The sequence below is a fragment of the Vipera ursinii genome (assembly GCF_947247035.1).
Source record: "Vipera ursinii genome assembly, chromosome: 2".
NCBI classification, from domain to species: domain Eukaryota; kingdom Metazoa; phylum Chordata; class Lepidosauria; order Squamata; family Viperidae; genus Vipera; species Vipera ursinii.
The window spans coordinates 121,289,976-121,434,154 of NC_139513.1; the positions used below are offsets into that span (position 1 = coordinate 121,289,976).

Consider the following 144,179-nt stretch of genomic DNA (forward strand, 5'->3'; position numbering starts at 1 on the left):
TACTGGAAAAAGAAATGCGATTTAATTTCCCTTTTTCCTGAGAGAAATTTTTGCAGAAGCTAGAAGGTTTGAGATCAGGCTACCGATGAAGATTATCACAGCCATAATGGATAAGCAATGGAGTATTAATATGATGCTCAACCCATATGTATATATATGTATAAATAGACACTGTATTACAAGCATGCCCTCCAGTGTGTCTCATTCTGAGAAAAGTAGCCACCTCAAAAATTGTACACCTTGAAGTTTGTTATCACTTCAAGAATTTAATTTAATTTAATTTAATTGTTTTATTTGTTTTTAATTTTTTGTATTCATGGTTTTAACTGCCCTGTAAACCGCCCTGAGTCCTACGGGAATAGGGTGGTATACAAATCCAATTAAATAAATAAATAAATAAATAAATAAATAAATAAATAAATAAATAAATAAACAAACAAACTGGGATGTAAACATGACCACCACCTCTGCATTGCAGTAGAGTTGCCAGCTTTATTAGTGCTTTGGCTCCCATGCTTTTAACAGCCTGATCCACAAATCTCTTACTGTAGTGGTAGATCTGAAGGTATCCTTTGATCTCTCCAGGACAGTAAAGCATGTTTGATTTCACTTGTCAGGCTGGCCACTTTAAACTGGAGAAGGGATAAAACACTTGTTTAAAATAATGAGAAAATGTATTCCACTTCAGGTTTTGTTCCATGCATCATTTCAACAGAAATGGATGAAGGTTTTCTGATTGTATAATAAGAATTATGGTGTGTGCATGTGTTTTCTTCTCCATCTCATTCCTTTTAAATAGCTGCTAAAGTATAAGATTAAGACAGCTTCCCACTGTGTTTCTAATAGCTCTCTGACTGCTAGGATGTATTCCTTTTTTCCCCCTGATTTAAACATATCAGTATTTTGGGCTATCCCAAAACTGAAAGATCAAAAACGTGACTTTTATAAATAGTCCCTGACTAACAACCAAAATTGGGACAAGAATTTTCATTGCTAAGCAAGGCAGTTTTTAAAAGATTTGTGTCTGATTTTATGACCTTTTTGCCATGGTTGTTAAGTGAATCATACGTATCCAACACCCCTTCCTCCTCCTTTTTTCTCCACAGCAACTTTTTGTGGTGGGTTGGGATGAGAGAGAGAGAGCAATTGGCCCAAAGTCACCCAGCTGACTTTCCTGGCTAAGGTGGGGCTTGAACTCATCGTCTCTCCTACTTTCTAGTCCAATGCCTTAACCACCAGACCAAATTGGCAAAGGAGGAACATGCAACCCTGGGATGCTGCAACTGTCATAAATACATGCCAGGTGCCAAGTGCCCGAATATGGATTACATGACCATGGGGATGATGTGATGGTTGTGTGAGGACCATCATGTCACTTTTTTCAATGCTGTTGTAGCTTCAAATGGTCACTAAATGAATGGTTGTAAGTCGAGGACTCCCTGTGTTTAAAATAGATATAAACATTGGAAAGATAATATATGTGCATGGGCAGTCAAATAAAAAAAAAGGGCCAAAGATTTTTGGAATAATAAAACCATAATAACACCACCTGAAATTTACCCAAACCATTAGGCCCCTTAATCTGCTATAAGAACCTTCCTTCCTTCCTTCCTTCCTTCCTTCCTTCCTTCCTTCCTTCCTTCCTTCCTTCCTTCCTTCCTTCCTTCTTTCCTTCCTTCCTTCCTTCCTCCTTCCCTCCCTCCCTCCCTCCCTCCCTCTTACTTCAAATAGCATTTTCAATTTCTGATTTGCTTGTTTTCAAGACACTGGCTGAGCAATGACTGAAGCCCCTTGTTATCACTTTAGGATAATCAGATACAAGACAGTACAACAGCAAATATGCTTACCATGAATCAATCACTACTGAGGTCAATAGAATTATTCCTGATTGATATGTTTAATAATGTAGTTGTAGACATGTTGAGTAATGCTTGGGGGCAAGTACTTATACAGAGTAGAGAATTCAATAGCAACTCCTCTAACTTTAGACACTGGACATTTCTGCTTCTAAACACCAAACTGATTAAATTTACAAATTAGATCACACATTGAATAAATTAAAAATGTAAATAACAACAAAAATAGCTTCTGTGATATGGCTGCTCTATGCTTTTGGGGATAATTTAACAGCAATTCTTCCCTGGAAAGTGACTTTAGAGGTTAATACTATCATTTTTATTTCATTGTAAATGGTATGAAATATGCTTTAAAAATTGGTCTTTTAGTCTATGACTGTATGATCAGTCTTGTGTCTCAGACAAACAACTAGAGGTCATCTTTCTGCTAAACACATTCATTTAATTTGTTCTGAATAGATAGATAGATAGATAGATAGATAGATAGATAGATAGATAGATAGATAGATAGAGTTATAATGAAATAAGGAAATAATTTGAATTTGAATTTGAATTTTATTGAATTTATATACCGCCCTTTCCCGTAGGACTCAGGGCGGTTTACAAGGTATATAAAACATCGATACAAAAATTAAGAACAATTAAAAAGATTAAATTAAATCCCTAAAAAAATATAAAACCCCAATTAAAATCCCAATTAAAACTCAGCCTGGGCCGGAAAGCTCGAAGAGCCAGGTCTTCAGCTCTCGGCGAAATGATCGAAGGTCGGGGGCAGTCCTAAGCTCCACAGGCAGCTGGTTCCAAATGGCAGGCACCCCCACAGAGAAGGCCCTCCCCCTGGGTGTTATCCGCCGGCATTCTTTTACCTGCGGCACCCTGAGAAGGCCCTCCCTGTGGGAGCGCACAGGATGAAGGGAACTTGATTCCAGCAGCAGGTGTTCCCTCAGATATCCTGGTTCCAAATGGCAGGCACCCCCACAGAGAAGGCCCTCCCCCTGGGTGTTATCCGCTGGCATTCTTTTACCTGCAGCACCCTGAGAAGGCCCTCCCTGTGGGAGTGCACAGGGTGAAGGGAACTTGATTCCAGCAGCAGGTGTTCCCTCAGATATCCTGGACCCAAGTCATTTAAGGCTTTATAGGTCATCACCAGCACCTTGAATCTCACCTGGAGGGCAACCGGGAGCCAATGCAGCTCGTGGAGGTGTTACATGGGAGTAACGGGAACCCCCCATCACAACTCGCACGGCTGCATTTTGCACCAGCTGAAGCCTCCGAGTGGTCCTCAAGGGCAGCCCCATGTAGAGAGCGTTGCAGTAGTCTAAACGGGAGGCCACGAGCGCATGAGTGACTGTGCGTAGGGCATCTCGGTCCAGATAGGGTCGCAACTGGCGCACCAGGCGAACCTGGGCAAAAGCCCCCCTGGTCACGGCTCCTATATGATCTTCAAAACTGAGCTGTGAATCCAGGAGGACACCCAAGTTGCGAGCCCTATCAAGTTGCGAGCCCTATCAATAATTATTATGTGGAAGCTTCAATTCTCTTCAGCTGCTTTCAGCTTTGCTTCAATTTCCATCTGCAATGTGGAGATAATAGTACAGTGAGAGCTCTCTTCTCAGAAGGGTTCTGATGGTGAACAGGATGATGTGCAATTTTTAATGAAGGTCAATCAGATAATAAATATCTATAATAGAGGTTTTTATAGAGAGCCCCTTTTGTCCTGAATGTCATTTTCTTGCCTGCAGATGCTTCAAATGTTTTCATTTCTTTGCATGAATCTTTGTCTCCAGGTTGCCACTTGTGCCAATTGTTGGACTATAAATTTTCTAAGGCTGAATTTTATCATCTGAGTGAGAATAGAATAGAATAGAATAGAATAGAATAGAATAGAATAGAATAGAATAGAATAGAATAGAATAGGATAGGATAGGATAGGATAGGATAGGATAGGATAGGATAGGATAGGATAGGATAGGATAGGATAGGATAGGATTGGATAGAGCTGGAAGGGACCTTGGAGGTCTTCTAGTCCAGCCCCCTGCTCAAGCGGGAGAACCTATACCATCCCAGACAGGTGACCGTCCATTCTTTTCTTGAAAATCTCCAGTGATGGAGCACCCACGATTTTTGGAGGCAAGCTGTTCCACTGGTTAATTGTCCTCACTGTCAGGAAGTTTCTCCTTAATTCCAGGTTGCTTCTCTCTTTGGTCAGTTTCCAACCATTGTTTCTCTTCCTTCCCTCTGGTGCTTTGATGAATAATGTGGCCCCCTCTTCTTTGTGGCAGCCCCTCAATTACTGGAATACTGCTATTATGTCTCCCCTATTTCTTCTTTTCTTTAGACTAGCCAAACCCAAGTCCCGCAGCAGTTCTTCAAATGTTTTAGTCTCCAGGCCATTAATCGTCTTAGTTGCTCTTTTCTGAATTTTTTCCAAACTCTCAACAACTTTTTTGTGATGTGGTGACCAAAATTGGCTGCAATATTGCAGGTGTGGTCTTACTAGGGTTTTATAAAGCAGTACTAATACTTCACATGATCTTGATTCTATGCCTCTGTTTATGCAACCCAGGATTGTATTAGCTTTTTTAGTTGCTGCTGCACGCTGCTGGCTCATAGTCAAGTGATCGTCCACTAGGACTCCAAGGTCCCTCTTTCTCAATTACTGTTTTTAAGCCAGGTCTTGCTGAATCTATACTTGTGCCTTTGATTTTTCCTGCCTAAATGTAAAACTTTGCTTTTCTTCACATTGAAACTCATTTTGTTGGATAGGGACCATTCTTCAAGTTTTTCAATATCTTTTTGGATCCTGACTTTGTCTTCTGGGGTCTTGGCTACTTCTGTCAGTTTGGTGTCATCTGCAAATTTGATGAGTTCCCTTTCAATTCCCTCATCTAAGTCATTGATGAAGATATTGAAGAGTACTGGGCCTAAGACAGAACCTTGTGGTACCCCTCTGCTTATTTCTCTCCATGTGGATGTAGTGCCATTGAGGACTACTCATTGAGTACGGTTTGCCAACTAGCTTCAGATCCATGTTGTAGTGATGTTGTCTATTCCACCTTTTTCTAGCTTACCAAGAAGTAGGTTGTGGTCTACTTTATCAAATGCCTTACGGAAATCTTAAGTATACTATGTCCAGAGCATTTTGCTGGTCTACTAGTTTAGTTGCTTTATCAAAGAATGAAATAAGATTGGTTTGGCATGATCTGTTTTTAACAAACCTCTGCTGGCTACTAGTTTTAAATTTGTTTGCTTCTAGTTGTTCACAGATTAGTTTTTTGATTATCTTTTCTAGGATCTTCCCAGAAATTGATGTTAAACTGATTGGTCTGTAGTTTCCTGGGTCTGTTTTTCCCCCCTTTCTTGAACATGGGAATCACATCATCCCTTTCCCAATTTTCAGGTACTTCCCTGATGCTCCAGGATTTATGAAAGATGTGGTGTAATGGTTCTGAGATAACATCTGCCAGCTCCTTCAGAACTCTGGGATGTAGTCTGTCTGGTCCTGGTGATTTATATTTGTCAAGGTCAGATAGGTGTTCTCTTACCATTTTCTTGCTTATTTTAATTTTTGTTCCTAGTTTGTCGTTTGCAGTACTTTTTTTGGTATGTTAGGCTATAGTTTCTTTTTGTGTGAAGACTGATGCAAAGTATGAGTTAAGTAGTTCTGCTTTCTCCCTGTTGCCTGTTATTTCCTTGCCATCTTCTCTCTTTAGTGGACCTACAGTTTCCTTGACTTTTTTTCTTGTTGTTAATGTGTTGGAAGAAACTTTTTTTTTTTATTATCCTTGATTTCTGTTGTAAGTCTTTGTTTGTTCTGAGCCTTTGCTTTCCTGACTTCATCTTTTCATGTTCTGGCTGTCTGCTGATAATCAGCCATAGTTATGTGCCCCTCTTTACATTTTTTGTATTTGTCCTTTTTGTCTTTCAGTTTGTCAGAGAGATCTTTGTGCAGCCATGCTAGTTGCTTCTTGAATTTTTTTGTTTTTCTTTTTCAGTGGTATTGTACTGGTATAGGCTTTTATGATTGCATTTTTCAGAGTTTCCCACACTTCTTGGGTTGTTTTCCCCTTTAGGATTTTCATCCATGGGATCTTTCCTAGGTTCTCTCTGAGTTTGTTAAAGTCAGCTCTTTTGAAGTTTAACAGACTAGTTAGATTGTTTTCTATTGCTAGTGTTTGCATTATATTAAATTCCAGTATGACATGGTCACTTTCACCCAAGATTCCAGCAGTTTCAATTCCCTCTATCAGTTCTTCTCCATTAGTAAGGATTAGTCCAATATAGCTTTACGTCTAGTTCCCACCTCCACCTTTTGGGTGACAAATTTGTCGCCTAGGTTGGTTAGGAATCCATTTGATCTCCTGCTTGCTGTAGAGTTTGTCTCCCAGTTGATATCTGGATAGTTGACGTCTCTCATTACTACTGTGGTTTGCTTCCTACATGCATTTGCTAACTGGCAAAGAGTTCATCTATTTCTTCTGATTGGTTGGGTGGCCTATAATATACACCTACGGCAATGTCACTTTTTTTTCTCTTTTACAATCTGGAGAAATTTTATCTTGATTGTGTGCATTTCTGTAGATATGTAATATTCTCTTTTTGTACACCTGTTTCTTTTGAACTATTCATCCATCAGTCCATTCCATTCATGGGTTTCATCCCACCAGGTTTCTGTAATGCCAACTATGTCATACCCTCCCTCATGTACTATTGCTTCTAGTGCACCCTGTTTGTTCCCCAAGCTTTGAGCATTTGTATATAAGCATTTCCTGCATCTCCTGATTGTTGTTTGAGTTTTTATTTTTTTTTCTCATCACTGCCTACCTCATTGTTTGATTTGTTTTCTTGGGATTTGTGACTGGTTTTGGGTTCTAGAGATTCTAGAGATTGGTCACCCTCCTCCCTCGATTTTAGTTTAAAGCCCTCCTGAGGAGCTGGGCCAGTCTTTTTCTGAGTACATTTTTCCCTGTTTTTGTGAGGTGCAGCCCATCCCTTGCCAAGAGTCCTTCGCGTAGGAAATGCAGTCCATGATCCAGGAAACCAAAGTTTTCTTGGTGACACCAACCCTTTAGCCAATGGTGTATTCCAAAAATTCTTTTTCCCCTCAATTGGCCTTTCATTGGGAGTACTGGTGAGAACACTACTTGTGCATCTAGCTTCTTAACTTTATTGCCTAGTTGTTTGTAATCTTTCACTATTGTACTCATGTTCTTTGTTGTGTCATTCGTCCCAATGTGGAAGAGAAGGAAGGGGTAGTAATCTTTGGGCCTAATTACTTTTGTTAGGTTCTCAGCCACATCTTTGGTTTTTGCTCCAGGGAGACAACATACCTCCCTGGATTGTATATCTGGTCTGCAGATGGATGATTCCGTTCCTTTGAGGATAGAATCTCCTATTACCAACACTCACCTTCCTTTTTGGGGGGGCTGCAGTTTGGGGGGCTTTTCTGTTTATCTCAGGTGTGTTTGTTGATGTGACTATTTTAGGGATAATTTTTAGGGATATTTGAAATTGTTTCTTTGCTAGGTGTCTGCATGTTTTCTTTGAGGGGGAGGTTGTGCATGTTTCCACCCAAGGGGAGAAATCGATTGCTCAGTTTTAATGGGGCTGCTTCTGGTTGATTGGATTGGTCAGAAGAGGTTTGTTAGTTGTATGCTGCTTCTTTCTATGAGTATTGTGTTTCCTTCTATGTGTGACATACTTCCATTTGCCTTCCTCCAAGGGTTTATCAGCAGGGTCAAATTCTCTGGGAGTTATTTGTTTGTTATTTGGTTTGGTTTGGGTGGAGCTTTCTGTTGTATGTTGGGGTTTGGCTAGAGTTGCCTCTAAGGTCCTTACTTTTTCCTGTAGTAGTTCACATAATTTACATCTAATGCATGTATAGTTTGGGTGTTCTTTGGGCATAAGTGCATACATGGAACATGTATTGCATACCACAGTAGTATCAGTCACCTATTCCATGAATTTGTTGTTTGAAAATCCCTCTTTTTGGTTGGTGGATGTGCTTTGCTGTTAGCCTTGTTTCTAGCTTCTCTGTTCTAGGTATTTATGCCTGTTTTTCTATCCTTTTTTCTGCCTGTTTGTGCTTATACTTCCCTTTCTTGTAATTGCCATTCATCTGACTTTCTCCTTTCCTTTCCTTTCCTTTCCTTTCCTTTCCTTTCCTTTCCTTTCCTTTCCTTTCCTTTCCTTTCCTTTCCTTTCCTTTCCTTTCCTTTCCTTTCCTTTCCTTTCCTTCTTTCCTTTCCTTTCCGGAATTATATATTAAAAATGGGGAAAATGACACCAGCAGCACAGCATCCCCCACCCCCACCCCTCCAGATTACAAGGATTACAAAGGGGTAAATTAGAAGAACTATGTTTCTGATTGAGGGGATGCTGTCTTCTAGTTTAGGGCTTTTCAACCAGTGGTACAGGTACCACCTGTGGTACATTGGCACCTGGCAGGTGGTACGCAACCATCCTAGAAAAGTGGTAGCGGGGGAGGGGAATGAGCTGAACCGATGGCAGCACTGCATAAGCCTGAGCGAGAGATGGCTGGAGCTGCAGGGCTGTCAGGGCTCAGCGGAAGTGCCAGGTTCAGCGCTTCTTCGGGGCTGTCAGGGCTCAGTGGAAGCGCCAGGATCAGCGCCAGACTCCAGCTGGAGCTTGGCGGTGATCCTGGCACTTCTGAGCCCAGAAGAAGCACCGATCAGCTGGAATGTTGCAGCATCTCCAGGGTCTTGTGATTTACATTCAGATGCTTGGCAACTGATTCATATTTATTTATTTTATTTATGACGGTCACAGTGTCCCAGGGTGAAGTGACCAAAAACCTGCTGCAACCACCCAGCAGACGGAGGGAATAAAAACCAAGCACACACCCCCCCACTGCCAATCCTCAACAGAAATGCTCACAACAATGAAAACCTCGGATAGGAGGAAGAGTGCCGCCAGGCGAGCAGGCAGGTGTCTTGCTCGGCTATGGCTTGGGGGGCACTTTTTTCAGTGCCATTGTAACTTTGAACAGTCACTAAGTGAACTGTTGTAAGTCGAGGACTATCTGTACTTCACCACTTTTTTCTTCTTTTTTTTGGTCAAGTTTTTAACACCTTGCTAGATGACTGGTGGTACTCGGATGTTGCCATATCCTAAAAGTGGTACAATGGGTGAAAAGGTTGAAAAACCCTGTTCTAGTTGGTCTCCCACATCAGTGAGATTACTGCCCCCAACATACAGTACTTGCTGCTGAAAATCCCAGAAACTTTAATTACCCATAATCCCTTAGCATAGCCTGGCACCAGGCACTGCAGGAAATTAAAATAAATCTCTGGAGCAAATCCCAGACACTACTGGAGGAGCATCACGGCTACTGTAGTGCCATGGTCCTGGTGCCTTAGCAGAATTTAGCAGAACGTCAACAATGCCGCTAGCATCCTACTTAAAACCCAGTTGGGGACTTTGCCACTGGCCATTTGCATTTCTTCACCTACAGTACATGAATTAAGAGAAGCAGCTATTTTATTTTTGTAGACTTAAATCCTTGCCATCCATCAAATTGTTCACTTTAAAGTACAGAATAGAGGAGGGGTCACTTGGTGTCCTACTTTCCATCTCTATTTTTCTGCTGCTATGCGCATGAAAAGATTAAAGCTGGAATAACCAAAGGCCTCTCCCTTTGGGACCAGCTATATTAACTAACCACTGCATTGTTTCCAGTAGATCTGGAAAGTTTTATATCTATGGATAATGTAGATCATTGCTATTAAGATTTCTGCCCTTTTATCTGTTGCTTGTTCATGTCTCCTTTGCCAGTTAATGTTTTGATGTTTTGCTGATGTTTAATAACACTTTCCTTTTCTTCTCTTTTTTTCTTTTTGCTATTTGAACTGAGTGGTGTGTATGCTTGCTCTGATCTGGATATAAGGTGTGCTAGGTGGAAAGTAACTTATACGTTTCCCACTCTTCCAACAACTTTCATAGCCACAAGCCGGAACTCTGCGTAAGGAGAATGGCAGGAGGGGCCTTTCCCATTTCAAGTCCCCTGCCCAAGATTGTTTCAAGATAAGTCCCTTTCAGCCCCTTTCTGCACGTATCTCTTGCATGCCAGCCGTAGTCATTATTATTATTATTATCAGTAGCAGTGTACCTGGCACTTTACAAGCTCTCGTGAAACCTGTTCCTTCCTAAAAGTTTACAGGGTCGTTCTAGACTAAAATAAAATCACTGCTGCTGAGAGAATAATAGGAAGCAGATCAGCAGCAACTAGAAACTCAATTTGCATTGCAATTTTGAGTGGGAAGAACAAGGGCAGATCAAGGTGGAAGCATCAGAAAAGGCTCTTACAGAAACAGCCCAAGTGGGGTGCAGTGACAGGATTTTTTTGAGAACCCTTTTGGACTACAAGGAGAGCAGTTGTGTAGCTTCACATTGGGCTGCTCCTGTGTCATAGCAGTTGCCTTCCTGCTGATGTAAGCTGGCATGTTCATATACCTCTGGTCTCAGTTTCAGCCTGGCTTTCCTTTCATCTTTGTGTTGTGATGATAAAAGATTTACCTGTTCCCACCCCTATACATATGTCACCTGTATCCACTAACAAATCTCTGAGATTCCCCCCCCATAGGTATAAACTGCTGAAAGTGCCCTTGAATTGACCCTAACTAGCAACAGAGAGAAGACTCAGTTGCTTAGCAACCATCCAAAGTTGTGACAGATCCTCCCCCCAAAAGCAACTTACAACCTGTTTTTGAACTTATGACTGCTGCAGTGCCCCTCAGGTGGGTTTGCCCCTATGACCGACTGCAGGGACACTGCACTGCCCCCTATGCCTATATTTTCCCCCATTCCATCCTATCGGGTCCCTACAGCCCCATCCCTATGTCGGGAGCAGTTGCCATTTTGGGGGTGGCTAGAATGAATTGATTGAGGGACACGGTGGCTCAGTGGGTTAGGACGCTGAGCTGGTCGATCAGAAGGTCGGCAGTTTGGCGGGTTGAATCCCAAGTGCCACGTAACAGAGTGAGCGTGTTACTTGTCCCAGCTTCTGCCAACCTAGCAGTTCGAAAGCACGTCAAAATGCAAGTAGAAAAATAGGGACCACTACAGTGGGAATGTAACAGCGTTCCGTGCACCTTTGGCGTCTAGTCATGCCGGCCACATGACCACGGAGATGTCCTCAGACAAGCGCTGGCTCTTCGGCTTTGAAACAGAGATGAGCACCGGCCCCTAGAGTCAGAAACGACTAGAAATAATGATTTTCTTTCTCTGACTCCTTCTATGCAACCACGTGGTATGTTTAAGATTTGTGCCTTCCCTAATTTGAGTTAACTGAGATTTATGGTGGGAATGGCTAGGATGTGTAAAACTAAAAGTTCTGTTTCCTTTTCTGTTCTCTTTTCCTTGTCTTTGTGTGCATATGTGTGTCAAAGTCTTTGTGTGTGAGGTAAATGTGACTGTTAACTGTCTCTAATCCAAAGAGAAAATAATTCTGCTAGAAATTCTGCTTAAAATAAGCCACCAAAAGGAAAATACCCTCACTCTGTTTGTCTGGCCAACAAACAGAGTGAAGAAAAATGTTTTTTCTTTTTCTTTTCCCCATTCTCTCTCTGTACTCTTAAGAACAGCCCAAAGTTAGCAGGAGGGAATGTTTTAAGTTCATCTGCTGGAAAAGTTTTATTCTTGCGTTTATTGTATGTGTTGTAAATGGGTTTTATCTGTATATCCTTTTCCTGAAACATGACCAGCATTTTTCAAGTTGCAAGTCCTTATGTCCTAACATGTTGCAAATGCTCAGTTCAGAAGTGAGACCTTTCATTTATTTTCTCTTACCAGAATCCAGCCTCTCTTCTGTCCACATCTGAGTTGTTGCCATCTTATCTGTTCCTTTAACCACTTTTCAAACTCTGCCTGCAAGCTACTCCCAATTCTACTTCTCCTTTTCTTATACTCTGTTCTCCATGCCTTTGTCTGCCTCTCCTGAGAGAGCCCACCCAGAAAGTGGGGAGGAGATCTTGTTCTCATGTCTTTCAGCCCTACACAGATGACACCCCCCCTGTTAGGCATATGGTGTTAGCTTACAATGTTGGGTTGAAAATATATTAACCATAATGTTATGTCTTTAAGAAGTTAATTGGCCAATGGGTGTGTAAGTGTTCTCATGGCCATAAGAGGAAGCTAGGAACGTAGCTTCTCTCTCTCTCTGAATTCACTGCTCTCTACTATTACTGTTTTTTGCTCTGCTGTTGGTTTACTACTGTTGTAAACCTGAACTGTGTATTGACCTCTGGACTGGTAAGAAGACTTTGTATTGTGTATGACTTGGACTGTTTATTTTTGACTGTGTATTTTTGTTTTTACACCACCTTAAAGTAAACTACTTTTTGCTTTTACAACTCAGTGTACTCTTGTGTGACTCTTACTGCTCTCAGTACCCTTCCTTGTCTGTGCAACTCTTTGGTAGCACAAGGAGACCACTGCACAACAAATTCCTTAACACCCCCCAACCTTTGGAAGCAGAGCACACTGACCCAGATGCTGCCTCCATCCATTTGAGCCAGTGAATTGGGTTTTGAATCCAGCCATCCATTAAAAAGCCACCATGCAATCTGAGTGGAACAGATCTTCTTTCTAAAGCAGTCACCATGTTGTTTATTCCCGGCTTGGACTGGACCATGATGAAGACTTTTCCTTCAACAGTAGCTATCCAGAAACCCATACAGACATTGTTCTAGTTAACTGATAAATAAAAGAGGAGAAAAGAAGGTAACTTAGTTTGCCACTGGAAGATTTTTTTCCTAGAGCAGACATGTCAAACACAAGGCCCAGGGGCCGGATCCGGCCTGCAAATTGGTTTCATGCCAACCCAATTCAATTCAGCTTTTAAATCTATTGTATGTTGCAAACTTAAAACACTGTCATTTTAGACCACTATAAGCCTGCTTGGGAAAATATTGCTTTGAAAGGTTGTGGGGTGTTGAACAAAATGAAGTTATGAAAATAAAGTTCAGTGAGGAATGATGAAATGATATCCTGTAAATCAAAGGAGACATTACGGTTGAAAGGCAGCTGGCTATTGGATCCAGACTGCACAAAATCCTCTAGATCAGACATGTCAAACACAAGGCCCGGGGGCCGGATGCGGCCTGCGAAGTGGTTTCATGCGGCCCGCGAAGCCATCCTGGAAACAGTGAGGGAATGGCCCCCACTGCTTTGGCCCTGGCCCAGAGACCCTCCTTCTGCCAGAGACCCTCAGATCTGTCCCACTCCTGCCCAGGCCCCCATAGGCACCTTTCATGCCAACAATGTAGAGCTGGCCACGCCCACCTAGTAGGCCATATGCACTCTAGCCATGCCCACCCAGTAGACCACGCCCATGCTGGCCATACCCCCCCGCCCCCCCGAGGGCAACCGCAATGCTGATGCGGCCCTCAATGAAATTGAGTTTGACACCCCTGTCCTAGAGGTTAAGGAGAAGGCAGCTGCCAAGCTGATAGAAGTGGACCTGTGGGAAGAAGGAACTTTTAGAAAGAGACAGGGAAATGGAAGTGCAGCAAACCAGGGTGGATTCCAGATAAGATTTGGTGGTTGAAGCTTGTTGGTTTTAAGGAAAAATAATGGCGGCTAGAGATCCAGAGATAGATGCTTGTTGTTTGTAGGATGTCCTGATGAAGACATCTGAAGCAGAATTGGGTACAATCCAGAGAAAAGCACTGAATCATAAGATGAGCTGATGAAAGGGACAAAAGTACTGAGACAAATAGTATCTGTGAGGGAGAGTAAAAATTGAGAGACCGAATTTTCTAAGCTAAAGACTGGAGCCAATAAGACATACAGAGACAGAATAACTGACCCTTTTCTTATATTTAACTCAAAAGTTGGGATAAAACACACAAGTAAACTATTTAGATTTGACTGACATGCTAAGCTAAATACATAATGAGATAGACATGGCCTGAAGCAGGAAGCTTCACATATCTATTAAAGGATGCTTTCTTTTAGGATGATTTCCCTCCTGCCTCTGATTTATTATTATTACCTTTTCTCTCCTGCTTATCAATCATGTGGCTGAAGAGAGCAAAGTGAAGACTTTGGGCTTATCTAATTATAAATAACTCTTGCAAAGAAATGTTAGCTAAAAGTGAAAGCGCAAACCTATTTTTGGTTGATATTGATTGCCTAGGTAATCAGGAAAAAAAATCAGTCTGATCTGCTATATCCCTTATCAAACCCTGAGAACCTGCAAAGGCCTGTGACAAATCTGAAGACCAAAAGGTTCAGACAGACTTCCCCCATTTCTCCTTCGGATCAGCCAGGTAAACGTTCCCTCTATTATTTTTGGCTCCTGGGAACTCCTTTGCTAAATTGGTGGTTAGTGAAAATTAATTTCTTCTCAAGAGCAGCCTGCTTCTGTAACCTGTGGAGCTGCAGGCTGCTGATTTATACCTGCAAAAGATGGTCATATGGATACATAGCTCCATCACTCTCTTTCTTGGAAGCGAGGGGAATGAATGTAATCAAACTTAAGTTTTCAAGGTTCAGATGACAAAGTCAAAGTAATCAATGTCTGAGTCTTTGGCTTGGAAGAAATGGCTACAGATCAAGGAACATCCTGGGATTTGTTCTGAAATCTAACTGTGGCATACATGTTGATTCTTGCATATTCTATTTTTACAAAACCAAGGTCATGTGTTTTCCCCAGTATGGCGACATGCTGTGTTGGGCTTTGATCTATTGCAGAACAAATACAGGAAGCAGAGTAAAAGGTATTGTATATATCTCACAACACAAACTGACTTCTGGTCACGGTTTTTGTAGAGAAAAATCTGATTTGATCATATTTGTTGGCTCTGAAATCCTTACTTTTAGGTACATTTGTTACAATCTGTCCCAACCTGAATAACAATCTTTAGTTTTCCTAGATATCGTTTTAGTTTAGCTTGAAGATTTTAAATTTCATCATCTTTTGGTTTCTGGTTTATTATTATTATTATTTTTAGAATAAAATAATTTTAAATTGTATGCTACTCTACAGCCTGATTCCCTGAATAGGGCAAAGGGTGCACGCACATATTTTAAATAAATGGTATAAAAATAAATTTAAAAGGCAAAAGAGTTTGTTACTCTTAAGCATCCCTGATTCCAACCGATGTTCCAGAAATGCATTGTCCATCCAGCCAGATTATGGCTCTATAATGGAAGGCAGTGAGAATGTTATGCTCAATATACAAATTCCAGGTAGGATTGTTGAAACCTACCAAGGATTATGCATTTTATTTTGATATATTTCCACTAATCTATGGCAACAAACTTGATGGTCTTTAGAGATGGCATGAATTTCATCCCCCGCAAGCTCCAAAATATGTGTATCAGCACCTGCATTTTTTTTGCCTAAAAGACTGGGCATGAGCAACTGGTCCTCAGGCTCTTTTATTCTGTCTACCACAATAACTGCATAAGATCTATGAATGAATTTTCTGGATTGCATTTATTGTCCTGGTCCTCTCTCTTCTATACTTTGTCTTTCCTATAATAAACCCTCCAGATCTGCATTACACGCTTCATTGGTCAGATTTTTTTAATCTTTATTTTAATATGTACATTTTTGCATGCATTGCTGGTCATCCGCATTGCTATCGTCATTATCAATACAAGCTGGACTCCTGTTCACTGTCTCTATTCAGTTTTCTCAGGAACATTATCCTCCACTATTTTCTGTAATGTGTTTTTCAATGTCCCAGTCTGTTACATTCTAAATTTACACAACGCTAATGCATGAATTACATTTCCCCAAATATCAAAATAACCATTAGAATGATGAACTTTCCTTGGAACACTGGATGCATTGTCAAAATATGTTCATAGGGTAAAGTGGCTGTGCTACCCATAATTCTCTACCTGTCTCATTTCTCATGGGGTTTTTTGAAGTTTACTCAGCTGTGCAAGCAACCCTATCCACATGACATACCATTATTTACAGTGACAATTGAATCTGCTTCTAGAACATATTTATATTAAACAAGTCCAGCAAGGTTTACTATTTTTCATGATAATATACCTGTGAGTTAAATTAGATATGAAAAAGGTAATTTTATTTTTGTATTCATTTATGTTTCACCTTTATTTTCTTATTTAAAAAAATTATCTTTAACAAAACAAAACAAAACCCCTCCCAACCCCCTCCCCTCTACCCTACCCCCTTCCCAATCCCCAACCCTCCCCAGCCCCTCCCTCCCTTCCCCCTCCCCCCTCCCCGACTTCCCAGAGCTAAATACAGGGTATAAGAATACAAACAATCATAATCTACCTTATGCAAACAATCATAAACTATTAAAACTATCGCACTTTAACTCATATAAATTAACTCCAAACAGTATAAATATCACATCAATAATTATTCAAATGCTGGATAATACTTTTTAGTCCCATATTTACTCCACAGTATCTCTCTGTTGCAAATAGTCTTTCAAGTGCACAAAAGTCTTTGCCATATCCTCCAAGTTGGGAACTTTTACAGTCCATTCTTCTATAATCGGCAGTTCTTCCTTCTTCCAATATTGCGCTAAAAGTCTTACTGCCGTAGTTAAATTCAACATCCGCTTGATATCCACAACAATAGTATCAATAAAAATGCCCAATAAAAACAATTACAGACAAAACAAATTTACATCAATCATTAAAAAACCAATTTTCTATTCTTCTTTCCACCTGGTCTTTAATTTTCCATACTAAAAACAAGCTTATACAATCTTTCCTTCTCTTAATGTATTATACAGCTTCAAATACCATACATTACTTTCCAAACTTAAATTTTTTTTATATGTAATCACATCATTTTTATATTTTCTATTACGTGTTTCATTATTGCCTATAAAAATAGCTTACAAGTTAACTCTCATCTATACTTTTTCCCAAACTCGCAACAGAGCATATCATAAAATATATACCTTAAACACATTATCCACCTTCTTATAACACAATAGATATACATACCAACCAAATAGCAAATCATGACCTTCAAAATTTCAGTAAGCACTACTACAATTCTTCCCAATTAAGTTTTCATAATTATCTTAAAATTAAAACAACATAAAATATTACAAAACATAATTATTTTATATAACTCTACATTTGAGGGTGAAAAATATATCCCCAAATATTTAACCCTTTTAACAATTTCAATTCCCATTTACTCTTCTAAAACCACCTTTTATGATCCTTATTGCATTATTATCTCCTTCAGTTCTACAACTAGATCTTCAGGCTCGTCTCATTCATCTAGAAGCAGCACGCCTCCTCCAATTTCTGGCCTCCTCCGGTGACACTGAAATTTGATCCACTCCTGTAACTTTCTCATCTGTCTGCATTGTTCCTTCAGCACCTTGTAGATTCTCTCTGTGTCGTTGAGACTCTCCCTGACCTTTCTTCTTTGTAGATTCCAAAAGTGGTATGGGGGCTGCTTTTAAAACATTACTATAAAAATCACGTGCCTGTATCACCATAGTAAGATGATGCCTCATACCTTCATAGGTCACCACCATACCCACTGGTATCTCCCATCTGAACTTAATATCACGTCGTCTTAATTCTTGTGTCAAAAAAGCAAATTTCTTCCTTCTACTTAAAATTCTTGGAGGGATCTCTTTTAAAATCAAGACTTCTTGCTCAGCGATTACAAATTCAGTATTGTAGGAGGCTTGAATAACCTCATTTCTAATCGCTCTCTTTGTAAAGTAAACCACCACATCTCTGGGTAATTTCCTTTGTCTTGCAATCCACGAATTAACACAGAAAATTTTATCTATATCTTCCATTATTTCATCTACTGGTCGCCCCAGCACCCCTTCCAGAGCCTCAAAAACTATTTTCTTCAAATTTTCTTTAGAATCTTCTTTTAAGCCTCTGATTCTCACGGCAAACTCCATCTGATAATACTGTACCAAAGTCAAATCATAATCAATTTTCTCCACCACATTTTCGGTTTCTGTCATTTTTACTTCTAATCTAGTATTATTTTGACTGAGATCTTCCACTCTTTCATCCAAATTCTCAATACATATAGCCATGCCTTGAAATGCAGATAAAATGTCTGCTCTTATTTCTGTTAGTTTCTCTGTAATCTTTTCATCCATAACCTCAGCTAGTTTTTCTGTTAACTTCTCCTCCAGCTTTTTATCCATTATCTCAGCAAATTGTTGCAATTGCTTTTCCATAATCTCTTGCATCACATTCTGCAAATCTTTAACTGTAAGGGCTGGTGCAAATACGGGTGCAGGGGGCAATAAGGCTTGCAACAAAGACTGCTGCACCAGAGCAGGAACTTTAGGAGATGTAGCCGCCATTTTCACCCAGTCTGCTACGCACTTCCACTTTCAAGCTCAGCAAAGTCCATTGAGTTAAAGATCAAAAGACCACTTTCACCTGAATCTCCTGTATCGCTCTGCCTGCATCCTCATTCTCCAAAGTTCTTTCTTGCTAGCAGGGATGGTTGTGGACGCCTTGTTCTGCTCCAAAAAGCCCGGAGCAGAAGCACCTCGCAGTCCGGAGCATGCCCAGGCTTCGGGGGGGCTCAATCCTTCAGCCACCAAAACTTTAAGTTCTGGCGGCCCCGGAGAGCTCTACCCCTACCTGGGTGCTCACCCCCTCCTCTTCTCCCGGGGAGGGGGCTTCCGAGCCGCCAAAACAGCTGATCGGTGCTGTTTTCGGCGGCTCTACGGAGCCACGGGGCTGACAGCCTAAGAATGGCTGCCTCTGGCGAAGCCTTGCCATCCGGAAGTCACCTTTATTTTCAAAATAACCCAAGGCAGCAAACATATTCAACACACCTTTCTTCTTCTATTTCACCTATAACAACAACCTTATGAGGTGAGTTGGGCTTAGAGAGAATGACTGGCCCAAGGTCACCCAGATAGTTTTCATAGCTAAGGTGGGATCTGAACTCACAATCTCTTATTTTCTAGCCTAGTGCCTTAATTACTAGACAAAATTGGCTCTAAAGACCTCTCCTTGGTCCATTGCAGGGGTGTCAAACTGCTGGCCCGCCCAGCCCAGCTCAGCTCCGGCAAGAGGAAAAAAGTTGCGATATCTCACAACATGTCACAAGATGCAGCAAGTTTGACACCCCTGGTCCATTGTATGGTTTAAAAAACATGGTTGATACGTTAGTTAGGACCATGGAATGGGATTAGACAAGGGGATGAAGGAATACATATGCAGCACACTTAGGTAGGATTTTCTGGAATTTTCTTCAGGGATTTTCTTTCAGGGATTCAATTTGATCTAGTGAGAGAGTCAATTTGGTCTAGTAAGGCATCAGGACAGAAACCAGAAGCTGTGAGTTCTAGTCCCGTCTTAGACATGAAAGCTGGCTAGGTAACTTGGGCCAGTCACTCCTTATCACTCCAATACACCTCACAGAATTGTTGCCGTGGGGAAAATAGAAGGAAGGAATATTAGGTATGTTTGCTGCCTTGAGTTATTTATAAAAGTAATAAAGGCAGGATAAAATAAATGACTACATACATACAGCTCAGTGACCTTGCTTCTAGGCTGATATATAGTACTCAATATATAGTATTCTTGCCCTCTCCCTTGAAATCCATCAGATTATCTCTGATCATCTGAAGCTGAAGCCACTTCCAGAATTAAACAATTGGAATATCCTGCAGCTGATGTTCATCACTACTTTTGTAGATGGTAGTGGCAGCTAAAAGATAGTGGCAAATAAAAGTGATAGTTTTGGATGAGGAATCATGTGTGTGTGTGTGTGTGTGTGTGCGCGCGCGCGTGCGCCTTAATATGAGTGTGCTTTAGTCACCGTTGATTCATTGTGACTACATGAACAAGTCCCTGCAGTTCTCTCGGCAACATTTTCAGAAGTGATTTGCTTTCCCCCTTTCTAGGGCTGAGAAAGAGTGATTGATCCAAGGTTACCCAGCTGGCTTCATACCTAAATTACAGATGGAATTTTTAGTCTTCCAGTTTCTAGCTGGTGGCTTTAACTACTACACCAGTTTGGTCTCGAGTCTGGAATTACCCAGTCTGAATTTACCCTCTACCATGAACTAATCTAATGGATTAAAGAAAGCCAAACTTTTGCAGTCTCAGGTTTCTTCTTCAGCTACCTGGAATATGAGGACAGTTACACTGATTCTTTCTATCATGGTCAGCTTGCTGAATTAGCCTAAAAGCTGGATGGCAAATGCCACAAACAAATTTTCACTACCAATTGGGCTCATGTGAAAAAATAAAATAAATGATAAAGTGGGAATCCTTACCTTATATTTATAAAACAGAAATACCTGATTGGCAGGTTTATTTAACAATTGGTTACAAATGCTAGATTAAAAAAAATCGGAGCCAGGCAATATGAATATAAATGATTGGACTATGCAATGTTGTCTGCAATTCCTTAGTGCAACCCTGCTTTTCCTGGGATTATGTGGCTGTCCTTTGAAGCTGCCCTGTGATCCAGAAACAAAAATACATTGAATTTAAGGAATCACAGAAAGGGGCTATATTCATGCTCTATTTGTTCCAACGAATCTTTTATCACCATTGAATTGAAAGTGTGGCACAGCTTAATAAGTAACTGACCCATCTTTTCATATTCTGCATGATTATATGAGAGGAAAAGTAAAAGAGAGAAGATTTTTCCAGAGCAAAATGAATCAGCCTCCTCCAATTTATTACTCTATAATATTCAGAATTCCCAGCCTGAATTCCCATGCTGGGAATAGTGGATCCTGCAGCATTACTACATAGGAAGGTCTGCAGGCTAGATGTCCATACTCACAAGACTTCCAGAATAACAATGAGAGATGGGATTGAGTCCATAATGCTTGCCTAATATGACAAGTTTCACTTAAAGTACTTCGAAAGAATTAGGAATCATGATCCCAGAGCACTAGATATGAATTTCTGTGGGTGGTGGGTGGGTGTTGGCAGCAAATTTTAGTAAAGTCATTTAATAAAGTCAAAAAGCTTCTTAGATCCAATTCTCTAAATTATGCAGGCATTCAAGGGCACAAGGCAAGGGTGTCCGTTATCGCCCTTGTTATTTGTGTTAACATTAGAGATATTATTGGTTAAAATACGGAATTCGGAAAAAATTAAGGGTATACAAATTAGAGATCAGGATTATAGATTGAGAGCATTCGCAGATGATCTGGTTGTTACAGTGACCCAGCCAGAGAACTCTGTTGTGGACCTGATGGAGATAGTAACACAATACGGCAAGGTTTCTGGATTTAAAGTTAATATACAGAAAACCAAAATTTTGGCCAAAAATATGACAGTTTCGCAAAAGGCTCTCTTAGAAGGATTAACTGGATTTGAGATTGTTAAAAGGGTTAAATATTTGGGGGTGCTTTTGTCGCCCTCTAATACAAAGTTATATAAAAATAATTATGAAAAACTATGGGGGAAAATTCAAAAAGAATTGGAGAGTTGGGAAAAATTGCAATTGTCTTTGTTGGGACGGATTGCAGCAGTGAAAATGAATGTCCTGCCTAAATTTTTATTTTTATTTCAAATGATACCGATTCTTAAGAAAGATTCTAATTTGGAGGAATGGCAGCGAGGTATCAATAAATTTGTTTGGGCAGGGAAAAGGCCACGAGTTAAACTTAAGATTATGCAGGATACTCGTGAGAGAGGTGGTCTTAAAATGCCCAATCCTAAACTATATTATGAAGCTGCTGCATTAGTAGGAATAAGTGATTGGATTAATTTGACACAAGAGAGATTATTAAATCTTGAGGGCCACGATTTGTTGTTTGGCTGGCATGCATATTTGTTGTATGACAAGAAGGTAGACAATGTGTTTAGAGTGCATATTCTAAGACAGGCATTGTTGAGAGTTTGGAAGAAGTATAGACATAACATGCAATAGAAAATATACATGCTGGTTTCAAACATGATGTGACTACGTACAAGGAGATTCTGAGCTTGGAAAGAAATGTCTGGTGTTTGAAGTCATATAGCCTCTTGCGAGAAGAGAAGGTTGTTCAGAATTGGTTTCAATATACTCAGCTACGGGCCAGGTGGAAAGAAGATCAGAAAAATGGTTTTACAATGACTGATGAAAATCTGATAAAGCAAATCAGAAATCAGGGTCCAGCACATATCAAACGGATATATCTTGCATTGATAGAGATTGACTCAAAAACAGAGCTTGTTAAAGATTGTATGATTAAATGGGCCCAAAATATCCAAGAAGTTATTACAATGGATACATGGGAAAGGATTTGGGTGAGGAACGTAAAATTTACACAAGCTCAAAATCTAAGAGAGAATTTTTACAAAATGTTTTATAGATGGCATTTAGATCCTAAAAAGCTTGCAAGTATGTATCCGAATTATCAGCCTAAATGTTGGAGGTGCGGTGACGAAGACGCAACATATTTTCACATATGGTGGACTTGTAAAAAGGTTAAGGCTTTTTGGATAAAAGTCTGGTGGAACATGCAGAAGATTTTTAAACAGAGGATAAAGTTTTGTCCGCAACTTTTTTTGTTGGGAATAATTACAGATGCTACAGTTGTGGACACTAAGTTGATGTTGAATTTAATTACGGCAGCAAGACTCTTAATAGGTCAGTATTGGAAGAAGGAGGAACTGCCGACTATAGAAGAATGGACTTTAAAGGTTTCTGACCTGGCAGAGATGGCAAAGATATCGGCTTATTTGAAAGATCATTCGCAAGAACGCTATATTATGGAGTGGAGAAAATGGATTGAGTATATCCAGAACAAATACGGGACTAAGAAGTTTCATGTAGCATTTGAATAAGTCTTCCTTTCTTTTTCCCTTTTTTTTATATATATTTTTATATATTCTATATTAATAGTGTTTGTAGTTATCCTATATGAGCTAGAGAGTGATAGATTTTAGAGTTTACGGTTGTTAGCATATGGTTGTTTATGATTCTTTTTTTTGTTTTTTATACCTTGTACTTAGCTCTGGGAAGTCGGGGGGGGGAGGGGGGGAGGGGTAAGGAGGGAGGGATAGGGGAGGGGGGTTTGTTAAAGATAAAATGTATGATAAAACTTTTCAATAAAAAAAAATTATGCAGGCATTCAAAATAAAGTATCTAGGAAGGATGACCATCCAAACTCTCCTTGAACATATACAATACAAGGGATCTTACTGCTTCTTTCATGAATTTGAAAGTATGGCTTATGATTAGGACCCATTTCTGACATTCAGACAGAATCTACTTTCCTGTAACTTCAGTGCATTGCTCCATCTCTCGCGCTCTTGGGCACAAAGAAGAGGTGGTGGCTTTCTTCTGTGTGGCAATCTCAAGTACCTGAAGATGCTCTCAGATATTTCATTTGTCTTTTCTCCAGCTTAAGCAACCCCCAGTGGTTTCTCATAGAATAGAAAGATTTTCCAGATATTGTCTTATTCTGTCAATGGAGAAAGTTTTCCAGTGGCCAGTTTAGCAAACATAAAGTCAAAAGGAGCTAGCTACTTCTGCAGCCCATGAGGGGGTCTGTTCTCCATGGAAACAAGAGAATGGAAATAAATTTGGATTTCCTCCCTGCCCCTAAAGAGTTTTAGAATTTTCCAGCATCTGGTATTTGTGCATACACTTTTACACCAGATCTTCTCCTCCTTTTCACTGTACTTCTGAAAACAAGTCCATCATCTTTTTAATACTGTATGGTCTCAGACACCTGAAAGGAATCTTGAACATATGTTTACTGTTATATCACCATGGGTCTGCTTTGTCCGGAGACTTTAATTTTCTTCTTGTTGTTAGTTGCGAAGTTGTGTCCGACCCATTGCGTCCCCATCAACAATGTTCCTCCAGGTCTTCCTGTTCTTTAATTTTCTTATTACTTTTTAAAAGCTGCAATGACTCTTTCCTTGTTGTCGTGTCTGAAAAAATTATAATGTGGAGGCATTTCAAATTTATAACAATTTGAAAAGAGGTTTATAATACTTCAGAGTTTTTAATCTGTAATAATACATGCTGCCCTTTTCTGAACTCATCCTGTTTGAATATTTCTTAAAGTATGATGCCCAGAGTAGAACATAGTGCTGAAAATGGAATCTAACCAATAGAATTGAGTGGAACTTTCATTTCCTATGATTTGGCATCTAGTTTTCTAAGCTGCTGTCTGCAGTTACACTTATCTTTTGTGCAGTCATGTCACACTACTGATTCGTAGTCAGCCTGTAATCAGCTATACTTTCTAGGTCCTTTTCATAACTATGATTATCAAGTCTGGTATACCCCATTCTATGCCTGTGAACTTGATTTCTTTTTTTTTCAAGTCAAGAACTTTACACTGAACTCTGCTAAACTTTGTTCTGTTATTTTCAATCAATTTCTTGAACCCAACCAGGTAGATTTAAATGTTACTCCTGTTAAGGTATTAACTTATCTATCGTGTTTTATGTTGCCTATAAATCTGATAAATATTCTTTCCAGCCTTGAATTTAAAATGTTGTAAAATGTCAGACTCGGGACTAAATCTTGCAGTGTCTCATTCAGTATCTCCCATGGTTGATGAGAAGCACTTCATAAGCACTCTTTAAGCTTGATTTTCCATCTAATTGTCATGCCACCCATTCCACATTTAGCTAGCTTGCTAATCAGACTGCAAAATGCTTTGCTGAAATCAAAATATATTATGTTCATACAAACTACTAAGGAAACACTGGCATCTTCTAGGATTTAATGTGATTTGTAGCTCTACAAGTCTGAAGAAAATGATGGGAGCTGTGGCGTATTATTCGTGGAAGAGGCCAGTTAGGAAGACTGGCCTAAATTTACTTCACAAGAATATCCTGGAAAGATTTTAAGGAAATACTTTGGACTGAAGTTCTGGGACTCTGAGACCTCTAGATCCCAAAGTTCATTGAACTACAAAAATTAGCACTTAGGAGAGTGTACTGGCGAGATGGACTAACATTAATAGGATTGATTAGAGAAAATATGAAATAAGTATTGCCAACTGGAAACCCCCTTTGGACTTTTTGCATCAAACTAAAAGAAGTGAACTTATATGATTTTAATGACTAGAAAAAATATTAGATTATAGAAAAATGGTTTTATACCATAAAGCAAGATGTTAATTTACATTTACTAATTGCTGTAAAAGAAAATTGGAAGCTACTTCTATATACTTTTTCTTTTTTCTGTATTTTAGCCTTGTCTCTTTTTTTTCTTCTTTACATTTTTTCTTTCTTCTATTCTAAATATCAGTTACCACACATACAAAAAAATAATAATAATAGTACATTGGGTGAAAAGCCGGGCAGTATAACTCAGGCATAATTCCCAGTAGGTGATTACTGGGTTTGCAACATTGCATGTCAATTTCAGCATGACTATTTTAGCAGGAAATGTTGGTGAACAAACAGCAACTTTGTCTGCCATGTGATAAAAATTGGTCATAACTCGACCACATTCTTGGCATTTCTTTACTGCAGAAATAGCACCTGGGAGAGTCAGTGCTCCTGTTTTACCGGCGTGCCTGGCCTGAGGAATTCTGGGAGTTGAAGTCCACAAGTCATAAAAGGGCCAAGTTTGAAGACCCCTGTTACAGACCAACTTTGCTGCAAACATTTTAAATGCACAGAACCTGTTAAGATTTATTTTACACTCACTGGCCCATCTTTTTTTATATTGAAATAAAATCCATTATGGAAGAAACGATAAAATGATTTCAGAATTGCCTTTTAATTAGTAGCAATGGCAACTTTCATTGGAAACACCTTTGTTATTATTTATTTTCTTGTCCTGGATTATTTATATTTTTTTCCCCTCAGAAGTTTAAATTTACAGATCTGGTGAAGCTGGCTCAGCAAGTGGATTTTCTGTAATAGTTTGCTGCCAATTGTTTGGACCAGAAACATTTTGGCAAAGTCAGATCAATTATAATAGGACTATTTTTCCAGAGCTTTGAAATGTAACATTCAACTACCATTATCAAGATCTGGTGCTTTTCTTTTCTTGGAAGTTAGAAAATAAAATACAATTCCAGTTTGGTATGAGATAAGAACCTTTGCAATCTAATGGTATTGTGATCAGGAGCTTGCAGTTTAACTAAAATCTAAATATGTTCTCATTGTTTTTGTGGATGTGAAATTTCCATTTCAGAGCCCCTCAGACTTACCTGCTGCCGGCGTCAACTTCCCTCCGCCCTGTGCGTTCCCACAGAGAGGGCCTCCTCAGGGTGCCGCCGGTCAGAGAATGTCGGCTGGTGGCCCCCAGGGGGAGGGCCTTCTCTGTGGGCGCTCCGGCTTTATGGAATCAGCTGCCGGTTGAGCTCCGGATGGCACCTGACCTTCGCTCCTTCCGGCGCAGTCTGAAGACCCATCTATTTGAACAAGCCGGCCTGGCCTGATGGGGGATGTGTTGGGGTTTTTATTGTGGATTTTTATATTATTCTATTGTTTTAGCTCGGGCTCCTATTTAATTCTTTTTTTTAATTTTTGTACTCTGTATTTTTATATGTGCCCTGTTCACCGCCCTGAGTCCTTCGGGAGAAGGGCGGTATACAAATATAATAAAATAAATCAATCAATAAATAAAATACCTCTGTCTCTCACATCTTTTTGAACTTACTTTAAAATTCACCAGACTGAACCAGATTATTTCCCAGTCTTGGTGAGTACCAAGTCACAATGAGGATGGGTGTATTTATATATTTGCAAGTACTATATTCAGACATGCCTATCCATCAATGTTTGCTCTTTTTGGCTACATGCCTATCCATCAGTGTTTGCTCTTTTTGGCTACAGTAATAACTAAGAATACAGAGTACTGATCACTGACTATCCAGCAGCTGGCCAGGAACTAATTGCCAGGCTCACATCCTTTTTCCCCTTCTTCCCAAGAGGGGAAAAAAGTGGGGACAGGCAATTTTGAAGGGAACCGTGTTCTCTTCAAAATGTTAGCAAGTAAACATTTAAGCCTCTAGCTGGACAACCATCGGGAGGTAGTGCATGGCTACAGAGACTGGCTCTCGAAAGCAACACACCTCTACTTTCTTTGTGTAGGAGTGATAACTACTCCCTTAAAACTGTTTACTCCTCTTTTTCAGGAAGAATAAACAAATTAAAAATGTATTGTAACTGCATATCTGCAGCTACGAGATCATCTAATAACTATGGGGTTCATCTTGCTTGAAAAATAGATCTACACCTTTGTCTAGAAAAGGCCTTCCACATAAAAAATAATCCTGGGTTAACAAAAGTTTCAGCTTTATTGCCAATTAGATCAATGTCAGATTTGCTTACTTCATCTTGGCTGCTATATACAGGAAGAGTTGCAAAAGAAAAAAGATAACAGGCCTGCAAACGGTCAAAAAACAGCTCAGATCAATCTTGGGTGAGTTTTATACTGCCATCAGAAAGGAGACAGAAAACTGGGTTGTATGGAAGTTTCCTTCTTGAGTTTCACGTCATATATCTCATCTCAGATGCAGCCAGAGGAGAAATTTTTATTCTTAAGTATATGTGGTTGTGAGCTGTGGTGGTATGAAGGTAGTATTTTAGTTTCTAGTCACTCCAAGAACATTTGAGAATTGTGACATTTATTGGCACTTGCAACTGATCAGATCATAGAATCGTAGAGTTGGAAGGGACTTAACAGGTCAACAAATCAGCCGTCTGCATACACGTAGTCCTCGACTTACAACAGTTCATTTAGTAGGGTCATGTGATTACCTTTTGAAACCCTCTGACAAGCAAAGACAATGGAGAGATAAGATTCACTTAATAACCATGTTACCAATTTAAAAACTGCAATGATTCAGTTAACAAATATGACAAGAAAAGTTGTAAACTCACTTAACAATTTTCTCACTTAGCAACATAAATTTTGGGCCCAATTGTGGTTGTAAGTTGACTTTAGAATTCACTACACCATCCCCAACAGACAACTATCCAGTTTCTGTTCAAAAATCTCCAGCGAGGAGGAAAAAACCCAGTCCCTGAAGATGCTTCCATCCTCTATCCAATCATCACCATCTTTGATTTGAAAGGACATTTATTGTGCTCTTTAAAAAGTTGCATAAGAAAAGCACTTGGCATTAGAACCTTACCTCGTTATTCTACAAATCTTTTCTTTAGCTATACTCAATGAGCTTCATGTGTCATTCATGGTACTTCTAAAATGTGTGTCCTTATTAAGCATCCTGTGTAAGTAATGAATGGATTTCATACTGTCCAAATAATGGGGAAGTTCACTCGGTTGCTTAACATTTAAACCTAGGAGAAATGGGAAGCCTGAGTTATTTTTTTTTTTAGTAAGCCAATGATTCCACCAGCATTACTGAAACCATGGCTAAAATCATATTTATGGTGGCCAAAATAGTTAATAGGGTTTTGCTGAAGAATCTGTGATGGCCTCTTTGATGAAGAGGATTATAATTCTCAACTGTACCAGTGCTAGATAAAACGTCCAATTTATGAGCTTCTGGGATCAGATTTTCCCCTTCAAACTAAAAGTCAGTTCATCTTCTACCTTTGTTACAAAGCAAAAGAACTTTGGATTCTTTTTATATATAATGAAGCACATAGGTCACAGACTTAGGCATAGTACTGGAGAAAAGCACCCTAAGTACAAAATATTGGCAGGTTGTTGGAATAGAAATAGCTTGGTGTTTCAGAAAATCAAGATACACTTTTGTACTTGCTCATCAGCTTTAGACATTCAGATGACTGTCCTAGAGAATCTTCACATTCATACAATCTTTTGTGGCCTCCCAACATATTGAATTAAACAACATAGGAACAATTAAGCATTTTCATTCACTCTCACATTTTTGGTCTAGAAACACATTTCATCCTTAAAACATTTGTATGTGTGTGTGTGTGATTGTTGGGTATTAAAGAGTTGGGGACATTGAATTTCAATAGTACATATAGCTGTTTCCATCCTTATATTGGTTAAGAAACATCTTTACCTTCTTTGTAAAAGTAAAGACTCCTTCAAGGTTTCGCTCAGTGCCTGGTGATTTAAATGACACATCCACGGTTTTCTTGGCATATATGGAAGTGTTTCTGGGACTTATTGATTTTTTAAACTTCCCAATATAATCTACATCCCCACTATTATCTAAAGATCTTCCATCCAAATATTAACCAGGCTCGGGTGTGCTTAGCTTGGATCCAGGGGCTGCATCAAAATACAAGGATAAGCAAGAAGGCAGAAGTAGTCAGGAATGCAAGAGAATGGGCAGGTTGTTCAACAGCACTTTGCTAAACAGAGTAGTGGCATTAGTGAAGCTGCCCCAATTAGACCTTAATTCTCTCAGTTCTTAAATTTAGAAAGGGGGATGGTGGTGGTGGTGGATGGCAAATCCAAGGAGCACGTGGTTTCTGAGTATTCATTTCCAAAGTTGTAAAAATCCACAAAACTAGTTCTGAGCACCTTGACTCTGAAAAGAAAGCTTTAGTTGGGGGAAGGATAAAATTATTCTTACTTTCCTCTTCTCTAAGACTTCCTAATCTCCACCGTCCACAAGCAGATAACAATTCACTGTAAATTCTTCCATGAACTTTCGTTTCGCGTCTCCACCCCGCAGAATGTTTTTCCTCCTCCTCCTCCTCCTCCTCCAATTTTGCAAATGAAAGATCTCATTGGTGCCCGAGTCCCGATGTCACCTGGAGGATTTGGAATCCGCGGGCTTTTGCCTCTTTACTCCTCTCTTCCCTCCCCACCCGCTTGCGTAGCAGGGGAGGGGCAATCGCCTCTCCTCAGACCCCTCCCACACCCTATTTCTTAAGGACAAGGGTCCGAGTGGTGTTTAAAGCGGCAGGCAGGCTGCGGAGCAGGAGCCAAGTGGGACACTAAGTCCTTGATGCAGACAGGGGCGCAGGGGGCGCAGGATGGCCGCGGGAAGAAGGATGGGAAACGGGCAGCCCAAGGGCACATTCGTGCTCCTGAAGACTAGAGCTAGAGAAAAGAGATACAGGCGGCTGAGCGGCTGGATCCCAGCCCAGGGCGCCTGCGGATCTCCAGTGGGACACCAAAGCCATCCCGCTGACTAGCTCTTCCTATCGATTGAGAGATCCGTCCCTGTTCCAGGTAGGGCACTACTCGTAGCCTTTGGCGCACCCGGGTCGACGACCTCAGCTCCGGATTAATTTAAGGGTGGGCATCCAGACAGCTCGCCTTTTTTTTTTCTTCCCCAGACGCCGCTCCTTCCCGGCCCGTGTGATTCTGGAGAAGGGAGAACGCGGAAAGATCCGAGGCGGACGGCGTATCCCTATTGCAGACAACCGGCGGTAAACAAACCAAACCAAAACAAAACACCCAAACCCAGCACGCGCTTCTTCCACCCTTCCTCTTTTCCTTCCAAACTGGGACAGTTGCCCGGGCAGAAACGGCAAGGTGGCCTTAATCGGAACCACCTGTCCCTCTCGGGGACTGGCCGAAAGCCGAGGCGCCAAGTTGCTGAAGGGTTCAGGCCGGGTCAGAAGGAAGGGAGGACAACTGCCGCTCGTCCTGGCCGCCTCCCGAGAGCGGCTTTAAGCTCGAAGTTGATGGTTTTATTTCTTTTCTTGCTTCCTGCTGTCCCGCCTGCCTTCCTCCACTTCGGCCGCCGAGCTGGACGGCTGCGAGGGCGACGAAGGGTGAGGGAAGGAGACACTTGCTGGAATCCGTCCGCCGGCGGCTTCCCAGGGCTGCCTGCTCTCGACGGCTGCCTGGCGTCCCCTTTCTCTTTCCCCGCCCGCCTGGGGAGGTTGCCCAGCTTGGCTCGCCCTTCCCCTCTCCTTTCCTTTCCGGCGATCGGGAGCCGTCCGCTAAGACACCCGCCCTCCCGCCAGGATGCGCCGCTGACGGCAGCCAAGCAGCCGCCCGACCAGCCCTGCGCGCCACTCGGCCGCCTCCGCGGTGTCAGGGGGGGGGGGAAAGGAAGAGGACGACTTGAAGGAGTTTGGGGTCGCGCCAGCCCGGCAAGTTGCTGCAAAGCGTGCGGGGCCGGGGGTGCCCGCGCCCCGGATCGCCTTCCCTCGGAACTCCGGAGAAGCCGAGCCCTGCCTTGGAGCGCAAGGGGGAATGCAGCCCGCCGCGCCGGTTACCCTGGCTAGTAAGTAGCCCCGGTTTTGTTTACTTCTTCCGCCGCCGCCGCCGCCGCGGTTTCCGACGGGAACCTGGAAGGCGCGATTTCCGACGCCCCGCCAATGTCACGGCTTGGCGCGCTCGGTTTGCCCTCGAGGAGCCGCGGCTCTGGCGCTTAGCGCTTCCTCTTAAGCCCTGCTCCCCCTCCCCTCCTCCCCCCCCGTTCCAAGGAAGAACTTTTGCTTTGGATTTTTCGTCCAAAGGCCCGACTGCAAAAGCTTTCGCGGTAGCCTTCCCCGCCCCTCCTTTTCCCCCCCCTCGGGCTCAGCTCCTGGAGGGGGGGGAGGGTGTTTTTTAAAAATTCCATTTATATCCCGCCCTTCTCTGAAGACTCAGGGCGGCTTACAAGCTTAGCAGTAGCCTTCATTCTATGTATATGCCTGCTTGTTAGGGCTTTCACACACACACACCCAAGCGGCGTTATTACAAAGTCAGCTTAATTGCCCCCAACAATCTGGGTCCTCACTTTACCTACCTCGGAAGGATGGAAGGCTGAGTCAACCTTGAGCCTGGTGGGATGCGAACCTGCACTAATTGCAGGCAGCTGGTGTTACTTAAGGAGGCATTAGCCCACTGCTCCACCAAGGCTCTGTTATCACTCCTTGGATCGCCCTGAGGACACTGCGCTGAAACTCGGCCGGGAAGAAGCGAGCGGGCCCTTAAATAACATATAACAGAACAAAAAAAAACCCCCATCTGCCCTCGGTTCTCCCCCATCCTCCACCCCCACCCACCCCCGTCTAACCTCTGAATGTTTGCATGTCCGATCTCTTGGCTCACCTTGAGTAATATCGCAGGAGGCGCGAGGGTTCCCAATTTCCCTTTATTTTTGGATAACCCCTCTGCGACCGTGTTAAGGCTATTTGATGTTCCTTCTCCTTCGCCAGAGTTTGAGTCCTGAAAGGAAGGAAGGAGGGGAGAAGCTGCGTCCCGACGACCAATATTTCTCCTTCCCTCGCTCTTCTCCCACTTCCATGTTGCTTCCCGTCTGCCGGCCGCGGTTTCCCAAACGCTCAAGTATCGAATAATTGGAATCGGTGCCCCCGCCCTCCCTCTCTCTCTTTCCCACATCCCGACCTCAACAGTTGCTGCGGGAAGAAAGGAAAGTTATAAAATAATTACACCGTGACTAATACTATCATAACTAGTGATGCGGAGATACATTATAGTATCGGTGCTGAAAAGAAAAAGCGGATGGCGGGAAAGGAGATTCGGAAGCTGGAGTTCTCCAGATGGGCAGAGAGAGAGAGCCGGACAAAACCGAGAAGACGAGGAGCAGCGATAGGGGAAAAGAGAGGAGGGGGACAAGGGTGGGATAAGGAGAGAGAGAGAGAGAGAGAGAGAGAGAGAGAGAGAGAGAGAGAGAGAGAGGAGATGAAAAGCCAAATTCCTTCCTTCCTTCCTTCCTTTCTTCCTTCCTTCCTTCCTTCCTTCCTTCCTTCCTTCCTTCCTTCCTTCCTTCCTTCCTTCCTCCCTCCCTCCCTCCCTCCCTCCCTCCCTCCCTCCCTCCCTCCCTCCCTGTTGACAGTGCATCAAAATTTGCACCAGCAGCCTAAATTGCTTCTGCTTTCTGCAAAGTCTTTGTGTAGGGGTTGGTGTGAAGGTATAATGCCGCGAGATTCCTTCCTTCACTTTTCAGTATTAAAGTACTTTTGTGGATGCTTTGCTCTTTGAAGGTGCATTGGGGGGAGAAGAGAGTGAAGGAAGCAAGGAAGGAGAGGTAAGCCCATCCCTAAGTTGCCAAGGGTTGAAGTGAAAATAAAGAGCACATGAGCCCAACATAATTGGTTAAATAAATGACAGATAAACACCAGAAAGATGCTCTAAATCACGGAGACTATTCAGAAGCAACAATATTCTCCTGCGCTATTCATTGAGATAAATATTGAACCGGAGTTTATGCCTAAGAGGTCCCTGAAGGATTAGCCCTAAGACTCTTGATTCTCTCCCCCATCAACTTTTGAGGTTCTCTTCACACCCACCTTTTCCCATGCATTCCTTGACAAGCACAATTTGTATTGCCCAGTTTGATTTATATGATGGCAAATGCAAACATAGGGCAGTATTAAAATAATTATGGGAACAGGCTAATGGAGTAGTACTCTTTTGCTTGTTCTCTGTAACAAATATTTTCCCAAAAAAACAAACAAATGACCCTTGCATGGGTGAAAGACTGAGACGAATAGATGTTAATGACACTTTCATTGTAGAAAATAAATGTTCCACATAATACACTACTATATAATGGGATGGCTTTTGAGATGTCAAAACTCCATTGAGTAGATTCTGGATTTGCCCCCCTTCTCCCTCCCCCACCCTTTTTTTGGCTTGTGATTCACAAATGTGAAATACATCCTTTTGTAGCCCATAGCCAATTTCTCTCCAATGCTTCGGCATTCTTTGAGACTTCTACAAAAGTCTCTGGAATTTCTTCTTGCTTCCCCAATTTTTGCTTTGCATAAAACTATTTGAAATACTTCAGGCTGGCTACTTTTAGCATAGTAGCAGGTGTTCCCTCTCCATAACCTCCCTTTTAAATATTTTCCCATCAAAATGATGAGATATTTTAGGAACTATGGATTAAAGAAGCTACTGTATATTGCTTCCCTATTTTTCATATCATTGTAAAAAGTACAATCAGAAAAAATACATATGCAACCAAAACCTAGTAATCAAGAGAAAACAAAAGCAGCCTTTTCCTCCCTCCCCAAACTTTGTATTTCCAGAAAAAAACTGGCAGAATAAATGCAGCACTGTCTAGTCACCTGTGATAGCTTGAAATGGATTGATGGATGGCAAAACCATCAAACAAGACATAAATCCAAAGGATCCTATTGAATTAAGGTTATGATTCTGCCATGCATCTGCCTATACCTCTGTATTTCTTGGATATGTCGCATTCCACTTGATTTAAGTAGGCTTGGTCTATCACTTGGCCTATCACTGATACATATGATGTTTGAAATATAAGTATAGATGATTTACAGCTGGAGCCCTTTGTCTCTCTCTCTAGTGATCTGGTGCACAATCACCTGCCGTGGCCTCTATTTGGAAGCCAAGAGAATTGGCATACTTTATTTTTAAGCTTAGCCTTAACCTTTCATTGGCCATAGATAACTGACTGGAGCTACAGTATCTATACTTTTCAACATTCTTCTTCTGCCTTTGCCTACTGAAGGTAATTAAATCCTTCTTCATCTCCATGCCCAGTGAGTTAAGATGAAACAGTTCCATTTATACTCACTGAATCTTGCATCAGGCTCCAGGCAATAGTAACTCCTTTACTCCTTTATTAATTCTTTACTACTTCTTTATTAATAATGTTTTTGCAAAGGGACCCTTAATCATCTGGCTGAGTGCTTAATAACATCCGTTGCTCATCTTTTGCTCCTCTTCTGAAAGACCTGTGTTGGAGGATGGATTAAACATCCTCCAGATAAGCGGATGCAAGGCAGCAGGCAGGGCAAGTTATACACTGAAAGACAAACTAGTGGAATCTGAAATAGATCAGGGTATGCAGAACTTTGAAAGGGTGCTTTGATTCCAAAGAAAGGACTCTATCAAAGTAGGTTTGTAAACTGAAGAAGAGATGTTTGGTGATGCCATAAACACATTTCAGCTCTGCAAAGCATTCTGAAGACCAAATAGCTTTATGTGATGATTTTGGAGTGGTTAGAAGTCGTGTGCAAACATTTACTACTTTTAAAGGAAATAGTAGATCTGTGAATGCCATTTTATTTGTGGCTTATCTATCTGTGGAATAGGTATTATATCTGTTTGTTGCTTTTGCTACATAATACAGAGCATTCCTCACATTCCACAACCTGGACAGAACTGAGTCCAGGGACGCGGTGGCTCAGTGGGTTAGGATGCTAAGCTTGTCGATCAGATGGCCGGCAGTTTGGCGGGTCGAATCCCGAGTGCCGCATAACAGAGTGAGCGCCTGTTACTCGTCCCAGCTTCTGCCAACCTAGCAGTTCGAAAGCACGTAAAAATGCTAGTAGAAAAATAGGGACCACTACGGTGGGAAGGTAACAGCGTTCCGTGCGCCTTTGGCGTCTAGTCATGCCGGCCACATGACCAAGGAGACGTCCTCGGACAAGCGCTGGCTCTTCGGCTTTGAAACGGAGATGAGCACCGGCCCCTAGAGTCGGAAACAACTAGCACGCATGTGCGGGGGAACCTTTACCTTTACCTTATTATAGAGCATTCCCCACATTCCACAACCTGGACAGAACTGAGTCCTACTTCCTTAGGTTGTTCATATGGTGTTAGAAAGATCAATGTGGTTTGAGGATGTGAATGCACTTTTTAATCATAGATCAACTTTCAGGAATGTGTAATTCTATCAAGAATGATGGATATGCAAAGCATGAGGGGCAGCAAGAAAGTACGACCCATGGACTAATCTTGGATTGATGACATAAATTCTCTGTCCATTTATGAACTGGCTTTTCTAGTATAAAGATTGATCAATGTTATTTGTATGGCAAAGGTTTAATCGCCTGTTTAAAAATTGTGCTGAATGGTTTTGTGATTTTTCTCTCTCTCCACTTGTTTCCTTTTTGTATTTTTACCATTGTTAGTCCTTGGTTCTTTCACTCTACATTAAAGCATAATGCAAATAATAGCGTGCATAAAACACCCAACAATCAAGTGCTACGAAGGGGCCCATCAGGCCTAAAGTCTATGATGATGGGTTGTTTTTTTTTTTCTTCCCCCAGAAGGGCCCAAGCTTATTGTATCTTCTGGCACCCAACAAAATCTAGTACTCAGCAGCAAAACAGCCAATGGGCATTTTTCCAAGACATGCCTAGCCTGTAATCTGAGAAAAGCAAGTAAAAAAAGTAAGGCCTTAATTTTTAAACAGATTTTCAAAGTTTTAATTTCTAGGGGGAAATAGAATACTTTCTGCAGTAGTTTAGTACATCTTGTCTAAAGGCTCTTTGGTGGAGAAATTGCTGTGCTGTCCTTTTCACAAATCTACGACCATCATAAAAGACATATATATATATATATATGAATAGACACACACACACACACAGAGTAAGTTGGAAGGGACTTTGGAGGTCTTCTAGTCCACCCCCCTATTCAAGCCGGAGACCCAGATAAATGGTTGTTGCATCTCTTTTTTAAAAACCTCCAGTGGGGAGCACCCACAACTTCTGGAGGCAGGTTGTTCCACTGGTTAATTGTTCTAACTGTCAGGAAGTTTCTCCTTAGTTCTAGGTTGCTTCTCTCCTTGACTAGTTTCCATCCGTTGCTTCTTGTCCTGCTTTCAGGTGCTTTGGAGAATAGCTTGGCTCCCTCTTCTTTGTGGCAGCCCCTGAGATATTGGAACACTGCTATCATGTCACCCCTTACCCTTCTCTTCGTTAAACTACACATACCCAATTCCAGCAGCCGTTCCTTATATGTTTTAGTCTCCAGACCTTTAATTATCTTTGTTGCTCTTCTCTGTACTCTTTCTAGAATCTCAACATTTTTTTATATCTTAGTGATTGAAACTGGATGCATATCCCAAGTATGGTTTTACCAAGCCAATATAAAGTGGTATTAACACTCCATGTGATCTTGATTCTGTCCCTCTGTTGATGCAGCCTAGAATTGTGTTGGCTTTTTTGGCAGCTGCAGCACACTGCTGGCTCATATTTAAGTGATTGTCCACTTAAGACTCCAAGATTCCCCTCACAGTTACTGCTATTGAGTCAGGTACCACCTATGCTATACTTACTCTACTTTGAGTGTGTGAGTGTATGTGTGTGTAGTAATAATAGTAGTGAAACTTCTGAAGGTATGTCCACCTAATCAAGGCAGACTTAATGTCCTCTAAAGAGGTTACATTTTCTGTTATTTCATTTTATTCTCTCTAAAATGAAGCAGCTGCAAATGTTTCAGTGCTTCTCCATCATTGCCTATGGATGATTTTTTAAAAACTGAATCTTGAAATAGCATGCATTCGGACAGTTTGTCTTCGCCTCTTGAATCACAATCTTGATTTCAGTCACACCCTCTTCAGTCCCCTAGGCAAATAATCTCATTGCTGATTTGCACAGGACTAGAATGTACATCATCATACACTGCCTTGAGGTGATTGCCATGGTCCTTTCTTTTGCTTGTTTGAATGTAGCACAATTCATGTGTACCAGTTCAGAGTAGATTTGTACCTGTTTAGATCATTGTTTGTCTATGAGCTGGGAAATATCTTCATTGTCTCTGACATTCGACTGAGTAGTTTTGACATTTCTTATTGCTACTGCATTCAGAGTGTGTAGCAACCATTTATCTATTGCAACCCTCTAAAATACACAATATACTGACAAAGACAGATTTTTCTTTCCACATCCATTTGTGTGAAGATGTCAGTTGGAGTGGTGAGTGCTCTGTTTTCCCTTTTACAGGCCCTAATGGGATATTTTCAACTAGCAAACTTGGTTAGTAGTATCGGGCCAGAAGTTCTACATATTAACACTGCTAAGATCTCAGTGCTTTGCTTCAAAGGTTTGACTGTACACCTCTTCAGAGCTGCTTCATGCAGCAACGTGGTCCCCTTGTTTCTAAGAGGGAATGTTGTTTCATTGTGCTCTATTTTGGAATCTCCTCAATCCTCTTTTGCAGAACTTGTGTTGGGCAACGGTCTAAGAGGAGACTGGATTCCCACACTAGACAGTGTTGGTGATGCTGCAGGAAAAAGGAACAAATGAAAGCATTAGGCTGGGAGTATATTTCTTTTCTTTTTTTCTTTATTATTTATGAAGTTTACTTTCAGATTTTTTTTAAATGCACCCTGAGATGCATTTGTCAATTTTATCATTTTCTTACGTTGTTTTCCACAGACTGGTCCTTCTCTTCACCCATATCTGTCCACTTAGTATTTGTTCTTTCTATTTTCGATAACAGGAGGAAATAATTTTAGTTGATGATCTCAAGAGATTCATTGGGAGAGATATCCTGGTTATGCTAAAAAGGGTAAATATCCCATGAACCCAAGTATATATAGTTTGGCTCAGATCTAAGAACTCTACACTGTCCATGGCTACTCCTCTGTGTGAAGAGCACCAATTAGCTTCCCTTTTGTGCTTCATAGAAACTAATTTCCATACTCAAGAATATGTTTCTGAAATTTGCATGGCAAATCCAGTCCTGGATGACCTGGCTGCAATTTCCATTGCCTTCACTTGGAGGGCTTCAGCTGTAGCAACCTACATTAAGGTATGAGGGTCTTTGGGGCGAATCCATTCCTGAGAACATTGCAAACATGTTATACTGTAGTTTGGTGTGGTGATACTATGGTGTTCTACATGGCCTGGTAGAAAACAGACCTCCTTTTTTCTGTGTGGAAATAGGAAATCAGTTCAGAGGTGGTACTGCAGTGAAATCTAGTTTGGTTCTACTTTGTCCCAAGGACTGCAAAATGATATTTGCTTTTTTTTCTACTGTAATCTAGGCTTAAAACTCAGAAGTTTGAATTTTAAAAATGGTTATCTGTCTATGGACTAGGAATTGCATTGTTCCTCAGTTAGAGCCAGTGCAACCTTCAGTGAGTTTGAATGATTTGTCTTAAAGCCACTGAATAAATATGTACTACATCTTAGTGGTTCAAGTCCATTAAACCAACCATTTTTTTAACATTTTAGTATGATACTTCTGATTGACAAAAATAACAAATAGCAATAGCAATAATAATTGGATGTTAGAATACATGGAGACCACAGAATAGAAGAGAAAGAACTGGAGAAAAATCACAAAATATAAAGACTGTCTAATAGAATTTGAACAACTGTAGCAAAAGAAAGCAAAGTACCAATAGCAATAGGTGCCTTGGGTGCAATCCCTAAACAACTGGATCTCCACTTGAACATCATCAGCACTGACAAAATTCACCACCAGTCAATTGCAAAAGGCAGCTTTACTTGAAACAGCTTACATCCTTCGATGATACTTTTAATACTATCAAACAACATCTGCCCATCCCAGGTCCTTAAAAAGGACTCGATAAGTGAATTCATGGATAAAAATATGGAATCCAGTCAAAACTTCTGATTGACTATTACTAAAGAAAACATGGTAATGCAGAGGGGATGCAGAGATGCGGAAGTGGTGCAGGATTCATCATTTTCCTTTTGTTATTTGTTTTAAATAACTGATGGTGCTGAATTTAGAATCTACCCTGTGATTCTTGCCTTCAGCCTCAAAGAATAGGATAAAGACATACAGTATTTTTCCATTTGGGGCAGTCCTGATCAACCTGACAACTCTTGAATTTTGCTATCTCATGGCTTCTTTGGTTAGCTTAGTACCTGGCTCTGTGCCAGGTGGGGAAAAACAAAACTCCTGGATCCTTTGGATTCCAAGAAACAAGGACGCTGAAAAGAAAACAAGGGAAGCTGGTGCCTTGTTTAGGCATCTTACTTTACTTTACTTTTATTAAATTTGTATACCGCCCTTCTCCTGAAGGACTCAGGGCGGTGAACAGGGCATATATAAATAGAGAATACAAAAATTAAAAGGAATTAAATAGTCGCCCAGATAAAAACAATAACAGTATAAAAAAAAACCCAATAAAAACCCGGAACTTCCGGTGGCTCCGTGGCGCCGGAGACAGCCTTCCCGGGCTGCCCGCGGCTCAGCTGTGTGATTTTTCGCCCGAAACAGCGCCGATCAGCTGTTCGGGCGAATTTGAAGCCCCCTCCTCGGGAGAAGAGGAGGGGGTGAGCCCCCAGGTAGGGGTCGAGTTCTCCGGGGCCGCCTGAGCTTGGGGCTTGGGCGGCTGAAGGATTGAACTCCCCCGTAGCCTGGGCTGCTCCCAGCTGGCTAGCGTCTCTGCTCCGGACTTTATGGAGCAGAGCCAGGCGTCTGCGACCATCCCTGCTTGAAGGAGAGACTATGAAAGGAAAAGAGCAGGCAGAGCAGTACAAGAGGGAAAGATGAAGAGATGAAGAGGATTATTTTTATTTTACTCTCAAGCTTGATGGACTTTGTTTAAAACTTAAAGTGAAAGTGCGTCACAATTGTAAGTAAAAGATGGCGGCTAAACCTCCCCCTAGAACTTTTCGGAGTGCTGGAAATTCTCCGGTGCAACAACAATCATTACTGCAGGCGTTGCATTCTCCTGATGTATTGACATCGAAGGATCTTGAAAAACATACCCAGTTAATTTTGGAGTCAATGGGTGTTAAATTTGCACAGATGGAGGAGAAATTGGAGAAATTGGAGCAGAGAATGGAAGAAAGGATGGAGCAGAAACTTAGAGAGATGAAGGTAGACATTTTGTCCTCAGTGCATAAAGTAGCTAAATGTGTGGAGGTGCTGGATGATCAAGTGGAAGACTTGACTCAAAGGAATGCTATATTAGAAGCAAAAGTATTGGAAATTGAAGATTTAAAAGACAAAATGGATAGCGAACAGAGTTTGGCTCAATTTTACCAGATGCAGTTTGCTGTTAGAATTAGAGGCCTAAAAGAGAATATTAAGGAAGATTTAAAGCAGCTGGTTTCTGAGGCTTTTGAGGGGGTATTGAACCATCCAGCATCTGAAATAAAACAAGGCATGGACAAAGTGTTTCGTGTGAATTCGTGGATTGCTAAGCAGAGAAAGTTGCCTAGAGATGTGGTGGTTTATTTTGTAAAAAGGGAAATTAGAGATGAAGTTATACAAGCTGCCTATGATACTAAAGTTGTGATTGCTGGTCAAGAAGTTTTGGTTCTAAAAGAAATTCCTCCAAAGATTTTAAAGAGAAGGAAGGACTTTATATTTCTTGTGCAAGAGCTCAAGCAAAGAGATATAAGGTTCAGATGGGAGATCCCAGCTGGGTTGAGCTTCATGTATGATGGCAAAAGGTACTGTTTGGGTACTGTGAAGCAAGCGCATGATTTTTACAACAATGTTTTAAAAGCAACCCCATCAACACTTCTGGAAGCTGCAGAGGGATCTGGAGAAGGAGAACATCAAGAGGATGAAGATGGACAGATAGACGAGAAGGGTACAGGAGGAGATCAAGCTGCAACTCTTTTGGATGATCCTAGAGAACAGAGGGTGACGCGTGCTGCCTTAAAACGCTCAAAAAAGAAATAATACCAGTAGAAATCTATGGAACTTCCACAATATACTTATAGTTAAGTGGTAGTTGTGTTTTTAAGAGTTTTGGGATGATATGTCTGGTAACAGAATGTTCAATTTGGAATTAATGGACAATTTACTACAGAGGAAGAGGAAGAAAGTTTTGTGGGTTAATGCGGGTTAATTTGTGTAAGAACTATCTATTATAGCCTATTTTGGCTAGAGAGGGATAGGTGCTTGTGATGTGTAAGTGAGAATATGTCTAGGTAATAGTGAATTGTGGAAGAACATAGATGGGAATGATGCTAGTTTTCTTTTATTTTAGTTTTTTATACATATTTAGTATTGTTAAGGATTGGTTTACTCTATATAAGCTAGAGAGTGATGGATTTTAGAGTTTATAATTCTTAGTATATGATTGTTTATGATTGCTTTTTAGATATATACCTTGTATTTTGCTCTGGGAAGTCGGGGGGGGGAGGGGGGGAGGAGGGGAAGTAGAGGGGGGGAGGCAGGGGAGGGAGGAGGGAGAGGGGGAGGGGGGGAGATAGGGGGGAGGTAGGGAGGGGAGGAGGGCGGGGGAAGGGGGGTTTTTCAAAGGAAAATTGTATTTTAAAACTTTTCAATAAAAAAAAAAAACCCAATAAAAACCCTAACATCCCCCATCAGGCCAGGCCAGCTTGTTCAAATAAATGGGTCTTCAGACCGCGTCGGAAGGAGCGAAGGTCTGGTGCTGTCCGGAGCTCGACCGGCAGCCGATTCCATAGCTCCGGGGCGCCCACAGAGAAGGCCCTCCCCCTGGGGGCCAACAGCCGACATTCTCTGACCGGAGGCACCCTGAGGAGGCCCTCTCTGTGGGAGCACACAGGGCGGAGGGAAGTTGACGCCGGCAGCAGGTGGTCCCTGAGGTACTCTGCTTTGGAATCTTCCCACCCCCATCATCCTTTCTCATGAAGCTACTGGCAAGCCTTGTTGCACCCAGGGACTGGGGAATGGGTCTTTGTAGACTGCCATGAATGACTCCGTCCATATAGCAGAGCTAGTTGTGGGGAGGGGGGGTGTCACATTGGCTGAAGCATGAGATACAAATTCTGGTATGTAAACTATGAACTCTCTTGCATGAGAAAAGTAGTAGTTGGGACAGATGCAGCCTTCAATATAGTTAAATGGCCTTGAAGACAAATTAAAACAGGCAAATCATAGTTGTAAGACTCTTGTTTTTTTTTCTTTCTACAGCTCTTGGGTAGTTGATGCTATACGGTATTCTTCATGAAATATTGATGACAGAACTAAAAATACGTGAAATTTACTGCAAATGTGCAAGGGATTATTTCTCCTAGCAATTTGGCTACATGGAGACTGTGATTAGTGCGTGTGTATGTGAATGTGTGTTTATGCATATTTGTAGTTTCTAGGACCATGAACTCCATCTATGGTCCACCACCATGTTTTATTTTTGTGGCCTTAATGTCTATTCCATTGGGATTAGAGAAATCTGAAAGGGGCTAGCTAGGGCATCTTCAGTTCAAGAGCATTTGAGCATTTGAAAGGGGCACTAAGGCAACTGCAAGTACTTCACAATTTTCTTCCCTTCTCATCTCTGCAATCTAGTACACTGACCTCATCTCTACCTTATGATGAACTGAACTAATTCTTCATTGTCTTCAATCATAAGAGGGATGAATTACTGTGGTCCAATACGTGCAGATGCATGTCCACAGCATGGGTGGGAGAAATCTTGCAAATCAGGAATATCTCTCTCTCTCTCTCTCTCTCTCTCTCTCTCTCTCTCTCTCTCTCTCTCTCTCTCTCTCTCTCTCTCTCTCTCTCTCTCTCTCTCCCTCCACCCCCGAATTTGGTCTAGTGGTTAAGGCACCAGGCTAGAAAGCAGAACACAGTGAGTTCTAGTTCCAACTTAGCCTGCTGGGTGACCTTGGGCCAGTCACATTCTCTTAGCCCAACTCACCTTACAGGGATGTTGTGGGGAAAATAGGAGAAGGAAGTTGTGTTGGGTATGTATGCCACCTTGAATTATTTGAATGATTGGTAGACTAGAATTTGAGTCTTTCTATTCCCAACCCTACACTTTCACCAGTACATTTCACTAATACTTAGTATAAAGTATAAAAGTTATATGTACAGGCTCTAGCTGTGAACACATTCCTTGATCCTGCAGACAGATAGCCTCCTACTAAGGCTAAGTCTTTTCTTCCACGGCTCCCATCTTCTGGAACATTGTGTTCCCCTCCCTCCCAGGTAATATACCTACCCACCCTTTTGACTTCCAGAAAGAGCCTGAAAACGTGGCTCTTCCAATTGGCCTGGCCATGTCATTCTAGCGGTGGTTAATGGAGTAAGATAAGACCCCCACCTGTGCATCTTCCTCTCTTCCTTATCATGTTTGTTAACATTTAAGTCAATTTTACTGTTTTTATTGCTTTAATGTTTTATCTTGTTACTTACATTGATTCTAAGCCACCTCGAGCCACCTCTAGGTGAGATGGGTGGCATATAAGTTTAATAAATAAATAAATAGGATGGGGAAAACTATCAGCTTGCAAGTTCAGTCCAAATCAATAAACATCTGAATATCAGAATAATTGAGGGGGGAAAGGAGTAAAAAGAACCCAGGATATATATCTATAGTTCCTTCTTTCATTTCTGCTATCTTTTCCCCCCAAAAAACACATGAAAGGGACCTTCGCTGTAGTCAATAGGTGAAGGGTTTAACCCGTAGATTTGGATGAAATGCCATCTTCAAATCTCAACTGAGATAAACATTTGAGCAATCAAGATCTTGCAAAGAAAGATAGAGCCTTTCATACAGGGAGAAATGCCAAATGAACAAGCCATTTTCAAATCAGATAGCTAACATGATGCTGAGGAATCTTTACAATAAGCAAGAAGCTACTGTAAGAACTTGAATTTGGTGAATTCAAGTTCCCTTCAGAATAGGGAAAGGGTGAGGTAAAAGCACATGTTTTTTCTATAGCTAATTTGTATACAGTGACTACACAGTATATTATAAAATTGGCAGGACTGAAAGATTTGTGATAGCTGGAGTCAGTATTGGAAGGTGAATCACAGGTGACACTATTTTGTAAAAGAAAGGAAAGTAAAAAAAAAAGAAAAATGAATAATCTGGATAAATGTCAGTTATTAAGACAAAGTAACATAGCCAATTTGCTTCATGAACTTACATTTGACAGTGAAGATATAGATAGATATAAATGATAGATAGTTTTTAGTGTATGGGGTTCAAAAATAAAGATGACACTGTGACGGATTAAACTTAGGGAGGAAAGCCATGACCAACTTATGGTAGGTAAAGCCACAAAAGGAAAAGAATATTTCAAAGATCAGAATTATTACTGCAGTGGTCTTTCCAATGGTAATGAACAGTTGTGAAAGCTGAACAGAAAGAAAGGAAAGGAGAGGAAAGAAGGAAGAAAAAGAAAGAAAGAGAGAGAGAGAGAAGCATTTAAATTATTGATTAGGAAATAATTAATAAGAATATCATTAACTCCAAGAAAAATTGGTTAGTCCTGAATCAAATCAAAGGCTTACTGCTCCCTTGAGGCAATTATTAGCAAGCAGAAACAGAAACCCATATACTTGGAACATGTGACATGGACAGATAATAACCCTGGCAAGATTCAACAAAGTAGAAAGGCGGGCAAGCCTTAAGTTGGATAGATGGGATAAAAGAAATCATAAGACTGTCCTTGGAGGACCTACAGGATCCTGGATCCATATAGCAAATATTTGTCCATGCTATTACCAGGAGTCAAGCTTGATTCAATAGCAGTTAATTAACTATTTTATCTCAAGGGTTATTTTTGCCAATCCCTTCTCTGATATCAGAATGTTCTGAATGGGGAAAATAACAACAATAACAACAAACGATCGAATTCCTAATAATCTGCAGAGAATCTTTACTTTCTCCGTTAGGATTGGTCTACTGCATTCATTTTTCACCCCACCATGGTTCAATTCTCATTAAACATCTCTTGTTGACTGCATATGGCTATTACCTTTCTTCAAAAAGTATTATTGCTATAAAGTACAGTGATTTCTGGGTATACTGCACTGAGCTGCACCACTGCCTTTCTGTGGGTACAGGTAGCACGTTAGAGTTGTTAACTCCTGCTTTCTGAGTTGGATGCAAAAAAAACATCACATCAGGTAAATTGACTCTCATTAGCCAAAGATGGCCAAGGTAAGGAGAGCTGGCTGCCTTGCATGGGCAGTAAAGCTGGCAAAGGGAAAGGCAAATGAATCTGATTCATCGCCTGACAAATCTCTTTTGCCTCTTTAAAAGTCTTTCTATGGAACTTCCAACAGAATGGATAAATCAGTTTAATAGAACCTTCACATATGGACTTGGTCTTTTGGTCTGACAATATGGGAGAGAAAGAAAGTTTAGATTTTGTCCGCTGTGGACATAAGAGCCTTGGTGGAGCAGTGGGCTAATGCCTCCTTAAGTAACACCAGCTGCCTGCAATTAGCGCAGGTTCGCATCCCACCAGGCTCAAGGTTGACTCAGCCTTCCATCCTTCCGAGGTAGGTAAAATGAGGACCCAGATTGTTGGGGGCAATTAAGCTGACTTTGTAATAATGCCGCTTGGGGTGTGTGTGAAAGCCCTAATAAGCAGGCATATACATAGAATGAAGGCTACTGCTAAGCTTGTAAGCCGCCCTGAGTCTTCGGAGGAGGGCGGGATATAAATGGAATTAAAATAAAAAAATAAAATAAACACTTCTTCTGAGTCTGTATCTATTTCTGAGCATTACCAACTCTTTCAGAGTAGAGAGGGCTCTGGGTAAAGAATTCCAACTGTTTACCCATTCCTTTTTTCCTAAACATAGTATGGACAGTTTGTAAAAGATTCAGCTAAATTTTGGAGGATATGACTACTAATTGTGGTAGCTAAGAAGATTCTACTACAGTATGGCAGGATTTTAATATGTGTTCTCATGCTCAGCTAAGTTAATGAGATGTCAGTGAACAAATGCACCAGCTGAGAAATAACTATTACATAATGGGGTGCTGAACTAGAGAATCCTCTGAGCTAAGCAGGACTCTTAATAAAGTTTAAATGATCTGAAGCATTGAAGAGAGCTGAGATAGTCTGACAGTCCTCTTTCATGGGGTGACATAGAAGAAGTAATGGATGTTTTGGAATGGGGGACCTAATCACTTCTTTCTGTGTATGACTTCTAAAAAAGAAACAACTGTTTATGTTATGAGCTCTCCCACCCTAAGTACAGGTAATCCTCGAGTTGCGGATGTAATAGAGCCTGCCAATTACATTTTTAACCTGAGGGATCATTGATTGGATCACGTTAAATGAACGTGATCCCTCCCTGCTTTCCCCAATCCATTTGTTAATTGAATGCACAGGTTGTTAAGCGCACATGAGGTATCTCAGGGTGGGGAAGACCATGGCGGGGCCTACTACTGGAAGAGGCCACCTGTTTCTGACCACCCAAGGCCTCTCCCAATCCACTGAGATACCTCATGTTCCCTTGGGGTCCCCATAATTGCTTTCTCCCCACCCCTACCCCATCCTGCCCTTCTGGGTCTCCACAGACATTGGACCTGCTTTGCTAGCCTCCCAGATTGCACTTGCTCCTCCCCACCCCATTTCCGATTGCTCACTTACCTTTTCAAAGATCTCCAGAGCTCCAGAACAGGCTGACCCACTCCCTGAAGCTGCTCATTCAAACCAGCCACCTAGCAGCCAGCAGGAAGCTGTCGTGGTGCCATGCAGGGCGGGATGAAACCAGGCCTGCAGGAATGTTGGCCTCATGGGCAGAAAAGCAGCAGCCTTTTACTCAGATTATTGGTGAAGCTATAAGAACATGAGAAAGGAAAGTAGCTTCACCAGCATCTAAGAAAAAGGCTGCTGCTTTTCTGACACGAGGCCAGCGTGAATGAGCAGCTTCAGGGAATGGATCAGCCTATTCTGGAGCTCTTTGAAAAAGTAAGTGAGCGATAAGAAATGGGGTGGGGAGGAACAAGTGGAATCCAGGAGGCTAGCAAAACAGGCCCAGTGCCTGTGGAGACCCGGAGGGGCAGGATGGGGGAGAAATAGTAAGGGGGCATGTTGCAGCATCTCTGCAGTCGTTTGTAAGGTCAAACAACCGCTGTGGTGCTGCAACATACGTAACTTCGGGACCGGGTCATAAGTAGTTTTTTTTGGGGGGGGGATGTCATAATTTTGAATGGTCACTAAGTGAACTGCTGTAACTCAAGGAATACCTGTATTTTACTTTGAAATAAGCCTGATTGATTTTGATAGACTAATGTCAACTGAATTAATACACTGAACACTGAATTCTATGTTGGTGCCATTGATGTTGAATTATATCTTCACTTAATTCATTCAATTATAATTTAGGGTATATTGTAGGGATGGTTAAGAATTTGTATATTTTATTTTTTAAAATATATGGAACCAACCAAAAAGTGTAAATTTCTTCATAAATGGAATTGAAAAATGTTTTTTAATGCAAGCTTGGAAGAAAGAAAATAACAACAGCATTGAGGCTGAGAGCTCTTAAGCAGTCTCTGGCCTATGCTTTGCTGTCTGGGCTGAGACACTTCATAATAGCTACCACATTCTCCCAGGGGACAATTGTCTTGCTCCTGTGTCATCCTACCGCCAATAGTTTTCCTTTCTATGGTCAAGCTTTATTGGATGTGTGTAAGTGTGTGTATGTTGGCCTGCACATGCATGCATTTATACATACACATAGATAAATAGATACATACGTACAAAATTTAGGTATTGAAAGTACCGTAAATTGAATTTATGCTGCATTAAAACATCAAGAAACACATACAACAATTACATTAATATTTTGAAAATCCTTTCTTATCACCCTGCTGGTCTCTAATCTAGATTTACGCATCAGTTAAATTACAATAATGCAGTGGTTATAATACTTGCCTTGCAAAGAGAAAGTTGCTGGTTTGAATCCTAACATATTCATTACTTTTTTTTTTATTCTTGGACTTTATTACTTTTTTTCAATGTTATGTAGTGAACAATTTTATTATTTCTCCAGTCACTTAAGTTAAAACCAAGAAGGAATGGAATCCTTTTCCCTCAAGAATAAAATGGTAAAATGATATACAACTGATTTTAATAAAATAAAAGCCCAGGGGGAAGTGGGTCACTCAGAGCAAGAAAAATACTATTTTGAAAAAATCTACCAGGTTTCCAAACTCAACCTTCTATTTACAAAACAATTCTTACAAGCATTGTGCTATTATAGCATTACTGATAAAGGTAACTCTAGAAGCTCTGAACAGTTCTAAAAGATATTAGAGAACAGGGAAACTATAGAATTGATTCAGTTAAAAGGGCATTACTGCTTCTATTAAGTAGCCAATAAACTACAGGGCTGGACTGCAATGAAATAAAGCAGACATGTCAAACACAAGGCCCGGGGGCCAGATCTGGCCCGCGAAGTGGTTTCATGTGGCCCGCAAAGCCATCCTGGAAACAGTGAGGGAACGGCCCCCTCTGCCTTGGCCCTGGCCCAGAGACCCTCCTTCTGCCAGAGACCCTCAGATCTGTCCCACTCCTGCCCAGGCCCCCATAGGCACCCTTGATGCGAACGATGTAGAGCTGGCCATGCCCACCCAGTAGGCCATACGCACTCTAGCCACGCCCACCCAGTAGGCCACACCCACCCTGGCCATACCCACCCGGCCCCCTGAGGGCAACCGCAATGCTGATGCGGCCCTCAATGAAATTGAGTTTGACACCCCTGAAATAAAGCATACAGCATCCCAAATAGACACAAATTTCAAGATAACATAAGGGACAAAATTGTACTTTAATAACATTAAAACACACCTGGGAGGCACATCTGCAATCAGAGGGATTAATTGTAAAGCAATATCATTTGTTCCGGTCTTCCAAAAATGTTTCTGACCCATTCTGGTAAAAGTATGGATAAGCTGTTAGACAAGAAGAATCTGCTTGGGTTGCCACTCATTTGTCTTTTTCAGTAGCTGTTTATATTTTGAGGTTTCATTAATATAAATAAAATTTTATTATAAAGAGAGTTTGTCCATATATTTAATTGGCACAAGCCATTTCTCATAAGGCGTACAATCAAATGGAAACTAATAAATTTAACATGAGTAGTGAGTTATGTCACTACTTGGTGATAGAAGACATGCTTTGCATGCAGAATGTTCCAAATTTCATTTCTGGCCTCTCTAATTACAAGGATCACAATAAGCTGCCAAGCCTCAGACCTTCAAGTTCTGTTGCACGTCTGAGTGGACAGTATTGGTTGGTTCAATTCATAGAATTGTTAAGTTATGTGTTCTAAATTAATCAGTGAGAGCATTTACTCATCATGCTAACCATCATGTATTTTAGTCATGGGTTTTAGTGGTAATCACAAAACCTAAACAATGGTGTTCACACCACAAGTTATTCTGGGCCAATCAAACTACATTATGCAGTAATTCATTATTTGAACTATAGCTAATCTGATATGATATTTAATAAGTTTACAATTCTGTTCTTAAGCCAGGGATTCAGTAGTTCTGAGCTACAGATGTCATTCCTCATCTTTAATCATACTGTTTGGACTTGGTGAGACTTGTGGTGTTATAACATCTGCAGATGCTACTACAGATTCTCATGCTGAGGAAGATCTCAGGCAGGAAATATATTCCATGCTGGAACATCATCAGTGGTGTCTGTGGAGATTCTCAGACATCCAGGTGTGGTCCATCTGCATCTGAAAGACAAAGCTCATTCTTTTGAAGACAGCAAAGTTCACATTTTGGATAGAGAGGACCATTGGTTTGAAAGATGGGTAAAATAATCCATCTGTGTTGGAATTGAACACCCCTTCCTCAACAGAGGGGGAAGAGTAAGACACCTCCTATCTTCACTTTACAACGCAGCCCATGCAGAAGTTCCAAGATTCCACAACCAATTACATTCTGATTCAGGTGACCCTGAGAGTACAGATAACCCCCCAAAGTGTCCTCTACAGCTCTCAGAGAGTGCTAACGACCAGATGACTTTAAAAAAAATACAATCCTTTCCAGTTTTTTTTTTTCTAAAAAAAAAGGTGCCAGAACTCTCATCTTGGCGGGCACAGGAGGCGGGGGAGGGGGGGCACGGTGCTGCTGCGGTCACAGGGGCAAGGGGTGTTGGCAGCAGGCTGGCACGGCTGGTGCTGTGTGAGCAGCGGGGCCCACTCTACACGGTGGGGCTGCATGGGGCGAGGGGCGGAGGCAGTGCGGGCCAGGTGCTGCAAAGCGGCCACTTAGGCATGCAGAGTGAGGTGATGGTGGTGCAAGTCCAGCACCAGGTAGGCCACCAGCCTGGCTGACATGGGTGAACACAAGGAAGGAGTACACATGGACTCCGCAGAACCCATCTCCCACTCCTTGTCCTCTCTTACTTACCTAGTTGAGATGGTGTAGTTGGGCAGCAGGGAGGGGTGCAAAGTTCCTGCCAATTCATCTTCACTGTAGACAATTTGCCTGTGCAATGTTTGCCGGCCGGGTCTTAGCAGCAATTCCTATTGACTTTCAAAATCCGATAGGCTTTTGAAAGCCAATAGAGGGAGTAGCACAGCTTGTGCAAAAGCTTTTTTTGTGTGTGTGCAAAAAAAAGGTGCCAGAACGCCGTTCTGAGCATTCTATGAAAAAAAAAAGCCCTGATCCTTCCATTCCCCCCAACCCCATCCTATCGGAACCTATGCTTCCATTCCCCCACCATCCAGTCTCAACTGTCAGTACCTATCCTTCCATCCCCCCACCATCAGAACTGATGAAATTTTGGATGAGAAGTGAAACATTTTCTTTTTTCTTTCTCAAGAAAAAAAACCCCAGTCCAGTTGCCTTTTGAAGAAGAAAAAAGCACCTTTAAGATCAGCAGTGGTGGTGGTTGCAGGAAGAGAACACTCGGACGATCCCAGTGAACTGATGGAATCTACTCTGCTGGGACATTGTCATGTGATCAAAATTCAGTTGCTTGGCAACTGGTTCATATTTATGATAGTTACAGCGTCCTGGGATGATGTGCTCCTCTTTTGCAACCTTCTGACAGGCAAAGCCAAAGGGGAATCCAGATTCACTTAACAACTATGTTACTAACTTAAGAGCTGCAGTGATTCACTTAATAACTGTGGAAAGAAAGGTCATAAAATAGGGGAAAATTCACTTAAGAATTGTCTCACTTAGCAACATAAATTTTGGGCCCAATTGTGGCCGTAAGTCGAGGACTACCAGTATGGGCTGGTGGGATATGCTTAGTGAACATCAGTCCTGGCAGAGACTGGAGGGAGGGACAGAAGGTTGCTTGGAAGAGCAGTGAGGAGCAGGCCAGTGGAATGTGTCATGCTGCGGAGGGAAACCTTGCGCTAAGCCCTATCTGGATTTGATGTCATATGAACCCTGAAATCACCATAGCTTTTTAAGCTGTAATTCTGATGAACCATGGCTGATACAGAAAGATTCACCAGAAATACTGGAATCCTGTAGTTTTTGTTATCGGCTTGAAACAAAGCATTTTCTCAAGCTTATGCACATCTCTACTCAAAAGTATTTGATGAGGGACTTTGTCAAACTTTTGGCATGGAGATTGATTACGTGTATTTGACGCCTGGATGCAGGTTTGATTCAAACCTTCTCAAGACATTTCAGAATAAAATGTAAATCACCCATTAGATTAGCTCATCTATTGTTGGAATTCAAGTTTGGAGGCACAAGTTATTTCTACCCATAAACCTATCGATTACTAGGAACAATAAATGTAGGGATAATTAGCTGAGGGATTCTGTAAATTTAGCGCTTTTTCCCCCTGAAAGTTTTGCTTTGGATGCCACTGTGAAATGTGTCTCCTATTGCTTTGATGATATTCTTAGGGCTGCCTTTACTTCTTTCTTCTCTTCTGCAAATGTTCTGACTCTGACTTATACAATTTAAAGACTGATTGGGTTTTTTATTCCATAATCAAGAATAACACAGTAACACACTCTTACAGGTAGAAACATTTAAATAATTTAGGCTTTCTTATCACCATGTTATTTCCTAAATACAACTGAATCTTCATTTCTCTTTCACACAAGCAGTAGTCTCAAAAATAATATACTCCTAATTTTGATGTTTCTCTCTGCCTGCATTCTTTCTCCTGATTAATTAACTACTGATCTATGCTAAAGCAGTTAGAATGCTGTGTGAACCCAGGCATTGATTTTGTATTGTGTGAAAATCAGGCCACTGTAATTCAGGAAACCTACATTTTTCAACTTTTGAAGGTCTCTGTGTCTCCTCTTAATTTTCTACCAGGCACTTTTATGAAGTTACTGTTACCTTAGATTAAGTGGCAACCCAAAATTGCCATTTGAAAGCGAATAATATAAACACGGTAACAACTCACATTGGTTAGGAAAAGCGTGTTTATAGCTTTCAGTAGGAGAGTGATATTGCTTACAGTGGGCGTATACATTAGTCTGTGAAAAGAGGGATATGAGGATCGATTGGTTTTGATACAGATTTTTATCTTTTATGTTCCTCGGGACCAATTGAGAGAGATGGAAAAAGAGAAAATATATTCTCTAACTGATCATTTATAGATTTTTTTTAGTCATCATTTGATGAATGAAGGCTCTTCAGCTGTGGCTTGACATTGACAACATGTATCCTTGTGGCTTAACTGGTGAAGCCTGAAAGGACCAGTCAGCTAAGGTGGAAGGCCATTGCTCCACATTACACCACTGCCAGCTTCTACCATCTTGACCTGAATGTGGGCATCAGAGCAAGTAAGGCACTTGTGGGAGAGACAGTCAGGAAGACTGAGCCATAGCAGCACTATGGTCATCTTGCCTGCAATCAACACACTGAGGATCTGTGTGGAAAGTGAAACATTTGGGCTTCAGCCTGCCATCCTTATGAATCCATCACTTGAGCTAAAGGGCTTACTTTGCTTCAGGAGTTGGCCAGTCCTTAGGCCAGGGGTAGGCAACCTTGGCTCTTTTATGACTCATGGACTTCAACTCCCAGAATTCCTGAGCCAGCCATGCTGGCTCAGGAATTCTGGGAGTTGAAGTCCATGAGTCATAAAAGAGCCAAGGTTGCCTACCCCTGCCTTAGGCTCTTCAGTGCATACTTAGGACATACCTATCTGTTACGATTGTTATTGGAAACAGTGAACTTTAATGCTGCTGTTTTGTGCTGCAAGTATGTAATGCAAAGGTACAAAAAAGCAGGTTGATGCCCAGGACCACCTGGGAATTCTACAGTTAGACTGGGAAGTCAAAAAACATCCCGGACAATAGCAAAATGAAATCACTCCTTTACCACTGCCAGTAAAATTTCATAGATGCATTTCCAGAGGTCGAATGCACTTAAGGATGTCTTTTTTTATCTGTACATGCCTGTAAGATTTCCAGGTTCATGAGCATGTGGATTTTGGTGCATTGGATGTAGGAAACACCACTGTAATATTGCTGTTTTCTCATGACAATTTCAGCCCTCAGTTGCAGTGCCTCTGTATGAATTGCTTGGATCAGGGCCCCAAACTAGCTGAAGAATCCTTTTCCAAACTTGTTTGTATTTTGTATACCCATGATTGGCAGCTTCAAGTGCTGCATTCTCCAAAGTTATTAAATCTAATTTCTTTCCCTTAAAGTGCCTTAAATTTTTTATTATTTCTGCTGCTTAATCTTTCAGTTGATGGAGTTGAAGGTACCTATTAGGCTGTGAAATACATCTACTCAGACATATACAACTGAATGGAAGTCAGGCTGTGCTGTGGCAGCTGACACCATGGGAGACAGAGGAGGAAGGGAATGGGAAGAGGAGAGACAGCAGTAGTCCTCCACAGCTCCACTTCAAAGGATGTAAAATTGCACAAGGGCATTGAACTCCTTGGAAGCAAAGGGCAAGTGGGGAAAGAAAGAGGAGCTATGAGGGGGGAATATAAATGCATAGATGCATTATCTATCACCTATCATCTCTTTCTCTCATCTATGATATTTATTTTATTTATTTATTTTATTATATTTATATACTGCCCTTTCCCGAAGGACTCAGGGTGGTTTACAGGGTGATTAAAACAAAAATACAAAAGTTAAAAACAGATTAAAAAAATTATATCCGTCCCTGAACAAATAAAACCCCAGTTAAAATTAAAAATTAAAAAATTCTCAGCCTGGGCCAGAGAGCTCGAAGAGCCAGGTCTTCAGGTCCCGGCGGAACGAACGGAGGTCGGGGGTGGTCCTAAGCTCCACTGGTAGCTGGTTCCAGAGGGCAGGCGCACCCACTGAGAAGGCCCTATCCCTGGGTGTTGTCCGCCGGCAGTCTCTTACCGGCGGCACCCTGAGAAGACCCTCCCTGTGGGAGCGCACTGGACGAAGGGAGCTTGATGCCAGCAGCAGGTGTTCCCTCAAATACCCCGGACCCAGGCCATATAAAAAGAAAGGGATTTTAGCAGAGAGAAGCGTGTGTATGTAGGTGAGTGAGAAGGAAGGAAGGAAGGAAAGGAAGGAAGGAAGGAATGATAGATGAATGTGTTGTCTGAAACAGAATATGTCACACTGTTTCAAGTCACATTCATCTACCTGTGTTTTGTTGGGTTGTAAGAAAACGTGGCTCCACTCTGTAAAATGTGGAGCATCTTAACTTTAAAATAAAAACTCCCTAAAATAAAAAGTCCCTAGTCCCCGTAGAAGAAAATTTTGAGATATATCTGTTCTTTTTCCCCCCAAATGATTGCTTTAGAGAAAATGCCAAACCTGATACTATTTCCCACCCACTTGACTAAAATCAATTTGCCTAAATTTTATCACATTTGATGGTGGATATGATTGTTTGTGTTAATGGGATTTGAGTTGTCCATATACAGAATTCAAAAGTGCTTATTTTTTTTCTTCATTTGAACTTTAGCAAGATATGTTTTTCAAATGATTTTTTTCCTTTGTTCTTTCCTGTCACTTTTGAATTCTTCTGTTAGCCTAGATTTCTTCATGCTTTCCAGATAGGTGCAAACTGAAAGAAACAACGTCTCATTTCTTAACTTTCTTCCTTATCCTTCTTGATTACTCCCAACATCGATTTAGTACTTTTCATTTCAGCAATTGCCCTGCATTTTCTCATTTTTCTCTAGCAAATACTATTGCAATCCATCCAATTTCACCAGATTATACCTCTAGGTTCTTGGGTTGTGAAGTAGGAAGAGTGGGGGAATTCTCAATTCTTTCTCAGGGTTAAAAACCAAAAAGACCAGATAGAAAGAAAAATGAAGAGCAACAAAGATGATTAGGGGGCTGGAGGCTAAAACATATAAGGAACGGTTGCTGGAATTGGCTATGTCTAGTTTAATAAAGAGAAGGGCGAGGAGTGACATGACAGCAGTGTTCCAATATCTCAGGGGCTGCCACAAAGAAGAGGGAGCCAAGCTATTCTCCAAAGCACCTGAAGGCAGGACATGAAGCAACGGATGGAAACTAATCAATGAGAGAAGCAGTCTAGAACTAAGGAGAAACTTCCTGACAGTTAGAACAATCAACCAGTGGAACAACCTGCCTCCAGAAGCAGTGAATGCTCCAACACTGGAAGTTTTTAAGAAGAGACTGGCCAGCCATTTCTCTGAAATGATATAGGGTTTTCTGCCTGAGCAGGGGGTTGGACTAGATGACCTCCAAGGTCCCTTCCAACTTTATGATGATGATGATGATGATGATGATGATAATGAAGGAGGAGGAGGAGGAGGTGGTTGTGTTGCACTGAGATGACTATTGTAGCTTGGGACAGAGGGTCTGGAATGGGACAACTTGGTGCAGCCAACTCGCCACAGCCAACTTGCTGTGGCCAACTCGCCATGGCCAACTCACCACAGGACAACTCACTGCGGGACAATTCAAAAAATCAAGTGTTTAAAATAATTTAAAAATTATTTTAATTTCTGTCATTCACATTTCATTTTGTCCCTCCTTTTGCATCCTTTTTAACAATGATTATGTTCCACCATTTCTTTGATATTAGTGTAAGTTTTGTCCCACAACGAGTTGGCTGTGGCAAGTTGGCTGTGCTGAGTGGGCTGCACTGAGTTGTACTAGACCCCAGAGAGCCAGCATGATGAATGGTATTGTGACAAAGATTATGGGCCAGATTCTGGAAAGAGACAGACTCAGATTTCAATTGGCCAGAAAGCTAATCACTCTCAGTAGCCTAACCTAAGTCACAGGACTTTTATAAGATTAATATCTTTGTTTCTCTGGGAAGAAGAAAACAATGCAAATCATCTTGGAAAGGACAATATGAAATTAATGCATTGATATCTTATACTGTTCAGATTAATTAATTTTAAAAAGAACACAACCAGTAATCAGGAGCAGAAGAGAAGAAAACATGCAAAGAGATCTGTAGTGGATTCTTTGAAATAAATCAAAGCAGCATGTTAATCACATTTAATATATATACTAGTTAGATTTTGTTGCTTACTTTGTGGAAAACATTTTCCTTTCCCAACAGGAGTATCTTACTTCTTCCATTCAAGCCAATGGTAGGAAAGTCATAAAGCATGTATGCCTAGCTCCATGTGAAAATTTTAATATTGTAAATGCCCAGAAGTTTAATAACTTTTGTGGCAATTCTATTATGTTTCATGGGTATCCTAAAAACATAATTTCAGAAATGTTACAATAGATGGACAATCACTTTTATGTACCCACCTCTGTTAAAGCATCTGCAAGCTATTCACTCTTCATTATTTTCCTTAGGAGGAAAAGATATTTGCATGGATTTTACGGTGGTTTAGAACATTTTAATTTGATGAATCAGTCATTTAATTTCTGTGTGCAGAAAATATATAACGGTAATATGTATCTTGCCAGCAAATATGGGCGCTCTGCAAAATTTAGACTCTACTTGCTCTAACTATTTGTATTATGGACTGCTGAAATGTTTCCAGATAGCCTAATGTGGATGGCAGATGGAAATAACAGGAGGGCCAAATCCAGTCAGGACTCAGATCTATGTCCCATGAAATGACAATAAGGTACATTGAAAGCAGGTTCATCCCAACCCCTCCCCCTCTATCTCTTCACCCATTCCAGGCCTCTCCCTAGCTGATTTACATTAAGAGGTTATTCAGGCTATTCAGCATAAATCATGTAGATGTTAAATCCAATCCACCATCTTTTCCCAGATTTTCTTCTGGTCATAAAGACAACAACCTGTAGAGGTTTTTTTTTAAAAATACATCTGCGATAATCCAGAAGACATCAGCCCTGATGGATTTAATGGAGAGCCAGCTTTATCATGAAGCAAACTGAGGCAGTTAGATGGATGACAGGTATGTGTGTTTATGATCAGCTGGTTTAATATTATATTTTTGGTTTTAGAATTTGTGATATTAGTTACTTTAAACATTTAGGCAACATGCTGAAAAGAATATAATCATTTTAAACAAATAGCAGTTTCCTATATTTCCAACAAAAAATGAAGCTACAAGAATATATGGCAGAAGATGGCAATATAGTAATGATGATAATAATTTATTATTATACGTTATGACCTACACTATCTGAAATAGCAAATCTCTTTACATAATTTCCTTCCAATATTCCATTGGGCTGGAAAAAATAACAAAAAAAGAGTCTGGATTTTAACAATAGAAATATAAATAACTTTCAGAAGAGAAAAATAATAAATATAATAACTGAATAGTGAGGAATATACTGTTTATAAAATTAAAACAAAGAAGTAAAAACTCTTTCAGTATTTCAGAAGCAAGAAATAGTTGGACAATGGGATAACAAGGGATACAAGGATTATAAGTGAAAATTACATAGGATTGGCCCAAACTTATCTTTCTCTTCCTCTTAGCACAAACCACTTTGTGGTTTTTCCCACTACTGTCACATTCCCTGCACAGCGCTGCTGAAAACCTTTAAGTTGCCCACAAATTTTCTTAACCTATAACCAACAACATTTGCCTATATGTACTCCAATTTTGTTCTCCTTGCCTTTCTCTCAAAATATCCTACTTATCTTTCAGGGCTTTCTGCATATTCGATCTGCTGCAGCCCTCTAATATTTTTCTTCTTCATAAATTTCTACAAGGGGATGGAGGGTTATTGCTTTTTATTGTTTTTATCCTTATAAGTTGCCTGGAGTAACTGAGAGTAAGTTGAGTGATCATATACATTTTCTTACATATACATATATATCATATGCATTCTTAAATTCTGACATCCCTTAATCCCAACATCTGGTGACGAGAGAGAGAGAGAGAGAGAGAGAGAGAGAGAGAGAGAGAGAGAGAGAGAGAGAGAGAGAGATTGGTCATAAAAATATTAAATACTTCTGGTTTGCTTTTAGCTTCTATTTATTCTTTTTCTTTTGAACAACGGTACAAGGAGGGGAATAAATGTAAAGGAGGAAGGAGCTGTTGTTCACCACAGGGTTTCCTCCCTTAAAGAGGAAATATAATTTTAATTTATTTTGTTTAATTATATATTGTTTATTTCCATTGTACAACACTGAGCCATGTTATGTTGGTTGGCAGCCATATCAATACTTGAAATAAGTAAATAAATTTAAACAAATAAAATATAAATACATTTAAAACTGTTACTTATGATTACTGAACTCATCAGAAAATAATGTAAAACTGCTACCATGTTGAGGGAAGTATGGAAATTTTCTCAATATTACAGTTTAAGTTTAGTTAACAGCCATCAGGACATAATCCTGGATCCTCTAGAACAATGTCCTCAACCTTGGCAACCTTAAGATATATGGACTTCCTTCCAGAATTCTGCAGCCAGTACACTGGATGAGGAATTGTAGGAGTTGAAGTGCACAGATCTTAAAGTTGCCAAGGTTGAGAAACACTGTTCTAGATTATTCTCATGCATTGGGCTTTTACATTTGTATCCCTGCTAAAAGAAAAACATAATTCAGCAAAAGAGGCTTCATTGGATATTAATGTTCCCACTGATATGAACTAAAATGCACTACTCTTCCCATCGGCACAGAAAGAGGGTAACACTCCAGTGAACTGGGTAATTTACCTGGTGACAACACTACCATTCAGAAGTGTTATCATTGAGATGAATAAGGAAATATTGTCTTTTACCTTAAATATGTACACTTTATTCAGTGTACAAAGCATCAGCCAATTTATCCTCAAGAACTTTGCACTGGATGAGGTGAGGGAGAGAGAAAAAGGCTTCATAGCTGTAAAAGCATCATAGTAGCCAGGATAAGGATAGGGAATAAAAATGGACTGCTTAATAGTTCTCAGAAAGAATATAAAGAAATAAAACATGAGCTGAGTGCATTGGTTCAAAGGGATTGTGAATCTATAGGAAATTGTACAAAGAGGAAGCTTCGAGATTGGCCACTGAGTGGCAATAGAGGGAACTTGAGAAGGGAAAGGATTCAAACTTAGAAGGAAAAAAAAGGAAAAAAAAGCTAAGTTTTTTTTGTGTGTGTGTGTGTGTGTTCAGCCGTATGAACTTTTGTGAAAGTAATTGAATAAAACATTTTGGGAAATAAATGCAGACGTTCACTACTGCAGTGGGTTTTGAATTTTTTTTTCCTTGACGTAATAATTGTACCCAGAGTTCTGTGACTTCTTTCTTTCCCCATTGTTGAGTGCTGGAGTTCTGTTGCTGTATCTTTTTGTTTGTGTGTGTATCTGAGAGAAGAGAGAATAGGCAGCCTAAATGGAGGAAAGGGAGAAGATTAGTCAGCCTAATTCTTACTCTTTTTAATGGGGGGGATAATGAAGTGAGTGAAAGATTATCCTGGGAGAAGTCTTCTCTGTGCATCCATTATAAGCCATTCTCTATTTAACCATATAAATATGCACAGCTTAATTTTTTTTTTAAAAAAAGCTGTTCTTGTGTGGCTCAGTGGGGATCCTTTCACAGGTCATCAGAATAACAATGTGAGCTTTTATTCAGAAAGAAACTATAGCTAGCTCTATTCAACCATTTTTTTGGGGGGGGAAGACTGAAAGTTCCTCTTGCATAAATGGACCTCAGACAATAGAGAAATAGCACCAGCCCCACTTGACCTCTCCCTATTTTATCAGCTTAGAAAACTGTTACCAGGTCTAATCTAGCCAGCGAAAAAGGCAGACAGATAGAAAGGAAGGAGGGGGAAGGAAAGAGAGATGCAACAGCTTCACCCACTACAGCCACCAGCCTCACCCCTGACCTTCCAAAGAAAGATTCTGGTCAATAGAAAAGAATGTTTTCTCATTTGACTTGATGGATTATTTTTCCCCCCCACAGAAAAGATGTTTAGGAAATAGAAGAATAGAATTTTATGAAATTCTTCTGGGAGGATGTGGGAATGTGGTGCTTAATAATACTTTAAAGCATTTATTGCACAGATGATTTTAATTTTATTTTTATCTTAATTTCTGTACTTATTATATGTTTTCTTGTTAGCCGCCCTGAGTCCTTCGGGAGATAGGGCGGGATATAAATCCCATAAATAAATAAATCCCATAAATAAATAAATAAATAAATAAATAAATAAATAAATAAATAAATAAATAAATCTCGTGGGCCTTTTTTGGATCGTAAAGCATGGGCAGCTGTGAGGGTGTTCAAGAGAAGCATAACAGGAACAAGAATTATACCCTTAGAAAAAAATATTTGTACCTCAGGGTTGAACTGGGGGTCTTTGGTGCTCTTTGAGTTTGGTGAGGTTTTTTTACAGATGCTTCATTACCAAACTAGGTAACATCATCAGTGCTAGCACTGATGTTGTTACCTATTTCGATGTTACTTAGTTTGCTAGTGAAACGTCTGCAAGAAAACCATCAAGCTCAGAGAGCACCAAGGACTCCACAATTACATCTTCTGACACCTTCCAACAATAAAATAAGCTTAAAAGTATCACAAACTAGAACTGGATTTGAAGTTTGAAGTACAGTGAGAAAGTGATAGCTTCTTCAATAGACAAAGTGATTTTCAGAATACAAAAAGAAAAAAAAATTGGTGAAGCAGTAGCCAAAATATGAAGATAGCGAGAGAATTGAGGGGGCAATAGATGTAATGATGTAATTGTATAAAAGGTGGCTGTAAAACAGAATACAGAATGTCAAGAGGCCCTCCATATCTAGCCACACGTCTCACCAAAGGTGACTCTGGGTAGTGTACAAAAACAAATAAAACCATAGATAAAACCAACAACTATAAAAACATAAACATCATTTAAAAATAAATAGTATAAAAAAAACAGAAATACAAATCCTAGGGAAGAGAGGATAAGAATAGCCAGCTCAGCAATGGAGCCATAATATAACCAGGTCTTGAGGGCCTTGGAATAATGCCATGGCAGAGAAGGCACGTCTCCTGGGACCCACCAAATGAAAGTTCCCAGCTGATGGTACTGATAGCATGTCTTTTCTACCAAATCTCTTGGGACAGGCTTATATTACCAGGGAGGGGCAGTCTCTCTGATATCCTGGCCCCATGCCATGAAGGGCCTTATTGATCGAAAACAGCATTTAAATTAGACATGAAAGCAAACTAGCAACCGATGCAGCTCATGGAGTAGAGGTATAACATGCGCTGTTCTAACTGCCCATGCTGCCGCATTCTGTACCAGTTGAAGCTTCTTGATGCTCTTCAAGGGCATTTCCATATAGAGTTCATTGTAATAGTTCAACTGAGAAAACAAAGGGAAAGCCTTAATAAGGATGAATGAAGGACAATAAGGAAAATAGAAATGGGGGAGGGAAACGTGATGAACAGAGGACATGCTTAATTATAAAGCAGGGATGGATGAGGCAAGGGTCTTGGATTAAGAGAGAATTGGAGTCAGTAGGGTTGAAATGCTAGATAGTTCAAATGTTGGGCTAGGATTGGGAACCAAGGTTCACTTCGTACATAAAAACACTTTGTGTAATTTTGGACTCTCCCACTCCAATTGACCTCACAGAATTGTTATTGTAGGATAAAATGAGGAGACATCCTTATGGAAGACCCCTTGAGAATGGAGAAATGATGGGTTATCAATCTCAGAAGCAAAAAGCTTAGTAGTATTTGATAGAATTTATTTTTCTATAACTCAGGACTGCCTCGCCCATTATATATTCTTAGATGCTTATTTAAGACTTTCTCCTAAGTCTACAGATAAAACTATAAGTGTCCAAATAAGAAACTATTCAATGTTAGAAAATCATAGATTACAGTTTGATCTAGTGTATAAGGCACCAGACCAGAAATTGTGAGATCGTCTGGTCCTATCAGGTGCAAAAAAACCAGACCTGCACATAGAGAGTTTAAGCTAGCTACTGTTGTGGTTATGCAGTGACTCCAGGCTAACTCTGTGCTTGATCCCTGCTCCCTGTCAGCCTGGGTGCTTCTCAACAAGTCCTGTCTTAGGCATGAAAGCTGTATGGATGACTCTGGACCAGTCACACTCTCTCAGCCAAATCTACTTCACAGGGTGGTTGTTGTGGGGAAAATAGGAGGAGGAAGGAATATCGGTATGTAATAATAAAAACAGGATATAAATCAATAAATGTGCTTCTCCTAGAGCTGTGGTTGACTCTCCGGGTTCTGTATGCTAAGAGGCGTAGATAGGTTTCTTGAAATACACTGTGTAAAATAGTTTCCCAAGATCCAACTAATAAAACACATCTTCTGTATTTCCACTCATTCCTCCCTTGGATGCTTTCCATAATTTATCTTTGTTCTGACTTTCAGGGGCTCCTTAATGGCCATGGACAAAACATTGGCAAACACCCTGGTGCTGTCTATGGTGCTGGGCTGTTCAGCTGCCCTAATGGATACTTCGGTGCCAAACTCCAGGGAACCTGTGGTAAACGTGGCTGTGGTTTTCAGTAGCTCTTCATACTCTCTCCATATCCGGAGCCGACTAACATACCAGAGCTTCCTGGACATGCCTGTAGAGGTCCATCCAGTCACCGTGGTGGTCAACGACACTAATCCCAGCACACTCTTGACTCAGATCTGTGACATGCTCTCCAGCACAAAAATCCATGGAATTGTCTTTGAGGACAACATTGGTACAGAAGCCGTGGCACAGATCCTTGATTTCATCTCATCCCAGACCTATGTACCTATCGTTAGTATCAGTGGAGGATCTGCTGTAGTCCTTACACCTAAGGTGAAATTTCATTGTTATTCTGGGAAATTGAGCTGGAATGGGCCTGTAGATTATTCTCAGATACTTCATATGTATTCATTTATTTATCTATTGTCACAGTTTTCTTCAAGATCATTTGGGATATAGATTCTCTTAACTTAAACAGTGGTATAATTCTGTTGCAGTAAACAACCAACAGTAACTGCTGTTCACTAAGAATCTGGCTTTTTGAAACAATACTGAATTTTGTTTATTCTAGACTTGGGTCACACTGTGCAATTAACACCTGCAAGTGCAAGTGCAAATTGGGAGGTTCACTAGTTAGTTAACTGGACAGGAAGGCAAAGCTTGGCAAGGGAAGCTGACAACAAAAGATTAAGCAAAGACCAGGGAAGACAGCCATGCAAGCTCCAGCCATATATCATGCAAGAATTTAAGTAGATTAGGCTAGGAAGCATCTCTGCAAGGCAAGCTAGGAACCTTAGACCAAGGATACCAAAAAGGATGTTATTTTGGGAACGCTGTCTTGAATACTGGCTGCCTTGGTGGTGCTGCATACAATATTTTGTACATTTACTCACTGATGACAAATCCATGGTCATGTTGTTATGCTGTCTGCTCAATTATTTAGAACCTATTTCTACCTACAGCCACTCCTTGCAGTTAGAGCACTTTCTGTTTTCATTCAAATGGTCTCTTTTTTAAGAATGCCAACTTTTTTAAAAAATGAACTAGCACTTGTGCCTATAACCACAGTGAAATGAATAAGAATTTAAAATGGAAAGGAATTAAAAAAAATCTCCCACCCTATCTACCAGGATGAAAAGAGCAAGACCTTGGGATTTTACCTAGAGGACAAGTTTGCCAAGATCAGTAAGGAGAAATGTGGAGGTGCTGATGTGAATTAAGGAGGTTTATTTCTGAGTGGTTAAACAACAGTCTCTTCCAATCGGATGCCTCCAGATTTGTTGGATTACAAATCCCCTTCTCCTTACCAGCTGTGAGCTACTGTGCAATAAGTCCTGTTGAATACCACATTGACTGAAAGGCTGAAATGGGAAGGCATCTCTTCCCGTTGAGAATTTTTAAAATGGGTGTGGGAACATCTAGGCCTCTGATTTTGGCATATCTATAAGAAGGAGAATGTTTCTTTTCTTCTTTTTTATAATATCTACAAGTGCTGGTAATAACATTAATGGCAGAGTGGCTCCATATACTTGGAATTTCTTTTTTTTTAAAAAGTAAGGTTCTTGAAGAAAATGTATAGAAAATAACAAAGCAATTAAACAGCATTATGATAAAGGTCCTTCAATCATCAAGTTGATCAATGAATCATTAAGCACAAGTAATCTAGTCTTTGGATGAGCAACTCAGAGAGAACATTTCAATTGCATTTGCAGTTCGGTATCTTATCAGACAGGATTGCTACAGTCCAACATGAGATCTACTAAGTATCTATAGCAACATTAATTCAGCAGGTAGCTTTGCTGAAAGATTCCTAACCTGCAGCCACCTCTGATACGATGAACCCCACCCCACAGCTGCCCTCCTGTTTCCAAGACCCCACATCCGGCAATCTAACTAAAGAGTTTCGGTTCCTTTTGGGGAGTTGCAGTTCTGATAGTGAAAGTGGATTGATCATTTATCTGTGCATGTCTTTGTAAGGGTGGGTGATATGGGGATTCTAAGCATAATCTGTATTGTGAGTAGTTTACATAAACTATTTAAAATCTAACTTTTTACTCTCAGAATAAAAAGGTGAAATCTATTCTTTAAATACCACTTCACTCCATATGTAAGCTAAGCCAAGTCATAGCCTTTATGCATGATTTCCTTCCTTCCTTCCTTCCTTCCTTCCTTCCTTCCTTCCTTCCTTCCTTCCTTCCTTCCTTCCTTCCTTCCTTTCTTCTTTGTAAGCCTATTTTTTATGGAAAAAGTTGTATTTTTATGGAATTTATCAAGTTTATAATGTTATGAGTTATGAATTATGAAGGTTTTAAGGCTATTCTTTTGATGGATAAGTTTGTAAGGCGATTCCTTTATGGCAGTGGCTCCCAACTTTTTCTATAACCCGCACTCCTAGAATGCTTCTGATATATTCTCACACCCCTTAGATAAGTTTGAAATAACAGCAATGAACTATGTGTGTTATATGTTATAAATGTAAAAGTTAATGTTAACGTTAAGAGTTATACAGTTGTAATATTGTGAGGTAAACACCGTGACAGGGGAACACGCGGGAGCTTTTGACAGCTGTTAAAAGCCGCCGCCAGCGAAGGTGCATGCGCAGCCATGTCAACACAAGCACAGTACCACGCATGTTTCCCAGCCACGCGGACGAGGAGCTGTCAAACACACTCTACAGCTGATTGGCTCTGGACTCCCGGCGGGAGAAGAACAGCCGCGGATTGGCCCAGCCGGCCGGCGGCCGGCTATAAAAGAGCTGAAGCCGAACACCTATTTGTCTGGTTCTGAATAAACCTGTTAGAGTTAGCCAGCTGTATCCGAGTGATCTGTAAGCCACCTCACTATGCATATAAACTATAATTTTGAAAAGTTTTTGCACCCCCTGGAATACCATGTCGAAAACCCAGGGGGTGCGAGAACCCCTGTTTGGGAACCCCTGCTTTATGTAGACAAACTATAATGTAGAATTATGGAAGTTAAGGAAGGAGGCCCAGTATTTGGACCATCACTTCACCAGATTATTCAGAATTCTTACAATGTGTACGTAGAAACTAATATTTTTGACAGGCAGGTCATCCAGTGTTCATTGAATACTGCTAAAACTATCATAGCAAGAAAATAGAAACTAATAAATCTTGCAGAATTATGGCAAGCCTTTTGATAACCGTTTATATTGCTGAAACAGGCAAAAAACTAGACTTCGTTAATTTTCAGGAATGGAGGAAAGTACAGTCAAAGGCTTGTCAATATGTAACATCTGTTTATTGATTTCTGGATCAATAAACCTGTATCATTGGGATGCAGTCATGTTGGCAAGCACAAAACCCTGTCCCATGTTTTGTTCTAGAAAAGCTGTACTTGTGTCTTAAATCATTAATTTAGGGCACATGCAACTACATTGCAGAGACTACTATAGGACACACTGAATTTTTTTGCAGATGGGCTATGCACTTAGGTAATTATTTTTAGCTTGCTCACCTGTCACAAGTGTCAATGGTGGTTACCGTCAACTTCTCACAGGAAAATAGGGTATGTTTCTCTGTGCCTTGTTAGCAGCCAACACAATGTGGTTTTATTTGTCTAAGATTGATCCTAGATCATTGTGTTACGTATAGGCAGAAGAGCCCATTCAGACATGATTAGAAATAATGAGGATATTCTTCAGCCTGTTCCTCTGGCTTGGCCTGATCCCTGTTAATAATCTTTCCCATATCAGAAAGTGGCCCATAAAGTCATATATAGGACTGTGCAAAGGTAACTAATGACATTAACAGAGGGATAGAATCAAGATCAAGTGAAGTACTAATACCACTTTACAATGCTTTGGTAAGGCCACACCTGGAATACTGCATCCAGTTTTGGTCACCACGATGTAAAAAAGATGTCGAGACTCTGGAAAGGGTACAGAGAAGGGCAACAAAGATGATTGGGGGACTGGAGGCTAAAACATATAGGGAACGGTTGCTGGAATTGGGTATGTGTAGTTTAATGAAGAGAAGGGTGAGGGGTGACATGATAGCAGTGTTCCAATATCTCAGGGGCCGCCACAAAGAAGAGGGAGTCAAGCTATTCTCCAAAGCACCTGAAAGGACAAGAAGCAATGGATGGAAACTAGTCAAGGAGAGAAGCAACCTAGAACTAAGGAGAAACTTCCTGACAGTTAGAACAATTAACCAGTGGAACAACCTGCCTCCAGAGGTGGTGAATGCTCCAACACTGGAAGTTTTTAAGAAGAGACTGGCCAGCCATTTGTCTGAAATGGTATAGGGTTTCCTGCCTGAGCAGGGGGTTGGACTAGATGACCTCCAAGGTCCCTTCCAACTTTATATTATTATTATTATTATTATTATTATTATTATTATTATTATTATTATTATTATTATTATTATTATTATTATTATTATTTCTTGCTCTCCAGTCAAAAAAAGCTTTAGGTTATTGAAAGGAAATTTCTAACTGGAAGCAATTTATCCATAGCAGCTCAGCAGCTTGGCTGGAGATGATGTGTTTGTGGCAGTAAATGGCAGAAATATTAGGTATACTGTCCACTTGACTATTCTAAAGAGCAAGCTTGCTACATGGAAGCAGAGAATGTAACAGCCTTATTTAATTTGTTATCTTCCAGGTACATTAGGCTTTGGTTCAGATATGTTAATATCTGACCAACCATAAGTAACTAGCCAGCATGAGTATTGGGCTGAATTAATCTACACTACAGAAAGTCACCAGTTTCTTAGCAGCTGTTCACGTTCATTAACTCAGTAGATCTTTGTCTGTTTTGGAGATAGTTACAAAAGTTCCTTCTTGGCGGTCTTTCTCATGTCCCACCTTACAAAAAAGTTTTGTAGAAATGTGCCACATGTTGTGGATGGTTTTTGAATTGCGTTAAGAAAGTATGCTGTTTTATGTAGTCATGAATATATTTCTGTGGCTAGTTATTTTAGGAAAAGAAAAAGTAAGTCATTATAAAGATTATCAATTATGGCAATATGGTGGCATCAGTGGTAGGTAGAGGACTTTTGTTCTGCCCAGTTGTGGAGGAAAAATCCATTTCCTCTCTTCTAAGCAGGCCACCTTGCAAATGACCATACTTTTCTCCAGGCATGCTAACAATATAATCCAAGTGATGCCTTTGACTGCGGATGGGTAGAATTCAGGCTTGTGGTATTTACTTTAAGATATTTGCTGGATAATTAACATACATCAACTGTTTGCATAATAGCTCATTGAGGCATGTTAAGGAATGAAATGTTTGATTTAAGTCTTGCAGAGATTTAAGGCACTTGAAATTAAGAAAGACTACATAGTACTCTGAGCATATCTTTAATCCCAGAATATGCCAGAGATGGGCTCTTTGTTTTTTCAATTAAAAATCCATTCTTGTTTCACCACAACTTCCATTTCATCATCAGCATCAGCATCTAGAGGGAGACATGTTTATGATCCATCTTATTTAAAAAAACTGCTTTGCTTCCAAGGATCACATGGAGTATGGTTACTGATGTTAGGATGTCAATGGGGGAGAACCATTTCAACCTTTGGGGATGGGTGAATATTTTTAGTGCTTGAAAGGATGAAATAGTGCCTGAAGCCAATTCTTTAGTCCTGTAAACCAATTGGAAAAATTGGACCATGTCTTGTTGCTTTTCTGGAGTTTTAAGGAGATGAAATAACTGACTCTAGTTCCCCCTTAAAATCCTCAGGTAGACACAAAAAATCAGCCTCACCTACTCTGAGAATATTCTCAGGGCCACAGAAGTGGTGTTGAAGAACTACATGTGGCCAGTGCTTTAAGACACAGATTACATGGATCTACTGTCCATTTTTATAAGGGAAGGTTTAATAGATTTATGAGCAAAAGAAAAAGACTATATCAAATTCAAGTTAGACCTTAAAATATTGGGCATCTATTCCATTTTAGGGAACAAAAGAACTCAGGCTTAACTTGACACTAAGTTTGACTTTGTTTGACACAGTAATCCCAGCTAAACTGGGATGTAGTCTTCGCATGTTACAAACAAGAATTCCTAGAATTGGTTATATATTGTATGATGTAATACCATTCAACCTTTCTATAAAATTAGCTGCTTCTTTCTCTCTCTCTCTCTCTCTCTCTCCCTCTCTCTCTCTCTCTCTCTGTGTGTGTGTGTGTGTGTGTGTGTATGTGTGTAACTAAGCTTTGTCAATCTTTGGGTATGCAATTTCATATCTGTTTTGCCATTATCATTTCATTCAAGTATTGTGATAATAACTGTGCCACTTGTTTAAACATCACCAATGTTGTGAAGCATTGGTTGTATTCACACAACAGGCTCCACTAGGTCAGTTGCATAGCTTTGCTAGTTTTAATTGTTTTATGTATTCATCTCTATGTGTGAATGGTTAATGTGGATAACCTCAAGTTAGTTGCTCCAATGTATTATGAAAAAACAAAAAACGGGATAATTCAGTAACCAAACTAAATGGACTGTATTTAGGTGCCTATGCTTAAATTTCACTAGAATGTGTATATTTCATAGATAGGAAACTTAAATGTTCCCTACGACTCCTAGATATTCCATTTAGGTAGGTGCATAAGTAGATCTCATTTAGGTACTATGGCTATCTATCGCTATCTACCTATGCACGGAACCTGCATTGTATGGAGAACTGAAGATTATATGGAGGTGCTTTAGGTCAAGTCTAATTAAGACTCCAGGAAGCTCAAGAATATCTGCACTGCTTGACAGCAGACAGGTGGGATTTTGATGTGTGCCTCTCTGTAGAGGTGGAAAGGAGCGCATCTGGTTCCTTTTGTCATGCAAAGCATATGCAATACTGCTGAACTATGTCTTCCCTAAGGAAGATGGCTGCAATTCTGAACCAATGATTTAATGTTATTGGCGTGCTTATTTTTAAAGGAATAAAATCTTCTTCCAGGTCTTAGCTGGCTTATATTTGATTGCAACAATATGTTTTGTTCATAATCGTTACCTTCATTGCTAAATTAATTCGGGAATTACAGAACAATGACACATTCCTATTCTGAAGAGATACCTTTTTTTTCTGCGAGAACATTTTATTCCCCCTGCTATCTCAGGTCCCCTTTTTAAACAAAATACTAAAAGTTTTAATTACAATAGTAAAAGATAAATCAAACCAAAAGGGGGGGGGAAGAAAGAAAAACCCCAAGAAAGCAACTTCACACCCTCATCTTGACAGGTCTAAAGAATTTCCCGGTCTCTTCGCCTCCTCTTAATTAACAGATACGATGCTCTTCTTCCCATAACTCATCTCTTAACTATAGGCAAATCCAATAAGTAATGTTCTCTCCAATCCAGGTGTCAGCAAAACAATCCAAACAGAGTCTAAAAATATTAATTAACATATATAAAATGCAACACTCCACATCTCAACTCTTAATAGTAAGCATATGCACATTTAGGAGGCATAAAATGGTCCCACTATCCTAGTTTGAAGAAAAGACTGAAATTTAACATGACAAAGAGGAATAATTTCTCCTTTAAAGAGAACAAGCTCACAAAAAAATCCTCACTTTAAGTGAAAGGACAGTTAGAGACAAAAGCAATTTAAATACTGTCATATTAGTATACATAAAAGTACAGTAACTGTACTTAAAAAGGCTTAAAAATCTTGTTAACTGTAAGCTTGCTGTTTTAGTTTCTGAGACAGCTTGTCTCCCACCTTCACTGCCAATTTATTTCATATTATATCTTTGATTTCTAATGGTTCATTTGGCTGGGATTGTTTTAGATCTCTCTTCTTTTAAAGAAAAACAACACAATTTATTTGGAGATTACAGTAAGTTGCTCTGAAAAGTTATGTGGAGCTTCCATTTGAATTTCTGCCAGCAACATAAGCATACCCCCCCCTCCCATTTTCTAAATGATTAAAAAATAAATGCACATATATTAAGGGCTTAATTACCATATGTGTATTTTAAGACTATAGCTTTTACTATAAAGAACAATATACCAAGGATAAAGATTGATATACTATCTTGGCCAATTCGTTTAGAAAACTCTTAAAATTTGATAAATGATCTTTGTAAAAATTGTTACACTTAACATTCTTAAATTTGGGAAGGAACAGTTCATATTTTGTTTTAAAGTTTATGGTGCATTGAGTTTCTGTGTGGTGGCTTATTCAGTAGTTTAGGGTTCAGGAAAATGATTGTTTTCTCTACATGGGTCTTCTATACATGCATGTTTTGTCTACATCCATATTAGGGGGAAATGGTGTGAAATGTGATCAAACATAAAGAGTGGGAATTAGGAATTAGAAAATGCACAATGAGTCAGAATACCAGATACAGGGTTGCTGAAGCAGACCTAGTAGGGGATGGTTAAGAAACGATTACTGTAATTTAAGTTCACAATAGATTTGGAGATTGTAGTGGTGATAATGCTTTCTGTTTGTACTTGGAAATGGCTCTATCCTATGGAAGTAGATATCCTGATATGCCCCATTTTTATGAAGCAAATAGATGGCAAGGCTGAAAACCACAATGAATTTTCTGACTTCGTAGCTGTGACATGCTATACCGGTACTCAATTAGAAAACGTTAGGAATAGTAACAAAAATGTTCGTCAAGGCCATTAATCTGAGAAAATAGCTAGGATGGCTTTCCCCAAATTTCCAAGTAGGTCGCGTTCACTTGCATAGAGGCCATGCTGATTGAAAAATTATCGAAACGGAAGTACAACAGATCTAGCAAGCACCAGGTTAGGGGAGACTTAGTTAAGATATCAAGAAATATATATTGTTTGCTGAAATCTTGCTTATCCTCTTCACTGATTCTCTCTCTCTCTTTCCTAGGAGCCTGGCTCTGCCTTTTTACAGCTGAGTGTCTCTATTGAACAACAGATACAAGTGATCTTCAAAGTCTTGGAGGAATACGACTGGAGCTCCTTCGCTGTTATCACCAGCCTCTATCCAGGATATAGTATCTTCCTGGATGTGATTCGGTCCTTCACTGACACCAGCTACTTTGGCTGGGAGATCCAGGATGTCTTGACCTTTGAGATGTCCCAGGATGCAAGCACCTCCAAACTGCAGAAGTTGCTGCGCCAAATAGATGCTCAAGTAATGATCGTCTATTGTTCACAAGAGGAGGCAGAGTTCCTTTTCCATGTGGTAGAGCAGGCTGGTTTGATCGGCCCCGGCTATGTCTGGATTGTGCCTAGTCTAACAGTGGGGAACATGGATGTGCCACCTACCTCTTTCCCTATTGGCCTCGTCAGTGTGGCCACTGAAAGCTGGAAAATGAGCCTGAGACAAAAGGTCCGGGATGGAGTGGCTATCATTGCTATAGGAGCTGAGAGCTATTTCAAGGCCCACGGCTATCTCCCCATGGTGGGCAGAGACTGCAATAGCAAAACCCCTTCTAGCGCACCCACGAACACTTTCTATAGGTCAGTACAAGTAACATTGATGTGGCTTAAGCTGGCACTTGTGAGTGTGTTTTAGAAATCAGAATTTGACAACAATGTTTCATCATGGAATTATGGGTATTTTGAGTTATGTGAGAGGCAGTTTAGCAGCAGTCATAATAAGGATACTTAGATTTGTATAATTTAATAACTAGCTTTAAAAATCAACACACGTCTCTCAGCAGAATTTCTTATACCCAGATATTTGCATGTTCTATAATGAGAATTCTTCAGACTGAATATATATATAGTCAGAATTTCTGAAATGGTGAAAAGGCAGGTTTATTAAATGGAAGAGTGAAGTCAGTGCAGAAGAATGCAGCCATAGCAAAAGAAGCCTAATGATTTTAGGAGCAATCGGAGAAGTTATATGCATTGTGCACATCAATCTCAAGAGCCTAAGAACAAATTCTTGTTTCTGAATTCTGGTTTAAAATAGATAAGCTCCGAATGAGTTCAAGCTTTATAACTATTGATTAAAAAAACATTTTCAAGAATGCCTCAAATTCTATCATTTCCGGAATGTAAATAGAGACTTTGGGAATGAATGACATTCTCAGTCATGCTGCTGATGAAGTGAGTTGATAAAGTGTATCTGCCATGATAACTTTTTAATCTTAAAGGATGACCCAAGTCTGTTATTTCTGAAATTCAAAGCACTTGGTTTTGTAGGAACTAGGACACATTTGACATCAGACCAAGATAGTATAAGAGGATCCTGGTTCCTTTCTCTTCCATTTCAAATAAGAGGAATTATAATTACATGTAGTCCTTGACTTGCAACAGTTCATTTAGTGCTGGTTCGAAGTTACAACAGCCCTGAAAAAAATGACTTATGACCACTGTTTGACAACTGTTTCATGTTTATGATGGTTGCAATGTCCTGAGATCATGTGGTCACCTTTTCTGACCTTCTGACAAGCAAAGTCAATGAGGAAGCCAGATTAACTTAACAACTGTGTTACTAACTTAGCAACTGCATTCATTCACTTAACAACTGTGCCAAGAAAGGTCATAAAATGGGACAAAATTCACTTAAAACCATTCCGCTTAGCAACAGAAATTTTGGCTTCAAATGTGGTCATAAATTGAGAACTATCTGTACTACCAAGGGAGTGAAGGAAGAGAGGAATACTAGGATGAAGTACTGTATGTGTCACCGCCATCCCACCCAACACTGCTCTCTTCTTGAGATCAGTCACTCTAGAAAACTTCATCTCCAAGAAGTGGTGACAGTAAGAGAGCAGCCCAGCAAACTCCTGAAGCTATGCTATGCTACAACTGATGCACCTCTGTTGAAAAGGTGAACTCAGAATGTAATTAACAGAATAACAGAGTTGAAAGGGACCCTTGAGATCTTCTAGTCTAATCCCACCCCCTGCTCAGGCAGGAAACACTATACCATTTCAGATAAATGGTTGTCCAATATCTTCTTAAAAACTTCCAATGTTGGAGCATTCACAACTTCTGGAGGCAGGTTGTTCCACTGGTTAATTGTGCTGTCAGGAAATTTCTCCTTAGTTCTAGGTTGCTTCTCTCCTTGCTTCTCTCCATTGCTTCTTGTCCTGCCTTCAGGTGCTTTGGAAAATAGGTTGACCCCCCTCTTCTTTGTGGCAACCCCTGAGATATTGGAACACTGCTATCACCTCTAGTCCTTCTTTTCATTAAACTAGACATACCCAATTCCAGCAACTATTCTTCATACGTTTTAGCCTCCAATCCCCTAATCATTTTTGCTGCTCTTCTCTGCACTCTTTCTAGAGTCTCAACATCTTTTTACATGTGGTAATGAAAGCTGGATGCAGTATTACAAGTGCTGTCTTACCAATGCATTAAAAAGTGATATTAACACTTCACGTGACATTGGTTCGAATTGCAGCATTCTTGAGTCTATTTTACTTTAGCGTTATCTTCATTTTAAAATTTGTTCATCATCTAAAATTAAGAGCTGCATTAAAAAAACAACAGCTCTTCCTTAAGTATGTTTAAAATATAGACCACAAAAAGACAATGTCGTCTGTAGCAATTACAAAGTCTGGGAGAGGCCCACTGAGAATAAGCAGACCAATATTTGCTGTTGGTACTGGGCAGTGCCACCAATCACAATTCACATGGTGATTGTGCCCCTTTTTACATAGGGCAACAAATGGCAGTGCCACTGAGAACTGGTGCCAGGGCAGTGGATGCTACTGGGTTGGCATTCTCGCTTGCTCGTGGTAATTGCTGGGTGGATTTTCCAGCCCAATTCGCTTTGAAGGCCTATGGGGCTAAATGTGGAGAAGCTCCCTTCCTGTGTGCTGCCTTGAAAATCAAAAGATCAGCATACAGCTTTAACGAATAAATGCCTTCTCCATAGCCAAACTTGCAAAACGTTACATTAAAACACTTTCTCCCATTCTGCATTTGACATTGGAGACCTCAGAGTTCTTAGCTGGCAGCAAGGATGGGCCTTGGTATAAAGTGCCCATTTGCCATCTTACTTGTACAAGATAAAGCCAGGATGTAAGGCCAAATTTGGGGGCATTTTTTTTAAAAAAGAATGTGTTATACCAAAACATAAGATTGATGGTTTTCCTTATTCTCAATAGGCACTTACTCAACGTGACATGGGAAAACAAGGATCTCTCCTTCAACAAAGGTGGTTACTTGGTGAGGCCCACCATGGTGGTGATTTCGCTGAACCGGCATCGACTCTGGGAAATGGTAAGGTCCTTCCTCTGTCCCTCCCTTCCTTCCTGCCCAACATCTTGTCTTAAGTGCATAGCCTCTTAGAACTATAGTTTCCTTGTTCTACAAATGGGTTTGTCTATAATTCACTCCCGCCCACCCCGTTTTAAGCTTACAGTGCAACATCCACTAATACCTATTAGGGCTATGAAGGCTTTGACAATGATTGAAAGAACTGCTTTGGATCTAATGCACTCCTAATTGTGATACATAAGCAGATGAAGCCAATCTGGCTTCATATCATTTGTCTACTTTTATTTTCCAGTTGAATTTACTTGTGACTGGAAACAGTGGAGGATAGCTACATATCTGGGAAATCTTTAGATTAAGATACCGGCAGCCCTCCCTCAGATACAGAGAGACCATGTCTATCTGAATTTCAACCAGCAAGACCACAAAATTAACATTTTTCAATATGCCAAATGGGAAAGACTGACTCAAAAATCTCTTAGATCTTATTTAAAAACCCATATCTCTTATGGATATTAGGGTTATGCACAATGATTCGGAAGAACTGCTCTATTCCTAGGTCAAACAGAGGCAACTCTCTGGAATTCATTAAAACAGCCCTATTTCCTTCTGGCTTTTGCAACAGAAGGCTGGCAAGTCTGAGAATTCTGAGCAAGAATTGGCAATTAACTGTCCCCAGGAGTCACCTCCTATTGTCCTTCTTTACTTGCGCAGTGCAGCCTTTTTCACCCTGCCATTAAAATAAATAATTTCATTCGATAAACAAATTGAAGCACCATGAAATGAATTTTTAGATTCATTTATTTTGTATGTTCACAACTAATTTGTTTAATTTGCAATGGAGGTTTGATGCATCACATGCCATAAGGCACATAACTCAGTTGGATGAATGCTTGTGGGCAAGATGACTTTGTTGCTTTTTTCCAGTCATTAAAAATTGAATTAAAAAAATAAAACTTGACAAATATTGTGAAAGGAGATTGGCTTAAACTGCTTATGTACTAGAGACTAGGTACATGTAGGCATATTAGAAAGCTTGCCAATAAATTACTGTCTTCCAAAAAAAGGATAAATTTTCATTAAGAGTCAGCCATAGCATCATTAATATCAGTGTCAATCCAAAAGATAAAGGACCAGTGCTTTCCAAATTGCCCTTTTTCTTCAGACGAAAAAGAATTCAATGTGAGAAAATTGTTTAGATATTTGGCTTCAAAGTTCTGCATTTAATTTACATTTTTATATCACATATCATATCCATGTTTGATGTAGCCTATGCTTCACAAGAGTTGGTCGTACCATTAAGCTAAATGAGGAAGCCACCATAGGTCATTGGTATTCATTTATCCTGAAGGGACAACAGTAATTGAATTAAGTTCTATCTCAAGTAGGAAAGAATCTTTACTTATGTTTACTTTATGAATAACCTTTCATGTGCCAAAGACTCCACATTATGTTATAGGATTAATATGCAATTGTCCCTTTATTTTCTTCCTCACAAATCAGCCCAAATGATCACATTTTAAAACAAGGTCACCTTAAGCAAAAGAGGGACTATATTTATATGAAATAATGTGATGCTTTGTTTGCTGCTCCATCTCAAATCCTGAGCCCACATTAATTTCTGCCCTTCCAAGGTCATTTCATTTATTCTGACCAGGTTTTTAATGTCGAGGAATGTTCCATATTTGTTAGCTCTGGAGCTCTAATCCCATTTACCTAGAGTGTTGCAGAAAACTGGAGGAATATTAGAATGATTCTAGCTAGCTGGACATTTAGATTACACCATCAATTTTGTTAGAATCTATCCCTGCAATTACATACCGGTATTTCTCTTAATGAGAGAATATTGATGAGGTTATTCTTGAACATCTAAGCATCTGCAATGTAATTTTCTATATTGCAACTGGCAAAAAAAAAGGAAAATAAGTTGCTTGTGGTGTCTAAGTATTTCTCCAATTTTCCCTCTTTGCGGATTATCTAAATATATCTGATTGGGTTTTATGTTATCTTTGGATAATTACAAAAATAATCCAAAAGAGATGAACGCTATTAGTAGAAAGATATTGGTGTTAATTAAATGAGCTACTTGTATAATTGCTTTCCATTATCACTTTTCCTTTATGATATGACTTTCTCTGTTCAAGTATTTTCCATATGTCATAGTAATTTATTACTGAGTTTTCAATAATTCTGTTAGGAATAAAGAATACAATTCTATTCAAACATTTAAAATTTGTCTGCATTTGCAACTTTAGGATAAACTGCTCTTTTAGCTGCTTTCAATACTCCGTGAAGGAAGGGCTTAGGAGACATGCCGGATCATAAACAAACCCCCCCACTTTATATTCTCCACTTTATGTTAACTTTTCTTCCTTATATCATAACAACCCAGCGATGCCCTCGCCGTGATGTCCCGTTGCCTGGAAGCGGTCCGGGTCTGGATGGGGAGAAACAGGCTTCGTCTCAATCCTGCCAAGACTGAGTGGCTGTGCATACCGGCATCTCGGGTCAACCAGACTATTCCATCTTTAACGATGGGGGGTGAGGTGTTACCCCCCGTTGATAGGGCTCGCAACTTGGGCGTCCTCCTGGATTCGCAGCTCACTTTTGAAGACCATATAGGAGCTGTGACCAGGGGGGCTTTTGCCCAGGTTCGCCTGGTGCGCCAGTTGCGACCCTACCTGGACCGAGATGCCCTACGCACAGTCACTCATGCGCTCGTGACCTCCCATTTAGATTACTGCAACACTCTCTACATGGGGCTGCCCTTGAGGACCACCCAGAGGCTTCAACTGGTGCAGAATGCGGCCGCACGAGTCATGATGGGGGTCTCCCGATACTCCCATGTAACACCTCTACTCCGTATTGGCTTCCAGTTGCCCTTCGGGTGAGATTCAAGGTGCTGGTGATGACCTATAAAGCCCTAAATGGCGAGGGTCCGGGATATTTGAGGGAACACCTGCTGCCAGCATCAAGTTCCCTTCGTCCAGTGCGCTTCCCCAGGGAGGGTCTCCTCAGGGTGCCGCCGGTTAAAGACTGCCGGCGGGTAACACCCAGGGGTAGGGCCTTCTCAGTGGGTGCGCCTGCCCTGTGGAACCAGCTGCCTGCGGAGCTTAGGACTGCCCCCAACCTCCGCTCATTCCGCCGAGACCTGAAGACCTGGCTCTTCGAGCTCTCTGGCCCAGGCTGAGAATATTTTTAATTTTAATTTTAACTGGGTTTTAATTTTCTCAGGGTTTTATTTAATCTCTTTTAATTTATTTTAACGTTTGTATTGACTGTTTTTTAAATGCCCTGTAAACCGCCCTGAGTCCTTCGGGAAAGGGCGGTATATAAATCTAAATAAAATAAATAAATAAAAAATAAACAGTCTATTGAGTTGCACTGACAATAAGAGTATAACCAAATTTGAAAGGAATTGTTTAGAGGTCTCAGATCTGAAATTTGGAAATTTCACAACCATTATAAATAAATAGAATTTAGCTTGAAACATAATGGGGAAATGTAAGGTTTAATTTAAACTTTTTTTAAAAAATAGGAGAAATGTTTAAAGAATTTCAAGCTTTGGGAAGGGACATCTGAAAGAGTAATATGTTTTGAGAGCTGTGCTTCAAAGGCCCTTGCTGTCATATGCAGAATGTACACTAACTAAGGAAAAGGCCATATTTGCACCATGCTGCTTTCTTCAGAGAGAAATCATCTACATGTACTTTAACGTTGTGTAGCCACTGAAAGAAGGCCTTTTGATTTTTGCAACATTCTAGTGATGTGTTCAATGTCCATTTTTCTTTTTTCCCTCATATATATGATGCATGAACTCAACTATAACATAAAATACATACACATACATATTAGCAAGAAATTAGCAAAAATTTTAAGAATATTAAGAATGTTTTAAAAGCTTGAAAACATCCTACCTCCATTTCTGTTATTTCACAAAATCCAGCAAGGCCATATTATAGTGTCTTTTATGTTTTTACAACTTTGATCTAGCCATACAAAACTTGGTCCCTCCTTCCTCACTCCCTCCCTCCCTTCTCCACATTCCACTATGGGTTTCAAATAGGATTTATGAGGGGGATGACTATCCTAGCATATTGATAAATTGATCCCCCCTTGCTTTCCATGCATAAGTAGAGTGATTATTTAACCTATGCCTTGATAATAACTTTTCTTGAACAAGTGTTTCTCCAGTAAGGCAAATAATATACTAATCCTCAAGTTTTCTGGGATGATACATTACTCAGTGGTTGGCTGCAGTTCTAAGTAAGAAGAATACAAGTGACAGAGCAAATGGAGAGCAGAAGGCCTAATGAAAACAGGCTTAATGGCAGGGTAGTCCATTTTATAATTAGTTATTGGAGTTGTTCAAATATTCCCGGAACAACAACAAAAATCTGTACCCATTATTCCATTTGAAATCCAAAAATTTTCTGCTAGAAATTACATCACATTCATTTCCAATCTTTGTAAATAATTACAATTACCTAGACTATTTCCTCAGGGTCATTTAAAAATCCAGCACAGTTTAAAGCTAATATAGTAATATCTATTTGTGAAGTGCTATAGCTTAATGCCATTTGCAGCATGAGTGCAAAAATGATCACCATCCATGAGGATAACAGAAATAAAAAGTCTGGCTGCTGTATCCATATAAAACAGATGGAACTTTAATAGTCTCAGATCACTCATTATTCAATGATTACTGTCAAACTGTTTGGCAAATTGTTCTAGATTATGACTACCCAAAGGCTATAGATATTTTTCTGGATAGAACAAAGGCTGTCAATACTATCCAGTCCCAGAGCTCTAGATGCTGTCCTGGTATATATTCTAATATTGTATAGACTTCAGGGATCACTTCATGCTGCTAGTTTGCTTTAAACTATAAAGTAAGAAAGAGATTTGGCTCTTCTTCTGTATGGTCTTCTCCTCCTCTGATGTTGTTGACGATGATGGTGATAATGATTCTCAAGGAGCCCTGTTTACATATCCTACTGACAATAGTATATAAAAATCCAAAAGCACTCTATTTACCTGGTTCAAACAGCATCCCTCACTCTTTGCTACTGCACAGGTGGGGAAATGGGAAAAGGGAATTATCCGCATGGAATATCCAGTGTGGCCACGCTATGGATCCTTCTTGCAGCCTATGTCAGATAATCGCCACCTCACAGTGGCTACCCTTGAAGAAAGACCATTTGTGATTGTGGAGAACACAGATCCATCCACTGGAGTATGTGTCCGCAACACAGTCCCTTGCCGGAAGCAGACCAACTCCTCTGTCAGGTAAATGAGAGGGAAGAATCCAAAGGATGAAATAGGAGAAAGCAGTACTGGAGCCAACAGAAGGTTGGCTTGCTAAAGGGAGGGGGGCTGGTTTCCAATGTATATCTTTGTCCAGAAACCCTAACATGTTTTCTAATGTAAACCAGCTGCATTAATGTTATTCCTAAACCAATTGCTTTCTTCACTGCCCACCATCATTCATTTGGTATTTTTTGCTTGCCTTTTGTTTCATCATAAAGTGTTTTACAATCTGGTGTCCTTCAGATGGGAATGACAACTTCTCCAGAATTCCAGACCATGACATCCCTCAGTCCTTTGATTGTGTTGCCTAGGAATTATGGGAGATTTAACCCTACTTATCTGTCATAGAGACAGAGGCATAATCTATTAGCTTTATGGTTACGATAGTGAAATTTGGGACCCTGATGTCCACTTTCCATGTTTCACCAAGGGAATCAGATAAATATTGAAGCAGCTTTAATAATTTATGTTTAACTCATTAGGTTAACTGAAACTAAAGGTTATCAGCCAAGTGTTTCCCTCAGTAGCAGAACCTGTTTGTCACTTATGCATTTGTCTGTCCAATATTGCTGCTGCCTCTATCTTCTTCTTATTGGCATCCTAATAAGTTGGAAATGTTTATCCAACTTGGGTGAACATCTGAGAGAGGGTGTCCTTGGAACACATCAATCCTTCACTCTGCTGGATTTTCCCTGAAAAAAGTAATAGTGAGAAAGCCTGAATAGTAGCTGCTCCAAGCTTTGAAACCTTTCCAAATTAAAGGATGAATTCAGAATCTAAAGCACGGAGTGAATGGACCAGGTTTAGCATTCAGACATTCAACTGAATGGCTTTCAATTCAGCCGCATTGCCCAGAAGGAGCTGCTGTGCAGGCTTTCCTAATGTGCTGCCCATCAGATGTGTCGGATTATAGGTTTCATCCCTCCCAGCCCGCAGGGTCAAAGAATGATTGACACCGGTAACATGATAAAATTTACTTCCTAGTGCCTATTCTGTACCTCTCTGTCTGAAACAATATGAATCCTAATGAAAGCGTATAAAGAGCATGATACCTGAATTGAATTGCTATATTTTAATTGATCTCACGCTGTTAACTAAATTTGCATAAAATGAACACAAACATGATGGATAATAGGTCATGGATGGAAGAATAGTTGCCATTTGTTTGGAATGCCATTTGTGCACTTCCTAAGGTGATACTGGAAGTAAAAGTTGTTTTGATTGATGAAAATGATTAACAGTCAATGGAGATCTCAATTTTGAAACATTTAACAGGGAAAATTACTCATGTGTGCCACAGTCAAAATGGTAGTTAGCTACAAACTGTTCCTACTCTTACCAGCCTTTCCCCCCCTTTTGGCATGATCTAGGGCCTTTAAAATTGCAAGTAAGAAGGAAATACAAAATAAAGTTTTCCCATTGCTATATCTACATGTTAGGATTATTGTCCTTTCTTGGCTTCAAGTTCAACGTATTTTACACCAGATACCATGATCCCTTTGAGAGTACTTCACATAACCATGTTTTTTAAGGGAATATTCATTTTAGATAATGAGACTGAAGTTAACAAACAGTTTTGAAATCTAGAAGTCATATATTATTTTGTTGCATACAGTATACTGTATGCCTTGTCAAATTAAAAGCTAAATTTCAATCATAGGTTATGAAAATGAAGGGTTTTTTTCCCCATCCTAGTTCATGGACCCCGTGAAATTTATTCATGGATTCCCCATGAGTTTGTAGACCCCAGGCTAAGAATCCCTGTTTCATATTAATAAAAGTAGCTGTAATTTTGTAGTGATGTTTGAAAATAAAACACTGATAGTGTTAGATGAGCAGAAAATGTAGGGGAATAACAGATTACTCTTTTTGTCCCCAAGTTTTAAGGATTGGGAGTAATAGCAATTTTAATTTGCAATTAAATTTGCAATTTAAAGTGTATTGCTCCTATTTTGACCACTATTTCCTGAAATAGTAAGAAACCATGCTATTTTGTGGTTGTGCCATCAGAATTCTGCAATGAAATTCAGGTTCTTGGGATTGCAAAACTGAAATTCTCTAGCTGTGATTTAAAATATCAAGGAGTTTGAAGGTGGATTTTCTTGGTTAGTGTTGAACAGAACCAGGAATAGGTTCATGTTTCTGCTTCAAACTGAGCAGTGAATAATCAGTCATGATTCCTGGAAGCAGTGGTGGGATTCAGCCAGTTCACACCACTTCAGCAGAACCGGTAGCTAATTTTTTGTTGCCCAGGCCCAGAATGGACTTCCGGAAGCAGCATCCACACAGAGAACCGGTTGTTCACATATTTGAATCCCACCACTGCCTGGAAGCATATAGGGCATAACCTGGTTTGCAGATTAAGGGTTTTGGCTGGTCGAAGGAGGTAAGTGGCTGGCGCTAGCAATCAATCTGCATTCATACATGTTGGGACCCAGAGACTGAGCTTTTTAATAATTTGCCTGTTACTCTAATCAAGATTGTGTCATCAATGTTCCTGCCCAATGAAGAAAGTTACTTTCTGCCCCTAATAAATTTAAACTGAAAACTAATAGAACTTTCTGGCTTCGTTCTTCAAAGATTCTCTTTAATGTTTCTGATGCTATAATGTTTTATGTCATTTTGTAAGTCCCAGCTTTAACTAACATCATGAGCAGGCTTATAATTGTTTTCCTTCTGCTTAGAATCTTTAGTCCCCTCTAGTGTCCAGTTTCTAATAAAAAGTAATTTATCTTTGTTATGACCTAACCACAGCCAGGATAGCTAAAATAAATCTTGTTTCCCACAAGAAGCTATTTACTTTTTATAGTTAATTTCAGCATCTTATAGTAAAAATAATATTCCAAACTTATCTGGACCCTCATTCCATTTATAATTTCTTCATCCCATGTACTGAAATCTGTGGGAAACTGCTGTCTTGCAGTCTCCCCTTGAGAAGCAGCCATCTGGAGCACAGGTGGGTGATCTCTCATCCTCTCCTTATCTGGAGAGGTTCCAAGGAATCAGTCTACTCACCAGTTCCTTGGTCTTTACCGCGCTCATTGGTTCTGCTTTCAGGAAGTTTACCATAACTCCCTCAGAAGTCTGCAAAATGGCCCATTTTCCATAGCAAAAATAAACATGAGAATGGGAAGGGGATTCCTCCTTCTCCCAATCAGGAAGTAAATTTGAAGACAATCCACACAACAGTACTAAAAATGTGAAAACAAACAGTATTCAAAGCTTCCTTGTAAGAAAGAAGTTGTGAGTGCTTCCTGTTTAAGGAGATTTATTTGCCTGGTAAAATTTCCCACCACTGCAGGAGCTCCAATGTTTTGTCTTTCCTATGATCTCTTCTCCTGTTGCTGGATAGTGTGCTAAATGTCATATGATTTCTCCCACTCCTGTTGATAAATATCTTGGATACTTCTTCTTTTTTTTATTGAAAAGTTTTTCAATACATTTTATCTTTAACAATCCCTCCCCCCCACCCCCTACCCAACCCTTCCTAACCCTCCCTAGCCCTCCCCCTCCCCTTCCCCCCTCCCCATCCCCGACTTCCCAGAGCTAAATACAAGGTATAAAAGTAAAAACAATCATAAACAACCATATGCTAACAACAATAAACTATTAAGTCTATCGCACTCTAGCTCGTATAAAATGACTACAAGCAATACTAATATCACATCAAAACTTGTACAAATGCTAAATGAAACTTTTTGGTCCCATATTTGTTCTGGATGTAATCAATCCACTTTTTCCACTCCATAATATAACGTTGTTGCGAATGGTCTTTCAAATAAGCCGATATCTTTGCCATTTCCGCCAGGTCAGAAACTTTTAAAGTCCATTCTTCTATAGTCGGCAGTTCCTCCTTCTTCCAATATTGACCTAAAATGTCATATGATTTCTCCCACTCCTGTTGATAAATATCTTGGATACTTCTGTTGTTTACCTACTGGGTGACACAGGATACTAGATTCAATGGCCTGACTCATCAAGGTCCTCCGTATGTTCTTTCCTCTCCTCTTGGGTTCATAAGCTGTCACAGATGTTATTAAGAATTGTCTTGATGATAAAGATAGCATATCATCTCCTTAAGAGTTTATTGCAATGTACTTTGCAAAATTAACAACTTTTCCCCACCTGAAATTGGATTGCTTAGGGAAAACAAAAAATGGGTGATTGTGTGAAAGGACTAGTGAGCTTGGTTCTGGTACCAACCCAAAATTCTCAGAAGCATCCTGATTCTGTATTTTTGGCAAATCCTTTCCCTTGTGAGACATTATTTGCCACTTTGCTCCAAATGGTGAATTTTAGGATTTTTGTTTGTTTGTTTGATTGATTTAATTGAAGTGAGCTTCTTTGAAGGAATACTGAACTTCTTTCAATGGAGGAATGGATTGTAAAGATATCAGAGCTAGGTGAGGAGATTTTTATAATACCAAGAGGGAGAAGGAATAATGAGTATTATTATAACTATTGAAGTTGAAGGTCAGAAGTAGCATGTTTTTTTCTTGTTTCTTTAACTAATTTCTTTCTTATTCTGCTTTGCTTTTGCACTTACTTTTCTTTCTCTTTATTTCTTTCTCTTCATATTTTTTCTTTACATTTGCTTTTCTGTAAACATTCTTAAAAATATATTATGGTGTGTTGCACAGTCAGCCAGATGTTCAGATTGGATTTGGTATTTTTATTCATCCATCCATTGTCTGTCTGTCTGTCTGTCTGTCTGTCTGTCTGTCTGTCTGTCTGTCTGTCTGTCTGTCTATCTATCTATCTATCTATCTATCTATCTATCTATCTATCTATCTATCTATCCACCCACACGCACACACAGTTCCCAAAGACCACCCATCCCTGGCTTAGAGAGTAATAATAGAAAAAGTACATGTTGACAGCTGGAGTGTGTGTGAGCATTTCTGTGTAGGCATCCCTGCCTTCTGTAATGGCTCTCACACCAAGGAGATGCTCCAGAAAGTAACAAATGTGGAACATTAGCCATTCTAGGCACTGATGAAGTTACACAGCTCATTTACAATGTGTCATATCCTGTGATGGCATGCCCATTATTTAGTGCCATGCTAAGCTGGCAAGCTGATTATTTATGACTGTGTTTTTCTAAAGACAACAGGACTATAGATAGCAATAAGAATACAAGATTGCCACATCCTAGTAATGGTTTAGTTATTTTTACTTTGGAACAGAGGAATTCGGCTAGTGACTATAATGTGGCTCTGAGGAAACATGCCAGGGTCTAGTGATTTAGGTTCAGGATGTCTCAAGGCTTTGATTTAAGCAATTGTACATAGTCCTGACATGGTTTGCTTGGAGGACACAGAGTGAGTGTTGAGTGCCTTCTCATCTTTTTTCCAGTGGGAATGAACCTATGGACCCATATACCAAACTTTGCTGTAAAGGTTTTTGCATTGACATCCTAAAGAAACTAGCCAAGACTGTGAAGTTCTCCTATGATCTCTACCTGGTGACAAATGGAAAACATGGTAAAATAGTGGATGGTTTCTGGAATGGCATGATTGGTGAGGTAAGGAATTAGGTATCCTAAAAGTCACAATGTTTGAATTTTAACTACCTACCTACAGGTTTGATGCACTGGTATTTGTCAGAAGTTCTCCATGTAGAGAAAATGAAATCAGACATGCAACTTTGGTTCTCTTCTAAAGTTATGCGATCCTTCTGAACTGTAACACATGCCTTAAGGCTGACTTAGCTTAGACCAAAGGCAATGAAAATTCTATACCTCCAAGCACATCTCTCAACTAGAAAGAAGACCTACCACTCAGTAGTCCCCAGCATTGTCTGTGGGATCCAGCCTTAAGAGATGGCAACTTTAAGAAAATGCCTTTACAAATAGGGAGTTAGTCTCTTTCTTGGGCAATCTGTGGAATGTGAAATGGAGCTAGAATCTTATTCTCAGGTTGGCATTGGGGTATGCTAACCTGGGAGTGAAGTCTCTTGTCTTTGGATAGTCATGTGTAAAATGCATACCTTCCATTCCATGCAACTAACACTAAGCCTGCTGCTCTGTGATTAGGCCATCCTTTGAATAAGATAACAGGCTGTTGAGTGTCAAGAGCCCTACCTTTTGGTGCTGATTGGGATATTTAGACTGACTCCTAATCTGGCAGCCTATTTTAGGATTTCTCACCTAGGTGAGTGGCAGGGGATAGATTTCTCTGTGCTGCCTGAAAAGAAATAGAAAAATTGTGATGTTACACTTCAGGGTTCTCCTCCTGTTTTGTCTTAGCCCCATAAGAATAGCAATGGCACTTAGACTTATATATGCTTCACTGTGCTTTACAGCCCTCTCTAAATGGTTTACAGAGTCAGCCTATTGTCCCCAACAATCAGGGTCCTCATTTTACTGACCTCAGAAGGATGGAAGAATGAATCAACCTTGAGCCAGTGAGAATTGAACTGTCAAACTGCTGGCAGCTGGCAGTCAGCAGAATTAGTCTGCAGTACTGCATTCTAACCACTGCACCACCATGGCTCTAAATAATAAATCCTTCTGAACTGGATGTCCACTCAGAAGCATTTCAAGAACTATAGTATCTGTAAGAGAAAAAGGGCAGAGTTGTGAAAGAATCAAGCGTCCCACTATTTCTGGCCAAATCTATTCCTTGCTTGTGTCTGTACTGAGAGGACATCAATGGCAATCCTGACACCCAGAGGAGAAAATGGGGTTGGGAGAGCCATATATGGTGGGAAATTGTTTCTTGATGGTGCACAAACACATTTTCAAGGGCTGGACTCATCCAGGTATAGAAATCAAGAAAACAGTCTTCTTAAGTACACTTGATCTGAAGTAATGATAGTATCATAGTATTTGTACAGTTGCCATGCAAAGAGGTCCCTTCAAGGTACAACCTTGAAAATAAGTCCTACCAAGTTCTGTGAGGCTTATTCCCAAGTAAGCCTGCATAGACACAAAGGCTTATTCTCATTAGGGAGCAGCACCTGGCCAATTTTGTCTGTGTTTGGAAGTTAAGCAAGGCTGGGCCTGATTAGAGTTTGAACTGGGAGACCTCCAGAGAAAAACAGGGGTGAGGGCTACATTGGAAAGTTTTAAAAAAGAAGTTGTGAAAGAAAACAACAGGAAACCATTTGTTTATTTAACAGAATTGTATGGCTGCTCATTTTGAAACACAACTCTTGATGGCTCCGACATAACCAAACCATGTCCATACTGTTTCCAAAAAACCATATGGATGTATTCTCAAAGTCACCAGGAGCCAAAATTGACTTCACATCATATTTACCTTCCATTCTTTAATTTGCTAAGGGATTCAAAATGAAAGCAAGCAGAAATTTATTGGTATCCATTTAGTGCTAGTTCTGTTGAATGACATTATTATTCATGTCCTCTCTTTTTTTTCTTCCACCTTCCAGGTATATTACAAGCGAGCAGATATGGCCATTGGGTCTCTCACCATCAATGAGGAACGCTCCCAAATTATTGATTTTTCTGTACCTTTTGTGGAGACGGGCATTAGTGTCATGGTAGCCAGAAGCAACGGGACTGTCTCACCCTCTGCCTTTCTAGGTGAGAACAAACGGACATATGCCATCAATACTTTTTTAAAAAGTGAAATTTGCAACAGAATGTGGCCATGTTGAATGCTTCTGTGTTAGTTGGTTACGGATGGTCACTTATGTCCTTTTCACCTCATTTCTTGACTGTCGTAATTAATTCTACATTGGCTGCACTTGAAGGTCACTTGGAATCTACAGCTGGTTCAAAATGTGGCAGCTGCTGTGGTCATGGGCTCTCTCCGTGTTACCCATGTGTCTTCTCTGTGGCAGGAGTTTAAGGGTTACCAGTTGACTTCTAAGATGCAATTCAAAGATAATTATTACTTTTAAACCTTATAGATTTGGGCCTGAGTATCTTATGAGGCTGCCTGCTCCAATTGTTTTCTGTCCATCCAATGAGAATTACTAGAGGTGTCTCCCCTAAGAATGTCAGTGATAGGCTGGTGTCCCCCTTTCTCTGGAACAGTTTATCCGGGATATGGTCCCATCCCCGTTGTATTTCAGAGACCTGGATCTTTTGTAAAGCATTTGAGGATATCATAGATATTTGAGTTGCTCCTAAGGGTGAACGAAGATGCCAGTTCTTTGGCTTTTATTTGACTGTTGTTTAATGTTAATTTTTAATGTTTGTAGTTTAGCACTATTTTGTTGGGGAACTGCTAACTACTTAAAATCTCAGGATAGGAGTTGCCTATAATTTCAAGCAAAGTAAAATGAAGAAGAAAGTAAATAATTTATGTTCTATACATTTTCTGTGTCTGTTTTCTATCCTCCCTTTCGTTTACTGAGCATTGGACTGTTTTGAGATTTTTAAATCACTTTTACCCAGGCATTTCTAAGTATTTTGGGTGACCTGCATAATTTATATTTTAATTGCTTAAGGAATATCACTCACACCTGGCAATAAAAAAAGGGAGGAAATGATTCCCTGATGTAAATTTGCATGAGGTGAAGACTTGCAATATCAACATACAGTTGGATGTTTATTATTCTCTAGTTTATATTTTCAGTGTGAAAATTGTGATTTGGGGAATAGAAATCTTTTCTAAAATACTATGTTTGAATAGGCCATACTTTGGGCATTAATGTTTAAATAATATAACAATGTTCATTTTTTGCCATCATATTTGCTGTTATTGCTTCTAAGCCATTCTTTACTTGCTTCATAAAGTATTAATATAGGGTATCTGGGGACTGGGAATTTGCATAATGAATGTGATATCAAATGCTGCATACCTAATGAGTTTTGGCTATTTTAATTATGGTCACTGGAAGAAAATAAAAGTTATTGACTATAAAGGCACTTTTTCTTACACATAATCAGGTATCATACAGCAAAGAGCATGACAGGCAATGCAGCATAGCCCAACCTTTGATTGTGTGCAGATATCGGTAAATGACTTTAACTGAGAACGAGAAGAACAGTGTCAATGAAATGAACACACTGTCAAGATATTTTTTTAAAAAGTGTTTTGAACCATTGCTAATAATAATTATACCCAAAAATATAGTCTGTCTAAATCCAGCCAAACAGAAGACGTTCTGAACATTCTTGAAATGCACAGCATCCAATCCTTTGCATTAGAGAATTGGGCAAGAGTTACAAATTAATATTTTGAGCTGATGATTACAAATATGGAAAAATCAGTTAACAGAACAAAGCATACTATTGAAAGGCAGAGCCAAGGTGATACCCTGCCTCACAAGGTATTTTCTGCCACTTTCTTGTTCAGTTTGGTTTATAAGAAACCAATAAGGTCCATAATACCATTATCATTGTCACAAGGTTCCTTCTTCTAGACCAGGGGTAGGCAACCTCGGCTCTTGTATGACTCATGGACTTCATCTCCCAGAATTCCTGAGCCAGCTATGCTGACTCAGGAATTCTGGGAGTTGAAGTCCATGAATCATAAAAGAGCTGAGGTTGCCTACCCCTGTTCTAGACCGTTGCTTGAATGTCCATCAACTCTTCTGATAGGTCTTCCTTGGAAGCAAGATGATCTTGACTGTTTACTCTAGTTGGCTGGTATTTAACAAATGTCTCTGTTCAATCTCTAGGCACAAAGTCATAATCACTCTGGATCTGGATGAGGAATTAGTTATTAGCTCAGCATATCTGTTTGCATTGGCAGGTGCTGTAAAGGGAGTGGGGGGGGGTTGGTCATTTTCATTACTGCTGAAAGCAACAGCTTCCTGGAACAGAATGGGATAAGCACGCTTACTGACATCCTAGGAAACATTATCTTTTGTGGTATATGGGGCAGGGATAGTATTTGGAAGAAAAAGTGTAGAGGACCCTGGCATTGGTGTATCTATTACTTCTCCTGTTCTGGGAACCGAAGAATAGACAACTAAGCTACCTGCTGACCATTACCTTGGTGAAGCCTTGGTGGAGCAGTGGGCTAATGCCTCCTTAAGTAACACCAGCTGCCTGCAATTAGTGCAGGTTCGCGTCCCACCAGGCTCAAGGTTGACTCAGCCTTCCATCCTTCCGAGGCAGGTAAAATGAGGACCCAGATTGTTGGGGGCAATTAAGCTGACTTTGTAATAATGCCACTGGGGGGGGGGGGCGAAAGCCCTAATAAGCAGGCATATACATAGAATGAAGGCTATTGCTAAGCACATTGATTTGGGCTTTAGATTGTAAGCCGCCCTGAGTCTTCGGAGAAGGGCGGGATATAAATGGGATTAAAAAAAATTACTGTCACTGTTGCAAAAAGCAGACTTTCTGTCTCTCAATATTTCCTGGAGTATCTCTGGGTGTAGCATCTTTTCTCCCTGGAAAACAACTTGTTGTATTCTGCCAACATGGAGGTTAATTGCCTATCTGCATCTGTCCATGTTCTTCTGGAGGCTCTTCCTTGAATGTGTCATGATGCAGGCCTTTTCTGTGATCTTCTTTTTATCTGAATATCTCTTCCCCTCATTAGAGACTCCAGGTTCATCAGTGCCAAACAAAATTTCCCTCAGTTTCAGGTAATCAATTCACATTTCTAACTGGGACTATTGGCCTTGGGCTGAATAGAACTGAAGATGGCTTCCCCAGCTCTCTGTTCAGCTGTCTAAATGGCATCTCTCTTGTCAGGCTGTCTGACTCCAGTCACCAGAACAAGGAAGTGGCTTTGTCAGTCAGAGCTGGGATCGGAAGGTTTTTTGTTTTTGGAACAGGAATCAATGAGGTGGTTTGGAACAAAAAACGGATTGATGACACCAGGTCCCTGGTTGCTGTCATCACCCTCTGAAGTCTTGCCAATGCTACAAGGAAAAGGCTTGTGGGGGGTGGGGGAAGAGGGAGACAGGAAAGGGAAAGGACAAGATATAGATCTTTCTCTGCCCGGGTGTGTTTGGCATCTTCTTTGTTTCTAAAAGTATCTCTTCACTTCTTCATCTTAATGGTTATTCTTTTCCTTGCTGTTTCGCTCCCTCTCATTTTTTTTTTGGATTCTTCAGCCTAAAATAGAACCAGGAGTAACCCATTCTTTTTCAAGAGACAGCTAAGACTAACACGGAGGGGTTAGCCTCTCTTGGATGGCAAAATTAAAAATAAAATAAAAGTTGAAGTTTGCCTTCCAGCCAGAAGCCTGTTGGTTCTGTCCTTGGGTGCTTGAGAATGAGCACCTATTTTTTTGTCTAGAAGGGTTGTGTTAAGTACTAAGAATTCTTGAATTCCTGAGAGGTGAACCAGAGCCACCTTCAAAGTCTTTGATCAGACTATAGATGAAATCCTAGTTAGCCTATATTCTAGTTAAGAAGGTTTACAGTATAGCTAAGTAGTTAATGAGTTTCTTAAAAAGCCACTGAAGGCTGTTTTTATAACTGTTGAAGTATGTGTGAAACTGAAGCAGGTTAGGTGCTAAGCCAACTTATTTTGTACGTCTGGCTTCACATGCCTAGTCTCTCTTCATCATCTGTTATTTTTCTGGTGCCTTGATATGTAAATTTTTGCAAGGTACATATTTTACGTTTCTTGCCTTCATCCTAATTTGCCAAAGGATTTTACAAAGCTAAGATTCAGTCATTTTCATCACTGATTTTATGAATTATTTAATGCTTCTTGGAGAAAAGATAAAAATTTATTGCTCTGATTATTCATTCTAACTGATCATTTTGCTGCACCATATTTGTGTAGCTGAACCTGATGCCAGCTCTCAAATAAAGCAGTCCCCTTCTGTATTCTTAAGAGTGGTTTGGAAAAGGCATGAAATGAAAACTAGGGCAAGTTTTAAACTAGGAAGTCATATCATCTAGATTGGAAAAAGTTCAATTGACAGAAAAAAAATAAAAGCAAGACTTGTTTTTCTCATTCTTGTTAGCATTCCCTCAGGGCTCAGGCAAAATCTTTGTTTAGTGTTGATAATCCAATGCTGCTTAATGGCCTCAGTTTAGTGGCGTAGCGTGGGGGGCACAGGGGGGGCCGGCCGCACCGGGCGCAACATCTGGGGGGGCGCTCACACTCGCAGCTCTCTGCCCCTGCCTGGCTCACTCACTCTCTCTCACTGCAGTGCTGGCTGTGCGAATCCGATCCGAGCTGCCGGGTCGTCGCCCACTGTGGAGGGGGGTGGTGCCAGGCATGCGGTGCAGAGCGAGGGACTATCTGGGGGAGGGACAGTGCAGCGGCTGCCCAGCGCAGCGCTGAGCGTGGGAGAGAACCACTCCAGACCAGCCCAGGCACGCTGAAAGGGGGCACGCTGGTCATTCCGCATTGAAAGGGGGCACGCTGCTCATTCTGCATTGAAAGGGGGCACCCTGGTCATTCCGCATTGAAAGGGGGCACACTGGTCATTCTGCATTGAAAGGGGGCACGCTGGACACTTAGCAGGGCATAGGCAGGATCACTAAACTCATCACATGCATTACTTTAATTACATCAGTATTTTCATAACAAACAATACATGTTCTTAGGGGGTAAGGGTTTCTTTAACTAATCTAGTGGAAGAGACTCGAGTGCTAAAATCCACGGGTTGGGGGGCGCAAATTACTTGCCTTGCCCCGGGTGCTGACAACCCACGCTACGCCACTGACTGTATATCAATATATTTTTTATTTCACTGTTTCTTTTTGTTTGGGGTTTATTGGAGAGAGAGAGAGATAAAAACCTGAAATAATATACTTGTTATATATTAACTAGAACATATGACAATGTCAGTGACTTTTATTGCATAACTGTAGAGAAGGAATCCTTTTCTTTTTCAAAGAGACTGGTGGTTAACAGCCCAGAATGGCTCAGTTTATGGGAGCTATTTATTTGACCATTTCCTGATATAACATCTCATTGGAAAGTTGTGACTGAGAGACTTGTTAGAATTTGAATAAGGCACATCACTTTCCCTATAGCAGGTCTGGGAAATAGACGGAAGGTAGTTGTGTCATGGTTAAAGATGCTGCACTCATCGACTGGAAGGTTGGCAATTTGAGATCCTAGTATTATGTGACGGGGTGAGCTTCTGTTCTTGCCTTAGCTCCTGACAACCTAGCAGTTTGAAAATATGCCAGTGCAAGTAGATAAATAGGTACCCTTTGGTGAGAAATTAACAGCATTCCATGCACCTCAGCGTATTGTCATGCCAGCCACATGACCACAGAAGCATCACCAGCTCTCTTGGCTAGGAAACAGAGATGAACACCTCCCTCTAGAGTTGGAAATGACTGGACAGGGGAATCCTTTAGCTTTAGTTGTGTCCTGCAACAATTATTGTTAACATTCACAAGCCATAGTTAATGTTCACCATGGTTTAGCAATAGAGTGAATGAAATGCTGTGATATATTTACTTCAAGGCCTACTTCTGTAGTTCATCCTCAGGGCCTATGACCCTGATCTCATCTGATAGCTTCTTGATTGATAATCTGGCTTCTGAACTGAACAGGGTCTCTGGTTTATTGGATGTTGCAGAAACAAGGACTTCCTATGGAGTCCTTGATGCTCTTTGAGTTTAGTGGTTTGCTTGCAGCTGTTTCATCTCCTGAGTAACATCGTCAGTGCACAGGAGCATCATCAGTGCACAGGAGCATGTGTGTAAGCAAACAAACAAGCTGAGAAAGCACCAAGGATTATGCAGTTCAACCCTGAGCTACAGATATTCTCTTTTACTGGAAGAGAAAATCTTCAATGTCAAAAGTAGCTGCCACATTGACAAAGTCAAAAAGATTCAGGCAAATGGTCAGAAGGAATTTAATCTTCAGCTGAGACTGATTAGTGTGAGAGGCAAGCTGTGAATCCACCAAGATCTATGCACGTGCACCATGTGCATATAAATAAGTGACATAAAATGCCATTTCACAATTATGTCAGTAACTTCGGAAACGTTTAGACCTATTTTAGGAATAAATCAGAGAGTGGAAGAAAGAAATGGTAATAGGATTCTACTGAATGGAAAGCCACAAAGAACAACTTTCTTTCTCCCTAGAGCTGTTAGACAAGTAATAAAATCATTTCTCCTTCAAATAAGATTTGGCTGCATCTATGTAGGTGTTCCCTATTCTTCCTTCTGGGATGTTTTTTCAACTGTCCAGTCTAGTCCACAGCCTGAGATTTTCTGATAATCTTCCATCCAGACCTGACTCTTCTTAATTTCTCAAGGTCAGTTGGCTGCATTGGGCAAAGACTTTCTTAAGAAATAACAGCATTCTCACTCAAAATGAAAACTCAGTTATAGCCAACAACTGATGTTATAAACTGCTACAGACATTGCTCTGTGGGTCTTTATCCTTTCTGAAATGGGTATGTGTATGTGTATTATGCTTTTGTGTGCGAGAGACAAAGGACAAAAGAGTTTCAAGAAAAATTCAAGAAAACAACCTTTGGTTGTAACATGCTACAAAAACAGTAAGTTATGTCTGTTCCAAAGGGAACCATTAACTATGGAAACATGAGAAAGAAGAGCCATGAATAGCATCATGGTCTGTCTCTCAAAATTTGCTCCAAGATATGGATTGGTGCTTGGTAGGAGTGCAGATTGCCTCTATTTGCATTTTTTTAAATTGAGCAAATAATACAGAAAAATAAAACTGTGAGCCTCTAAGTGAAACCGCACTGTTTTAAGAACTTCTAATGCTTTTAGGAAATGGAAAATATGAAACTGTACTCAAACAAAGCTTGACTCCTCTGGCATCGCTATCTTATTTTTTAGAAAACCATCCAGTGATCTTGCAATCGGAATTAAAGTAATGATGATGATTCCTTGTCTCGTCTTTCGCTGCCCGTTCCCACCACTACCTTTTATATTGCAATTTCTTATTCAGTCTCTTTCTGGAGGAGAATCCTTTCCTTTCCTTTCCTTTCCTTTCCTTTCCTTTCCTTTCCTTTCCTTTCCTTTCCTTTCCTTTCCTTTCCTTTCCTTTCCTTTCCTTTCCTTTCCTTTCCTTTCCTCTATCACTGCCTTTCTTTCAGGAATTCAGAAAAGCTGGCAGCGTTCCTTCCCCCCCACCCCTCCGTTTCTTATTCTTGCAACAGCAACCCTTTGAGGTAAACTGGGCTGAGAAAGGATAACTAAGAGATGACCAAAAGTCTACAGCAATTCATGTGATGAATCTACAGCTCCTCATGATTGTATCTCACTTTTCATCAGCTGTATCTTAAAACCTATCACACACAAGTACAAGTTAGTATCTCATTGTGTTCCCAAACAAGTGAATGTCATCTCACAACGCTGTCATTTTCCTGAAAGAATTGAAATGCTATCCTTAAAATGAACAGCTGTGTTTGCCTTTTGAGCTGACAAGTGATTCATTGGCCTAGAATGTCAAAAGAAGGTTGCTTGACAATTGAGTGGACTCTTATTATTCTCCACAATGAATCTTTTCACATAAAGACAGCATGTCTTGAGAACCTGTTATGGGCTAATTCCTGGATGGGTCGAGATTTCATCAAACCAATTCACACTCACGTGCAAGTTCGATGAACACGAGCAACTGGTATTTCTAGGAAGAAAAATGTAGACTCCCTAGGCTAGGGAATATTTTGTTTAGAAATTATAACGTCAGTGGGATAAATAGGTATCATGTCACCTACTGAATGAATAGTTAGGGATGCTTGAGGGATTTGCTCTTTGTAAAAGAGAGATTGTACAAGCTGACTTGATTCGCATGTTCCAGATCAATATACACTATCCCTTTAGAGTTCTTTTATAATTCCAGATTTTGTGGAAAAGGTATGCAACATGCTTTCACAAAGTCAGAAGTATTCAAAATAGTACTTTTACTTTTGATTATAGAGGAAGAGCAGGGCCCCTCTTGGGAGAGCATCAGCTGCCCAGGGAAAATCTCTGGATGAGGTGCAGAAGATTTTCGCTCTGCAGCAGAAAGATTTTTGGTCATCTCAAACAGGATTAACTGTTGCAATTCATATACCAAGGGGTGCAACTGGCATTCAAGGTGCCCTTGTACAGAATTCCATTAGTGTCCCAGCAAGTTTTTAAATCTTCCAGCTGCGTGAATGTGCACTGGCTTGCCAATAAAAACATATTTTAATATTCTAATTAATATCCCCACTTGTCCACTGTGAAATCTTTTCCATACCGTGCAACAGGTGCCTCCCTCCCTTGTGTGGCACCTTTGTGCAGCACAGGTTGTGATGGTCTTTGGGACAGTGACTTTCTGTGTTTAGCAGAGCATATCCCAGTTAAATGGAACTAGGACTCCGGCCTAAGAGTATTTAAATGTATGCTATTGAATAGATATACTATTACAGAGCAATCTGTATTCATATAATTTTTCCTTCCCATGGGTTCTTTCTGAGGGACAGACCTAAGCTCAATAGAAATCTAGGACTCTTCTTGCTATTACAAAACTGCCTTCCCTTCCCTTTCATCTGCCTCTCAGTATGCTAATGAAATGCATCTGATGCCATCAGATAAAGTTTATGTCCTTTATGACAGGAAAGGACAAGCTGACAAATGGGTCTCAGTGACGGTATTTGGGGGGACTGAATTAATCCCATTCATTATTCAGTCTGCCTTTAATGCTGGAGCTCTCAGTGTCTCTCTGTTGCTGCCAACATCTGAAAATGGCCTGGTCTCTCTCTGTCTCTGTCTCTCTTTCTCTCTCATTTTCTTCATTCCATATATTTTTTGTGATTATGTGATTTTTCTCCTATATTGATCATGTCCATGTGGCTATTCTGACACTAATGACACAATCTCTCACAACTGTCTACTCACCACAAACACAAGATGGGAGTCCCAGCCTGTATGGCCTGGTGTGCAGAGCTAGCTTTCTCTCTGTCCCTTGAAAACCACAGGGCTAATAATCATCTATTTACCTCTGCCCCCATCCATTTCCTCTGGCTCCTCTTCAATCCTTACCTGTCAGGGTAGCACATCTGGAACCTTGGACATTGTCCAGAGAAGTGGGAAGTGTCAGAAAACAGTCATGGATTGCAACCCTATCTGCAATAATCTATTAGGCACACTCTCCAGGTGACAGCATTACAATTGTAAGGTACTCTGAGTCTCCTCTAAGCAAGATTGAGCAGCATAAAAAGTTAATCATAAATAAAAATAAATTTGTGAAATCGTTGATCTGCTGTGATATTGATAATCCCATCAAAGAAATATAGGTTCAGTATGACTCAAGCAAACACTCCCACCAAAAAACAACAACAACACAAGTCTAAGTGACTGGAGGAGCTGATATGAAGTATTTTTATGGTTATTCGTGTTTACCAGTGGGAATACTGATCCCATAGAAAATACTGCTTTCATGAGATCAATATTCCCATGTTCAACCTCCCCTTCCTGAAAAAAGAAAAAGAAAAAATAGGCTGCATAAATGAGAAGTCTGGACTCTCACGGCCGCAATTAAGTAGTTATGATTGGACAGGAGCGGGCATCTTACAATCACTAAAGCAGAGTGAATTTCTGACTATATTTCTGACTATAAGTGTGTAGTGGGGTGCCCCAGAGCTCTGTTCTGGGCCCAGTGCTCTTCAACATCTTCATCAATGATTTGGACAAGGGGATAGATGGGGAACTCATCAAATCTGCAGATGGCACCAAGCTGGCAGGAATAGCCAACATTCCAGAAGACAGGCGTAAGATACAGAAGGATCTTGACAGATTCTAACACTGGGCACTATCTTATAAAATGAAATTCAATGGTGAAAAAAGTAAGGTTCTACATTTAGGCAAGAAAAACCAAATGCACAGGTATAGTATAGGTGGTACCTTGCTCAATAGTAGTAACTGTGAGACGGATCTCGGAGTCCTATGAGCCAGCTGTGTGCTGCAGCTGCCAAAAAAGCCAACACAGTGCTAGGCTGCATTAACAGAGGGATAGAATCAAGATCACGTGAAGTACTAATACCACTTTACAATGCCTTGGTAAGGCCACGCTTGGAATACTGCATCCAGTTTGGGTCACCATGATGTAAAAAAGATGTTGAGACTCTAGAAAGAGTACAGAGAAGAGCAACAAAGATGATTAGGGGACTGGAGGCTAAAACATATAAGGAACGGTTGCTGGAATTGGGTATGTCTAGTTTAATGAAGAGAAGGGCGAGGGGTGACATGATCGCATTGTTCCAATATCTCAGGGGCTGCCACAAAGAGGAGGGACTCAAGCTATTCTCCAAAGCACCTGAAGGCAGGACAAGAAACAACAGATGACAGTTAGAACAATTAACCAGTGGAGCAACCTGCCTCCAGAGTGGTGAATGCTCCAACACTGGAAGTTTTTAAGAAGAGACTGGATAGCCATTTGTCTGAAATGGTATAGGTTTTCCTATCTGAGCAGGGGGCTGGACTAGATGGCCTCCAAGATCCCTTCCAACATCATCATCACCATCATCATCATCATCATTATTAGTATTAGTATTAGTATCATTCGAAGCCTCCTTGAGATGTGAATTTTATATCAGGGACTTTTGAATTGGGATAAGAGGAAAACATCCACTTTCATACTGGAACTTCTTGAACAAATGTCAGAATCCCACAGCAGTGGCTAGCAATGAAACAGACATATTTTCTAAAAATATGTTATCAAGGTCTCTTCTTACCTCAATAAATAATATTTGAGGGTGAGCCTATATTGTTACTTTAACAATATTAACTTGTGCTATATGTTTTATCCTACATGATCCTCTATCACTTGGAGGTTATAATTAAGGATTTGATTTCATTTCCATTGTGTGGTAGTCTAGCTTGTGGCTGTTTCAGGAGAATATTCTGGTTTTTTGGTTGCATTCCCATCATCCCAAACCAGCAGAGCCATGTCTATGGAGATTCTCAGTCATCCAGGTCATGGTTGTCCCAAAGTACTTTTTTCACGAGGCAACTGTACTTTCTTGTTTTTCTTTGAAGATGTTTCGCTTCTCATCCAAGAAGCAAAACCACTCTTAGGCCACTCTTTGAAAGACAGCAAATTCCACATTCTGAACAGAGACGACCACTGGTTTGAAAGAGGGGTCAAAGAGGCCATTTATGTCAAAATTGAACAGCCCTCTGTCAACAGAGAGGGAGAGATACAACATCATCTATCTCCAGTCTACAACACAATCCTTTCAGCAGTTCCAAGAAGGCTCCACACCCATTTGCAATACTCAGGTAACCCTGACAACACAGATAAGCCTCCAGGTGCCATCCACTCGCTAAAAGAATGCAAATGACCAGATGTCTGCAAGGAGTATAAATCCTGCCATTCCCCACCATCCAGTCAGAGCTGAAGAAGCTTCTTGGATGAGAAGCAAAATGTCTTCAAAGAAAAACAAGAAAGTCCATTTGCCTCATGAAAAAGCATCTTTGGGATGCTTTAAGAATCTTCTAGAATATGAATATGAATCCTATTCCAATATTTCTTTGCTTGATCACATGTCCACATAAATGATAAAAAGTCCCTTCTTTACATCTGCATTTCCAGCATTCATTTAAAACACCTTTATACATTCTGGATAACTTATCTGATGTTAAATACCAATGATATGTCATTTTATAAAATATTTCTTTTAAATTGTAATTTAATGTAAATTTTAAACCTTCCATCCACATATTCTCCCATTGTTCAAGCTTTACATGATATCTAGAGTTCCCTCCAGAATCATGCAGTGCTTTATATATTCACTTTCCAAATTCAAATTCAATAATGTTTTATAGACCTTAGCAATGATAGGTTCATCACTACCACATAGTAGGATTTCCAAATCATTTTTAACACAGTCAAAGCCATAGCTCTTTTTGTCTAATTTAAATATTTCTTTCAGTTGTAAATATGTAAACCAGCAGCAGGACTATGGTGTCTTTTCTATGCTATCCTTTTGTATGCTTCACTAAAGCAATATTTACTTTCCCATTTAGTCTATCTTCAGGGTTCTTTGCAGAACAATACTAAAATGACTTTGGAGCCTCCTTCCCTTCCGTCCTTTTTAAAAAAAAATTGGCTTTGATTGTCTAAATGCTTATGAAAATGTTTCAACCTTAGTTCCTTGACTGCTAAATGTTAGTGACAATCTTGTGCCATCGGCCTATCTTCCCTCATCCCTTGCATACATTTTTCATGTTTATCTGCAGAGTAACCTTTTAGTGAGTGAGTGTTTCTCCTATTGGGTAAATCTCTTGTTCTCTCCTTTTTGTTCTCCTATCAGTTTAGGTTTTATTTTTTTCAAAAATGCTATATATAGCAGAAGTGTAGCAAAGGTCTCTCCTCAGCGGGTGCATAAAATCAACCCAGATATGAGGTTGATATATGTCTGATTTGTTCTGATTGGAGCTAATGTAAGTACACCCCCCCACACAGACACACACATGTCACTTTCTTTTACTTGAATTTCTTGTAGTCTGGATTCCCTGCCTTGAGTTTCAACAGAGAAAGGGTGAGGATAGATTCAGGTTTAGCTTCCTCTGGGATTTAACTTCCACTTGTGTCTTCAGGGGCATGCCTCTTCTGTCTTGGAGATGAGGGATGTATCTAGACTGCCACATCTCACAATTAATCATGTGGGACATGTGAGCGCAGCAAAAAAGTATGCAGCTACAGTGTAAATGCTTGTTTTTTGAAATGGGAGCCTTCTGTGAGATCAGGACCTGCATATCAAGCATCATACTGACATCCTTCTGATTGTGAGTGACAGCCCTCTGACAGCACAGGGAGAAGAGAAAAGAAAGTTGGGGGAAAAGGGAAGCTGGGAATTCTAGGCTCTCTTGGGTCATCATGAGCACATCTATCACAGCAAACCATAGCAGCTCTACTTGCAACATATAAGTGAATGACGTTACATCCACCAGAGTCTTATGTTAAGAGTATTCTAGCTCAGTCTTTCCCAAAATTATATCCTGTGGATTCATTGGATGGGGAATGTTTGGAATTGACTCCCAACCTATTGGGAAGACAGCAGAGTAAAGAACTCTTTCTCTCTATATAAGTGGCACTGCTCTAAGTTTGTGCAGAGGCTACTTGGGAACTTAGGGGTAAATTTGGTCCCTCCTGTTTACTTGAGTCCATTCTGGTATTCAGTGGATAGTTTGGATTTTAATGTTGCTTCTGCCAACAAACATACTTTGAGTTTGTTCCTGGAGAAGCATCAATTCATGAATTAAAAAGGCACTTCTCTGTTATATATATGCAAGTCCTGCTTACTGTCTGACTATCATGTCAAGGTAAAATTCTCCATATCCATCTAATCCATCTAATCCATCCATCTATCTATCTATCTATCTATCTATCTATCTATCTATCTATCTATCTATCTATCTATCTATCTATCTATCTATCTATCTATCTATCTTCTTTTTCTCTCTATGCTCTATATCCATTTATTGTACAATCTATCTATATCCATCTGTCTAATTGTCTATCTGTCTCAGTTTAGGTTCATACCGGTCGGAACAATCTCTATTGATTCTTGTCACCAACAATGTTTTTGAGTCGTTTTTAATTTTGTTATTACCAGTATTCAGAAGTAAGAAGAGGTGCATATGTTAATTATGCACAAGAGGGAGACATCAGCAGATATGGAAACACCCACACACCCAATACAATTTGGTGGTGTATAAAGAAAATCCCAAATTCCCAAATGAGAAATTAGTATACTGGTCCTTCAACACAGTTGACAGCAAGGGGTTATGAGGGAGAATGGAAAAGAGGGGGAGAGGCTGCCCTTGAGAACCACTCGGAAGCTTCAGCTGGTACAGAGTGCAGCTGCACGAACACTTTTGGGGGCTTCCCGATACTCCCATATTACACCTCTCCTCCGTGAGCTGCACTGGCTTCCAGTTGCCTTCCGAGTGAAATTCAAGGTGCTGGTGATGACATACAAAGCCCTACATGGCGTGGGTCCGGATTACCTACGGGAACACCTACTGCCAGCGTCAACACCCCTCCGTCCTGTGCGCTCCCACAGAGAGGGCCTCCTAAGGGTGCCACTGGTAAGAGAATGCCGACTGGTGACCCCCAGGGGGAGAGCATTCTCGGTGGGTGCGCCATTCCTTTGGAACTGCTTGCCAGCCGAAATCCGGATGGCCCCCGACCTTCGCACCTTCCGGCGTGACTTAAAAACCTATCTATTCCAGCAAGCCGGCCTGGCCTGATAGATTTAGGGTTTATTTGTTTTATTATTGCTTTATTGTATACTTACTTTGCTCTGTACACCGCCCTGAGTCCTCCGGGAGAAGGGCGGTATATAAAACAAACAAACAAATAAATAAATAAATAAAATAGAGTATGTGGGGAGGTCATGTCAAATTGCTTGGAACAATAAATTGCAACAGTTTTGTATTCCTTCCACGTTACAGATCTCATTGTTCACGATGATGTAAAGTTATAAAAGATGTGATGGGAAATATTTTTTTTTATCTCAGTAGACATTGCATACAAATTTCAGTTTCTGTTCCTTTGGTTAAACTTTCAATAGGAAGAATGTATAGCTTGCGGTAAGAGTGCATAAACAAATGATTTCTCCTAATCAATCCTGTTGTCCTGAGTTAATTGGATTCCTCTCATCTTATAGAGCCTTACAGCCCGGCTGTGTGGGTGATGATGTTTGTGATGTGTCTCACGGTTGTTGCTATCACAGTCTTCATATTTGAATATTTCAGTCCTGTTGGCTACAACCAGAATTTAACCAGTGGCAAAAGTAAGTTTCAAAATGGCTCAGTGTGTGAGTTGCATTACTTGGGTAGTGGGGGAGGTAAGACAAAAGGCTGGATTATTCTTTTATTAAGCATTTTCCTAGCAATAAAATAGACCAAAGAAGTCCAAACGTTCTTGCCTATTGGCCTTTTTCAACCACCTCAAGAAGAATGACAGCCCAGACTGAACAGAAAGATTTGAAGTAAGCAAGGAATGGAAAAAATATAGAGCATGCTGTCTTATGGTAATCTACTGTATTAAACCACATGCAGAAGAGAGGAGCTCTGCAACTGCAAAAGATATTAGCTTATAAATACTTTCTCTATTTTGCATGGAACCCATTGCAGTTCCTGCCAATGAAGAGTCATACATATCTGCTCCTCCCAGGATCCCCTTTTGTCTGATTCCCAGGATAAGAGCTCTTTGGCTGTTTACATACAGGGATGTGCAGCTCTTCAGAGCAAGTGTGGACTTACTATTGGACCTCTGCATCTTGGACATCTATTTCCCTGAGATTGTGCAACTGCCATGTAAGCCTAGGCAATGGCACCATGTTTTGAAGGAGGCACCAGCAAATGTAGCATATCTGCCAATACTTATTCTGAAGTGCTGCACATGCCTAGTTAATAGGATCATTTTTCACCCAGTGGCAAAGCAGCAACAAAGCAGTATATGACATTAATTTATTTGTAATTGTTCCCAGATTTGTATATCGTAAGTGCAAACTTGGCAATTACCATTGATCTCTAATACTTCAATACTTGAAGGGCTACCACAAGGAAGACGGGCCAATTTATTTACCAAAGCACCTGTAGGCAGGGCAAGAAACAATGGATGGGAACTAACCAAGGAGAGAAGCCACCTAGAACTAAGGAGAAAATTCCTAACAGTGACAACAACTAACCAGTGGAACAAATTGCCTTCGGAAATTGTGGGTGCCCCAACACTGGAGGCTTTTAAGAAGAGACTGGACAATCATCTATCAGAAACAGTATAGTCTCCTCCAAGAGCAGCGGGTTGGACTAGATAATCTCCAAGGTCCCTTCCGACTCTGTTACTGTTACCTCATACACACATGGGTAACAGATAAGGAAACAAGAACTTACACATTAGATTAGAAGTCTAGCAAATCTTGGGTGAGAATCTAAAAGTTGTTCAAAAGCTTAAAGTTATTTTTTATACCTCATTAAACACTGAACATACTAGATTTCAAGAGACCAAATCTGTTACGACTGAGTGGATTATTTTTTTTAATGAAAAGAGCCATCTAAAAGCCTTTTGGGCAAGCTATACAGACCAATGAAATGCAAAGAAGAACAATGTTCAAATGCATGTATAGAACTGGAAATGTCAGAGAATGGCTTTTCTCACACCTGTATGATTGCTGCAATATCTCCTAAAATTCTGACCTCTCTACAATAATTTAAAAATTCCTCTTTGAATCTTGTAAGTAGACCTATAAACACCATACCCTAGAGACTGTTTTGATTTAATCTACAGTGAAAAACAAATCACATGGTAGGTTGTACTTTATTTTTTTGTCATTTTGACCCAGGCTGCTGCTAAGCCTTGTGTGAAAAATCCCTCCATTCTAGGCCTGGTCAGTTCTTTGACAATATCTTTGCCCCTGAACTGTCATCAGCAAGCTAGATTAGCCTGATCTTCAAAGGTGCCTGTAGGTTTCTTGAGCAGGGTTCTCCAACTAATAGGTCCCACTTCTTAGAGATGTGGAGAGCTTTCTCACTGCTGCTTTTAGATGCAAGCTGCTGTTGACCTCTATCCTTGATAAAGCTTATATGTCCTGACAGGTGGATAATGAAAAGGGTATGAGTGGGATGAATTCCTTCCGACTGCCCATTGCCACCTTTGTTCAGTCATCTCACCTTCCAGAGAATTCTCTGAATTTCTCACCTTGGAAAATTTGCTGTCATTCAGAGATCATAGTTAAGGATGCTGGAATGAGATGGCAAACTAATTAGGAGGAGATAAGAGCCCAGAGTGAAAATAAGCAATCTTTTTTTAGCTTCCATCATGTTCTTTGGCAGGGTGAGGGACACCTGGATGCTCCTGATTGCTTTATTGGAAAACACTCTCTCTCTCTCTCTCTCTCTCTCTCTCTCTCTCTCTCTCTCTCTCTCACACACACACACACACACACACACACACACACACACACACAGTATTTTGCATTTTCAGATTGTTGTTTTCATTGTTGCATTCTTAATTTAAAGCAAAAAAGACTATCCTAATACAAGAAAAAATGAAATATTCAGAACTTGAGCCCACCACTTTGTTTCCCTCCTTCTTAGAAATTGAAGGAATCTCCATACCAAAAATGTCCCATCATGATTTTTCAAGACTGCCTTCCTTCCTGCAGTTGCATTTTGGCTGTGTGTGTGCAGAGAGGGATATCACTTTCTGTATTACTCTGGGTTGCATGTACGCCAGCATCATCTCTTTTCCCCCCTCTCTCCTCTGACTCTCAGTTCTCCTTTGCTAACAGTGTTTGCTGTCCAGAGACTACTCCAGGCAGCTGATTATGGTGGTCCTGCTCCTTCACCCTCTCGGGGGACTCCAATGCATAGGGGCAGTGGTAGGGTGTGTAACACCAGAGTAGGGGCCTGGCTCAATGCTGGTCAAAGGGAAATGGCAAAAAACGTAGCCATTAACTTTTTAAAATTTAATATATGTATGTTTAGTGGCATACAGAGTACCATTAAGGCTAGGCTTAGAGGATTTCTATGGTTCATGTATTCAAGGACTCAATGGCTGATCTCTTGGAATACTTAATAAACCCTTAGGCTTAGTTATTCCAAAGAATTTTGCAAAAATGTTCCATTATTATTGTTTGATCAGAGCCACATGTATTTTCACGGTTGTAGATAAAGCTACCTACGCTTAAATACATGGGAGAAACTTCTAACCACCGTTCCCCCTTTTTAGGGCAGCATGACAACCAAATGTATGAAAGCAAAATCAATCCAATCTGCTTTTACTAAACAGCAAGCAAGCAAGGGACACTGAGTCAAACAACAGGCAGAGATCTTATAAAGTGGATTTCGTCTCTCAAACGTTCAAGGAGATTATCAAATTGAAGATTCCAGTTAAGGGGCCAACGGGAATTCTGATCAGATGTAGAGCTAGAATAGTTGGGGGGATAATTAGAGAGAGGGTGAGCACATGTATCTGGAGCACAGCCACAATCTTCGGTCCTCTCCACACACCTGTTCTTTTTATCCTCTTGTGTCCCAGCAGCAAATCTCACCTTTTCTGATTTAGCCTTTCCTGACTGACTCTGTGCCTTCCCTCCTTTTCCCCTCCTTTTCTCCAGAATAGTCAGCTTGTAACCCACAAGATTGATAAGTATAATTGACCATCCCAAATAGCTAGGATTTTTTTTCCATATCACAGCTGAATTGATCTTCTGATTCTGATGTTCAGCTCCTGTTCCCTAGTTTGTCTTTCTTTTGCAGCTGCTAAATATTTCTGGCAATTTCCCATCAGCTAGCAAAGATAAACCACAACGTTTAGCTTTAGTTCTAAAGAGGCATAGTTTTATTTCCAAAAATGTGCCTTTAAGTGTTAACTTGTGATGAAAACAGTACAGTAAAGCAATTCAAATTCCAAAGTACACTACTAAAAATGCTCATTTTTTTAAATTTTTGCATCAATGAGTGAAAAGTCTTCAGTACTGCAACCCTCAGGTGGCACTCATTATACTGAGGATGAGAACCATCCCTTACAATTTTATTTTATTGCTAACAGATCTGTTTCTTATTTGAAGAAAGCTTGCAAGTCATTCATTATTTATGTTCCTTCTTCTAGAGTCTGGCGGGCCATCCTTCACTATTGGCAAGTCGATCTGGCTACTGTGGGCTCTGGTTTTCAACAATTCTGTTCCCATTGAAAATCCCAAAGGCACTACCAGTAAAATTATGGTCCTCATCTGGGCCTTCTTTGCTGTCATCTTCTTAGCCAGCTACACTGCAAACTTGGCAGCATTCATGATCCAGGAGCAATATATTGATACCGTCTCTGGGCTGAGTGATAAGAAGGTAAGCAACAGTGATGATTTATTAATATGATATGAAGGTGGTAAACAACATTAATGACCTTGGAGTAAGTTACCAGAAAGGTCAATGGTAGCAAGTTGATGCCTTCCATTAATCCCCAAATCCCTTGTTATCGGTCATGCTCCTTGGAGGTGTACATTCAAAGTATGGTTTTGAAGTTTATTGTTTAGGTCATGGTTTAGGATGTCGATGATAATCAGTGAAGGTTTGTGAAGTTGGATTTGGTTTGTCTCCAGACTCATTTTGATCAAAGGTCTAGGCAATGTGAGGCACAACAGCGATAACTGCTCTGCTATCTTCCTGGGAGCTCACAGAGGTTCATGCATCCATGGGGCTGGTTAGCAGCCCTGAAGACCCATCCCCTTCTTTTAATTAACATTGGATTTTAATCGTCTTTGTCTCTTTTTAAATGTTATTTAAATTGATAAATACATCAATAGTACAAAGAGCACACTGGTTCGAAATAGATTTCCAGATGTAATTCAAAGTACTTGTTATCACCATTAAAGCCCCGCATGGCACAGAGGCAGGTTACTTTTGGAATAGCCTGTCTCCAGCAGTTTCAACCAGGTCCATCAGGGTGGGCTGACAGAGTCAGATGAAGAGGTGAAAAGAGGAATCAGCCTAGAATCACTATATAGCCACAAAGTCCAACACTGCCCCCCTTGACTGTCGTTGATCCTTATCTAACTCTAAGCAGATGCTGATCATTCGTTGAGAAGATTCACGTGCATAGGCTTTTAGCAATAAATCAGTTAAATTGAACATTCAGGTGTAGATCTTTCACACCTGACAATACCCTCTCTGAACCAACTTCATCTTATGGGACCCAGGAGACATGTTTCTCTACTTCAGCGCCTGCCCCTTGGGACAGCTTTAGTCCTGAGTCCTACAGATGACCAGATTCTGCTCTAAAAGGACAGGATAACCTGGCTTCCTCGGGTATTAGGGCCAAGATACTAAAGCCCAGTATATATGACAGTGTGTGAATTGCTGATAATGTGTGAATTCCCTTGGTTATATTATGTTTATATTTTATTATTATTTAATATTTTATTATTGCATTCTATATAGCTTTTTAAATCAGTTTTTATGAACACAGTTTTAATGCATTATTTGTTAGTCACTCAGATTTAATTCTTTCAGATCGATGGCCGTATAAATTTTCCAAATAACATCACATAAATAAAATGGGGGGAAAAAGTCAAAATGCAAGACACATGGAGACCACTCAGTTGTCTTTCATAGGCATGATAATTGTCAGAACCTGACAATTACTAGCTTTTTTTAATCATAGGAAACTAGTCTTTGGAGAACAGCTGTGTGAAAACTCATTTTTGGATAACAGCAAAAGTTACTAAAAATAATGGTCCCTGTATCTATAGCACAATAAGCAATTTTCTGGGAAACCATTTGTGCTCCTATATTTGACTTTGATGTGAGTGAAGATCACAGTTTTTCTTTCTTCATTTCCTTGAATGTATCATGACTCTCTGTAAAAAGTAAATGGAACAGTGTGGCAATTTAAGTTATCAGCTAAAATAAAATAAATGTGTACATAACCTCCTTTTTCAACCTGAGGTTATGTAAAATGGAAGGTACAGAAGTATGCACATAGCTCTTTCTGGGCTAGACTCAGTGCTGAAGAAAATGCACAAACTATTTACTTTTGGTCTTCCTTTCCAGTTCCAAACACCTCAAGAGCAGTATCCTCCATTCCGATTTGGAACAGTTCCCAATGGTAGTACAGAAAGAAATATCCGGAGCAATTACCATGACATGCATTCCCACATGGTAAAATACAACCAGCGCTCAGTGGAAGATGCTCTCGTCAGCCTCAAAATGGGGTAGCTTTCTGTTTCTTCATCCTCAAGATTTCTCTGTCCAATGGCATTCCTAACCAGATCTGATTAGGACAAGATTGCTAATCCTTTTGAAGTAACACCAGCATTGATTTTTAGGACTTAGTCCTGTCAAATTGTAGTAATTACTTTGTTTCGGTGAGGAAAATTTACATACCGTAGGTACTCCAATTTGAGCAGGCTGTATCTACAATTACTTTCAAATAGTAGGTACATTTATTGAGTATAACACCATATTGGAAGGGGCAGCCTATGGTAGTCTCCTCATGTGCTAAGAAAGTCCTTGATGCCCAAACTTTCTCTATATATCTGGTGTTTGTGGCATTAAATGCAATGGAACTTCTACCAGTCTTCAGCCTACAGATTGCATTTTTGCATGCTGTCATATGACAATCTTGCTCCCTTCCCCATCTGAAAATATGCACCTATAAAGAGGCAATCGGATGTCTCCAATAAAACGCTCAGAACGGAGTTCCGGCACCTTTTTTGGATGGAAACTTGTAGGGTAGGCAAGGCGGGTTGTATGACACGTGTGAGTTCCGGCACCTTTTTCTTTTACAAAAAAAGCACTGTATATATATCCTGAGATTGAACTGTCAAGTCTTTGGTGCTGTCTGAGCTTGGTTGTTTGCTTGCAGACATTTCATTACTTGCTAGGAAACATAATCAGTGCTAGTGAGTGTGGGGTTTGCTCCCTATTTATATACAAGAGCTTGCCTATCAGTATTGGTGAGCATGTGATGTTCTCCTTGGTAGTTCCTTGATTAGGGTTTTGGTAGTGCCCTGAATAGGATTAAATAATAATCTACAAAGCAAGAATTAATTTACAATTAAGTCTGGTGGGAAGCCCAACTGATAACCTATTTGATGAAAATGCTAATGGGATGAAAGATGTCTTGATGAGGTTCATGTACTCACCTGGCCTATGGGTCACTCTTTCTATGTGAAGAATGACCCTGTAGTTCTATAGTCCAGCTGAAGTGGCAGAAAGTGCACCCTTGATACAGGCATTCTCTGATCAGTTCAAACCCAGCAGTACCTGATCTGCAGCAGGATTGTGCATGCTTTGAAAATGATTTGGAACAAGGGCTTTGGACCTCACCTGAAGACAGGTGTTCGTTAACACACACTGACTTTTTCCCTGGCTTTCAAGCCAGCCTGAAGGAGCATTGAGGTTGCCTTGAAATGTTGACGTGTCTGAGAAGCCTGAAAACAGGTTAGACTCCCTTAAATAACAGAGACATGCTAATACCTGGTCAAAGTACAAAGCACTTCTTCAGAGTCATTTTAAAAAACGGGCACATGCCTATTGTCTAACACAGCCTTTCCCAACTTGGATGGAGTCCCTAGTTTCCTTCCTGTTGTGTTTCATAGCAATTGTTCCCTAATCTGCCTTCTCTGTGTGCTTGATTCCAGAAAGCTGGATGCTTTCATCTATGATGCTGCAGTGCTCAATTACATGGCTGGCAAGGATGAGGGTTGCAAGCTGGTAACCATTGGCAGTGGGAAAGTCTTTGCCACCACTGGCTATGGCATTGCTCTCCAGAAGGACTCAAAGTGGAAGAGAACAATTGATTTAGCTCTCCTGCAATTCCTGGGAGATGGTGGGTCATTTTCTCTCTTAGTTACACATTGCTAGCTAATATTTGGGAGAAATTATTGCTGCATCCTACTTGTTTCCTTCCAGGGTCACAATGATTTGCCAAGTTCAGAGTAGAGCTTTCTCTTTATTATAATATACAGGGGTAAAACAAAAACATAACAAAAGACCAAACATAAGAACCAAAGGAAAAAAGAAAACAAGATATTATATTACATATACTGTAGACAGCATGCAGTCCATTTTTGAAACCTTGATCACATGGAATAATACTGATGATTTTTTTCCCCATTACACTAGTCTGTTTATAGGTAAAAAGTGAACATGTATCACAGGTCCAAGACCGTAACCTTGAAACTGCAAGGAGCCAAAATCTAAGAATAAACTTTTTTGTTACACCTCAAGCTTGGTAAATCCATTGGTCTTCATATATGATAAATTCCAATTTTTTTTTACTATAGTTGAAAAATACCTGCAGAACTTTATTATTTATCTTTGTGGCATATAAAAGTATGGATATTGAATAAAAATGGAAGCTAGTGAGACATGCCTGTAAGAGGATATGAGTAAGTGTCCTCTCGGTCCTTCCATGCCATGATTTGTCTTTTTTACACTTGCATTTCCCAACTCCTTTGACAGAAACAAAGCAGGTTTAAAGCAGCATCTGCAGCATAGGAAGAGGGCGAATACTTTCCCCAGAAGACAAATGGCTACTCCCCACTCTTTCGGCGGTCATTTGCAAATGTTCTGTTCAGATACAAATTAAAATTGAATTATAAGATGGAAATAAAAGTAGCTCCAAAACTTCAGCAAAATGAACTTCATTAAAATGGAAAGGAATTACCTCAGCTATTTTTTTTTCTATTACAGTAACACAATGGTTATGAAAGGCATCATTAGTTCTTATTTGGAAACCTAATATATGGGCTAAATGTTGTCCTAGACACCAACATGCATTTTGCCCATTCTGTATTTTCCTCAAAATTCTGGTCCTGAATGTTGATGACGAATTCCTTAGTCATTGGAGAAAATGTTGAAAAGTTTTTGGAAAACTGTTCTTCTCTGTGAAGATTCATATTAGATCAAGCTGAACTCCTGGCAGTTCCCTGAAAAGGTCTTTCTCTTCACTTCAGGAGGAGTTAAATTTTCCACTACTTCAGCAGCTTTAGTAAGTGGCTGATATACTATAAGTAAGCAGGCAAGCATGTGGTTATGCATTAGAACTGGGAAGGTTTAGGGGATGTTTTTTATTTACCAGATGTAGAAGGAGACTAAAAGAAGAAGAAAGTAAAATAAATATGCCACCTACAGGAACGGCAATACATTAAGAAACCATCTTGAGATCCAAACAGACAGAATGCATCTTTCTCCGAAGAGCTATTATTTAGCTCATATTTACTGCCTAAAAAAAATAAAGTATTCATTTTCACATATGAATATGTAGTCCTCGACTTATAACAGCTCATTGAGTGACCATTTGAAGACCATTGAAGCACAGGCAAAAGTGACTTATGACCATTTTTCACACTGTTGCAGCAACCCCATAGTCACATGATCAAAATTTGGATGCTTGGCACCTGGTTCGTATTTATGACAGCTGCAGTGCCCCGAGTCATATGATCCCCTTTTGCGACCTTCTGACAAGCAAAGCCAAGGGGAAAACCAAATTCCCTTAACAACCGTGTTACTGATTTAACACCTGTGGCAAGAAAGGTTGTAAAATTGGGGCAAAATTCATTTAATAACTGCCTCACTTAGCAACAGAAATGTTGGGCTCATTTGTGGTCATAAGTTGAGGACTCTTTATATGGAGCCAGAAGGCATCTTGATCCGAATGGAATCTGAATGGAAGTCCTATTGCAATTCCTGTTTCTATGGTTCTCACTTGCCCACTGTGCAAACACAGTGCTGAACCAGGCCTGCCTTTAGATCTAACCTCTCAGGGTTCTCTGACCCGGCAAGCATGAGCACTGGGCACATTCTAGTTATCAGCAGTGGCCTATTCCAAATAATAATAATAATAATAATAAAAAAAATCACTGACTCCTGCTTGCTTGGATGCCATTCCTGTCAAAGAGATACCAAACTAATGTAAAGGGAAAGATAGATTTAACAAACACACAATGCATGCGCGCAAGTGACTTTTATATATTCAGATATGTACTTCAGCATTTGCAGGTTTTACAGACATCTCTGGTTGAAACTATAGCTTTGTTAACAGACTGAAGGATTCCATATGGAATGTGCTCCAGAAAATGTCTGCCTTGGAAACTTAGAGATTTATTCTAGCTCATTCTAATTGTCTGTCAACTTAATTGAGGGTACCACTACATTTGGGGCACAGAGCTTCATGTGTTTTGCTTTTAATCTTCCAATTTGAATGAGAAACCGGCAGTCAGGATAATGAGCTGGTCACTCCCCACTCATGCTGTTCCACTGATCTAAATGGCTGAACCCGCCAGGTGCTTGGCGGTTGTGAACTCCATGGGAGTGAGAGAAGATGATAGCTGCACTCTTGTTCCGTTGATCACTTGCACCGCCTGGAAGTTAAAACACGAAATCATCATTGTGTTTTGCCTACATCATTAGTTCAGCCACATAAATGCAGAAGTAGAAAAAACAAAAACAGGCAAATACGAGGCACTGTAGGAGAAGAAGCTACTAATAATTTTTTTTTCCACCTCAGATCTGGCTATGCTAAAATGGTCACTTTGCACAGACATTTAAAAATTAATAGCAAAAAAACCTTTTCAAAACAAGACTATACTTCCCCCCCCCTCTCTTTTCTGTGAAATTCATCCAAACATCTTTTTTCCCCCCTCAGAAATGTGACAGTTGTTTCTACGAAAGGGGTGATGTTTGATATCAGATGGTTTCGTTAGCTAGAAGTATACCCACTTCTACCCTTTGTCTGTTGCGTGCTGTTTTGCAGGTGAAACCCAAAAACTGGAGACTGTGTGGTTGTCTGGTATCTGCCAAAATGAAAAGAATGAAGTAATGAGCAGTAAGCTGGACATTGATAACATGGCGGGGGTTTTTTACATGCTGCTGGTGGCAATGGGGCTGAGTTTGCTTGTCTTTGCTTGGGAACACCTGGTGTTTTGGAAGTTGCGGCATTCCGTGCCCAAGTCCCACAGACTTGATTTCCTTCTAGCTATAAGCAGGGTGAGTAATGCTCCTGCACGGGCAGTTTGTTTATTTAATTATTTATTTTTATTGCATTTGGGTGCTGCCCAAATGCCATCCCTTCTGAGGGCTCACAAGTGAAAGCATTATTATTATTATTATTATTATTATTATTATTATTATTATTATTATTATTATTATTATTAGTTTTTATTAATTAATGAATGGTGCAAATGAAGGTCAACACCAACTAAAGAACTGGCAGTTGTGATTTCAAATTTTGGTGTACAGATAGTCTTCAACCTGCGACCACAATCAAGCCCAAAATTTCTGTTGCTAAGTGAGACAGTTGTTAAGTGGGTTTTGCCCCATGTTATGGCCTTTCTTGCCACAGTTGTTAAGTGAATCTGACTTCTTCATTGGCTTTGCTTGTCAGAAGGTCGCATAAAGGGATGCCATGATCCCATGATGCTGCAAATGTCATAAATACATTCTAATTGCCAAGCATCCGAATTTTGATCATGTGATCATATGGATGCTGCAACAGTCATAAGCATGAAATGGTCATAAATCACTTTTTGCCACTGTAACTTTGAACCGTCACTAAATGAATGGTTGCAAGTTGAGGACTACCTGTATATAAAAATAAAGATAGGCAAAGATAACAAGAACCAGAGTGGGGCGGAAAACAAATAAATCCACACTATTCAAGGAGAATTCATTCAACCTCGGCAAAGGCCTGGGAAAAGCAGCTGACTGTCCAGGTCTTAGGTGTGGATGAAAGTGCTGGCCTGGAAACCAGAGAGTTCTGGTCGTCTGTTAGGCATGAAAGCCAGCTCAGTAACTTTGAACCATTTACTCTCTCTCAATCAGACCCTTCTCACAGAGGGGTTGTTGTAGGAAAATTGGAGGCGGGAATATTATGCAAGCGGCCTTGAGTTGCACAAATAAAAGTGGGATACAAATCTGATGATCATCCTAATCATAATCAAAATTATTCTCCCATTCCCCAGGAAATACTCTGCATTTTTAGGGCTACTCTTTTGTATAAATGTTGATTAACAAGGACAATTTAAAATGTTAATTCATTCATTAGATTTGTGTTCTGCCTACTGTTCAGTTTCTCCAGCCGCAACAACTATTCTGAGGCTGAGTTCCACATACTGCACTAAGCGGTAATGTATGGACTCGGCTGCTGTGATTTATAAAACATGGCTTATAGTTCAAGACTTTGAGTGGACTCCACCAACTGTGTTTCATCTGGTAGACCATGATTAAAACATGGTTTAGCATGAGGTGTAAAACCACCCCGAGAGATAGATTAAGCTGGATGAGAGCAATTCCTCCAGCATACCCGTTCCCAGTTCCATAGCCTCATCACTTCACTGCATGCTATTTTCTTGATTTTGGGGGTGACATCATCTTACAGAAGGTAAAGTTCTACGCTAAATTTGACTCTGCATATTAACTATCTATATTTTAGGGGGCTTTTCTTCTTTTCAACTTTTATAATAATATAGAAATGGTTTTGCATTAGGTCCCAAAATGTATACCTATATGAATTATAATTTTGTATCATGAAAACAACTCAGTGTAATCTGCTTGCTATTTTTTTTTTACTAAGGACATACTGAGCACTGAGGTATAACTTCACTAATTAGCTACCATTTGTAGATACTATATTTTTTTGAAAATACATTTTTCTTTTAAATGAACATAAAATAAGTATGTGGATGAAAAAACAATTTAAAAATTGGCTCTACACACCAGGGCATCTAGCAAAACATTAGTGGCATCATCAATGTGTTCAAATGCTCTAGGCTGTGAGTTGCCAAGACATTCCCTCAGAAAGCCATTTTGTGGCTCTTGCCAATGGGAGCTTGTAAAGCTTGCCAATGGGAGCACATATGACACTCTGTTTTCCTCTTTAAAGGGAAATTAATTTTTACTTCTCATATTTCGATTAAAACATTCTCACATCATTGTGTGCAAGAGATAGGAGATTTGTTGTTTCCCAGAGAGATCCACAACAAAGAAGGTGATATTGAATGCACTAAGGGATAAATTGTCAATAGTCTGTCTGGATTGGAAATTGTGATTAAAACACCCAAAGATCCTTTGGAGCAGAACTGGCTGGGAATTCTGGGATAAATTTATGGCAAGATGGGTGGTAAATAAATTTAATACAGTAAATAATAATTTAATGATAAATAATAATAAATTTGTTTTTCTCTCAGTTCCTTTGTCAAGTTTGCAGCTTTAGGTCTGTCTCTAGTCAAAGTGCTGCTATAAATCAATTAAACCCAGCTTCAGCTAACTGATGCATAAGAGGCAAGCTTATTTTGTTACTCAATCATTTGTTCTTCCCACATAAGGCCTCCTGCTCTCTGTAGGTGTTTTAAATCTTATTAACCTTGTGACAGCTTAACTGCTTAGCAAGAGTTCTCAAGAAATTGTGTGAGTAATAGTAGTCTGATTCCAAACAACTCAGTCATTCTAGTAGGTAGGAAGATATTTTGGCTGTCTTCACTCACAACAACATGAAGAGCTTCAAATTATTTGTGATTGTTTTAAGGCAATACAGTGCTTATACAAACTAAAATGATTGCTAGTTCAGATGATGTAGTAAAATCTGGAAGTTGACTATGAGAATTACTTCTGTGTATATAAGACTCAAGGATTTACACTGTTTATAACTCATATTTTTAAGAACAACTTTTTCCATCCACTATTTCAACTCTGGTTATTTTGGTTTTCATACTTGCACCAAGCAGAGCAGTAGAGGGTTCTGGTGTTTGGGCAAGTCCCAAAATATTTATTCTAAACTGCTTTTGGAGAGTTTTCAGTCTTACTAATAATCCCCTTCTAACAAACATCCCTAGTATAGATTCATGAGGTGGGATCTGCTGTCAGAATTTCTAAAAACAAATTCAGAAAGATGCCATTAATATTAACTTGTGTGAAATGTATTTGAAAATAAAGCAATGAAAAAACAGTTTCCACAATTACTAAGAAAGAAAACAATCATATTTATTGAATTTATTTGCTTGTTGAGTTCTATTACATTTATATTGTGTGTGCATTTTCATGTCTTTCTCTCTTTTGCATTATAAACACCTTAGCTAAGCAATAAAAACACAATAAAAATACTTATGTTTCCACTCATGCGTGAATAGAAGCCAGACACAATATAACTATTCATAGAATTTGAGTGAGTTTTTGCCTATTAAAACATACATTTCCTGTTATTCTTAAATGCTTTAATGCCTAAATTAAACTCATGTATCTGAGAAGCATTTTCTGAATTCTAGTTACATGAAATTTCTTAACCAGCCGCTAGATTCATTGCGTCTCATAACAATCATTATTAGGGTCCTCAAGGAATATTTTGCAAAATTTAATTAAGCAGCAAACACTTTAAAATACAGAATGAAGACAGTTATGAAGCTAACAACTAGAACACAAGATTCCATACTGAGACATAAAGAGAAGATGGCTTCATTATACTACAACATCTGCCTGAATGAGCAGCTCATTGTAGAAGAGAGAACAGTTCTTTCCAATCACTATTTAGTGAGCTGTTGGATCTTCATTGTGGAATCAAGATCTTCCACATAAGACCAACAATTGAAAAGAATTTTTTTTAAAGTTCTGTTCAATCTCCCCTAACTAATTTCAGTAGAAAATGCTTTCTCTGTATTCCTATTTCAATGATGAAGAATCTGATAATGCAGGTTTATATGGTTTTAGCATTTAGTTTTGCTCAGATAAAAGAAATTATTCAATATTTATGTCCTGTCTGTGAAAAAAAAGTCTAGCTTAGTATCATCATGGATCATTCCTTCCCAACATAGTTTGTCATTCTTTTCTTGTTTCATCTTGTACTCCCAGGGTATTTACAGCTGTTTTAATGGAGTCCAGAACCTGGAAAGCCCCGTTCGTGTTTACAAACCAGATGTCACTGCTAACTCTGCTCAAGCCAATGTGCTTAAGATGCTGCAGGCAGCCAAGAATATGGTATCAACAGCCAGTGTTGAGAACTCACTGGAAAATGCTACACGCACTATAGAGAATTGGTCTAGTAGGAGTGAAAACTTCCAAACAACTTTCTCCTTAAGGACTCCCCAGTTTGTGATTCAGAACACTAGTGGGTCAAACAGGCCAGCTCAGTTCTCCAACACTACAGCAACTGAGAAGCTTGGGAGGAACTTTCCACCCTTGCTTCTGGCACCTCAGCAAACTGTGGGACCAGCCAGTGAAAGCTGTGGAGAGACAATTGAGCACCCACAGATTCTTCATCCACTGAAATTACGAGGCAACTGCTCTGAAGATAAGATTATTCCGGCTCTTGCTGCGTACCACTCTCCACAGTATGTGTTGACCACTTCTCAGGCGAACCTCAGAAAACACATTGGAAGTTCCCTTAGTGATGCTCCTCACTCCCCAGTCAGGACTCTTCAGGAACTTTCTCCACATAACCATAAGTATAAGCTCCCCGTGTCCAGAGGCCATGGGAAACAAAAGTTCCACCAGAATGATCACCTGTATAAAGAAGGCGAGCAAAGCAGTGCAACCCAGGAGTCAAGGCTAGCTTTCCCTTCTGAGAAGAAAAAGAATTTGGAAACTCACTACTTGCCTCATCCCTGTATATATAATTCCTTCCCAAAGGACAACAAAACTTGTAGACCCTTTGCACATAAAGAATACGACCCTCTAGAGCTGAGGAGAGAAAAGGAGACCTATACAGCTAGTCTTTCAAGATCAACCTTGAAACAGCATGAACAGTTCCATTCTCTAGGCCTCTGGAAGCGTCCACCAAAGTGTTCCAGTTCCAGGGATATCTTGGACTTCTTCCCCAAAGCTAGCCTGATCCCCAAAGCAAAAGTGCTGCCTGGGATCCATCATGGAGTCCCCCACCATTCTCCTGACGCCCTTAGGCCAAGCAATGCATGCAATAAGAAATGTATGCAGGCCAATGGTTTAAGTTGGAAAGAGAAACAGCTGCTACATTCACAATCCACAAGGCTACCATTCTATCGAGAGGCCTGTCTACAGAACGTCTCAGGCGTACACAGGGCTTCTTCAGCTGTAGTGCAGAAGCAATACGCGTATTTGAACTCATATCCAAATCTACCTGTTCATTGGAGAAGTTTTCATCCAGGCCCTTCTCACCTATGTGAACAATCCAGTGCCTCCCAGCACTGTTTCAGTCAAGCATCCTGGCCCCCATGCAGCAGGGATTTCTTGGTCCGTGCGGAGGGTCAGAGGGCCATGTACTTTAACAGCACACAGAGAGACTGCAGAAATCAGAGCAGGGTTTATCCAACATTTATTCAGATGGCCAACACAGAGAGGAGAAATACGTTGACAACCCCAAGGATGCACAGCCCTTGTGCAAGAAGATCGTGGAGACGCATATCTAGCCTAGAATCTGAAGTCTGATCATGGAAAAAGGTGGGCATTGGGTGGGATGGGGGTGGGGAGAGGATGACGCTAAGAGTGCCTGCACTTGATGCATAACTTATTGTTCCCATACACAAGAAACCACTTCTGTGGGGCACTCTAGAAATAGACTCGTATGGGCAACTGACAAACCATCTAAACTATCCATCTCCTTCTCCCTTGTATAACTGTATCAAGAAAAAGTCACGGGTCTCTTCCCTACGCACAAGAGCAAGTGACCTTTCTCTCTTATCTCCTGCTGGAATTAAGATCAAAGCAACACTGAAACGCCCAGTTGAAGGCACTTTAATGACTGCATCCCAAAGTCTTCCGTTGCTGAGCCCTGGAGCACTCATTTCATGCAAGAGGCTCCTGGTGGTGATTCACAGCATGCAGCCTCTGTGTGGATTGCTTCAGACCGCATCGATTCCAGTGTCAAACACCTACATCACAGTGCCAGCTATTTTTCAGAGCATGCTGTCCATGACACAGCTGGAAATGGCCAACAGCAGCCTAATAGAAATTAGGACTATCTTGTTTACCCCTATGCACTGATAGAAATGGAACTATATACATGATTAACGGCCAAATACTATATATTTTAGTGTTTTACATGACCCTTTGATTCTCCGTAAAGAGTCTCAAATGCCACATCTTAAAATGTATTAACTTCCCCTTTCTGTTTTCCATATAGCTTTTGGTTGCATTGGTAAATGTTGCCTTTTACGCTATCCCTAAAACAGTAAAGAGGCTTTCTTGCCTTTTTCTTTAAGAAGTACCGCATCATATAAAAGATATTTAAAACAATAGCTGCTAGGGCCACATCAAATTTGAACTGCTGAGCAAATACAGGTGACAGGAAAAAGTATTAGTGAGAATATTAGTCTCTCACTATGCAGATTAACATTCTGGATTCATTCATGCATCTTTCTTAGTCCCAGAGCATGACTAAAAATTCAAATTCAGGCAGAAATATTAGAAGCAGCTGCGTAGCTTCCCAGCTTCAGAAGAGGTATTTGTAGCAGCCTAGTAAAGGCTCCAGTGTTAAGGGATCACCGGAGAGGCATTCAGTGGCCCTGTTGACTGTTTTTAAAAACTGTTAACAGCAAATGCCGACTGGCTTATTGGTTTGCAAATAAAAAGAGATCACTAACATACAAGGTTTATATATATATATATATATATATATGGAGAATTTCAGAAGCATGCTGAAGCTTTTGGTGCAAATTAAAAGACAAAGTTTTGGGATTTATTTTTTTTTAAAAAACAAACAGGGAGCCAACGAGAACTCCAGAACTAATGGGATACTGATGATGGACAGTTGAGCCTAGAGAAAAACAAGGAAACAAACAAATGAAAGCTATTTCACTCATATTGTCTGCAGACAGAATTGCCAGAGGTGTGTGAATTGCAATAAGGAATGTTATTTTTTGTTACTATCTTGTTTAGGGATGGGGTTGTATCCCTTAGATCAGCAGCCCCCAACCTTCTGGACACCAGGGACTGGTTCTGTGGGGAGAGGTTTTTCTGCAGACCAGATGTGGGCATGGTTTCATGTGCTGCCTGCATCCCGTGGATGGGACTTCGCTTGTTTGCTTGGCCCAGTTTCTGGCATGCCGCGGACTGGTGCTGATCCACGGACTGGGGTTTGGGGACCCCTGCCTTAGATCCTTGTCCCTGTAGGTAAACTGTGCCAGAGGAGGGGGCCATAAGAAAAAAGGCTTGTCCCCAGGCTCCTACTTGCTGAAACTATGCAGGAGGAGGCACCCATTGCATGCATAATCTGCTGGTTATTATCAGATGGGCATATGCCACTCAGAGCAGACAGTCCTGCAAGACAGCCAGTCTGAAGCTAGATAGGGCTTTGCAGAAGATAATCAGCACCTTAAGTTGTCCCAAAGGTGCTTTTTTCAAAAGGCAATTAGACTTTGTTTTTCAAACAAAGGAAAAACAAAGTCCAGTTGCCTTTTGAAAAAGCACCTTTGGGACAACTATGACTTGGATGACTGAGAATCTCCATAGACCTTTAGCATCTTAAATTGTACTTGGAAGCTGACTGACTATCAACAGCACGTCTGCAATAATGGTGTTACATGGCTAAATCAGGCTTCACTTGTTACACTGTGCAGCCGGATTTTGAATCAGCTGTAGCTCCCAACTGGCTCTCAAGGGCAGCCCCATATAGAGCGAATTACATTAGTCTTGTTATGAAGTGACAAGAGCATGAATTACCGCAGTAAAACCTCTTTTTCCATGAAAGGCCACAACTAATGTACCAGTTGAAGCTGGAAATGGACTTTTCTGCAATGACTTCCACTGTTATTGCAGCAGGAGTCTTGAGTACAGGAGAACTCCAGGTTGCAAATTTGCTCTCCACAGGGGAGTACAGCTTTGCCTAAAGTCAATTGGATTTTCCTTTTCTGGAATCGGAAGACTTTAATTCAACAGCCATTCCATTTTGGGGGGATTAAGCCTAAGCCTGTTTCTTCCCTTCCAGGTTTTAACAGTTTACAGGCACTAGTTCAGGCCTTCTTAGGATTACATGTTTAGTCCAGGGTGTAAATATGCAACCGGATTATCATCAGCATATTAATAATGCTTCACCCATGCCTGTGGAGGACACCCCCCCTAAGAACTTTGGTTAGACATTAAATCATAAGAGGGCCCCACTTGCTCTGGAAGGAAGAGAACCATTACAACTCAGTGCCAGCCACTCCTAACCCTTGCAGGTAATCTAGAAGAGTATCTTGATTAAGGAGAATGAAGGCTGTCAAGAAGTTTAACACAACCAGAAACTTTGTCCTCTTCCCATCCAATTGCCAGCCCAGGTAGGTCATCTATTCTACAAGAATGACCAATGCAATTTCAATCCCACAACCAAGTCTGAATCCAGATTGGCAAAAGAATCAGATTGGACATGTTAATGAATCCATCAATAAGAAAAGAAAAATATTTAAGGTGTGGAACTTTAGGAGGAAAAAAGTGAAATGGAGGGCATTAAACAAAAGTGAATGTACTTATCTAATTCCTTTCAAAATGAGAGTAAGTATCCTGGGAAGTGTGCTGTAGGATTTAAAGAACTCATTTTCCTGCAGTATACAGCAATATTTCCATAAAAAAGGAGGGAGGGAGAAGGACAGCGAGTGAGCAGGAAAACAGAAGAAAAAGAACATGAGCTCTTTTTCCCTTATCACCATCCAGAAAGTGTCCTCCACCAAGAAATTCTTTATGAAAAATTAGGAAAGGGACAGTAACTAACTCAACAGTCATGTTTTAGTTTGGCTTCTCTTATATAAGCACTGCTGACCATAAAGCCATCCACTAAAGCATTATATTAAAAAAATACTCTATTCCAAGCAATACAATAACAATACAAAATTTATTATCATTCAAATTGCCAGATTTATTTTTTTTCCATATGAATCTTCATTCTCAATTGCAAACATTTTGCTGGCAAACCCCTGGGAATTTCTGGCCAGGGCTAGAGCACAGGATTTGATATGTATGTTTGTGGGTACATCTTTTGACATAGGAAGTAATCTATGTCCTTCATGCATAATCAGTCTTCTCTACTAATATTCTGGGAAATATTTCTAACAAATTAAGGAAAAACTGTTTACCCTTCATACTTCATAAACTGTGAAAATTACACTGAGATCTGCAATGTTGACTCTTTTTTCCCCCCTTCGAGGCACTTTAACACTGGCTTCACTGACACTTCCCCTCCAAATCCCCACCGAGGGCAATACGTTCATTGGGATCATTTAAAATATAAAAAGAATATGCAATGGGGGCAGGGTTTTACAAGACATGGATATGCAGCTGGGTACCACACATCGTTTGTGCTGCTTTAGAAAACAGAAATTGCATTTTTTTTTAAATTGTCTGAAGAAGATAACTTGCCATGTGTTTATATGTGTGGCTGTGTGCACCTTCGAGTCAGTTTTTAAATATTGGGGACTTGACTAGTCCCCGCAGTTTTCTTGGCAAAGCTTTTCAGAAGTGTTTTGCCATTGCCTCCTTCCTAGGGATGAGAGAAAGTGACTGGCCCATGGTCACCAAGCTGGCTTTGTGCCCAAGGTGGGACTAGAACTCACCATCTCCCAGTGTCTAACCTGATATCTTAGCCCAGAGGTGGAGAATGATGGCCCCTTTATGACTTGTGGACTTCAACTCCCAGAATTCCTGAGCCAGCATGACTGGCACAAGAATTCTGGGAATTGAAGTCCATAAGTCACAAAAGGACCTTCATTCCCCACCCATGCCTTAGTTAGTACACCAAATTGGCTCTCACCTATCTCTTTACAGACTGATTGTTACTGAAGCCTGATTTATTACTAATTTTTGAAATGTAGAGAATGAGAGAAAGTGGTGACTACTTGGACTAGTCCAGGGGTAGGCAACCTTGACTCTTTTATGACTCGTGGACTTCAACTCCCAGAATTCCTGAGCCAGCATGGCTGGCTCAGGAATTCTGGGACTTGAAGTCCACAAGTCATAAAAGAGCCAAGGTTGCCTACCCCTGGACTAGTCCCTGCAGTTTTCTTGGCAAGGTTTATCAGAAGTGGTCTGCCATTGTCTCCTTCCTAGGGCTGAGAGAAATTGACTGGCCCCAAGGTCACCCAGCTGGCTTTGTGCCTAAGGCTGGAGTAGAACTCACAGTTTCCTGGTTTCTATCCTGATGCCTTAACTGCTGACTAAACTAGCTCTCACTAGTGCTGCTCCTGGAATATATTTTACCTCAGCTTTCCCCTGCCTGGTTGAACATATTCAGAGCAAACCTGACAGCATGAACGTTCAGCCTTTCAACAGAAATCAGAAAGAAAAGGAATGTATTTAACTTAGCTCCAGTATGTTGCTGGAGGTAGGAGAGTGGGGAAGGACCTTTGATATTTTTGTCTCTTCATCTCCACAAAGCTTGTTTTTTGTGTTTCCCTCACTTTGCCTCATTATAATCCCAGCAGGATCAAAAATGTCTCAAGGAAAGATCACCTCCTCAGTAATTTTTCACTAATGTCACTTGCTAGTTAGGGGCTCATTTGACTTCAGTGATGGAGCTGCCCTTTTTCCAGATGGAATCAGTGGGGGCTGGGGGTGCCCAAGCAGCCTGAAAAATACCTGAAACAAAGAAACTTGGCAAGCACAACTGGGCTGAAAAGGGACCTGGGAGTTCCTGCTTTCACTGCCGTTGGAGAAAAATCATTTCTCCCAAGCCAATTTTTTTATATAGTAGGTTAGCATAGACATTGGTGGCCCTCCAGATGTTGTTCGACAACTGGCTCTTGTCCACCTGTACAGATGTGCAGTGCACAACCCATCTTGAAATTGTTACAGCACTTTCCTATTGTCCCAGTGAAATTTGTCAGCAAAGAGGGCTATTTTTACTTCACAAAAAAGGAGAGCAGAATTAGATGCAATAAGGCAGGGGTGTCAAACTCAATTTCATCGAGGGCCGCATCAGCATTGCGGTTGCCCTCAGGGGCCGAGTGGTTATGGCCAGGGTGGGCGTGGTCTACTGGGTGGGCATGGCTAGAGTGCTTATGGCCTACTGGGTGGGCGTGGCTAGAGTGCATATGGCCTACTGGGTGGGTGTGGCCAGCTCTACATCGTTCGCATCAAGGGTGCCTATGGGGGCCTGGGCAGGAGTGGGACAGATCTGAGGGTCTCTGGCAGGAGGAGGGTCTCTGGGCCAGGGCCAAGGCAGTGGGGGCCGTTCCCTCACTGTTTCCAGGATGGCTTCATGGGCCGCATAAAACCACTTTGCGGGCCAGATATGGCCCCCGGGCCTTGGGTTTGACATGTCTGCAATAAGGGAAATGCATACATCTTTCTTTTCTTTCTTTTTCTTTTTCTTTCTTTTTCTTTTTTCTTTCTTTTTCTTTCTTTCTTTCTTTCTTTCTTTCTTTCTTTCTTTCTTTCTTTCCCTTTCCTTTCCTTTCCTTTCCTTTCCTTTCCTTTCCTTTCGTTTCCTTTCTTCCTCCCTCCGCTTTTTCTCTCTCACTCCTATCCCACAACATCATGAGCCGTGGTGGTGCAGTGGTTAGAATGCAGTATTGCAGGCTAATTCTGCTCATTGCCAGGACTTTGATCTTGAATGGCTCAAGGATGACTTAGCCTTCCATCCTTCCAAGGTCCCTAAAATGAGGATGCTGATTGTTGAGGGCAATATGCTGACTCTAAACCACTTAGAGAGGGCGGTAAAGCACTATGAAATGGTATATAAGTCTAAGTGATATTGCTATTGCTAAGTGCTATCTCTGTGTCAGGAAACAGGGTTTCTTCTTCAGATGGTCTTCTCCAGGTGGTCTTTGGAAGCCTTCACAAATCAGAAAAGTGTTGTTTCCAAAATAAACACAATTGCCTGACTCTGCTTTAGAGTAACATTTGCAAATGAGGCATCCAGTTGATTTAGAAACAAAAACAAGAAAGATTAATACAGCAGTGCATGGCCCTTAGTTCCATTGCCTTTGAAACTTTTAAAAGCAAATCCACTTTTAAAGCTCAGCATTAGATGTTTTGCATGCTGTCTTGGCTTCAGGGTAACTTTTTCACAGGGGAAGGATGACTTCCTAGGACCTACACAGTGAGCAACGTGCCCACAATTGCTGTCTCTGTCCCATCTGGTGACTCAATGACATCATCTAAAGGAGCAGCAGGTGCTTTTTCTACACACAAAACACTTGATGGTGGCAGCAGAGAAAATGGGGGAAAAACTGCTCCTGCTCCAACATACCTTCCATCTCCAAAAATGTACTTCTTTTTTCCTTTAATTGGGTCCAGTTCTCAACACAAAACCTTGACAAATCCCTGTAGTTTCCTTGGCAAAGTTTTTCAGAAGTGATTTGCCATTGCCATATTTCTAGGGCTAAGAGAAAGTGACTGGCCCATGGTCACCCAGCTGGCCTTGTGTCCAAGGTGGGACTAGAACTCACCATCTCCCAGTTTCTAGCCTGATGCCTTAGCCAACACATCAAACAGGCTCTGACCTATCCCTTTACAAGGGAGTGATTGTTACTGAAGCCTGATTTACTACTTAGTTTTGCAATATATTCAGTGAAACTTCTCATATTACAAAATATGAGATGGTGTTCTTCACAACAGCCTATTATACCGTAATTCTATGTGTGCATATGTATATACACACAGTGTAAAATGTGTGCATGGTGTACATTTTATTAAGCAAGGTGATTTTCTCTGGAATCAGAATTGAAAGGGATATCAGAAGTTATCAAGTCCAATGTTAGGTCTGCTAAAGCATTTTGGACAAAAGGTGATCCAGCCTCTGTTGGAAGGCTTCTGCTGAAGGGGAATCGATCACTTCACAAGACAGCTAATTCAATTGGTTCACAGCACTTCTGGGGCAAAAATAGGCCTAATCAAAATCTACTTTTCTAATGTTTCAACACAGCAGTTCTGGTCCTGACCTCCTTTCTCAACATGACATCCCTGTAGATACCTGAAGACTAAAGTAGTGTTGTATCTCCCCTTAGCCTTTTTTTCTGCAGCTAAATAGACCCAGTTCCTTTTTTTAACAAACTCACAGGAGTTAGTTTCTTCCAGTCTGTAATTTTCATTTTTAGACTGCAATGCCCAGAACTGGACACAGTACATTCTTCCTAACAGAGTTTGACCAGGCTAAGAGGGGGTTGGTTAGTTACTTCTTGTGATCTGGACTATATTAATACATCTCTATATAACACATGCCTCTTTGGCCCCTGCTTTGCACTGCTGGCATATGTTTAGTTCATGATGCATTAGAACCACCTACAGCAGTTTGTTTTCAGATACACTACTACCAAACCAGGTCTCCCCCATACTGTATAATTTCTTTTTCTTCCCAGATGATATATTTAATCTTGTCTGTTTCGGGTCATTGTTCAAGCCTGCCTAGATATTTTTTTGAATCTTCACTTTCATTTTTCAAACTGTTTTCTGCCTTCTGCAAATTTGATCATCTGACTTCATAGTTCCATTCTGTAGAACAGGTCAAGGTTTAATAAATGCAGCCTTTAGCATTTACTCTAAATGCAAAAGCTCTGGCAGAGAATTGGTACTGCTCAAAGGAGGAATGAACCACTTGTTGTACTGCCAGATAGTTCAACTCTCTCTCGGTCCAGCAATACTGGGTGTTATAGTGTGTTGTGTTTGAAGATTATTTGGCCACTTTTTATGGAAAATATTGGAGTTGGTGTCCAAAAGGAAGCAACCTAGAATCATCTTAACCATCTCCAACCTTTCCTCTACTACTACACCAGTGTTTCTCATCCTTAGCAGTTTGTAGAGGTGTGGATTTCAGCTACAGGTTTCCCCAACCAGCTAGGAGTTGAAGTCCATACATCTTCAAGCTGCCGAGGTTGAGAAGCACCGCACTACACCAATCTGTCACAGACTTTAGACATGTATTATAAACACATTTATATGCCAGCCCTCTCATTATTGAAATGACTCTCTTATAACCATCTCATTCATTGACCAGATGAAGGAGAGTTCATCAGTCAATTTTTTTGGCATTCTGGCAGATGATATGCATTGAGCAATAAAAAAAATGAAGTTAATAACATTCAGCATGAAACAAAATGCCATCATTGTAATAAAAAATCTTTAGCATTACTGATAAAAGTGACAGAGATCTGAACAATAAATAATGTCCAAATTTTATAGAAATATTTTTTCCGGTTTTTCTAAAGACCATGGTGCTCCTATTCAATATAGTTAAATGTCAGTAATAAAACAACAATCATTTCTAACTACCTAAAGGTAATTGGTAGACAAAAGGCAATCTGCACGATACACCTTTTGAAAACAAATCACCTGAGGTTTTCATTTGTAAAGAAACCCCACTTTAAGTGATATTCAACACTCAGTGAGGAGCAGGGCAATTCTTCTCTGAGAGTTGTGGTGTGTTTTTTTTTAGCCCATGCTGCTTTCTGAATTCCTCTCTCAGAATTCCTCTAATACCCCCTACCATGGGATAACAGCTTGGTGGCTTTTATTGGTACCATCTATTTTCCTGTAGAGCCCTCAACTGGTGTTCATCCCCCTAATCCAATGTATGGGAGGAGGGGAATTCTGCAACCTGGGCTGCCTTTCTGGCCCTTATAAGGTAAAAATGGGGGGGGGAGTGAAATAATGCAACTTCTTAGACATGTAGTTAAGAGATTTCAGTCCTATCCTGGCAGATAAACAAAATCATACATACTAAAAAAAGAAAAGACACTAATTTTGCTTCAAAATAAATCATAGAACTATATTTATTGTGTTCCAGTGATACCTCAAGATGATGCTAATATAACAATGAAAGTTTATACCTGGCTAAATGATGTTGCAATTCTATATGAACAGTATATTAGAAAATTGTAAATAAAATTAATTTCTTCCTGCCCAGCCTGGAGGATGGAATGCAAGTGGAAGTACATATTCAATATCCTAATCTGTGCAGAGAAATAAGGTATTACAAAGCTTATGTACCGTGTTCTCCGAAAATAAGACCCACCCCAAAATAAGCCCTAGCCTGATTTTTTGGGGTGGGCCTAATATAAACTTTACCCCAAAAATAAACCCAGGGGGGTGGGCCTGGCCATCACAAGTGGTGGTGAGTGTGCAGTGGCCAATGGTATCCAGCAGCAGCCACCGGTCGCTGACCCGTTGGCACAGTGCAAGTAAGTCCGAGCGTGGAGACAGAGGTGGGGGGGGAGGCAGGTGATCCAGATGCGCTATGCACATCGCCCAGAGGGAGACTGGAAGCTTCATCTGCGAATGGGATGCTTAGAAAGTGAGCGATTCCCTCCATCTCCAAGTGCCCCATTTGCAAGCAGACGAAGCTTCCAGTCTCTGTCATTTCTCCGTCTGCCCTAGGGGGCGCTTTGGACAGCTCCACCCCCCTCCCCCACCTGCCTCACCTCGTGGTGGCAGCACAGCATGATGGGCCATGCGGCCTCCTACTGCGAGCAGCCACGAGCGGTCGCAGAAGTAGCCACATGGGTTCCTGCTGGATGGGGCTGTTGGTGACGCTGCTGCAAGGCAGGTGTTGGAAAAAAAATGAGACATCCCCCCAAATAAAACCTACTGCCTCTTTTGGAGGCAAAAAATTACAAGATTGGGTCTTAATTTCAGGGAAACATGGTAGTTACACACACACACACACACACACACACATACACATACAAATACCAAGAATCTAATACAAGATCCAGCTTGACTTCTATCTATCATTACAGAAACAATGATTTTCTGAAGCAAAAGTTCGTTACTTACACAGTCATCCTTCAGCATGGAGGGGGGTGTTCAGGTTTCCATGTTAACCTGAATGACCTCCCAAAGGATGATCTCCTACAGCCTTTCTCTAGGGGTCTCCCCACTTCGAATTATTTTAAAAAAAACATAAGCCTTTAGCAGATGAGAATAGGAATTTCAATTTTGATGAGAAGCGAAACATTTCCCAAGAAAAAACAAAGTCCAATTGCTTTTTGAAAAAAACACTGTTGGGAGATGAGGCAGATCTCAGCTATTAGAACTGTGACAATTATGCCACCCTATTTTTCTGTTAACTCAGGGACTGGAGGAATGCACCTTAATATAGCCATGAAGATGAACCCATAATAAAATATAAGCCAGTATAGTCCAGGTTCAAACAATGATAGTTCTTACCAACTGACAGAATAATGAAGAACAAGCTATTAGAGATCTCAAATAAATTAACCTGAGCATCAAGGGGAGAGATTCCTGCCCTGGAAACTGAACCATATCTATTCAAGTGCAGCTGATTGGCTTCATTTCAACAGTTTAACTCTTCAAAACACTCACCTCAACAGGCAGAAGAGTGGCAGAGTGCATCCATTATCAACTAGCAATCAGAAGATGTTGAAAACTCCTTATTGCACAACATATGGACAGACTTAAACATATGTTTCAACTGGGAGACAATGAGCATCCTAGACCAGGGGTCCTCAACATTGGCAACTTTAAGACTTGTGGACTTCAACTCCCAGAATTCCTCAGCCAGGAGTTGAAGTCCACAAGTCTTAAAGTTGCCAAGGTTGAGGACCCCTGTCCTAGACCAAGCCAAGTCCAAAAACACTAGAGAATTCCTGGAAGCCTGGCATTCAGACAGATTATACATCAACAGGCACATAAACAACATCCATGTATCATTCGAAAGAAATAATCAATAAAACCAAAAGACCACAACATCTCCTGACCAGCAATCAAAACCCAAATAAGCAGAAATTAACACCAAGCAGCAAACAATACTGAATCAAGGAATTACTAACTCAGTAAACAACTGCCTATTCAAGGAACCACCAAGAACTGACAGGGTGAGCTACTTGTAGATAAACAGAGAGCAAACTCCTCTCTCTTCTAGCATTGATGATATTACCTAATTGAGTAATAGCAATAGGATTTAGACCAGGGGTCTTCAAACTTGGCCCTCTTATGACTTGTGGACTTCAACTCCCAGAATTCCTCAGCTAGGCACGCTGGCTGAGGAATTTGGGGAATTGAAGTCCACAAGTCATAAAAGGGCCAAGTTTGAAGACCCCTGATTTAGACTTCCATGCCACTTCATAGTGCTTTACAGCACTCTGAGTGGTTTACACAGTCAGCCTATTGCCCCCAACAATCTGGATCCTCATTTAATGAAACATCTGCAAGAAAACAACCAAGCTCAGAGAGCACCAAGGACCTTACAGTCAATCCCCGCATGACAAATACTCTCTTGTATTGATACGTTTAGCACAGTTTGCTGTTTCACTTTTTTTAGGCTCCTCTGCTTTGCCACCATGTACTCTTTTGTAACTACTGGAATTTGGTGGCCCTGAGATAAATGCCATGTCTTAACCCCCATTCACCAGAATTTGGACTGGCAGATCCAGTTTTTATATAAAAACCTGCTAGGTATGATTTTTCCAATTTTGAAAGGGCTATCAGATCTGAACTGCAGAAACCCAGTTAGATTCAGTTAGAAAATGCTTAAATATCTAATGTCTGCCATCTAATGACACCTTATTTTTTGCATTTCTAACATAACCCATTTCTCTATTTGCTCTTTATCTTATCCAAGAAAGACATGTTTAAGCAAACCTTGAGATGGATGTTCAGTCAAAAGTTAAGAGGGCAAAAAGTCTCATTCTATATGCAGAGCAGGAAGATAGCTATGAGTTGCACTCCTATGTGACAGCTTTCTCCTACAAATACAGTACACAACTATAAGTCTACCATTGATAAGAACTGGATGAAAATGTGTAGGAAACTCAAAGTTTCAAATACTTCTTCAAAACAAAATCCCGCTTCACAACTCAGAAGGCTGCAATAGTTTCCCATAAACATGTGTTTCACTATCGCAACATAGTGGAAAATTGAAAACAACATCTAATCAGCTGGAGAAACCACTTCTAAGTGTCTACTGTATTTTTGGTTCATGCTCTAATCCATCATCCTGTCAGAGAAAGAGAAAATCATTATCCAAAAAAGAGAAGGGGAATTACCCCCTTCCACCCTCTTGGACTCCATTAAATTAAAACACACACGTAAAAAGTGTCAAATCCCCTGATATCCACATAGAAAACAAAAAATTACTTCCATCCTGCCTTAAAGTCTGTGGAGCTCCAGAACATTTGCAAGGCTGGGAATGCAAAATGGATCGTATCTCTATGGCAAGAGATGGTCCAGGTAGCTGACTCTCACTGCTTGCCTAAATGGTTGCTGAAAAGTATGAAATGAAGCTGCATCCTCAGACAAAGTCCACTTTTGGCTGATTTATTAGATAACTGCATATTGGAGCAACACTAAAGAAGAGAATAAAAGAGATTGGTTGTATACAATAAATATTGCATATGTTAATTTCCAATGGTTTTGTTTTGTGCTGAAACTGGAATTTCAGCAAAGGACAACTCCAATCCTTCCTATAGAATAACAGAAATAACAAAATAACAAGAGTTGGAAGGGATTTTGGAGGTCTTCTAGTCCAACCCCCTGCTTAGGCAGGAAACCCTAGACCATTTCAGACAAATGGCAGTCCAGTCTCTTCTTGAAAACCTCCAGTGTTGGAGCATTCACAACTTCTGGAGGCAGGTTGTTCCACTGGTTAATTGTTCTAATGGTCAGGAAGTTTCTTCTTAGTTCTAAGTTGGTTCTCTCCTTGATTAGTTTCCATCCGTTGCTTCTTGTCCTGCCTTCAGGTGTTTTGGAAAATAGGTTGACCCCCCTCTTTTATATGGCAGCCCCTCAAATATTGGTGCACTGCTATCATGTCACCCCCTCGTCTAGGATCCAGAGTTGGCTGGCTGGGGAATTTTGGGCGTTAAAGTCCACACATTTTAAAGATGCCAAATTTGAGAAACAGCGATGTAGTGTATTTGTCCAAATTGTTTCATGATACATGAGTGGATAGGGGAAAGAAAATATTTGGCTATCCTCACAGCAGTGCAGGTGGTGGAACGAAAACTCTTCTGTGGGTTAATATTATGTGAAAAAAAGTCCTTTCACTTCTGATTTGGAACAGTCTGAGAATACATTGCCCTCTCCGCCTCCATCAGCTTCTCCTTTACCTTATTCAGCTGAAAGGCCACGTGTGCTATATCAGGGTGATATTTTGCTTTATAGTCTACCTGATGACTTAAACATTATTTGTTTATCACCACAATTTTGTTTTAATCGCTTGAACATTACCTTTTGGAACATTGTAGAGAAGGTAGAGCAGAAGGGATTTTGGTTAATGAAAGATGAACAATAAAGGATGCCCTCTTTCTGATTTAAAAAATCATAGGTATTTGTTATTTTTTGTAGGCCAGGAAGACCAAGCCTTCACAAATTAAGAGGTGGCATCAAGCACTGAGAGGATGGTAGACACCATCAAATTAAAGGCAGAGCCCTTAATCCAGATTTAGTACACAGATGCCTGGTAGAAGCACAGGATCCTTTGGGTCTGTAAAACATTTCATCTCATGCTTACATTTTGTAGATGACAAGATACCCAACTGGGTACTTCAAATAAAGTACTTGCTTGATTGAAAGGTCTCCTATGGCATCTTCCATCAAAGACTTTATCCCAAACAGGCAAGCTGAGAGCTTTGACATCTCCATCTCTGTTCCAGCACTGCAAAACTAGACAGTTTTTCCCCCTTCTCTGGAGTACTTTTCATAGAGATAATATCTGACTGTAGGTAGACCAAACTGAGAGATGTTGTGCAGCTATTTGAAAAAGGAAAGTTCACAAGTGTGCAAAAATCAGCAATAGAGATGCAGAGTGAGTGGCCAACTTGCACTCTTAATGATGTAACCCCAAGACAGGCTGGATATCAGGGTAACCTGCAGCCCCCAGAACCTGTGTGAGAGATAATTGTTGATTTCTCAGATTAAAGACCCATTAACTAATAACAGATATTGTTTTGTTTTGCTCAAAGTTGACTCAGCCTTCCGAGGTCGGTAAAATGAGGACCCAGATTGTTGGGGGCAAAATGCCAACTCTGTAAACTGCTTAGAGAGTGCTATAAGACACCATGAAGCAGTATATAAATCTAAGTGCTATTGCTATACTGTATATCAGGGGTGTCAAAGTGGCAGCCCGCGGGCCAGATGTGTCACACACAGGCCATGCCCACCCCAGCTCTGCAAAGACAAAAAATGTCACGATACATCATGATACGTCACGTGACCGAGTTTGACACCCGTGCTGTATATCATCATACGGCTAAAAAACAATTTCATTTCTTCTGCTTCTGAACTCAGATGTGAGAAATCACATTTCCTCAAGCTAGTTCAACCTCCAAAAGAGCGGTTGTGCCCAGGATTGGAGAATATTGCAAGTCATCAATTAATAAATATGCCCCAATGAAAAGAACCCAGTTCATAGCCTGCAGCCTGGAGTGAGGCTTGATTGCCTGAACAATTCAGGCAGTCAAAATTATGCTGAGTTGGATTCAGTTCTTTCTCCCCAGAAACATTCTGCAAGAAGAAACTAAGGCCATTTTGCAAAAGACCAGTGTAAGTCACTTTAAATAAGTGCTATAAAACTGGATTGTGCATATGTGTCCATTGGCTTAGATACTGGGCAATACAGTGAAAGCATAGGCTTTTTCATTCAGCTTTCATTTTAATAATGTTGGGCATTATCAAGCTATGATGGTAGCCCAGACCGTGCACATAATGGTGCAGCAGACTCTCTTCTCCCAGAGACTTTATCTCTTCCACATCAAACCCCTGTACTCAGTAGCTCATCTCTCTTAGACAACAACAGTATGCCTGATTTGCTTCCCACCTCCTGGACCTCAAAATACATTGAAGAATCCATGACCTAATACATTTTGCTTTTAGAAGTGCTACTGCTTGGAACCTGATAGCATCCCTTCAAATGAGTAGTTTATTCAGAAAACCACACTCACATCTGGACAAAATGCATAAAAGGTACACTCTTTTGCATGTTTGGAACACAGCCACAGGCGACAGTGGTCTGGTGATGTTCCTATTTCTGTTCTTATCACAGTTATGTTCTCTTCTGTTTCATCCGGCTGAAAGGCCTAATCTGACATGTTGTCAGCTTGGGAGCTGGCAAGCAATCAATCACCTGAACTAGAGCAGAGAGACCATAAGGAGAGCAGGGGAGAGCAGACTCAGATCATGAGGGGCCAGATTCAAGCATGACATCCAGCCCCAAGACACATTCCCAACTTTGAAGGACAGAGCAAAGTTGATCCTGCCTAAATGAGTTGAGTCCACAGCAGAGGTTACTTTGAAGTAGCTACCAGGTCCTGCTGTCTGTTGAAAACAACCCTGCGATGTTAGATCTCCGTGCCTGTATCCTTATTCTCAGCTCTCAAACTCAAGGTTTACAATTCAGAATAGTTTATGGAAATCTCCTGTGTCTGACTTGTTTCTCTGCTGTTGCTTCTTCCTATTTTTGTGCTTTTGGCTCTCTACCTGTTAGATCTACCTCTTATTGCTGACTCCGTTTCTGGATCCTGAAGTGTCAGCTTGGCTGTGCCCTGACTACCAGACAGACCTTCCCTTCCCAGGATTCCTCTTGAACCTTGTGTGCTCAGCCAAAAGTTCCACCTGCCTTCTTTGTTATTTGAATTACAACCCTGTAATAAAACCAGTTGCAACTTACTATTGTTTGCTCACATCAGTCATGTCACTAGAAGGCAAAATCATGAAGCTGCGTCTCACGTACTTAGGCCATATCTTGTGTGGGAATTCACTGGAGAAAGCAATTATGTTTGAAAGAGCTAGTAGTAAAAGGAAGCCAGACTGCCAAAGAACATGGTGGCTGGACACCATCAAAGCTGACACCAGCCAGAGCACAGAAAAGCTTAAAGAAGTAGTGCAAGATGGCCAAGTGTGGAGAGACCTGGCCCATAGAATTGCCAAGATAGAATCAAGATCATGTGAAGTGTAAGTACTGCTTTATAAGGCCTTGGTAAGACCACACTGGAATACTGCATTCAGTTTTGGTCACCATGAATTCAAAAGATGTTGAGACTCTGGAAACTGCGCAGAGAAGAGCAACAAAGATTATTAGAGGGCTGGGGGTTAGAACATATGAAAAATTAGGAATTAGGTATGTCTAGTCTAGTAACAAGAAGCGCTAGGGGTGACATGATAACAGGGTTCCAATGTTTGAGGGGCTGCTACAAAGAAGAACATCAGAAGGCAGGACAAGAAGCAATGGATAGAAACTAACCAAAGAGAGAAGCAACCTAGAACTAAGGAGAAATTTCCTGACGGTGAGAACGATCAACCAGTGGAACTGCTTGCTTTCAGAAGTTGTGGGTGCTCCATCTCTGGAAGCTTTTAAGAACAGACATTTGTCTGAAATGATATAGGGTCTCCTGCTTGAGCAAGGGGTTGGATTAGAAGACCTCCAAGGTCCCTTCCAGCTCTGATGATGATGCTCTATTCTGCTTTGGGAAGTTTAGTGCTTCCTATTGCAGTTATTCTGTGTCTTGTAAAAAATAAATAAAAAATCCACTGATGTTTACTCATGTCCTTTTCAGTCCTAGCTGGAAACCTCCAGAACACAGAGAAAGTCCTCCATATTAATTTTTGACAAGGCTTGTCTTACCGAACCAGAAAGGTTTTATAAATGCTCATTTGAACTAGGGGGCTAACACTGTGCTGCTGCTTGGGCTCAGGTTACTTTCCTGAGAGAATCCTGCAGAGACACAAGTAGCCTCCTGATTAGTATCCTTGGAGAAACAGGATGAAGTCAATCTTCACTTTAAGCGTTGGGATGAAATGGAGATGGGGTGGGGGGAGACGGAGTTTCTCAGCCCAGCCAACAAACCGCAAACCGTTCTCAGGGCTGGGAGGCCCTTCCCTGCCACTGTGGAAGGTGGTGGGGGGATGTCTGGTAACCTCAATTATTATAAACTGCCCTGTCAGAAAACGGTGGAGTGGGAGAAGGAGAAAGTAGCAGCTTAAACATGAAATCAGACCGGAGGCATTTGTCACAATGAAATTAAAGAGATGAGGGGCTGGAAGCAAACGGCTTGTCAAAGCAGCCCCCAGTTTGGCTCACTTGAAAGAGCAAGCCTCAAAATGCAAAGACAGCTAATTGCTAATTGTAAATTCCTTGCTGAAAAGAGGCTCCTCTCCATGGGAGATACTGCTCAGTTTCCTGTGACCATCTCACCATCTCTCACCTTATTAGCATCTAGTTTTCAATGCAACGCGTTTCTTGTACCATAGTTATGCCACTTCTATTCAAAAGCTACCAAGCAGGAGTTAACAAGAGGCAAAACATCTGTTAAGAGACAGACATATGCATACCCTAATTTTGCATACCTAAAGTTTGAACCCTGGAATATTGACAGACCATGTTACCATGGCATTTCATTGTTTTATGTATTAATCATAGTTAAGAAAGAATTTGGGTTCCTATCTGAGGAACCAGTTTCAAACAGATTTTTTATTCTTTACAATAGCCAACCCCATACATATCTTCTGGATTTAGCTTTAGTGTAACATTCATTTGCAGGAGAGAACAACCTTCTACTTGCGTTTAAAGGCAATAGATGATGTGCAGAAACTCATAAATCAATTTTTTCCCACCTGGAAATTTTCCCCCTGCAGATGTGTTAGAGTTAGACCATCTATAATTTCCAGAGAGCTGTTAGATATGCTGGGTGAGGATTAATTATTTCTTTATGTTACAATATTTCAAGTACCATTTGTTCCTCAGGAATCTGCAGAGGAGACCTTTACAGAAGAACAGGAGAACTAATGTATCTGCACCTACAAATATTATTTTTATCCAATTTTATTAAAGATTTTTTTTAAAAAAAAGGAAGATAAAACTAATAGAAATTATATAAAGTAAGAAAAAGAAATCAAAGAGAAACTTAAAAGTGCAAGAAAGGAAAGTTAAAAAAAAATAGAAAAAAATGGAAAAGAGAACCAGTTTCCAATCTTCTTTATAGCTGTTTTAAGAACTATTACAAATTTACCTCTTATTCTATGGTGACTTGCTTCTTTTTATAATCTGCACTTATAATTATCACAACTCTCAGAATGCTATACTTTATGATAATTAGGATTTTATAAATAAAAACAAAACAACCTGTAGTTTTGGAATGACCAGATAGCACCTCAAGCATTTGATCATTTCAATACAGTTTTTCAAGTTTTTAAGGAGATTTTAAGAAACCAGAGCCAGCTTCTAACCATCATTCCAGAGGCCCATTCTTTAGTAGGACAGCTAATATTCAGTGGCACAGAAAAAAAGATTCCAGACCTTTGCTATGTAATAATCCAGGGGTGTCAAACTCAATTTCATTGAGGGCTGCATCAGCATTGTGGTTACCCTCAGGGGGCTGGGTGGGTGTGGCCTGGATGGGCGTGGCCTACTGGGTGGGCGTGGCTAGAGTGCGTATGGCCTACTGGGTGGGCGTGTCAAGCCCCGCCGGTCCGCCGCCCGCTCGGGCCTCGACATTGCCACCACAATGCTCCGGAACCTGCCGTGATGGGCGTGGCTTCGCCCGAACGCCGTGAGGCGCGCCGCAGCTCCGCCGATCAGCTGGACGCTGGAATGATGGGTGTGGCTTCGCCCGAACACCGCGGAGCACGCCGCAGCTCTGCCGATCAGCTGGCCAGCGCCCAGCTGATCGGTGCACCCCCTCCGGATCGTCGGCTTCGTCGGGCCCCGGGCATTCGGTCGATGGGCGTGGCTTCGCCCGAACTCTGCAGAACGCGCCGCAGCCCCGCCGCGCAGCTGGCCGGCGCCCAGCTGATCGGCACGTCCACTTCCAGACGGCCGGCGGACGCGCGCTCACCTCGTCGGCGAGGACGGCGCCGGGCGCCCACCGAACTACTGCTGGCGTCTGCTCCGGGCCCTGTAACATCTCGGCGGCAGGACTCTGAGCTGCAGGCAGCGTCCGGGCAGGAACAGACTGGAGGCACCGTAGGACTGAACGGACAGTCAGGCCTGCCCCAGCAAAACATAGAGGGGTGTGTGGCTGTGCCCGTTTTGCCAACCTCACTCACTGGGCGCTTAGATGGACTCGGAGGGGAGCTAACAGCCGCAACGCCGGCACGGACTGGGGCGCATGAGGGAGGCTTACCTGGGAGGGGGCTTGGCGGGCCGCAGCAGTGCACACGGTGGGTGGTGGCTATGCAAGGTGATGGGTGGGGCATTTATGGGGAGGCGGGCGGATGCCGATTTGCTTTGAAGGGGTGGGGTTAGGGTGTGGTAACATGATAAAAGAGCGTTGAGGCTAGATGCCTCAACGCTGACTTTACCGCGGTTTGATTTGTGTGAGAAATAAACCTGGTCACCCGTTCCTTTTGGAGTGCTTGTGTTTCCTGGAGGAGGACATCGTGACAGTAAGTCAGCGTTGTTTTAGGATTCCTACTGCTGTTACTCACACTTTGGGCATGGCAGAGGATCCACCGGGGCTTGATTTGGCAGCCGAGGAGGAAGGGGCTGTTGGGGCTACAGCTGCAACACCACCTGACCCTGATGTGGCAGAGGGGCCGGCGGTGCGGCCGAAGACCAAGGGGGTTATGGTCCCGGCTGTGGCTGGTGAGAGTTGGGAGGAAGAGTCTCTGGCTCGAAGCGGGGAGGGGTGGCAGAGCCCTCCCTTGGAGCATCTGGACCAAGCTCGTGGAGAGAGCCGTTCACGGGCCTCAGCATTGGCTTGGAGAGAGCGGCGGCTGACGGAGGAGGAAGGCGAAGAGTGGAGCTACTCCACGGCTCCAGGGGCCTATACAATGGATGTGTTACGGGACTGTTTTGGGGAGTTTGGGTATCAGGACACTGCACCTTGGTCACCTTCGGGGCCGGCCCGGGAGACGCAGCGATGGTCGCTACAGAGGTTGACACCTGGCCAGTCGGGCCAGCCCAGTTTTCACCTGGCAAGCCCAAGGTTCCGGGGCCCGCCATCACGGCTGATGGAGAGGGGAGCTGTTCAGGCCGAACGACAACACCCCGGGGCGGCAGACCAGGCAGAGGCCACCAGGTGGGCAACAACGGCTGGGGCGTCCGCCAGGCCATGGAGTGGGCAGCACCAAGCACCAGGTACAAGGGGGCCCAGGGGGGCCCTTGGGGCCCGGGGTATTACCACCACTGCCAGTGACGTATGACGGCCACCCTGACCGGCTCGCCATGTTCCTAAGCCACACCATTCACCACCTGGATCAGTACGGTGCAGCCTATGCCTCCCAATGGGCCATGGTGGTGGCCATCACCGCAAGCCTGCAGGGAGAGGCTGCGGCCTGGGCAGCTGACCTGTACGGCGAGCATGCCCGGGAGTTGGCCGACGTCGGACTGTTCCTAGAGTCGCTGCGGACGCAGTTTGAGGATGTGGCCCGCACCCATAGGGCTGAGGCGGAGGTGGTGGGGCTTCGACAACAAGGCAGGCCCGCTGCGGAATATGTTGGTGAGTTCCGCAGGGTGGCTCGTAAGCTCCGTTCCTGGCCAGAACGCTTGCTGGTACACCATTTCCAGTCGGGGTTGGACGGTGCGCTACGCAGGGCGTGCGTGGTGCGTGGAGTGCCTGAGCGACTACTGGAGTGGTACCGTGTCGCTGTAGAACTTGACGTTCGGCTGCGCGAGTGCAGGGGTAAGTCGGAGGGGGTGGTCGGGGCCCGCAGAACCCCTGAGAAGCCAAAGGAGGAGGAACGGAAGGCCGTGGCTCCAACGGCGAACCCACCTGTGATGCTTCCGAGATCAGCCATAAGATGTTTCCGGTGCGATCAGCCGGAGGCACCGAGTGGCTACCTGCCCTTTGCCGGCACCTCGTGCCACCACAACAACTCCCGCTGGAAAGGGCCCCACAGCACGAAAGTCGGTGGAGCGTTCCAGAGCTGCTCACCAGTTGGCGACCCTGATGATGACACCAGCAATCGGCGCAGAAACATCCGAGGTCAACGACCCAGAGCCCTACGAGAGCCAGGAGGAGGAGGAGGATCCCATGGTGAGTGACCCAGTGGTACCCTTCACAGTTCCAGTCGTGCTCATCAACCTGCGAACGAGACGTAGGGAGGCCTGCCCAGCACTGATCGACACAGGCAGCACCCGGTGCCTTATCAGCCAAGCGGTGGTTGCCCGGCTGGGATTGGAGGTGCGACGCCTGCCGACTCCTCTTCGTTTCCAGCAGGTGGACGGGTCCCTTTTGGGGGGGGCTCCGGTCACCCGGGTGACGAGACCTATTCGATTAGAAATGGGGACCCATTGGGAGACTTTGCGATTCCTTGTTGTTCCATCTATGACGGAGGCAGTGATTCTGGGGTTGACATGGCTCGACAAGTGGGGACCCACGATCTGGTGGGGGGAGGGCTGTTGGCACCTACGGTTGGGGACAGGGCCACAACCAACACCACACGCATATGTGGGACCTTCTGGACAGCTAGATGGCGAGCAAGTTCAAGGGGCTGAGGGGGTGGAGGAAGCCTGCTTTCCACAGGTGTACGCCGACCTGGCGGAGGTTTTCAACGAGAAAGAGTGTGACGCTCTACCTCCACACCGTGCGACGGACTGCGCCATCGAGCTCGAACCGGGCGTAAAGCTGCCGAAGCCACGCATGTACGCTTTGACACCTCGTGAGATGCAGGAGCTTCGGCGTTATATTGACAAAAACCTCGCGAGGGGGTTCATCCAACCTGCCCGGTCCAAGATAGCAGCGCCGATACTGTTCCGGGAGAAGAAGGATGGTACGCTTCACATGTGTGTCAACTTTCGTGGCGTCAACGCGGTCTGTGTCAAACATCTATATCCGCTGCCCCTCATGAAGGATCTCCTGGCACATTTGTCGACGGGACGCATCTTCACGAAGCTAGATTTACGGGAGGCGTATTATCGGGTGCGGATCAGAGCCGGGGATGAGTGGAAAACGGCGTTTAACTGTCCGCTGGGCAGTTTCCAGTTCCGAGTCATGCCGTTTGGACTCCAGGGGGCCCCAGCCGTATTTATGCAGATGATAAACCAGGTGCTTCACAAGCACCTGTACCGCGGGGTGTTAGTATACCTGGATGACATCTTAATTTATACTAAGACTATGGAGGAGCACATCGCCCTTGTGCGCCAGGTGCTACGAAAGTTGCTGGCCGCCCGTCTTTACGTGAAGCTCTCTAAATGCGAGTTCCATAAGACGAAGCTGGATTACCTGGGGTTTCGAGTGTCTGCGAGCGGCATAGAAATGGACCCTCACAAAGTGGAAGCAGTGCTACAGTGGCAGGCGCCGCGGACGCGATGACAGCTGCAGAGTTTTCTGGGCTTCGCGAACTTTTACCGCCAGTTCATCCCGGGTTTTGCAGTGACAGCCCTGCCGCTGACGGACCTGTTGCGGACGCGGCAATCCGGGAAGAAGCCACGTCCAGGGTTGAAGCTGGCATGGACCACCACGTGTCAACAAGCGTTCAAGACCTTGAAAGCCCTGTTCGCTAGGGAGCCGGTGTTGGTACACCCTGATCCAAACCGTCCGTATGTGGTCCAGGTCGATGCCAGTGATGTCGTGGTAGGGGCTGTACTGCTGCAACGGAACACGGAGGGCGTGCTGCAACCGTGTGCCTACTCATCCAAAAAGCTGTCGCCGACAGAGCGCTCGTGGGCAATTTGGGAGAAGGAGGCGTTCGCCGTGCGCACGGCCTTGGAGACGTGGCGTCATCTACTGGAGGGGGCTGCCCATCCCTTCGAGGTCTGGACAGACCACAAAAACTTAGAGGTCCTGCAGTCCCCAAGGAAGCTGGCGCCCAAGCACGTCAGATGGGCTCTCTTTTTCCGGCGGTTTAACGATTTGTCCCGTGCCATGGGTGAAGCCTTAACTACAGACTCCTGGCTGAAGGAGCATCCTGGTCTTCTAACTATACGTGACGGCTTGGCCTGGCACGGGGATAGACTGTATGTGCCCCAGGCGCTACGCCCCGCCATTCTGCACCGATGTCACGATGCCAAGCAGGCCTGTCACTTCGGCTTCCTGAAGACCTTACACCTAGTACGCCGCCAATTTTGGTGGCCGTGCATGAAGGCGGACGTAGAACAGCACGTCCGGGACTGCCACGTGTGTGCCACAGTAAAACCCCGCGTCGGGAAGCCATTAGGTCTGCTACAGACAGTTTCGGACCCCGTGCGGCCATGGCAAGACATTGCCATGGATTTCATTGTCGGGTTGCCGGAAAGCAGGGGTTACACGGTAATCTGGACAGTCATCGACCTTTTCTCCAGACAAGCACACTTCGTCCCCTGCAAGGGGTTGCCGTCCGCCAAACGGCTGGCACAACTGTTTCTGACTCATATCTATCGGCTGCACGGGGTCCCCCGACGGATTATTTCAGACCGTGGGGTCCAGTTTACAGCACAGTTTTGGCGGGAGTTCCTACGGCACATTGGGTCTACCCAGGGCCTCAGCTCCGGTTACCACCCGAGCACTAACGGGGCCACAGAAAGGGCCAACGCCACGGTGGAAAGGCTCCTCAGGAGTTATGTGTCATACCAGCAAACGGACTGGGTAGACCTCCTGGTATTTGCTGAAGTTGCTCACAACAACGCCGTGCATAGCAGCACGGGGTTGACACCGTTTCAGGTGGTGGCGGGGTATGATTTCGTCCCCGTCCCTGAGTGTGGACAGGGATCGACGATACCCACCGGGTTTGGGGAGTGGACACACCACTTAGGGGCCGCTTGGAAAACCGCTAGGGAGGCGATGGTGAAAGCCCAGGCACGGGTGAAGGAGCAGGCAGACAGAAAACGGGAACCCTTCGACACCCCCAAAGTCGGGGAGTGGGTGTACCTGTCGACCAAGTATTTGCAGTTACGGGTACCGAGCAGGAAGCTAGGCCCCAAGTACCTTGGCCCGTTTCAAGTGGTTCAAGCAATCAACCCCGTGATTGTTCGTCTACGGTTGCCAAAGTTCCTGGGGAAGATCCACCCTGTCTTCCATAGTAGCCTACTAAAGCTCGCTAGAGGAGTACCAGGGAAGGCGGGTGGGAATGCTCCGGGACCTGTTCACAGGGACCGGTACGAGATACAGGCAATCTTGGATTCCCGGGTATGGAGGGGGCAGATACAATACCTCGTGATGTGGAAAGGGTATCCACTGGCAGAGGCCTCATGGGTGGAGAAAGGGGATGTGCAGGCAGCACGCCTGATCACGGCTTTTCACCGTACACATCCGTCCAAACCGGGGGGTAGCGCTGGGGACTCAGCAGCCTGTCTTCGCGGAGGTCTATCTTGTTGTTCTTCTTTTGCAGGAGGGCAGGTGGTAGGGGAAGCCGACTGTCAAGCCCCGCCGGTCCGCCGCCCGCTCGGGCCTCGACATTGCCACCACAATGCTCCGGAACCTGCCGTGATGGGCGTGGCTTCGCCCAAACACCGCAGCTCCGCCGAACAGCTGGCCAGCGCTCAGCTGACCGGCGCGCCCCCTCCGGATCGTCGATGATGCCTCCGTCAAGCTCCGGAACCTGCCGTGATGGGCGTGGCTTCGCCCGAACGCCGTGAGGCGCGCCGCAGCTCCGCCGATCAGCTGGACGCTGGAATGATGGGTGTGGCTTCGCCCGAACACCGCGGAGCACGCCGCAGCTCTGCCGATCAGCTGGCCGGCGCCCAGCTGATCGGCGCACCCCCTCCGGATCGTCGGCTTCGTCGGGCCCCGGGCATTCGGTCGATGGGCGTGGCTTCGCCCAAACTCTGCAGAACGCGCCGCAGCCCCGCCGCGCAGCTGGCCGGCGCCCAGCTGATCGGCGCATCTGCTTCCAGACGGCCGGCGGACGCGCGCTCACCTCGTCGGCGAGGACGGCGCCGGGCGCCCACCGAACTA

General features: G+C 41.3%; 1 protein-coding gene across 1 annotated transcript; it reads left to right on the top strand.

Annotated features, from left to right (window-relative positions):
- Window positions 1-62,725: 62,725 nt before the first annotated feature.
- Window positions 62,726-118,932, top strand: GRIN2C (glutamate ionotropic receptor NMDA type subunit 2C; the record flags this gene model as incomplete). Its single annotated transcript, XM_083353399.1, has 12 exons — window positions 62,726-63,133; window positions 71,618-72,213; window positions 74,820-74,934; window positions 80,006-80,217; window positions 85,594-85,762; window positions 87,631-87,784; window positions 102,708-102,833; window positions 106,655-106,884; window positions 108,589-108,749; window positions 110,181-110,368; window positions 113,297-113,529; window positions 117,382-118,932. 12 exons carry the CDS (start codon window positions 62,726-62,728, stop codon window positions 118,930-118,932), a joined length of 4,143 nt encoding a protein of 1,380 aa, XP_083209525.1.
- Window positions 118,933-144,179: the final 25,247 nt, after the last annotated feature.